General features: G+C 39.7%; 6 protein-coding genes across 6 annotated transcripts; 4 read left to right on the top strand and 2 right to left on the bottom strand.

Annotated features, from left to right (window-relative positions):
- Nucleotides 1-3,031: 3,031 nt before the first annotated feature.
- On the top strand, nt 3,032-6,402 carry pth2 (parathyroid hormone 2). Its single transcript, XM_018695109.2, has 4 exons — nt 3,032-3,345; nt 4,403-4,507; nt 4,855-5,034; nt 5,907-6,402. The coding sequence occupies exons 2-4, from the start codon at nt 4,404-4,406 to the stop codon at nt 6,082-6,084; spliced, it is 462 nt and encodes a 153-aa protein (XP_018550625.1). The 5' UTR covers nt 3,032-3,345; nt 4,403; the 3' UTR covers nt 6,085-6,402.
- Nucleotides 6,403-6,854: 452 nt separating this feature from the next.
- Nucleotides 6,855-12,120, bottom strand: tedc1 (tubulin epsilon and delta complex 1). Its single transcript, XM_018695085.1, has 9 exons — nt 12,100-12,120; nt 11,977-12,050; nt 11,378-11,463; nt 10,463-10,683; nt 10,210-10,347; nt 9,751-9,819; nt 9,151-9,237; nt 8,695-8,826; nt 6,855-7,257 (listed from the first exon to the last, which is right to left on the bottom strand). The coding sequence occupies exons 1-9, from the start codon at nt 12,118-12,120 to the stop codon at nt 6,916-6,918; spliced, it is 1,170 nt and encodes a 389-aa protein (XP_018550601.1). The 3' UTR covers nt 6,855-6,915.
- Nucleotides 12,121-12,489: 369 nt separating this feature from the next.
- Nucleotides 12,490-18,397, bottom strand: dnal1 (dynein, axonemal, light chain 1). The gene is made up of 8 exons (XM_018695108.1): nt 18,321-18,397; nt 17,761-17,799; nt 17,500-17,609; nt 16,717-16,772; nt 16,550-16,605; nt 16,210-16,336; nt 15,594-15,734; nt 12,490-13,736 (listed from the first exon to the last, which is right to left on the bottom strand). The coding sequence occupies exons 1-8, from the start codon at nt 18,321-18,323 to the stop codon at nt 13,687-13,689; spliced, it is 582 nt and encodes a 193-aa protein (XP_018550624.1). The 5' UTR covers nt 18,324-18,397; the 3' UTR covers nt 12,490-13,686.
- An 8,063-nt stretch (nt 18,398-26,460) lies between these two features.
- gphna (gephyrin a) lies at nt 26,461-52,964 on the top strand. The gene is given in 25 exon segments (XM_051078125.1): nt 26,461-26,543; nt 30,303-30,381; nt 30,476-30,533; nt 30,728-30,820; nt 31,031-31,125; nt 31,236-31,302; nt 33,787-34,080; nt 38,002-38,103; nt 39,227-39,364; nt 41,835-41,877; nt 42,510-42,647; nt 42,807-42,899; nt 43,134-43,189; nt 44,505-44,624; nt 44,781-44,839; nt 44,930-44,939; nt 44,941-45,084; nt 45,219-45,340; nt 45,719-45,806; nt 46,034-46,107; nt 47,317-47,381; nt 48,588-48,691; nt 49,186-49,282; nt 49,405-49,543; nt 49,681-52,964. Coding segments are annotated over 24 exon segments (2,337 nt in total). The 5' UTR covers nt 26,461-26,479; the 3' UTR covers nt 49,539-49,543; nt 49,681-52,964.
- Nucleotides 52,965-54,204: 1,240 nt separating this feature from the next.
- On the top strand, nt 54,205-79,778 carry pals1a (protein associated with LIN7 1, MAGUK p55 family member a). Its single transcript, XM_018695081.2, has 17 exons — nt 54,205-54,423; nt 65,690-65,992; nt 67,377-67,551; nt 68,105-68,205; nt 70,275-70,382; nt 71,541-71,618; nt 71,995-72,135; nt 73,521-73,682; nt 74,029-74,106; nt 74,330-74,513; nt 74,733-74,804; nt 74,937-75,008; nt 75,266-75,433; nt 75,543-75,632; nt 76,710-76,822; nt 76,947-77,057; nt 77,173-79,778. The coding sequence occupies exons 2-17, from the start codon at nt 65,819-65,821 to the stop codon at nt 77,347-77,349; spliced, it is 2,004 nt and encodes a 667-aa protein (XP_018550597.1). The 5' UTR covers nt 54,205-54,423; nt 65,690-65,818; the 3' UTR covers nt 77,350-79,778.
- Nucleotides 79,779-82,721: 2,943 nt separating this feature from the next.
- LOC108896082 (protein Daple-like) lies at nt 82,722-122,378 on the top strand. Its single transcript, XM_051077997.1, is given in 33 exon segments — nt 82,722-83,362; nt 85,920-86,032; nt 88,728-88,836; nt 97,395-97,464; nt 99,281-99,339; nt 100,332-100,415; nt 101,604-101,627; nt 101,629-101,748; nt 102,105-102,337; nt 102,942-103,023; nt 103,781-103,939; nt 104,209-104,355; nt 105,194-105,344; nt 105,440-105,621; nt 105,847-105,984; nt 106,075-106,233; nt 106,235-106,360; nt 106,449-107,246; nt 107,493-107,620; nt 107,761-107,902; nt 108,357-108,506; nt 108,855-109,016; nt 109,123-109,400; nt 109,929-110,072; nt 111,743-111,929; nt 112,095-112,240; nt 112,505-112,594; nt 112,938-113,245; nt 117,362-117,451; nt 118,019-118,129; nt 118,223-118,360; nt 118,685-118,923; nt 121,428-122,378. Coding segments are annotated over 33 exon segments (5,910 nt in total). The 5' UTR covers nt 82,722-83,302; the 3' UTR covers nt 122,211-122,378.
- The last annotated feature ends 1,751 nt before the right edge of the window (nt 122,379-124,129 follow it).

The following is a 124,129-nucleotide window of genomic DNA, read 5'->3' as shown; positions in this document are numbered from 1 at the left end:
TGCAAGAGTATGAGGATAGAAAGAAGAGGACAGAAAAAAGGACAGAGGAAAACATCACAGCCAGAGGACACCTCAAACCGCTGAACATGCGTCCTCTCAACTTTGATGCCAGCATTTAACAATACAAATGTGGTGGTACAAATACAAAGGTGAGCTGAATGGGAAATGAATACTATCTAGGTATGTCAACAAGAATATGAATTCATATATGTGTTCATGTATTCAGCTCTCTGTTGATCACTCAAGTTTTAGGACAGGAATGATGGGATATTTTGAAGATATATTTAACTGAAATGAATGACAGGGAAACCACAATCACTGGCTTTACTGACACAAACCAAGAAAGTAGGTTTTACATATCCTGGACTTTTCAATTGTGGAAGTGTCAGCTGAAAGTATGAGATTTGACAGACCGGAATGTGGTTTCAAAACACAGAAGGAAAACATGTATAGACATTATATAAGTTGTTCAGCAGCCACAACAATGATCCGAATGACCTGCATGCACATTCATCCATATGCAGTCTGGAGAAGCACGTTTCAGCCGTAAAGGCATCAGTAGCCTTCAAATGAAGTACTTGGCAAATCAACAGATACTGTCTGAAATGATGCAGCATTGTGAACTGGAGATGTTGCATTTGACAATTCTGTAACTTTCTACAACTGATAATCTGACACTTGTCCCCTTGATGTAGCAATGGGCAAAGGATGCAAGAAGTGAGAATGCATGTAAAACCTTTTTCTCGGGCTGTCAGTGTTGTGTATACAACCAAGTGCATCACCATGAATCTCAGCTAGGAGAGACTCTATCAAAGTGTGTGCTCTTAACCCCATTTGTACGATTCACTGTGTTGAGGCTACAGAGACAGAATTTGAAGACAGAGAATTTGCAGAGAGATGGGAAAACAGTTGATGAAAACAGACATTTACTCAAGAGCAAATGCTTCACACTGCACTGATTGCTCACTACTTTACCATCTGTATCACGCAGCAGTGGACAGTGTTGATGCTCAGGGGTGTCGACAAGCTTGAAGATCGAAACTGTTCAAAAACCATCAAACGCCACGATTCACTCAGGTTTCTCCACAATTCTACCAGCGCTTTCACGTCATTCCCAACTGAATATGTAAACAGTCCAGTGATGAGGGCAGAGATGGGAGTGGACAGTGTTTTTGAATACAGGTAGTGTGAGGTGACTCAGGCTTTGTATCTGAAGCTTGTTATCCTCTTTAAAATGGTAGTGTTGCAGAACCATTGTTAAGGCCAGCTGCTTCCTGTCCTATTGCTAACATGAGCGATAACGAGGTCCTTAAATGGTAACAAGCTTCCTGTACGCTAACAAACTCTACAGAATCTCTGCCATTTCACCTTTTGTCTAGTTTCCATTTCAATAGGCATGTTTCACCTAGGAGCAAAGTATCAAATATATACGAGGGGGCTTCAAAAAGTTCATGGAAAAAGGACAGTTGGAAAAAACGGTTTAAGTTATGATGTTTATTTTTGCATTGCAACATCTTTTTGAAGCCCCCCTCGTACATGTCAGTGGACACATCCATTTTTTTTTTATCACTTCCTGTAAAGCTATACTTCCTGTAAGCTATATAGCTAAAGTAAATATTTGGAGATGGAAGGTTTCTGTACTCTGACATGCTAACAAAATGTCTTCATAAAGAAGTTATGGATAACTATTCCGCTAAACTGTCTTTTTTCAACTGATTTGTCCAGGAAATGTTTACCATGCAGCGCTGTCCTACTTCAGGGTATCAAATCTAACCTTGCTTTAGTCTATAGACTAACTAATGTTGACTGCTGTTCTACTCATTGAAAAAAATGACTGAACCAATCTGAGCAGTTGTATTAAGAATGGAAACGTCCTGAAAAATTGCCACGGAAATGACAACAAGCATAGATGAAGTTGCTATCGCAGCCTCTGTGTCAGCTGATAATGATGTCAATGTGATAGATAATTACCATGGAATACTTATTAACCAAATACCAAACACTGTCACTTTGAGGTTAAACTGCTTTGAATGTTTCTTTATAAATGTGTAGTGTAACAGCATATACTTTTACAAGGGCCAAAATTTGATAGTCCCTGTGCTAACTAGTGATCATTGCCATTGTCATAACAGCTTCATAATTTCTACAAAATTAATATCCATGTAGTATTTTAACAGAAACTAATTTCAGCTGCATACAGTAGATCTGATAGTGTATTTGCATCACACCAACAGTTTATCTAACACCATTTAGTCTGTTCAGTGGTCTATCCCACAGTTCCTCTCAGCACCATGGAGCATTCCAGCATCTTTCAGCTCATTATTTCAGTTTTATTATCTGCAATTTTAGGGTTTTGGTTCACTCTTACTCTTCTTCTGGAATAGTTTTCAGCCTGCAGCAGGCAACTGTTCACCAAAAAACCATTAAAAACCTACTGTACAGTGTCCACACAGAACCAATCATGACTAGCTGGTGAACACAGAAGAATTCCACAGCTTAACAGCCATTTTTCCTCAGGAGTTAATGAAGACCAAAGCTGAAAGGAATAGGACTTATCAAAACAAATTTATCAGGTGGACACAAACATGACTCCAGATAAATGCTAAAAATAGGAGCAATACACTAAGTTCATCATATCAAGTTAAAAGGTGCAGCTTTGCAGCTAGTTTCCACTGTTCCACAGAGAGTTAGATGGTAATGCTGTAGTCTTGGAGAAATATGGAGATATCCATTGTTTGGTTCATCTTCCACAAGGTACGAATGAACTCACTTGCACACATGTGCACACACACACACACACACACACACACACACACAGACTATAATGATTTTCAGTAATAAGATGCTGGGTTCTCCACCACAGCACCATGACTAAAAGAGTCTTTGAAATGGGACACTAACAAGCTAACAACAGTTCAACAAGGGTTTTCCTCTCACACGCTCAAATGCAACTCAAAGTTGATTTGATCTGGTGCAGGGTGTGTACGCTTCTGTGTATGTGTGGGTGGGTTAGAGGGATGGGGGGTTAAAGCACTCCAGTCCACGGTATATAAGTACAGCACAGCAGAAGCACAATTGGAAATCTTTCTGAGGTTTTTATCTAAACTTGTTGATCTGTTTAGAGGAGACCAAAAACAGAAATAAATGGTAGATAGGAAAAACAAAAAAAGTACCTGACTGCACAAAGTCATTTCTGTTGCTGTGGTTAGTTCCTTCCTCTGGTGCAGGTTCAACATTTTTCTGCTTGGATGACAACTGACCTCCACCTCTAAAGTACAAATTTGATAGGCTGTTTGCAGGTGCAAACCACTGAGAAACAGACCAACGCGTCCATCTGAGAGGCAGGTAAGAAACCAACTAAACTTTGTATAACTAACACCTTTCAAAGAAGCCAATGTTATTTCGAGCTGTGGTGCAGGTTAGTCCATCATTAGATTTTGTCACTGGTTTGTAAAGAAGAACATAAATATGTTGAGTACATGATTATAAGATCTTACACCTCTCTCTTTTTTTTTTTTACAAACTACAATTGTTTTTTTTTTTTTTTTTTTAATGTCAGGTTGCCTCGACATTTCTGGCTCCTTTTAGGTCCCAAAATTCTGTTGTCAGATGATTTACATGAAGTATTTTAATCCAGTTGTATTTATTCTGTACTATTACTGTGTAAAATATATAAAACAAAGATAACTATATCAGTCTTAAAATAAAAAAAGAAGATTACGTGGTTGTACATGTTTCAACCCTAGGGTTATTTTATTTGTATGTTTGTTTGTTTGGAGAATTAGATAAGTGAAAATTGACTTTAATTGCATATAAACATATTTCAGACATGAACATGAACATTTTGCAAGTTTGCAGTTTCTTTAAAATATAAATTTGAACATATATATTAGAGATGTGCTCCATCATTACACAAATAAAATGCATAAAATGCAAAAACATAAAATGTTCTCAATGTAATTTTGTTTTCAGTTTACCTTCGGACTTACAAATATGTTGCATCTGTTCAGTAAATACACAGATACTTGTGTATTCTTTAAAGTACAGTTATTAATATTCACTTATGATGTTGAAAAAAGGGTTTCTAAGTCATTGCTACATTCATGATTAAATATAGAGTATATTCAGCATGTCAAAGTTATCACTTGAGTAAAATAAAAAGACACATAAAAAGAGTCAAGTTATTAGTACTAAAGCCACAAGTTGCAGTTTTTTTTCTTTATCAATGATTATTTATACTTATGAGGTTGCAACAGGAAGACCAAACTTGACAGTCACACCGAGAACTAAAAAACTATAAAACCAGCAGCTTATTCTGTCTATGTGTTTAAAATCAGTTTGAAGATTATAAAGACACAACTCAATTAACATGTATTAAGGATATTTTTGGGGTTCTTTTCAGGATGTCTGAACAGCCTGCTCTCCCCCGTACGTCCTTCCTGTTGCTTTGCATTCTGGGTATGACCTTGGTGACATCGGGCTTCCCTCAGCCACGACTATCTCTCAGGTGGTTACGCGCTAAATCTTATTAAGGGTGCAGCAAACTAGCTGTTGGTACACTGGTTCTGTGTAACTAAGTACTGAACAAATAAAGCAGAACTAACTAATACTTAAGGGAAACTTCACTGAAAGTCTTAACATTTTTTTTTATTTCTGTCCCTCTTTCTACATTCTTCTTAGTCCACCTACCAGCAGCTCTAATGCTAATTTGTTCTCCTTTGTTTCTAAATAATGTCATCTGTGTTAACATACTTTATATTTTCTATATCTATCAATCTTTCTTTGAAAATACTGTAGAATAACGAAATAAATCCCAATTTACAGAGAAATCAGTGTCATCTTATCTGATTCCAGAAGCACTGACGATTCAGAGGAACCCAAACAAGATGACTGGGATATCCTCTTCCCCTCCATCTCTCTCCGCGATTGGAGCATTCAGATGATGTCAGCGCCCGGCCTCAGAGCGGCAGCTGACAGTAAGGCAGGACTGATGAGGGAGGCATGGCTCTTTGCCCCAGAGAGGGCAGAGGCAAGGTAACTGCATTAAGATGTTAATATGACGTTCCAAACAGATAAAGTCTTTTTCAAGTGGTGGATTTTGTTACCTTTGGATAGAGTGAGGCTAAATGGGTAAAAGTGCCATTTTTGCCCATCAATCTACACTCAGTAACCCATAAATGCTCTGTGGGGTTTGAGCCTAGGTTTTGTCTGGGCCACTCGTCAGAGACCTGTCCCAAAGCCACTACAGCATTTTCCCTAGCTGTGTGCATCATCATCGTGCTGAAAGGTGAACCATCATCCTAGCCACAGGTCACACACACATTTAGCTGCATTCATCCTTCCCTCAATTTTGTCCAGTCTTCCTTTCCCTGCTGTTGATAAGCACCCCCATGGCATGATGCTGCCACCAACATGCTTCACCTTAGGGATGGTATTGTCCAGGTGATGAGCAGTGTCTGGTGTTTGCCTAGACAATTGTTTGAGTTTTGTACAGAGAGTTAAATTTTTGTCTCATCAGACCAGAGAGTCTTGCTGTTTGGGAAACTGCTGGCTGTCATATGCCTCAAAGTGTCCTAACATGCAGTGTGAACTGTGACACCTATGGCGCGCGTGCCTCTCTGAACTATGCCAATTCAATTCAGATTGCAGACTCCAATCAAGTTCTAGACTCATCTCAAGGATAAATAAAGCAAACAAGAGGATCCTGACCACAAGTTAGAGTGCCGCAGCAAAGGGTCTGAATAATTAGGAAGTGGTTTCAGTTTGTCACTATGGGTTACTGAGTGATGGCTAAAAATTGATATTTTATCCATTTAAAAATGCAAATTCTCTGAGGCAATGTGTTGTGTTGTACTGGATTGTTTCTGGTCACTAACATCAAGGTCTCTCGGTCTGTGTGTCACTAGCATGGAGAGGGCGTGGCCTGCTGAATGGTCATCTCATGGAGCCGGGATGGTGAAAAGGAACATGGTAGTTGCTGATGATGCTGCCTTCAGAGAGAAGAGTAAACTCCTCACCTCTATGGAGAGACAGAAGTGGCTCAACTCCTACATGCAGAAACTACTGGTGGTTAACTCTTCATGACAATTTATTTTTTACAGCCCTTTAACCAAAAAATCTGACCACTCTGAACCATATATTAGCAAGACTGATTTCTCAAGTGATTCCTCAATCATCTTACCTGACAGATAGGGTAGACATTATTAGTTCTTAAGTCTAGCCTCTAAAATTTAAGTTCCAGCTTCTTATGATACTTTCACTATTTTATTCCGATCCTTCCTTAAAATTGTAATTATGGTATTAATTTCCAAGCAAATGGTGAAATGAACCTTTCAGAAATGTGAAAATAATTTGGTGTTATTCAATTTGATGACTAAATAAAGATGCAAATAATGTTTTCAATGACTGTGGAATGTCTTTGATTTCATACAGCAGTATTGGTATGATGGATGAATTTAGTGGGATTGTTATTCTAATCATTTCAGTGTCTTAACATTCGTTTATTTATTTTTTTCTGATTTGTCTGGTGTCTTTTCTTTCTTTTGTGTGTGTGTGTGTGTGTGTGTGTGTGTGTGTGTGTGTTTTATTGGGGGCTAGATCAAGGTGTGGAAACATCTCAAAGGTGATCCAGAGAAATCATGTTGATGTGATATTCCAGTTTTTCTTTTTTAAGAAATTTGAAAATATTTCTAAAATTCTGTTTTGGCTTTGTTATTATGGGGTACTGAGTGTAAACTGAGTGATTTGAAAAAATATATATTTAGGCTGCAACACAACAAAATGTGAAAAGGGGGTCTGAATACTCTCCAAATGCACTGTAAACAGAAAAAAAAAGATATCTCATGAGCCTTCAGTTCGACAAGAGCATCTCATTTACTATTGCAAAATGTTATCATCCATTTAAAAAATGAGAGTCTATGGTGGTATCAAAATCAGTTCACCCAGTCCACCAATCATATCCTGCAGCTGCATTCTGTTGGCCAGTCTCTGTCTGTCCCTCCTCTCCAGCAACAGAGCCTCTGTCTGAAGAAGCAGCTGTGCAGCCTGAGATGCTGGGAGCTCGTCTGAAGTCTGGGCCTTGCCGTGGAGCCTCTCTGCTGGTGAGATGCTGTGTCTGTCCAGCTTCTCCACCTGGAGCCTGACCCGGTAGACCTGGGAGAGGGAGGGCAACGAGGAGGGAGGGAAGGTGCCCAATCCACCCTGCAACCTCTCTACTCCTCTGTCCTGAGTATCCCCTCTGCTGCTCCTCTGTTCTTTCTGGGACATAAGATAAAGAAAAAGTACAAAGAAACACAGAGTAGGCATACACAACTATCATTATATATTAGTCTGATAGAAGTCAGGTGATGGGCTGATGATCTCAAAACAACCTCCAGTGGGATAAATAAGGAGGTACCACAAATGTCTGTGTGGTGCTCTTTACTATTTACATCTAAATCAATCATCAATAACATGGCTTTAACACAGAGTTTTGTGTTTCATTGCACAGGACAAATATCATCAAAACCTTTAACTTCATTTCTATTTGATGTCTGATTGCTGTATGTGATTTTGTTATGTCTGCCTGTGTCCATAATATGTTGTGTGCTTTAATCTGTCTGGTAATGGTATTTGTCCTTTTATTTAGTCAGGTCACTCTCACAAAATTGATCTCAACAACACCACTTGATTAAAGAAAGGTTAAACACACTGTATATCAATGTCAATGTCAATCAATGTCCTGCAAAATGTTAATATTGCGCTTTCTGTCTTCATACTCCCAAATTTTGTTTGTACTTCACTATGGAAGCAGGTGTAGTTTAAGAGTGTGTAACTGAGAGATAGTCAGAACTATTTCTTGAAATAGAGCTGACGATCAACTTCAGTATTTTTGTACTGTGTGAAAGTTCCGATTAAACATTTTATGCATTTTAGAGTAGCAGTTGAGACTTTGTTGAAGTTGAGATTTGCTTCAGTTGCATGAACCAATGGACCAACTGCTTGTGTCAACAGACAGGCTGGTGGGAGTAATGGTGTAGGAATGTTTTCTTGTACATTCAGCCTTAATCAATTATCATTTGAATGCCACAGTCTGAGACGACTTTTGCTTTGATGACATGGAGCATTATCCTGCTGGAAGTAGCCATTAGAAGATGGTAAACTGTGGCCAGAGAGGGACGCTAATAGTCATCAGCGATATTCAGGTAGACTGATTTTATGTACGTGACGATGAGTTCAGTGAACTTCAGAGGCCTCCACAGTCACCAGATCTGAATCCAACAGAATACCTTAAGAGATGCGGTAGAACAAGAGATTGGTAGCACAAATGTGCAGCTGACAAATCTGCAGAAATGATGTGATGTCAACGTGGAGCAGAATCTCAAAGGACTGTTTCTAACTTCCTGTGGAATCCATGTCATGCAGAATTAAGAATTGAGACTGCTTTGAGAGCAATGGGAGCCCTTACACAGTATTAGTATGGTGTTCCTAAAACAGTGCTACTTAACATACAGACGTGAAATTGATATCAATCTCCTCATCTCTCCTCTCCCTGGGAAGGAATACAAGTGTGTTGCGAGTGTACTGAACAATCTCTTTTTAAATATAGAAAATATCTTCTTTTTAAAGGTTCTTCCATTTACATCAGACTGAATATGCCTCAGCGTACACACATACACACACACACAAACTTATGTCTGTGTGTGTGTTACACACCTGTGCTGTGGGCAGTCTCAATAGCATGTCCTCCAATTTCTCCAGCCCCTGGTTTCCATGGTGACACACACTTGGCGTACATGTAGGCTTCTTGACAACAGGATCCATCACATGGCAGTCCACCACACTGCCCTGCGCACGCACGCACGCACCGCACGCACACACACACACACACACACACACAAGTTTAGCATCACATTTCCTGACACTTACAGCTGGAGAAACTGTACACCTGGGTCAGAATAAATAAAAGTCACTGACCCAATCCAGTCACAATTACTTTCTGGTGTGAAACCAAATTTACTTACTTACTTTTCTTTTTTTTTAGATTTTACAATTTTACATCATTATGTTATGCCAGAACAGTCAAGGAGTGTGCACATCATTTCTGGGAGGTATGACCCACAGTGTTGAATTGTGCTCCTGTTTTCCTGTGTGTTGTTGTGTCTAGCTCACCATCCAGGTCCAGAAGACTTTCTCCACCTGTTTCCAGTTCAGATATGCTTCTAGGAGGTCACAGAGCTGCCGCATGCAAACACAGTTCTATAAAACATAGACACACACATACACACTTAACAATATCTTTTTAAAAATACCCTTAAGCATATAGTGTAAAGACAATAAGTAGAGGTATTTAAGAATTTGAAAATTAACATTTTGCATTCAGTCAAATAAAGAAGTCAAACAATCAAACAATACTATAAGTTTACAACTAGTAAAAATAACAGAACAAATTCAACTTTACTGGAACAAAATCAAAGTATTATTTACCTTAGTCCCCAGGTGTACAACTGTAACTTATTGGACAATTCTCACTAAATAACCTCTTTAATATTACTCAAATCTAACTGAGCCTTTCGAGCCATTCACAGTTAAATGAAATGTCACTATGCACCACTTGTCTTTTCAACAATACAGACCATAATAAAATAGAATGTTATTTTCTTAGCAATTACCAAAACCAAAATTAAACAATAGAAAAGCTTTGTTTACTTATCCAACTACAGGCTGAGCATTGTATTAGTAACTAATTTTGTTAACAGCATACATACTTACATCCTTAAACGCTGGGGAGCTTTGATCAGAGGAGGAAGATACAGTTGAGGGGAGGCTGGCAGAAAAAACCTGAGAAGAGGTTTATGTTTTAGTTAAACATCAAAGATTGTCCAATAATTTCAATTAACCTTTTAAACCTTTGCTTGGTTTTCATCCTTTTTATTAAAAAGGCTCATGGACTGATGGACACGGGATATATCATTATTCTGGAGAGAGTGACTCTTCTGATTTCATGCGTAAAATGTACTTGGCTAGAAATAACAGTAACCAAAATGATTTAACTGTAGGGGAGTGCTAATGTGCTAATTCTGTGTAATGGGGAGATATAATTATTGAGGTCAGATGGTCTTGCATGCAGATTGACTATTGTTTGTAATGGAAAGTAATGTCCTTTGCAATCATCCTGCAAGTATGCTCAAATATTTCCAAATTTCAGAAAAAAAAAAAAGAATTCCTCACAGCATGAAGCAACCGAGTTCGCTCCTCTAGCATGGACAGAAGGATTCTCCCTTGATGTCTCAAATAGCCAATGAGCCACTGAAGTCTCCGCAGGTAGGTCAAGTCTAACTGGAGATCATGAGAAACCTGAGTATCCACCTAACACACAGACAGAGATCAGGGATAGGGAAGTATAAAAATACAAATATAGAAATACAGAATTAGCTTTGCCAGTACACTATGATGGTGTTAATGGTATACCAATGTTACTTACAGGTATAGATGCAAGTAGCGTTTTGTCTAATTGCTGAACTCGCTGTGTCAGCAGTTTCTCTAGTGCTCCTGTAGCGAGCAGCCAGCCTAGAGCCAGGAGGAGATCTCTGCTGGAGAAACTCCTCCTCTCCTCTCCTTCTCCTACCTCCGTCTCATACATCCAGTCAGCATGGTAACCATTCTGCCAGAGGCCTGCAGCCACCAGCTTCCTGTGCTCTGAGTCTATATGCAGACAGAGGAAAACACAGTCAGTCACTCAGGAAGTAAATGCAACTATTTTCATCTCTTCAAGAGATGTCAGTCGGTTTGGTCCAGTTAAGTGGTACAGGTTCAGAATTCTACAGTGAGAATGTTAACAAAATCCAGAAAATTTGACCCCACTACTCCAATTTTAGCAACCCTTTACTGGCTCCCTATCAATGTCAGATCAGACTTTAAGGTGCTCCTAATGACTTAGAAAACTGTAAACAGGTTCTCAGAACCTGTCTGTCCCCAGAGAGGTCAGCAGGCTGCAGGGCCTTTTCCTGTCAGGGCCCCAATCCTCTGGAGCAATGTCCCTATTGACATCAAACTGTGTGACTCTGTTGACGCCTTCAAATCCACACTCATCTTTTGTACTTTCATTAGTACAGCTGTCATTACTATTATTTCTACTAATATTACCTCACCTCTACCTCATCTTTATATAGAATCTGCCTTGTGCCATGTCCTCCCCTCCCCCCCTCTGTTGTGATTCAGTGTTATCTAAATAAAATTGACTGGGCATGACTTGATTTCAATAAGGTGCTAGGGCAAGCAATCACATACTATATGTGCTGCGGTTTCAAAGTGAACAAATGCAGCTGACATGGAAATCACTACAATCCTGGACAATCAGCATAAATAGCCTAGCACAAAGAGCAAACATTTTACCTACCTCCTCTTGGCTGTGCTGCTGGCTGCAGAGGAAACAATGCCAGTTCTCTGAAGGATATTGGAAAGGAGATGCCAAAACTGACCTTCCTGGAAAACAACAGCAAGCAGAAAGAGGACTATGTGGTATTTTACTACAGCATGTATGGTATGAGTCTATAATTACAAAGAGTTCAACCCTAGAGAGCACAGGACAATAACACACACACAGTGACAGTTTTTTTCTTCATAGCCTTTATCATTTATATCCAAATGTCTGCTCCTGCAGTGACCCTACTGGGTCATTCATTTTAATAGAATACCATAAAATCCCTGTCTGCAATAAGGGCTTTTTGGCTAATAGGCGTCATTACAGGAGGATATCGTCATGAAATTAAAAGTTTGTTGCCCCTTCGTTTATAAAACAACGATAATATTTTATAAAGTGATCTATTATTGCATGTTAAACATTTTCTGCTGCTGTCAAATAAATGTAGAAGTGTTAAAAGTACTATATTTTCCTCTGAAGTGTAGTGGAGAACGCGTATCTAAAATGCGTATTTAGGTACAGTTCTTGAGGAAATTAACTTAGTTACTGAAAGGGACAACAGACGATGAACGTACCACCTCGAGTCCACCACCGAATTTTGCTCGTCTGAAGGTCTCTGGTGCGGGGACAGCGTCCAGGCCGGTGGTCGCTAGCAGTTTACACAGAGTTCCAATCACCTGCTTCACTTCCACACTCACAGAGGCTTTACTCCGCTGCATTACAACCCCTGCACACTACAGACACAAAACCAAAACCTCCATCCACTCTGGTAGACACCTTCCCTTCTTTTCTATCGCTCACTCGTCTTGTAAAACTTCTATGGTTTGAGTTGCTGATGTTTCGCGGCGTGTACAACTTCCGGGTACGAGGCCGTTGCCAGGAAAGCGAAGTGACTGACGTTAATGTTAACCAATTATAAATGTATCGGACCCGCGCACACTCGCGTATGCTATAATCGAAATATTAATTCTTGAAACTTTAGTTTCAAAACATCTCCGATAAAGTGTTTAAAAATTGTTTTTAAAAAACGGTCTAAAGAGATATTTACACACAAGATTACTGTTATTCTTGACTGAGAAGAGACCATGTCACATCAATAGTATTTATTTAAAATATCAAAATCATTTAAAATTATTAACATCTCACAATTGTAAGTACAAACATGCCAAAATAATTTAAAACATAAAAAAAAACATTTTACACACATTGGTAATTAGTTTTTGCCCTTCAGAATAATAAACATCAGACATTATTACAATGCATACTTATGTTTAATCTGAATATCATAAAGTTTAGACATATGTGACCTCAGCATCATAGAAGGAAGATCTCAAACAGTATCAAACAGAGCTGTGGATGTATTTTGGTCATATCTCTCTCAGTTATGTTGGCTTCTCAGTCCTGCCCAAAGGCTGTTGCAGTGTAGCTGGAGAAGGTACTGATGCAAAGGACAGTACACACAAACTTAATAACCTCTTATTTTAATTATGCTTACTACCTGAGAGGTCAGTTAGGTAACAGATCCTGATTATTGCAAATCCTGAATTCTGATCATAACTAGGAAAACAGTGTGCTGTTCAAGTCCAATGGCAAGATGCAACTATTTACTAAATGTTTCATTTGTGGCTGACACTAAAATTGTCACTCTCTAATCATCAGTTTCTCTACTGCTTACTCCAATGTGATGTAAATGTCGTGTAATCTGGCTAATCTTTATTGGTGTTTGAAGATCTCTGTATGGTGATGCAGACTGAGAACTGTGTCAGGTATTTACAGCAATCTCCTATTAGGCTGGAGAAGGTCCAGCAGCATGGAGTTAATAGTATTACCTGATCAACATCTGGTCCACACAAATGTCACTGCTCACTAGTGCTACATTGTGCTTTAGTTCTAGCTAGAGGAACTTTGAGGCATATAAAATCAAGGACACTATAAAACACATCAGCATTAGCTTCAATATCTTTCATATTCTGACAGTTTAAAAAAAATCATAATGGTGTAAATACCATTAGGAAATGTACTTAACATATAGTTCTACTTATAGGGTCCCAAACCCTTCTTCCTGGTCCCAAACCCACAAGGCCAGAAGAATTGTCACTTCTTACAACTCATACACATTCTGTGTATTTGTTGGTTGTTTTGTGCTTGTTGATCTACAACAAAGTCTACGCTGTTGTAAAAATCATATTTTATATAGAGAAAAACAACATGACAAACCATACAAAACTTAAGAAAGGGAAGACTCTTAGGGACAGGGGTTGTAATTTTGCAGATAGTCGTGCTTCTCAGCTCTCTCCATCTCCTTCATCTTCTTCCTGCTTGATGACTGGGGTTCCTAGAAAGAACAGAAAAAGATATCATTAATCTTTAAAGCAAGGACCATTTCTTGGAAGTGTCCCAAAAAAACTATTTATCATTTACCAACAGAAAAAAACTGAAATTTCCTTAAAAGAACTGATCCATTTAAATCCAACTAAATACCAGCCTCGCTGTAGACAGGCTTGTCGGAGTAATGTAATGGCTTTTGCATAAACATTTTTGATTCTATAGCTCCAGTCAGATTTTTAAAAAGCTGAAATCTTCTTCTCTACCATAGTTGAATGAAGAATTAAGGATCCTAAAGAGACAATTCAGGAAGGCAGGGCAGAGATGGAAAAAGAATAATCAGTGTCTCACTTGCCTCCCTAAAAGACAAAGAGGGCGAGGGACACCTATTTTTCAAATCTGATTAGAGGTTGCAATCCCAGAACCCTGTTTAAAACCATCATCTCACCCCAGAGTGATGTGAGGAATTCCTAAATTACTTTTTTATGATAAACCAGTGGAGGTCTGGCAGCACTGAACACATAGAGCTTGATGCTTACTCCTGCACACCTGCAACATTAATGCAATTCAATGAAATCTAGTCCTGGAACGCACTGTTACATTTTCAAAATCTTCCACAGGTCTTTCACATCGTATTCCCACTTGGTTTTTAGAAGCATTATTTCAGACACTTGGCGCAGACATTTTAGTCATTATTAATTGCTGTCTGTCTACCGGTATTTTCTCTCCAATTTTAAACATGCAAGTGTTTACCTCTTTTTAAGGAGGCCTTCTCTAGATTCCTCTGTTTCAAGTAATATAGGCTAATAGCCAAACCACCTTTGTATCTAATATTTTAGAAAAATTTGTCTCAACACAACCAATTTCTGTAACAACACTGAGTAACAGTAAAATCTCTAAAATTTTTCAGTCTGGTCTCCTATCTAATCTAATCTCTTATCTGTCAAACAGGTCCTTCTCTGTAATGCTTGGAGACACCTCCCCCTCTTGTGTTCCTCTATTTTGTGGGGTCCCCCAAGAGTCTATTTTTCATCCCCTCTTATTTACATGCTACCCCTGGGGAAAATCAGGGGCCGACATGATATTCATTTCCATTGAAACCAATTATATGTCCCAGTAAAAGCCTGATGCCATGGATGCATCCTGTATTACATCCTGCTTTGTTTAAATTAAAATTGAAGGAATATTTTCTGCCTCAGGTCAGAGGTAATTATAATTACCCCTTTGACCCCAGCACTAGCAGCATTAATAATCACTCCTCTTGTCTGGGTGCTTTATCCAATAATGCTTGAGAATGGGCCCATAACCTGGATGTTATTTTTGACTCAAAATTGTCCTTTGATGCTCAGCTGACTTAAGTGGTGCAGTCCTGCTTTGCCCAGCTGAGATGGCTTACCCAGATCAGGTCTTTTCTATCTCCTGCAGATTGAGATAAGGTAACCTATGCTTTTATTTTTCCTGCATGTTTTTAAAGTCCTGAATAGTGTGACTCCTGCTTACATGCTCAATCTGCTAACTCCCAATGAGCACGATCACTGGTTGAGATCCTTTGACAGTGGCCTACTAATGCTTCCTAAATACTAGCTTGTCACCAAAGGTGACTGGGTCTTTGCAGGCCAGGCCCCTAAGCTATGGATCTCTCAGAGATCTCAGGAAGACATATTATTGAAAATCATTCAGAAACTACAGGCAAGTATTGTCACCAGAATTTTTGTCAACATACCCTGGAATTGTATGGGAAGGTTAGTTATTGGTTTAGTCCTTTTTGTAATCTATTTAGCATTCTCTATACTTTCGAGGGATGAAAATAGCAGTAGGAACACACAAGTAGTCATTTTTTCAGACATAGCTGCTGAAATACTCTTACCATCTAGTTTCTTCAGATTAGGAAGTCTTTTAGAGGCTTCATCCATCCAAGTTCCCTCAGCTGAATGCTTCTCTTCCAGAGGATTGCCAACAAACACCAGGTCTGCGAGGCATGGTAGGTCAGCTAGCCTCACAAACTCTCCTACACAAAACAGAAAAGACATCATCGTAGACCAAATTTAAGAGGCTTTAAACACCAGCAAATATTCAGCACATTAACTTCAAAAAATATTATTTATTACACTAAACTTTAGAAACCTTTATTATATTAAGTGCTTTACATAGTATGACATATTAAGTTTTGGTAAGAATTTTCTTCACCATGAAATATACAGAGAGTACTGTGCTTCCAGTAGATGATGCAGCTAAAGTTTGCAGTGAGACTGTGGGAGGAAAGGCTGATTTTAAAAATCACTGATGACATATTTATCCTCTTTAATAAAACAAAAGTTGCGGAGGTGTTTTGGTTCTCTAAGACAGGTCACTTAACATCATAAATGTTACATGTATCCATGAAGAAACAAATCACAGTAATTATACACCATTAGCTTTGTCTGTTCCAAATTTTAATATGTGTTAATTATATTTATTTATCTATATTTATTATTGCTTCTTACCCCATTCTTTCACCAGGTTGTTGGACATGTAGAGGACTTTCAGGTTCTTCATGCTTTGGATTCCCTTTAGTTTCTCTATCAAGTTATAGGAGATCCACAGCTCTTCTAATGTATCCCCTACTGCCTCCTGCACACACACAGACACACAACTGATGCAAAATCATGTACATTCAAAGTATGTACTTAGCCTGTGTAACTATTTCAATTAGAAAAATGATATAAAGTGTGACAGGAGAAAAAGGGAAAAAAACAGAAATCAAAAGAAAAGGAAAAGAGGGAAATAAAAAAAACACTTGGACAATCAAACTAGTTAGTTAATTCTGCCCTATATGTAACTTACCAGGCCAGTAAGTGCCTTTATGTTATTTCTTCCTAATGACAATATTCTCAGGTTCTCTGGAGGGACAAAATATAACACACATTATAACATTACAATATAGCACATTTCCATCTGTAAATATAATTAGTGTGCTTGTGGCTTTATGTATTTCTGAAGTCAGTACTCACTCAAGCCATTGAGATTGGTTATTTTCTCAATGCAGTTTGTGGACAGAGACAGCTTTCTGTGCAGGATACAGGACAATAACATATCAGGTGTTTCAAGGATGATATGCTAGTCTGGTTTAAAACATTAGTGACTAAACACTATTGCTGTATTAGTTGTGTTAGTACTTATTCTTGACTGACCTGCACCTGAAAATAAGCTGTTAGATGTTTGTGGGATCAAATCACAGCTCCACTCACTAATAGGGAAAATACACATCATTCAAGGCTGGGACATTACATCTAAATACACTGCCTTATACACAACCTGCCATGGTGCACATAAACAGGAACTTTGATCAAATTAAATCTGAATTGATTGGTTGTTTAATATAAATAGCCAGCAAAATTCCTACTGTTGAATTTGTTCAAGATGAATTGGTCCAAATTCGTAGTGAATCAAATGGCAAGTGTACCGTATAGTAATGACAGCGATCGCTCTGTTAGAGAAGATGTATTTTTCATGGGAAAAACATGTACCTTTGAACAGGGCAGCTATTTGATCCCAAAGACATCCAATTAATGAGCTCAACTGAGCTAAGCTAATGGCTTCACATCCAAACTGCATGCAGAATCATAAAAAAGGCATCCATGAGTTTGTCAGTATGTGTATGTACAGAAAAAAAAAGAAACAGATCTATACCGTCAAATAATTTCTATTACTATCTTGCTTTAGAATGTACCAACCATATCAACCTATGGATAACAACTTGTTGAAATAAGTAAACATATTGCTATAGGACTCACTCGCAGTTGGTGAGTGTGGAGAGAGAAGCATCCATCTTCTCTATAGGAGGAATCTGACCATACAGTTTTATTGCTTTAGCCTCGCTCACTTTCTCCCCAGATTTTTCCTCCTGCACACACACACACACACACACACACAGAGAGAGAGAGAGAGAGAGAGAGAGAGAGAGAGAGATCCAAAAATGCAATTACAACAACATAACAGTACTGCATGATATTCTGTCTGTGTTTTTCACAGTGCTGTATTTGCTTGTCACTCACCCATTTGACCAGTGCTTCTCTCACAGTCGTTGCTTTGGCCTGCAAATATTACATGACATTAGACAGGGAGGAGTTGGATTATACTGTGATTATAAATTAGCACACAGGTACCGTACTGCAGACAAGCTAGCAAACGCGTCACATTAAACGCACAAACGCACACGCACACTAAACTATGGGCTTAGAATATACACTGTCTTTATTATCATTTTCATATCAGGGCTGCCACACTCTTCATTCTGAGTGAGTAGCCATTTGAACTAGCGTTCCTCTTCACAGTGCAAGATTTAGTAACAGGAAAAATGACAAAAACATCCACACGCGTTTATGACAGCGTTGATGTTCGCCAGCTAGTAAACGCTAGATTAACTGACATTTAGGGTTAGCTAACTGGCTAATTAAAGTTAGCCCACATTTGCTCACAGCAATGCTGCATGTATGGTCAACTACGGCTCTCTGACACAACCACCCTGCAATGTCCGCATAGGTGGATCCAGTTAAGACCACATAACTTAGCTGAATTTACCAACGAAAAATAAACCGACAACACAAACACTTACCATGTTGATGGTTGATGCCTGGTCTGGTTGCTATGGTACTGACAGGGAGCCAACAAGCTGCGCCTGCGCAACGTGACTGTAACTGGGCTCGACTGGAGACGTTATAACGCCTTAAAGGACTTTGGCTTGACCCAGTTTAGAAAACAATATTTAACTGTGGATGAACAAGAGATGTTTTTGTTATTAACTCTGTTGATAGTATAATGATGTCATTGCCATTGTCTCATTAGAATGTTATCTCAGATGTATACAGTCTCATGTTACGTGTTATGTTATGTTATGTCTTTATGAATATAAAAATGATGTATAATAGCATGAAAACGTACTGCGGCCATGGTATTAGAAGGTACTATTACTTGATTTTTCAGTGTTTTAATCTGACCTCCTACTTTTCTCTCAGGATCCCTTCCTATAAACCTGACAGCCTAAAAACAAAGGTCTCAGATACTGACCTTATTTATGTAACCTATTTACTGACTATGGCTCTTAATTTTCACCTGAAATAATGTGAAATCATTCTGGTCAAGTTTTGTTGTCCATACAAAGAAGAAATTGGAGTGTTCATACTTTGCTGCAGTTGATGTCTCTTTACATAGCAGGATAATACCACCCTCCAGTGTTACATTTCAGTATTGCATCAAAATGTGTTGACAGGCCTTGGTGTGGCCATAGTAACGGCAATAATATGATAATTAATAATTAAAGATTTTTTTATATATATATACTGTATACTGTATATATACTGCACAATATAGTTTATGCAAATACAATAATCCTACAATAATGCACAGGTTTTCAAAGAAAAACTTTATGAAACAAGCTTCAACTCTAAACTCATGTTTGTACTGTCATGCTGAATTACATCATTTTATAGGGCATACACACGTATACGTTTAAGAATACCACACAGTATAATGTAAATAATCAGTAATCTACTCACATGGCACTGCACACTGCTGTAAGAACAAAAGCTGTTATACAACAGACGAATAATGTATGTTATCCACCATATAATCAGTTCTCATGATCATTAAAGCACTAATCATGTTATGTCATGTCTACAAAAGTACCGTCTTTATTGTATGCCCCAACAGGTTATGAATCACGCTAAATAATAAGACTTGTTGACCTTCATAGACTCAAAGAAGAAGGAAAAGAATAGTTTTGAGTTAGAGTGTGGTATGTATTATTTTAACACAAATCACATGTAGCTTTGATTTTTCATTTTCACTCCAGAAATAAATGAGACGTACAGCCCTGGGGTCTTCAGCCAGTTTAGCACGCTTGTATTTGTGATCTCATTCTTTCGGTCACTACCCAAAGCTCATGACCTGAATCCAAATATTGAACCTTTTACTCCTGTTATACACACACACACACACACACACACACACACACACACACACACACACATACTCATCCCTCACAGGCTGTCAGTGGAAGAAGTGAGCTCACTACGACCAGTTGGCCGGGTGACCTGTGCTGGAGGTCTAGTGTCACAGACCAAAACACACAGCTCAAAATACATTCCCTGTAACTCTAGAGCTTGGGCCTAGCTCATGCCTGTCTTACAGACACTGTTGTGGACAGCATTATCATGCTTGGTGATGTACATGTCTAAACAAACTGAAGGGAGAGATGTTATCTTGACTGAGTGGCATTTTTGGTGTATAGTATTTGTCAGGACATTTGAAACCGGTAATGATGTACTAATATCAATAACACTTAAAAGATTCTGTCAGTACTATTCAAATCAAGTTCCATCAATTCTTTTTTTTTATTAATTCCATCTCTATGCTGCAGTAACTGTATAGGGTCTGTTACAGCTGCTAAATAATTCCCTCTTTCATTTCCCCATTTGGACAGAGCTTTAATTAAATAACCAGGAAGTGGATTTAGACAGAGTCACTGAGGAGCTCTTAAATGGAGAACGTGACTTGCAACTGAAACCTCAGGTTTAGGTTTGCAGTAAGCACTAGTAATTTCCTGCTCTGGTGAACTACTCCTATGTATACAGAGAGACATATCAAATACCCACTGTGGTGAATATTTTACAGAAGGCTTTATTGGGAATGTATGTTTGGAAGACGGTAAAAAGCTGGATGCAGGGAGAAACAGCTAGGCTCTGTCTGAAGTTAAAAGATACCTATAAGGGATTACTCAGAAAAAAACTGAAATGTCAGAAAAGTTTTAAAGCTTGGATGAGGTGGAAAAGTGGGAGCCATATGGGGAAGGGGAGAAGATCAACCTCTCTACGGACATCAGCATCTTACACTGATAAGAAAGACTGATGAATGTTTCTCCTTTGAGTAGCTGTGTGTTACAGATCAAGTGGCTCAGGGTTGTGTGTGTGTGTGTCTGTATGAGTGTGTGGTTTTGGAGTGGGAGGGGCCTTGAAGGGACAAGCAGTATAAAAGAAGGCTGAAAGACATGTGGGTCCAAGTGGATCAAAGATGGATCAGTTTGACTGACAGAGGATGCAACGAGCCGCTGAAGCTATGAAAGGTTCACACACAGTTCTTCACAACAAGCAGGATCGCTCAGATTTAAACAGAAGCAGAAGGCCCGTGCGATGTGGACGGAATGTCACCGAAAGAAAAAGTCGAACTTGGGAGATCAGCATCCAGCGGATTGACAGACCAATTGCTGTGGACATCAAAATGCGATCATCCATTTATCTCCAAGCAGCTGCAAAATTAGCTGACACTGCACAAGTCCTGACAAGGTCAAAACGTCTCATGGGACTGTCTAAACCAAGACAAGTGACAAGAATACCTTTACCACCCATCTCTGACAAAATGGAATGTACTGCTGGTATACCCACTCATCGAAAAGACTCAACTAAACCAAAAAGACATGGTATCCATTTACCAACTGGCAATGTGATGACAGAGAACACAGTGTTTCATGTGCTGGTTACACAGTGTGGAAGAGTAAATCAGGAGTTTGAGAAATATAGCAAAATCAGTGCTGCTCTTGCAGCAGAGTCTCACAGAAGACTGATTAAACAGACTTTTGAAGGTCAGCCAGCTGCAACACTGACTCCAGCTCCAGTGGACCCTTTGGTACTTCAAAAGAAGACTGACACCACTGATCCCGGTGCCAGTGACAGTATTACAATGATGGCAGTCAAGGTTAAACATGATGCCAGTCTCTGCGAAGCAGGGCAACAAAGAGGTTTCTGCTCCCGTGACTCAGCTATTGAAACAGAATCTGAGTGCTCTGAAGACAGCGGTCATATGAAGAGGCTGAAGGAGGACAATGATGATGATGATGATGATGATGATGATGATGAGTACTACACTGACCAGAGGATCACAGAATGGGTCCTTAAAGTCAACTCCAGCCTCTTCACAACAGGAAATGATGAGCTAAAAAGTATAAAACCTGCAGAGGAGCAAGATCAGGCGACCATAAAGATAATCTATACTGGAGACTGATATAGTAGTATTAGTGTAACATTTGTTCATTTTTTTATTCAAATAATTTTTACCCAAGTTCCACTTACTAGTCTCTTTTAACCACATCTCACTGTCTTTATCAGTGGATTGAGTTAGCTCATTTGAGTGTTACAGATCATGTGGCAGATACTGAACATCTATCACATGATGAGAGTATTTTGGACCTCAAGTAATTTTATCAAACTACTATTTACAAGATCAATAATCAACTTTCATGCTCATATACAAGTGCTGTTGACTCTCCATTTATGCGTAGTTGCAATATCAAAGTATTATTAGAATGACAGATATTAATCTGAATAAAATCCAAATTAAAATACTTTGACATAACTTTCTTTTTCATTTTATCAAATATCAAACCCGGAGATATGACTTGATGTAAGATACAGACGTCCAACATAAACTGAAGACTTTATATGTTGCCTTAGTTCTAAATATCAAATTCATGTCATTTCTCAAAGTGCGTTCAAACAATTTACAGGCCTTTATAACTCAGTTTCATAAATGTTCAGAGATGAGAGACATTTGAGAGGATTACCAGAGTTCCTGGTGATTTCTGAGACCAGTCTGAGGAAATACATATACATAGACACATGCACACACACACACACACTCCACATGCACCAGTCAGTTGGAATGTTGCTAGGTAATTGCTAGCTTCTGTCCAAATATCTCACATCAACCTCTGCTTTGGAATACTTTGGTGTAACCATAACACAAATTTGTGCCACTGATCAGTAGCAGTGCTGACCTCTGAGGGAAGCCAGAGCCATTGAATCAAAACTGGACCAAGCTATTGCAGTGGTTAAAGCTACAGTAGTTTACCACTTGTCACTACGTCACCAAGCTTCTAGAACAAGATGCAGATGAAGTTTATAGTGTGATGTAGATGGTGGAATACAGTTGATTTGATTTCCTTTCAATGTACAAATGTCTAACTCTCATCATGCTCTTTTTGGTGATGTTGAATAAAAATAGATTAATACATTTTTTAAAAATCAAGATTTAAACTTGTTGTTTATCCAGAATGTTCCAGAATGTTCTCTTTATTCCTGACTAGACTCCACCATCAGCACCTATGGCTGGAGCATCATGTCACATAACCCTTTGAGGTAAATGGGCAATGGGGCAGTAAAAGCATGTTCTGCCTTCATTGCTTCATTGTGGTGTTACTGTTATTTGTAAATTGTATGAGTGCTAGTGAGAAGGAGCCAAGTCATTCTATTTTTCAATGTACTGGTTTCATCTTATTGTCACTTTTGTCTATGAATTGATAAGATACTTTGATTATAAAGGTTTTACAAACCCCACTAGTGCCATAGCATTCAGGTGATGATACTCAAAGTTACTCTGGTCATACCTTTTTGAAAATGTCAGGGATTCTAGTTTTTCCCAGAATTAAACTTGCCAAGGTGCAAATCTGTACAGCAAATTAATAGGTGATTAGTAGGTGATTGAATGAAGTTGCATCATTCTGATAGATATAGAAATATCAGCACCCTCTTTATATTTTGTGACATATTGTCAGCTACTCATATTTTATTTAACTTATGTCTTAAAGCTGATGAGGTGATAACTTACTGAGCACAAAATATCACAACTTTCAAATTTTAAACAAATAATTTAGTTGAATAAACTTGTAGATTCACATGATTTGAAAGGAGAAAATGAGAAAATTATCTCCATAATAAACATGTGTAACATTGTATATGTACCTGTTACATCAAAGCCATCTCCAGAGCTTGAGGCTTCACAGGGACCTACAGAGGGCCCAAAAGAATAATAAAGCCAGTACTTGATTTTGCTACCCTGTTTTAGAAGGCCCAGTGGAGATGATGGCCATCACTTGTTAACCAAACTATTGTACACTGCTGCCCCCCCATGGACATCCATCCACCATCTCCTGCTGGGGGCAAGACTGGCCTCTTGGAAGGTGTGAACTTGTCATATAAACATTATACCTCCAAGATCAGTGTGTCTTAGCAAACTGGTTACTGGGTGGTCAGTGTTGAGATGTTTTTCTTGAGTCACGGCAAGTATCGACATGACAATGGGCACAGCAAATAAAGTGGGCCTCCCTCATTATCATATTATGCCTTCAGATAGAACTTGTTAGCTTATGGTTAGGAAATGAGAATCGTGCACACAGTGTGTTTGGCATTCAAGTGGCCAAGACACAAGAACACTGCTAGGCAAGGGCAATGAGCTTCATTGTAATAATATAAATAAGTATGTGTGTATCTAGACAGGGAGTAGGTCCTCTCCTAGGGAGTCTGCCATGTTGCTCTGTCTTGTTTCTGTAGTAGCCCAGAACACACAAACCAAACCAAACAGTGACTCTATAAAGGGCCTTTTGCGTTTTTACATTGATGACATTATATAAACAGATCTTTTCATTTGAAAAACTAAACGTGATAGTTGATGCCATCACCTAACAGCCACCATAGATTCTCCAACACACTTGGAAAAAGAGGGGTGAGGGGACAGGTGTTCATTTGGTTGCAATCTGTGTTCTCTCCACTAAATGCCACTAGATCCTACACACTGCTCCTTTAGGAAATGTGTTGGCGAGTGAAGACTTGCAATGTTTAAACCAATTGCTAGGAAACATTTACATTGATCAGCCGCAACATTAAAATCAGAAACTGGTTCCTTCCACAGTCCACAGACATGCAGGTTATGTTAACTGGTGACTCTAAATTGTACATAGGTGTGAAAGGTAGTTTGTCTCTATATGACAGAACTGCAACAGACTTGTGATGTGTCCAGTGTATACCCTGCCTCTCACTTAGTGTGAGATGGTATAGATAGTGGATGAATGGATGGATCAAATTTTAGATCAAATTTGTCAACCTTACTCTGCATTACCTCTTTTCCATACCTCTTCTTTACTGTTCTGGGGTCAGATATTAGCAAGCTAACTATAGCTTTGACAGTTGGTTCAGTTAGTCAAACAACAGTCGTACGTGCTAGTTAGTGAATATAAATATACAATAACAATTCATTTCTAAGTAAGATCTAGTTTGTGATGGTGTGATGGTGGTGGGTGTGGATATGTTAGAATGCTTTGTGCACAGAGCAAACACTGTATGAATGTGTGTGTGAATGGGTGAATGTGACGCGTAGTGTAAAGCGCTTTGAGTGCTCGATACGACTAGAAAAGCACTATATAAGTACAAGTCCATTTCAGTTTAGCAATGCATAAATTTCCACTTAGTAAACATTTAATGGTTGAACTAGTGCAAATTTGACCTTAAGAACATCTGGTGCAACTGATCAACAAAGCCTATGTATGGCAACAAAATGCTGTGATTAAGCAACACCAGGTGTTTGGAGAAGTTTTATGGCAATTCCATGGACTCTTTTTAAAGGAACTTTCCAGGACCCATCTGAGGTTTAGATCATGTTTACCTAGAGTAATTTAGCTAACTCATTATATTTAATCTATGATGTACAAACTTCTCTAATAGTTTGATTGACTGAAAAGTGGTCATGTTAAACATGGGAGCCACCATGAATAGGATTTGGTTTTGGTTAAGTGTAAAGAATAGTGTGTATTATTCACAGATTACACTTGTACACTAGGAAAAATACCAACCTAAACAACAAGATACTTGTAAAGAGGTTCACCATTTAAGCCTTGAACCCCCAAACAGGTGTTATAAGTTTTAGCTAATTAGAACTCTGCTCAGGTTGATGTTGCATAGAGCTGGGTAGAAAAGTACTCATAATTCAGTTTTCAAAGTGTAAAGGAGGGACGGTTGTCTTAGTATAATTTTCATTACCCTCCATGCAAAACTCATGCACAGATGACATAAGTTATTAACTAGGTGTCTTGAGTGCAAAACGAACACTCCTCTTTAGTGTATGTTAGTAATGACTAGCAGGTTTATTTGTGGCTTGAAAAGTTTCAGTCAATTAAGATCTCTTAAGAAGCTCTTTAATGACAATTTCTACTGGCGATCTGTACAGGGTGTACCCCGCCTCTCACCCAATGACAGCTGGGATAGGCTTAACGGATAAGCAGTATAGATAATGGATGGATGACAATTTCTTTTCAAGTAACACCACACAAAGAAACACAATGACTAGAATATGGTATAACAGTTTGTCTGTGATATTACAAATTTAAGTCTAACATAACCAGGGGATTTTAAGGTATTAAAATTATATTTTGACCCAAGGGGCACCCATACAAGACAGGATAAAATGACAATAACCCAGTAGACAGCTAACTCATTTCAGTTTATATTGTGTTCTAGTATGTCAAAACAGATCCTATATATTGCCAAGCTAATAATCCAAATCTGTGTATGCTCAGTCCACATAAAGTACCAAATATCTGCATAGGGATAAACAGAGAATGGAACATCTTTTATACTGACGATTCTGCAGCTGTTGTAAGTAATTTGTCCTAAATTTTCTTAATTAATTAAACTAAATTTTGTACTAAACGGTGCTCTCACTCATGACTGACCAGACAAAATGTAATAGCTATAGTTTACACCTGACTCTTATCTGGGGCTGTCCCAAAATACATGTCCAGAGGCCATAGTCTCTACCAACGTTTTCTGGGGTCCCGCTACCACACACACACACACACACACACACACTCGTCCTCCAGAGGTGCAGCAGCCCGCACGCACACCACATTGTTTCTATGTACGTGCCGTCACAGTGCAGACAGAGGTTGTAAACATGGCGGCGGACGGGATGGTGCTCACCAACCACGACCATCAGACCCGAGTGGGGATCCTGACGGGTAATGAGACTGTTTGATAAAATGTGATAAAATGATTCTTAATAGTGCGTCTCTGTGCCGTTTCGCCATAGCTTGTCTATGCATGTCGGCATCACGATACGAGTTGTCTTCGCTGCAGAGCTAGCTAACGTTTGCCAGTATGCTAACCGGTTCCGTTGACTGTCATTGCACTAACGTTTGACAGGTCGGACAGATTTGGAATTTGCTTTGAATCGACATTATTTGCAATTCTGTATTGAAGTTTGAAACGTGTATATATTTACATTTCAAGACCGTGTCGTGTTTAATGTTGTAGTAGCCACACGACAGTACAGTGAGCTATTTTATTTAGCGTCAAGGAGGAAAAAGAACGACCGGCAAAGACTTTCAAAATTAGGGGGCTATTCCCAGGCGAGCATGTGCTGCAATGAGTCTTTAACAAAAATTGCGCTTTTATTTTGAAAGCAAACCCAGCATTCTTCCGATCTTGTTGATAGATATTGCAACCTTGACGCAAGAGAGCGTTATATTTTCTAGCAATCTAACGTTACCGAGCCTATATGAGCTGCATTATTCATGTTCCTTTGCAGATCCGATATGTTGGCCGCTGTTGAGGGTGGTTTTAATTAACATTTCTTTTATGGTTCCTTTGGCAGCCATTTCACTTGGGCTCAATGTCTGTATTTGTATTTAACGCAGAAAAGTACATTTATTAATCATAAATCGTGCGTTTGGTTACCCGTTTACAGCGAATTTTAAGGCAAGGAGCAGCGTCAAGACGAAATGAATTCTGTTGTGCAGCTTGAGTCGCTTCTGTAATTTGCTCAGCGGATGTTCGTCCCTGAGTCGTGCAGAGGAGGACATGGGACTAGTATCCAGTCGCATGACAGTCACCAACAGCCCTGCTGCCTCCTTGCCTATGCAGGGGCAGACGTGAGAATAATGCTAAGCGGATGCGAGACAGCAGCTGACTGGGATGTCTGTCGTGATTTCATGAGCTAGCATTTCGGCTAACAACAGCTAACCCTGCTATCCATCCACCTGACAATCACAAGCTCCTGTCACATATTTACACACGTTCCCAAACTATACATGTGATGTGATGTGTGTGTGTGTGTGTTTGTGAATTTGTGTGGCTTGTTTTACACATCTACAGTTGTGAATACATTTTACTTGACTGTTATATATGAGTGTTAAATATGAGGAAATTTTACTTAAGTCAGCTTTAGGATGTGGAGCAAAAGGTTTTGAAAAGGTGACATGATATTGACAATAAACATATAAGAGCTGGTGATTCCACTCGCCAAGTCATGTAGGCTAATTGTTATATTAGCATTAGGGAAACCCTATATAGGAGATTTGGCCAGTTGTGACATTAAAGAAACTTCTGTTTTCTACTTATGATTATTATGCAGAAGGAGCTTGCTTAAACACACAGTTGTGCTAAATGTATTGAAATACTGTGGAAAAAACATTACCATCGCTTTACCAGGCCTATGTCCAAAGAGGGCACAAATGAAAAGGATAAAATATTCTAGAATTATATTTTTGTCAATAGAGTCCATTAAAAGATCCATTTCAACGATTACACCAACAAGTATTGTCTGTATATATGTGGCAGCTACCCATAGTCTGCATGTGAGGAGTTCAGGGGACATATGTAAATTGTAGCTACAGAGAGTAACCAGAGAGTAACCCCCCCCCCCCCCCCCCCTCAAAACTGCCCGAGGCTCTGCATGCACATCAGTCACACACTGCACACACCCACCACCACAAGTAAATTCTTAGTCTGTGGAAAACACGGCCAGTTAATATGAATGAGCTGGTATGTTGTCTTTGTTTTCTTTTATGATATTTTACTTTTTTTTTTTACATTCCAGTTCCACTCTAAATATTCCTATGACTAAGGGTGTACTTGCATTATTATGCAATTACATTATCATGGCGTGTATGCTGGCCAATAATACACAACATGCAACATGCAGAGATATTTAAAGATAATTTTTTTTAATTCCTGTGTTGGTTGCGATGTAAAATAAATTGGAAGGCAACACATTTTGTACTAAATCATGAATAAATGTAAGAGTGCTGATGTTCATAGATTGCATGTCAAAGCCAATAGATATGTAATCTCAGGTTTTGGTGAGGAAGAAGGCTAGCTTGACTGGTTTTACTGTGTTAAATCAGCAGGCTGGGCTAGGTCACACAGACAGGAAAAGCTATCACCCTGTTATTTTTTCACAAGCTTATCAATTGAGTCAGTAAAGTGCAAGAATACACAAATTAATAAACACACTGTATTTATCTGACCTTTGGTTGAAGCCAGGAAGACTCATAGATAGATGATAGGTGCTAAGTTCCAGTGTTGGAATCACAGCCATATCTGTCACAATTTGATATTGCTACAGTTTCCAAACAATTTGTTGGTAAGATGGAGATCTGAATGTGACTAAAGAAGTCTAAAGAGCAGGAGAAATAATAGAAATTGACATGGTGCTTTCCTCTATTCACACTCACTGCTAAGTGATCAACTTTTCTCAACAATGTGTCAGCACAAGTTTCTAATACATGTTTGTTTCAGATTGTTATTGTAAGTGTCTGACAACATTATGGATAAGATTCCCACAGAGACAGACTTTTTTTTTGAAGAATAAGATCCTTTTTATTTATGTAAAGGATCTGGATGTTTCTCTCATCACTGAAAGTCACACAATAACACAAACAAACTAAGTGATTAAGGCTCCTGTGTTATACCAAGTAAAATGATTGATTTTGTCAGATACTTAACATTATATTAACAATCTGACAGTCAGTGGCAAAAACAAACACTTCAGTGGATTTACTTAGACATGGACAGTTGCCTATTTGATTACATTGTAGCAGCTGCAAAAATACAAATTTTGTCCCATTCAATCATTTACACCCAAAAATATGAGAAAATAAGACCCAGGCTCAAAAATATTAGAGTTATCCTTTAATATGCATCAGAAGGCTAAAAATAAACACTTCTGCCTTCACAGAGAGTATTTAGTTACATCATTAACATATGCTGTGCTGTGATTATTAGCACTGACTTACCAAGGTAGATCTGCATAACCCCGAGAGGTATGAGGTAAGACTAGTGTATAAAACAATAGATAATGGTGGAAATTATACATTGTCTGTTTTGCCTGAAAATATTATTAGGGAAATATCACATTTAAGAACAACCTGCACCAACTTTTACCCAGATACCAAAGTTGAAGTCTGACAGATCTCTGCATGTGCCCTTGAACCCAGTCTAGCAAGGTCTTAAAATAAGCTCAGTTTTTTATGTGTCAGACTGTAATGGCAGGCAGTTAAGTTATGACCATGTTACTTGTGTCTACATTTGCAGACAAAATATAGCTTAGCACAAACACTAGAAACTGTGGGTAATAACTTGCCTCTGTCTGTTCTATACAAAAACAAAATCTACCAGCACCTTTAAAGCTCACTGATCAACATGGTGTATCATATTTGTGAAATCTCTATCTTCCATAATTTCAGACAGAGCCATGTTAGCTCTTTCACCCTGTTTGTAAACAGTTTTTACCTCAGCAATTCATAAAGTTTTGTTAAAAAAATACAAGTCATGAATGAAGAGAGATCTGCTATTAGTAGGATTTAAAGGAATTCTACCATATCTCCATATAATGATGTGCCATTTGTGTATCATGGATCAGTTTTATTTTTACATGTGACCTGTAAAAGTGTGTCATGTTCATTTGTTCTTCTTACCTGAGCTTCTCTCCTCTTCAGTTAGTGACAGCTGTTTCAAGAACTTGGCTGAGGACAGGAGTGGAGTTAACCTGAAGGACCTGGTCCATGATCCCTCACTGTGAGGCTATACACAAAGTCTATGGTCTGCAAGCACATGCTGACATATCAATGTACTCACATTACACTTACTGCATCTCTGTCACCTACTGCAGGCTAGGAGGAGTCATTTCAGCCTACAAGATTGTTCCTGATGAGATCGATGAAATCAAGGTTTGTGCCTCTGCTTTGAGCTCACTGTCAACCATATCACTCAGTCCACGAGACACAGAACAGAATGCTGTTTGTAACAGTCGGGACTTTCCCATACACTTTCCCAGTGGCACTCATGGGTTCAAATAGTATTCCATGTGAAGAGGATGCATGCTATAGTTGTTAACTGTGTGTGTGTGTGTGTGTGTGCGCAGGAAACTCTTTTGGAGTGGTGTGATGAACAGGAGCTGAATCTCATTCTTACTACCGGGGGAACTGGTTTTGCACCACGAGATGTTACACCTGAGGTACACAAAAAAAAAAAAAAAAAAAAAAAGAATAAATACATTAAAAAGTTGAAACACTTAAAACAAGAAGTGTAGAGACTATACTAGCAACCCTGTCCAAAAATATGTTTTAAGAAAAAGCTTAAAGGATACATTCTGAATCAAAACAAAAAATTCTTTGGGACAAACAAGTGCCTAAAATCTAACTGAGTCCTTGTGTTTGTTTTTTAGGCCACCAGAGAGGTGATAGAGCGAGAGGCCCCAGGTATGGCTCTGGCCATGCTGATGGGATCACTCAATGTTACACCACTAGGCATGCTGTCCAGGTGACTTAATATTCTAACTACTCAGTTAGACATGCTGTCTACATTACGAGCTGCAGTACTGTGTGGTGTCCTCTTCAGCTCTGATCTGCTTTCCACTGTGTTGTTTCCAGGCCAGTGTGTGGTATCCGTGGTAAAACTTTGATCATCAACCTGCCAGGGAGCAAGAAGGGCTCTCAGGTATGATCCTTTGACTTAACTCAACCGTGCTTATTCTGTACCTTGTTAGAATAGCATAGATCTTCACTCATATATGTCCTCCTGTTAGTTAATATGAATCTGTATCTGTAGCTCTATAAAGAAGAGGTAGCTGCTTGAAGTTTTGAAATGGCAGTCCATTTGGTGAAGAGCACACGCCTACTTGTTAAGGACTTGAAGTTCAAAGGTTAGAACTTGAACTTTGCAGGGGACTTGATCTTGTGCTAAATTCCCATTACTCAAGGCTTAGTTGCTTACTTACCTCGATTCCTTGATTCTGAATATATTATTTCTAAATGTCTGGCTCTTTGTTGTTCACCAACTAGTCACTAGTCAGAGTTTGTAGGCCAAACAGCCAAAACAACAAGCTATGATAGGCTAAAACATTCCATAGTGTTGAATAATTTCCATGGATTGTTGCTACAAGCAACACTTTTTATCTTACACGGTCATTTGATCCATTGTTATTTTAAAACATATTGATTAGTGCAGCTTTAAAACTGTAAAGATGATATTAAGTAGTGCAGCTCTACAGAGTGAATGAGATATGGTGAGCTCTGTCTCAACCCTACTGAGTGTTGTTGTCTTCTCATCAACACGTTTACCACAAGAGTCATTTTTAATGACACAGCTCTGCAAACTGACTGTACTCTACCTGCCCAGCACCAAACAGCAGACAGGCATGGTTAACAACGAGCTGATGAACATGGAGGCTAAATGCTTAGCATATGAAGAGTCAGACACTTTGTCTCCTCAGTAGAGACCAAAACTGAGCTAAAAGAAGAGTGGATATTAGAGCTAACAATTAGCAGGTGGACACAAACATGACTCCAAACGCATGCTAATGTTGCTCTGTATTAGCTGGATTTCAAAGGTTCAGTGTCAGTGTTTTGTTTTCAGCTTATTCTTGAAGATGAGTTAAATATCTACTCTAAGTATCAACTATAGTGGTGGAAAAAAGTTTTCAGAGACCCCATGCATTTGTGAAATATTGCATTAAGAATCACTCTTAGGTCTTCAAATGCAATGTCTTTTAGTACAGTCACAGCCAAAATACTAAACAAATCCTAAAAAAGCCATTAAAAACATTGATTGGTTCCACGCCTGAAGATACAGATTCTCAGCCAGGAAGGGTACAGCTGCTGCCAGATAGCCAGGAAGTGCAGATGCAGTCCTTCAGCAGTTGGATACACTCTGCAGAAATACAGACGAACCAACAGCTTGGAAGACAAACCAAGATCTGGGTGTTCAGGGGTTTCCTCAGCAAGAAATGACCACATCCTGATCCACATGTGCAGGGAAAACCGCTGAATGACATCACAGGAGCTTCAGCAGCAGTGGTCAAACCAAACTGGTGTCCAGTGTCCCACCTGCACTGTATGTGGCCGACTTTTAGATCATGGCTTAAGATCAAGGCTGGTTTGGGGATGCGTGAGTGCTGCTGGTGTTGGTCATCTCACTGTCTGTGATGGCACATTGAACTCTGCCAAGTATTGTGCCATTCTCAAAAACCCACACGCTCCCTTCTGCACGTGCACTGTTCCATCGAGGTCAGAACTGAATGTTTCAACAAGATAATGCCCCTCACCACACATCCAGGGCCAGGAGAACTTGGCTGCAGGAGCACTGTATCCAGGTCTTACAGGGGCCAGCTCAACCCCCGGACATGAGCCCCATTGAAAATCTGTGGTGGATTATCAAAAGGTCTGTTTCAAAGTATAAACCAAAGAATTTAGAAGAATTAAAGCAGTAATTCAAGAAGAATGGGACAAGATTACCTCTCAACAGTGTGAAAGGCTCGTGGGGAACATGGCAGCCAGGATTAGAGCTCTACTGCGTGCTAATGGCAGGACTACATTTTAATTTGATGATGTGATGGTTTATTTATTTTTTGTTCAGTGTTGAACACATTCTCTGTTATTTGTTGACTTTGATACCGACAATGTTGAGAACTGACATATTGAAACTGTCAAGAATTTAGTTTTGTTAGTTTTTCTTGTAAACAATAAACAAAAAAATAGCATTTGTATTTGTTTGTGTCTGTCTAATGCAGCCACACCTTTTGAAACACAAAAAAGATTTTTCCCCAAATATTTCATGAGAATATTTGAGATTGTGTAAAATTTTAAGGGTATATGTATATGAATACATCAATAAGTGAACAGTTGTCACCAACTAAAGAGCTTGGCATCATCAAAGTGAAAATATTACTTTCTGTGCCAATGTAAATGGCACAGAATTACACTTGTTAAATATTAACTTGATCCAATGTTGAAATCACTTGATGAAACAACGTGTCTTGCATTTGGAATTTTCAAATTATACTAATTGGTCAGAGGGGCATAAAATAGGTGAAATATTTGTTACTGACTGGTGTCATTTATAGATGACTACTTCAAAGCTAACTCTAACTTAAAGCCATGTCTTTGATTGGATGATACAATTAAATTCTGTTGTTTTTTCCAGGAGTGTTTTCAGTTCATCTTGCCTGCTCTGCCCCATGCCATCGACCTACTGCGAGAGGCCACGGTCAGAGTTAAATCCACACACGCCGCCCTGGAGCAGTTGCCCTCTCCTTCCCCTCTGATGGCCAACACACACACCAACACTCACACCAACACACACACTATGGAACGCGGCACCCAGTGCGAGGAAGAGGACGATGAGGAAGACGACCGAAGGAGAGGTCAACATGCGCACAACCACCACCATCCCCAGCATGGCTCTTCCCACATCACCGCAGCCGCTATTGCTGCCAAGGTAACCGGTCGACAGGACACATGACGAGCAGCGCTGCTACTGAAAACTTGATAGATGAAACTTTAATGATCCCTGTGGGAAAATTGGGTCATTGCAGCAGCAGGCTACTGCACTATAGATACTGCTCAAATGATGCAGAACACCAAACAGAAAAGACCTGTCAGTGGTAATAAAATAGATAGACAGCAAAATATTTCAGGATGTATGTCTTTCCTTCAAATTTCAAATCTCAAATGTTACTAGTCTTAAGCTGAGGAAAGACATTTAGACTTCATTTCCACCTGGTAATATGCAATTTGTATCTGGAGACTAAACAAGCATGTTGGTGACAGATGTGAATGAATACCAAATGCATTACAACTGTAAAGCGATTAGATGAGCCAGACCACATATGTAGCTGGCTCTCACTGTTGTTGGGTCTTAGCCAGGTGCAAATGTAGTCCATACACTTTGACACTGTGATCAAATTGCTCTTAAGAACTATTTGAATAGTCACCTTATCCTGCCTTTTAGTGCTATGTCAAGTTGCCTGTAAAGAAGTTACAGATGATCGCTTTCTTAATACAGTAATTAAAATCCATTGTACCATTGCCTTGGGAGCACCAGGGGACTGTTTTGGCATACGAGACAAGGATCACGTGACTGATGAGGTTAGCTGAGTTAGTAAGCCTTTCCAGTGGTTCTGATTATTCACATTGTAACTGGGTGTTGAAACCAATAGTACTGTGTTAAAAAAAATGTAAGGAGCTGTGTTGGTGGGTGTGTTGCTTTAGGGGCCAATGAGATGATGAAACTCAATGCAGGAAGTCTAGTTTGACTAACAGATTCAAGAGTTTGAAGCCACATCATTATACCATTACCAGACATGAGATGTGAGACAGGATTTTACAGCATTGAAAAGTTATCATGGTGACAATCATATTATGTTGTGATGCCAGGAGAGTAGTAGATATTTGTCCATCTATCCACCCATACTCTGTATCGCTAGAGGTGTGAGGGCTGTAGCCAATCCCATGAGAGGCAGGGTACACGCTGGACAGATCACCAGTCTGTTACAGGGCTGACACATAGAGACGAACAGCCATTCATGCTCACAGGTACTCTATTCACCAATTAACACAACCTGCATGCTTTGGGCTGAAGCAGGAGTACCTGGAGTGCCCCCACGCATGCACAGGGAGAACATGTTTGAACTGGAACCTTCCTGCTGTGAGGTGATAGTGCTAACCACTGCACCGTGGCACAGCGGTCTGGAAAAAAAAAGAGACCACTGCAAAATTATTATTTTACTATTTATAGGTATGTCTTTGAGTAAAATAAACATTTTGTTTCATTCTTTAAACTAATGACAACATTTCTCCCAAATTCCAAATAAAAATATTGTCATTTATAGCATTTATTTGCAGAAAATGACAAATGGTCAAAATAACAAAAAAGATGCAGTGTTTTCAGACCTCAAATAACGCAAAGAAAACAAGTTCATATTTATTTTGAAACATCACAATACTAATGTTTTAACTTAGGAAGAGTTTGGAAATCAATATTTGGTGGAATAACCCTGATTTTTAAACACAGCTTTCATGCATCTTTCACATTGCTATTGGGTGACCTTATGCCACTCCTGGCGCAAACAATTCAAGCAGCTCAGCTATGTTTGATGGCTTGTGACCATCCATCTTCCTCTTGATCACATTCCAGAGGTTTTCAATGGGGTTCAGGTCTAACCTTGTTCGTGGCTTGATTCATGTGTCTTTCGCAAAGACAAATCTGCCTGATTCCAGCCTTGCTGAAGCACCCCCAGATCATCACCGATCCTCCACCAAATGTCACAGTGGGTGCGAGACACTGTGGCTTGTAGGCCTCTCCAGGCCTCTGTCTAACCATTAGATGACCAGGTGTTGGGCAAAGCTGAAAATTGGACTCATCAGAGAAGATGACCTTACTCCAGTCCTCTATGGTCCAATCCTTATGGTCTTTTGCAAACCTCAGCCTGGCTCTTCTTTGCTTCTCATTGATGAAGGGCTTTTTTTCTAGCTTGAGCCCTGCCCCTAGGAGCCTGTTTCGAACTGTTCTCGCCATTCACTTCACCCCAGCTGCCGATTGCCATTCTTTTTGTAGGTCACTTGATGTCATCCTGTGGTTGCTGAGTGACATTCGAATGAGTTGATGGTCATCCTGGTCAGTGGAGAGTTGTTTTCGCCCTCTGCCAGCCTGTAGCTTTGTTGTCCCCAAAGTCTGCTGCTTGACCTTGTTCTTATGAACCGCTGTCTTATAAATTTTAAGGATGGAAGCAACCTGACGTTCACTGTATCGCTCTGCCAGTAAAGCCAGAATTGAACCCTTCTTTTCCTCACTCAAAACTTTTCTTTTCAACTCCTTTGGCATGGTCAGCAATTATTTTTTTTATTTCAATTACTACTAGCACTGTTTTTGCCATCCAGCTGGTCCTATTGCAAGAGGATAGTGATGACCACAGCAGTGGTTTTTATACTTTTCCTTGATCCTTGATCACCTAATCAATACCTCATTAAGTAGAATGAGGTGTGCTTGTGTTGGAATTCAACAGACACTAGAATGGAATGGCTGTCAAACATGTGGAGATGCTGATTTCAGAAAAATTTGAAGTGGTCTCTTAATTTTTTCCAGAGCTGTATATAAGTAACCAGTAATCTACCAATGAATGAGCAGGATTTTATTGGCCAGAGCGCCTTGTTGGGTTGTGGAAAATTCTGATGATGAATCTGATGACCCTGCTTATTTGTTGTATATTCTTGTGGTGACCCTAGTTGTCTTACTTGTAGGCCCCTCATCCATTACCTGCTGCTACCTCTTTTCAGTTTTTTTGTTGCGCTCAGACATTTGCACCCACACTATTTTATGTTATGCATGCCACATGATGCATCTGAACGAATCAAGTTGTCTGATATCGACAGTAGCCAATGACATTTTGTGCTTAAATGTAAATCCCCCTTTGTATAATTGGTTGCTTGTACAAAAGAAGTGACCATATTGAATCTGGTTACATTATGCAGGAGAGAGAGCTTTACAACATACCTGTGATGACATGGTGCAACAACTGCAATACTGCATGTTGCATTAGAATTCTAACTTTTGGTGAGTTAAGGAGAAATCTACAGCAAATACACAGTATAGTAAAATAAAGTTACAGTTATCCTGCAGCCACTGGGAGACCCTGAGCAGCTGCTTAGTTAACAGATCTGCATCCTGATGAAGAGTTTCTGCTGTTACATACATGACTATGTCATCTGCACATATTGACACCCAGTCTCTTCACAGCTGTCAGGTATATCATTAATATGTAAGCAGAAGAGCAAGGGGCCCAGAATTGAACTTGGTGGTACACCCAATTTTTGATTTGGTGATTTCTCACAGTTAATTTTAACACACTGCTTTCTACAATTTAAGTAATGTTAGGCTAGTTAGCAAGGTTAAAGAAAAAGCACCGATACCTTTTACTGTCACGTGACCCTTCCCCTGTATGTTGTGGCTATCCCTCAAGAGTATCCTCCATTGATATCCCTTGACCTGCCAGACAAATCTGCCAGTTCTGCCTACCTAAATTACATTTCATACATGTTATTAAGATAACATATGTTGTCAAGATAACATATTCATGTACAGATCACATGTTAACATCTGGTCTAATTGGGATATTGTTGTCACAAGGCAAATGAAAACACTTGTTTTAATGTAGTTAATGTAGACTGTCTGAGTCATGAGTATCCACAGTTCAGACAGTGGTTACAAGCATCTTAAGAAGCAGCTGGTATTTCATTAAAATGTGAACTTTCTGTGACCACACACCATTTCATTTCATTCACCTGTTTGTCTATGCCGACATGCATCTGTCTGTCTGTGTGTGTGTTTGTGTGTACCTGCATGCATGTTTGTGTCCATCAGACAAGCCATGCTGTGGTCATGGCAAAGGGAGGTCCCTATCTGCCTGGCAACACACCCGACCCACCCACTCATTACACCTGTTCCTGTACTCATGACCAGCAGGTGAGAGACCCACACACAAACCCATCCTACTCTTGTCATTGGTCAGTAACACACTGCTCAACCGTGCTCTTCATAACTGAGTTGGCTTGATTTGATACTCGATGGTCTGACACAAGTCTAGGTTTGTCATTCATTTTCATCACTTTGTGCACAAGGCGTTAACGCAAAGGTTAGCCAGGTAGCTTTCTCAGGAGTTGATGGAGACCAAACAGAGCTATAAGAACAGGGAACATTGGTTGTAAATTCTTTTGATCGCCAGAAACAAGAGTCCAAATATATAGTAATACTTCTCTATGTCAGCTTGATGTGTGAATAATATAATAATAATTCCTAAATCACATGAAAGTTCCCAGTCCCTAGTCACTGGTCTCATGTTGAAAGATGCCAAAAGCAGAAAGACACACTAAATATTGTTACTTTACCCCCACAACCACTGTAATACATATGAATATTTAATTGATAATAACTTGAACTGAAATTGTTCTTATCCCAGCATCTTGAACTGGAGTTAAATCACATTTGATTGATATTATCTGGGCAAGCAGTAAACAAATAGTGTATATAAAGAAAGGTGAAGACAAATTAAGGGAAAACCCAATACAAAGTGTCTTAGTATGGTGTTTGGCCACCACGTGCCACCAGAACAGCTTCAAAGTCACATGGCACTGATTCCACAAGTCCCTGGAACTCTACTGGAGGGATGGACCACTACTCTTCCAAAGGATATTTGAATATTGGTGTTTTGATGATGGTAGTAGAGAGAACTGTCTAACATGTCACTCCAAAATCACCCACTGGTTTTCAGTTGGGTTGAGATCTGGTGACTGATGAGGGTCACAGCATATGATTCAAATTATTTTCCTACACATCATACCATTCAGTGACCCCTCGTGCCCTATGCATGGGGGCTTTGCGATCCGGTTTCTCCACTCATTTTTCAGGTTTTTCCTTTAATTTGTCATCCGTCTGTATTTTCTCATCACTGATTTTTCAGAACGTACTACGAGGATATAAATTTAAGATCATAGAGAGGTAGCTGAGCTACCTCCTTTGTGGTAAGTAGTCCAGCTACCTATCACAAATAGAATTTTAATGTAGTGTGGTTGTTTGTGTGTGTGTTTAGATCCCGGACTCGATCATTTCTCGGGGTGTTCAGGTGCTTCCTCGAGATTCGGCCTCTTTAAGCTCCACTCCCTCCGAGTCACCACGGGCAACACAGGCAACCTCCCGCCTTTCTACCGCTTCATGCCCGACACCCAAGGTACACACTAACTTTTGTACATGCATGCACACAATGAAATGAGCATTAATAAATCAGAATTCCAGAAAATTAAAATCACTTTTAACCCTAAAAACTGATAAATAAAACTGAATTGAACATATATATGTGTGTGTGTGTGTGTGTGTGTGTGTAAGTGTAAGTGTAAGTGTAAGGATGTGAGTGACTTTGACAGAGTCAAATTGTGATGACCAGATGACTGGGTCTTGCGGGGTGTTCCCAGTGTGCAGTAGTCAGTACCTTGCAAAATGAAGGACAACTGGTGAACTGGCGATAGGGTCACAGGCACCCAGTGCTTACTGATGCACATGGGAGCGAAGGCTAACCAGTGTGATCCCACAGGAGAGCTACTGTAGCACAAATTGCTGAAAACCTTAATGCTGGCTATGATAGAAAGCCTTCAGGGTGCAGAATGCACTATGGGTAGAAGGCAAGCCACTGGAGGCAGTGTGATGCCCTGGGCAATGTTCTGCTGGGAAGCCTTGGGTCTTGGCTTTCACATGGATATTCCTTTGACAATTACCACCGACCTAAACACTGTTGCAGACCATGTCCTCCCTTCATGGCAATGGTATTCCCACATGGCTGTGGCCCCTTTCAGCAGGATAATGGACCCTGCCACACTGCAAAAAATGTACACCATCAGAGGTCTTGTGGAGTCCATGCCTTGGCATGTCAGAGCTGTTTTGGTGGCATCCTACACAATATTAGGCAGGTGGATTTATGTTGGGGCTGATTAATGTATGTACTGTGCATTCAGAAAGTATTCAGGCCCCTTCACTTTTTTCACATTTTGTTATGTTGCCACCTTATGCTAAAATCATTTAACTTCAACCTTTAGTTCATCCCCCTCAATACCCCATAATGATAAAGTGAAAAAAGCAAAACATTATATCACATTAACATAAGTATTCAGAGTCTTCACTCCATACTTAGTTGAAGCACCTTTGGTGGTGATTACAGCCTGGATTCTTGGGTATGATACAACAAGCTTTGCACATCTGAATTTTTTTTTTTTTTTTTTTTTTTCTGCACTTCTTCTCTGCAGATCCTCCCAAGCCCTGCCTCTGGTGGACAGCCATTTTCAGGTCTCTCCACAGATGTTTTGAAGTCAGGAATCTGGCTGGGTCATTCACAGAGTTATCCCTAAGCCACTCCTGTGTTGGCTGTGTGCTTAGGGTCATTGTCCTGTTGGACCAGGTTTTCAACCAGGATATCTCTGTACTTTGCTCCGTTCTGCTTTCCCTCAACCCTGATCGGTCTTCCATGCTTCACCATTGGAATGGCACTGGGCAGGTGATGAGCAGTGCCTGGTTTCCTCTGGACATGGCTTTTGGAATTGAGTCCAAACAGTTCGATCAGAGAAACCAGAGAATCTTGTTTGTCACAGTCTGAGAGTTCTATAGGTGCTCGTTTGCAAACTTCAAATGGGCTTTATTGTGTCTCTCAATGACGACAGGCTACGTCTGGCCCCGCAGGATCACACAGGATCTCAGGCACTCAGGCAGAGTTACCATTGGGTTACCAAGGGCCATCTCCCCTGATTAGTCAGTTTGGCCTGGTTGTTCCAAACCTCTTCCATATAAGAATTTTGGAGACTGCTGTAGTCTTGGGATGCACCAGAAATGTAATCCTCCTCTACCAGAGTCAGCTCCAGTGTTAACAGCTGAGACCACTTACTAAAAGTGTTCAAATGTGACTCCCAAACCTGTCTCAGTTTGGCACTCAAATACATATAGCAATATAGAACTGAATACAGTACTTTTTATTAGGAGGGCACCCTGTTCTCTGATCTTCTCCTGTTTTAATTTGTTATTGATGGTAGCGCTCCGTACATGTTTACCTGCCGTCTTGATACAGCACATTAACAGTCATGTAATAGCATGTGACTCTGTTGTACTGATGGCATTAATGCTGTGGAATGAACCTAATGCTGAAATGACTATACTATACATAAAACAAGACTACCCACTGCTCCTCAGTGTTTATTAGTGAAATCTAACAATCATTGATGAACATATGAATGAACAATTCTGATAAATATAGACTGTGAAATATTCCCACAGGTTTTACCAGCTGATTTGATAAAGCTGTGTTAGGAGAGTAACATCCATCACGGCTGAGATGCACAACACACAGCAGTTTATACTTTATATGTGATTAAAGAACAGGATTGAGCTGATTTATCAGTCAAACCCCCTCCTCACTCCTGTTTAATATAATCCTGTGTTGTACTGTGCAATCAGGGAATTAGAGAAAGCGCTTCAGGTGTGAATGTCGCAGCCAGAATTCACCTTATTTATGTTTCCATGTTTTCTGTATCAGACACTAATCAACATGAAAGCCTTTGCCAGACTGTCCCGTCATGAAGGAGAGGTTTCCAACTCATTCCCTACGTAAGATTTGCATCAAACAATGACCAAATATAGAATATGTGTTTGTCTCTCTGCAGGTTCAGTCACGATGTGGCAGTAACGAGAACATTCTGAGAGCCAGTAAGTGTGTGCGTGTGTGTGTCTCATAGGGCTGTCTCCTAAAAGTTGATTAGTCCTTTTTTTTTTTTTTTTTTTTGCTGCTTCACAGTACACAGAGCAATGCAGGGGCAACAGCGTGGCAGGATATACATTTTATAAACTGAGTCTGACAGTAGAATTTCAGCTATGACCAAGCTGCCAACAAGCTGCCAAACTAGTTTTTAGGGAAAACATGAGAGTCATATACAGGAGCATGGTGTGGGACAGCTGAACTGAACTCACACCACATGTGCAGAGTGAATGTCGACAGTTTTTCTATTTGTATTACTGTAATGAAGAAAAGGTGAAACTGTGAAAATGCTGACTGTATATAAAAATGAAAAATAGCATAAACCAATGAACCACAAGAACCTAACCACTTACTACTATACAGAGAAGAGTAACCACCACCGCGGAGCTAATACATGGGTTAGAAGACTCTGAGTTGACTCTGAAAATCCAGACTTGGGGACAGCCCTAGTGTTTCATTAACAGACCAGCATTACAAACTTGCATCACTGTTGAAAATGTAAAAAAGTTTACTCATAATTCTTTGCTCTTTACTCATTCACTTCAATTTTTGTGTGTGTGTGTGTGTGTGTGTGCGTGTGTAGGCCACAGCGCAGTGGACATCAGTAAAGTGGCACGTCGTCATCGCATGTCCCCATTCCCATTGACATCAATGGACAAAGCCTTCATCACTGTTCTAGAGATGACACCTATTCTGGGAATTGAAGTCATTAACTACAGAGGTGAGTCCTCTGTTTGACTTTGTTGTCTAGTGCTATTTTAAGGATTCAGAGATGAATATGACCACACATCACTAGTCTGCAGTAGTTTATTGAAATGAAACGTTTATTGTTATAGTGTGGTTAGTATAACATTTAACTGGTTTGGGTTGTTCTCTGCAGATGGTTTGGGTCGAGTGCTCGCTCAGGACATCTACGCCAAAGACAACCTTCCACCGTTTCCCGCCTCTGTTAAAGATGGCTACGCTGTACGAGGTCAGACCACTAACACAATCTCACTTTGCACCGGATTAACATCACATCAGAATCAGAAATGTGAAACAGGATACACAAGAATGCTGTATCCATCTGTTCATTTATATGTATTTACCTGTAGACACTACAGTGCAGATTCTTCACACACTGTTTGTAAATTCTTGTCTAAAAATCATTAGTTCTGGTCTAATTTCCATTATTAACTCGATTAACATCATTATCATTGACCTGTAGCTGCTGATGGTCCAGGAGATCGCTTCATCATGGGAGAATCACAGGCTGGACAACAGGTCAGCTCTAATAAACAAACACTATGTAGAGATAAAAACTTGACTGGCATTTGATACCTAGTACCATTCGTTTAGCAATACAAGTACTTGTGCTGTCCAACAACACTGTTAGCAGCTCTACTACTAAAAGCAGTACTAGTTATTTTAGACTGTTGTGAGGAACACTGCTTAATAAACACAGTGGCAAGAAAAATGAGGTGAACCTTTGGAATTACCTGTGTTGAACAGTAAAACAGTGCCTTTTCAGAATCCAGACCATAACCCAACAGGGCTGCTGTGGAATGAGCTCAGAGAGGCGTTCACACCATACAAGAATAAGCTGAGCTGAGCTGCAGCAGCTCTGTAGGAGGATGTTCCAAATTCATCCTGAACATTGTGCAGGTCTGTGCACAGCTACTGTAAGAGCTTGAGGTTATTGCTGACAAAGGAGGTGGGACCAGTCCAAGGGCTCAGTCATTTTTTTCCACCAGCACTGTGAATGTTGTGTTTCAATAAAGATGTGAAAGTTAGTTTAGAATAGTTTGTATGTTATTAGCTTAAGCACATTGTGTTTGTCTGTAGTTGTGACTCAGGTGAATATCAGATAATATTTTATGACCAGTCAATGCAGAAAACCAGGCCATTATATATATATATACTACCTTCTCTGGTGGTCGCACTACTACCACTACTGATGATTCTAATGCTACTACTAGAAATACCATGTCCCCTATTGTATTGGTGCAAACTTAATATCAGGGCAAAGTGGTGGGCTTAAATGCAGGGTGTGCATTCATGTATGTGAAGCAGAAAGTGAGGATAGTGAGGTGAAGTGGAGTATAGATCAGAAGTTGTGGTGACACTCTAAACACCAGTCACATCGCTGGTGTAACTGCAGTCAGCTCAGCCAAACCCATTGAAGCTTGACAACAGTGTTTGAACAACTTGAGAGAGCCTCTCTAGGAAATCATATTGTTTATTGATGGTGCTGAGTGACAAGCTATGAGCACACAGCACTCCAAATCTGCACCCAGCGTTTAGCGTTTAGTTTATTAATTAGTTTATTTTCATTTTTGAAGCATTGTTCTGTAATTTGAGTGACTTTGTCCCAGAAACAAACAGGGTTATGAGACTTCAGAGCACCCTTTATGCTGGCTCATTCAACAGAAAAAAAATCATAATAAATAAAAAACAGTACAGCCATATCATTCCTTTAACCTCACCTGCACCAACCCAGAAAATACATAGCACTGGTAACAAATAGTAAGAGTACATTATCTTATGCCACTTGACAACCATCACTCTCAATAAACTTTGTCTGTGTGTGTGTATGCAGCCCACCCATACAGTGATGCCAGGTCAGGTGATGAGGGTAACGACTGGGGCTCCGATTCCTTGTGGAGCCGACGCTGTGGTCCAAGTAGAAGACACCGAGCTGCTGCGGGAGTCTGAGGATGTAATTACACCTCTTCAGATGTTATCTTGATCACTTTCTACTTTTAATTGTTGTGATTGCAAAACGGGCTGAGTGGTGACGTTGCTTCACTGCTGTGTGTGGACATTATGTGTTTGTTAGCAGGTATAGTAAGGTATGACGGTTTGTGTGTTACAGGGCACAGAGGAGTTGGAGGTGAGGATTATGGTCCAGGCCCGGCCGGGACAGGACATCAGGTAAAATAAATGGACATGCTGAAGTAGAAGCTAATTTCTTGTGTTAGAAAGCCGTCTGTTAATTATGATGCAATGTGTTTGTGTGCACAGGCCAATAGGTTCATGACATCAGGCGAGGGGAGTGTGTGTTGGCTAAAGGAACACATATGGGCCCATCAGAGATCGGCCTGCTGGCTACAGTGGGAGTGACCGAGGTCAGCGTGCACAAGTTTCCTGTGGTGGCTGTCATGTCCACTGGAAACGAGGTACGATCACATAAACAGATTGCAAATACACTCAGACTTTTCTTTCTGCAACTTTAGTTTGTTGCTGAATCAAGATGCCAGTTCAGTTCAGCTGTGGGTGTGTGTGTGGTGTGTGTGTGTGTGTGTGTGTGTAGCTGTTGAATCCAGAGGACGACCTCCACCCAGGGAAGATCAGAGACTCTAACCGCTCCACTCTTCTGGCCACCATCCAGGAGCACGGATACCCTACCATCAACCTGGGCATTGTTGGAGACAAGTAGGAGCAGTGCTCTGCCCTGCTGTGTCAGAGCTTTCTCTTTTGACAAAGCACAGCATAGATTCAGGAAATGTAGCTCACAAAATATAACACATAACAGTTCTGGGCAAAATATTTGTTTATAAAATATAATATTCATTCTCCCTCTTCTTCTCATTAATCAATTTGAAAAACAAGGGTCAGATTGAAGCAGCTGAGGCAGAGATATCTTGACTTTTAATTCTGATGACATCACTTTGATATCAACAGGGTTATTCTGGTAGACTGGACAAAGCTCCTTCACAGCCTTATACAACATTATACAGCTGTTTCCATTAGCTGAGTAGCACACCCTATGATTAGTAAACTGAATGTGATGTATCATGCTCGTCTCTGCAGCCCTGATGACCTGCTGTCAGCTCTCCATGAGGGAATCAGTCGTGCTGATGTCATCATCACCTCAGGGGGTGTGTCCATGGGAGAGAAGGTACCTCTAATTTTATAACCCACCTATTCCAACCAACTGAGGAATTCACTAGAGCAGATATTCAGATATTTAGCGAAGCAGACATTCTTTTTCACTGTATTTTTGTTTGCCTACTGTTTATCCTCCAGGTTTGATTTTTCTGTTGTTTCTGTTTTGAAAACAGTTGACCCAGGTTCAGTTTTACAGTATTATTATTTTCCATGTGTCTGTGTTTATGTGTCTGTCAGGACTACCTAAAGCAGGTGTTGGATATTGACCTTCATGCTCAGATCCACTTTGGACGAGTCTTTATGAAGCCAGGGTAAGATGGGGGAGGGGATAGAGTGTGGCTAGGGGGTGTTTAAAATGGGCAAACGTGATTTTATATTTAAATTCATTTTGGTGTCAACCACTGGTGAGAAATAAGATGAACCTCTTCCTGCTGCCTGTGCTGCTGATTTCACTACTAATTCTGCTTATGTTCACTCTACTTCTACTGCCACTTATTACTACTGCAGTTACTACAGTTCCTACTGCAACTACTGCTTTTACTACTGCTGATATTACTATTACTCCCACCTCTACTACCACTGCTACCACGGTTTATTGTACTGCTACTGCCATTTGTAGTACTCCAGCTATTACTACTGCTGCAGTTTCTACTGCTGTTTATTAGTACTATTACCTCTATAATACGGTAGTGGTGATAGTAATGTGGACTACTGGTCTGGTCCACTACTGCACTACAGTTACTACTACAGTTACTCCTAATGTCAGTTGTACTACTGTTGGCGCAACAGTTTCTAGTACTATTACCGTTTTAGTACTACTATTACTACTACAGTACTTTCACTACTACTGTCAATTCTACTACCTCTGCCACTACAGCTTCTACTGCGTTTACTGCATTTACAACTATTACTACTACTGTCACTTCTATTACTTTTGCTACTACTACTAGAATGGCTTATGCTACTGCTTATATTATTAGTACTATTCCAGCTACTTTTACTACAAATTATATTGATAGTATTACAGTTACTGTTACTGGGCGGCACAGTGGTGCAGTGGTTAGTCACCTCAGTTCTGGGTTTGGGCCCTGGTTCGCCTGGGGTCTCTCTGTGTGCAGTGCTGTGCCTGTGTGGGTTGTCTCCAGCTTCCTCCCACAGTCCAAACACATGCAGGTTAATTGGTGACTAAATTGCCCGTAGGTGTGAGTGTTAGTGTGAATGGTTGTTTGTAGACGTGTCGGCCCTGTGATGGACTGGTGATCTGTACAGGGTGTACCCTGCCTCTCACCCAGTGTCAGCTGGGACAGGCTCCAGCCCCCTTGCGACCCTTACGGATAAGTGGTATAGATAATGATTGGATGGATTGACAATGTTACCTCTGATAGCAGTACTGTTATTGCTGCTACCATAACTAATGATAGTTATACTATTACTGATGCCACCACTTCCTCTGATACTATCACAAATAGTAAAGGTAAAGTAATAAAAGGCATAATTACTTGTGTGTCTCTGTTCTTCAGTCTTCCTACTACCTTTGCCACAGTCGACATTGATGGAGCACGGAAACTCATCTTTGCCCTGCCAGGTACTATATCTATGTCAGACTGGTTGTGTGTGTTGTTTAGGTGTTGTCAGTAAGTGTGTATCTTTTTGTTGTCCAATCACATCTCTGGCTCAACACCCACTAACATCATTCATCTGAAGTCATGTCCCATTTGCCATATACAACCTACAATTTGGCAGCAGAACAGTAGGTTTACTAAAGAAGAAGCGTACAGGACAATGATAGTGCACAGAAGACTGACTTGTGTCCTGTATTAGGTCTGTATTTCTTTCGGGTAACCTACAAAATTAAAACGAGAGCAGCTCAAACACAGAAGCGCTTGGCAGCAGACATGTATTTACTGGTGACAGTTGCAGCTTGAATTTCATAGGCCAGAGTGAGACAATACCATCTGCATTGTTTGGGGTAAACTTTCTCACGTGTGGCGTGGCAGCAACTACACCTCCAGGATGTGCGTTTTCACAGTCTGACTTTCTTGAGACAGACTGTGTGCCTAAACCTCTACAGTGGTGTACAGCAATCAGCCACAACAGTAAAGCCAGTTACCAGTTTTAATGTTGTTGATACAGTATATAAATTTATAGCATTGTCACTGAAATAAACTCATACCCTGAGAAAACAAATCACACCAGTTATGTCTTTAAATTCACATTAGAAATGACCTAAAATGTTGTTACCCTACAGATCCCTCCTCAGTCTGCCTGATAATACTCTTCAACCCTAAATGACCTGTAGGTATCCTCTCACCCCACATATCTCTCTTTGCCCAAGTATGTTGCCAAAACTTTGACCTCAGGTGACCCTTAGTTGATTGAAAATATCTTGATTCCCATACCGAGTGTAACCTGGAATATTCATGGATATTCATATATATTATACTTTCCCAGCCACTAGCACAATGACCTGACCCTCAGTCACTTCAGTCACTACCTGCTTGTCCAGAACTCATTTCATGCTGCATTCACATTGTGGTCAAGAGTAAGTTAAAATCATTGACATTACGATAAATTATTTTAGCATTAATACAGTCACTCCACAAACCAATTATCAGTTTTAATGTTGTGGCTGAATGCTGTATATACAGTATACAGTAAATGTATAGATACAGGCTTATCAGTGTATGTAGTAATGTATAAATTGTAGTAGTTCTCTACCAATGATGTAGCTCAATTGTGAGTAGTTTCCAGATGTTCTTTTTTATTAACCCAGTGCTGTGTTGTCATACAGGTAACCCAGTGTCTGCAGTGGTGACATGTAACCTGTTTGTGATTCCTGCTCTGAGGAAGATGCAAGGCATTCTGGACCCTAGACCTACTATTATTAAAGCTAGGGTAAGACATACACACATACACACACCTAACAGCATACCATACTCTTTCAACAGTAACATACTGTAAATGCTGTTGATGCTTTTAACTTGTTTACCTATAGATGTCTGTGTATGAATGAATGCAGATCTCTATTAATAAATGTTATAATATGACACATCAACATATTTGTGGCAGAAATTACAGTGATGTTCGGCAGTGAGAATTATTTTAAGCCACATTATTATCTTGGCTAACTAACTTTAAAAGTTGTAATATTTTGAAATATGTAGTAACTGTTAATGCAGCATTTTGACATTTTGAGAAATACACTTAATACGTGCAGACATGAGAATGGTATGATCTTCTTATCTCACTCTCAGCAAAACACAACAAAACACAGCAAAAAGTTTTAGACAGTTTAAATATTTACCATGTCTGTAACTCAGTAACCTTTTGTGTGTGTGTGTGTGTGTGTGTGTGTGTGTGTGTGTGTCTGTATTTTGTGTGTATTTCAGCTTTCCTGTGATGTTAAGTTGGATCCCAGACCAGAATACCACCGCTGTATTCTCACCTGGCATCACCAGGAGCCACTGCCCTGGGCACAGAGCACAGGTCCACACACACACACACACACACATACACACGCACACATACACATACACACATGCACACATACACACACATACACGAGACTTACTCACGCATGCATAATCTCTGTCTCTCCCTCTCTCCAGGCAACCAGGTATCCAGCAGGCTAATGTCAATGCGTAGCGCCAATGGTCTGTTGATGTTACCTCCTAAAACAGAGCAGTATGTGGAACTACATAAGGGGGAGGTCGTTGATGTCATGGTAATCGGACGGCTATGATGCAGGTACATTATTCTCTCATCTGTTTTTTTTTTTCCACCTGTAGTCAAACAGGAGACCTGCTCTGACCTGTTTCACTTTGTCATAAAGGCAGGAGAAACACTAACACTTAACAGTTCCCCCAAACTGTTTTTCTCCCCAGACTTCAATGTCACTTGCTACCGATTACCATGGCAGTGCCAGGACTTCCTGTCTGGACAGGAAACAGGCGGGGGCAGGAAGTGATGCATGTCTACCTGGTCGCCATTAGCTGTGATGTCATATGCAACAGCCAATTGGAGCCAGCGCAGGCTGAGTCCTCATTGGTCTGCTCTGAGGAGATCACTGTATTTCAATGGAGAAAAAATGTGAAAACAAATATATAAAATATGAGATTTATTCTGTAATATTATTATTACTATCCTGATTATAATGATTATTAATATTCTTAATTAATATTCTATTTACTATTATTGATTGAATATTATCATCTTAGTAGTAATCATGCCCTCTTCTCTCCTGTTCATTTGCTTTGTGCGTTTAACATGTTTCCCTGGTAGATATAGAGATATAGAGACTTCCCCTTCCTTTATTTCACCTGACCCTGTTGCCCTTTCTCTCCCCCTCTTTTCTCTTCTTCTTTTTCTACTCCTTTCTCTGCTCTGGCATCCTCTATCCAGATATAGTAACTCCACGTTAACCCGTCCCTGCAGTATTACTAGATCTCCTCCTGGACACACTGACCCTATCATGAGTATTGACAGATATATGAACTAAAGGCATATTTTGATTGAAGCTGCTGATATAGTTTGTGCCAGTACAGTAAATATGACTTTTTTTTGCCAAAAAAGGAAAAAAAAAACAAGAATCCTTTGTATTTGTTGTTTTGTTTGTTTTTGTTTTTTTTTTTGTTTTTTTGGGGGGGGTTTGTCCACATGTTAACACTTTCAGACCATACTGAGACACTAAAGCTCATCATGACTCTCAGTGAAAGCCACGAAACTCGTGTAAGTGGGTCAGTGGCTCAGCTTTAAGGCAGGGTGAGGCAGGACGTAAACTCTCTCTCTCACCACACTGGTATCCCCTGCTCCAGCATCAAATATGAACAAAATCATTATAATATAATACATAATGACTTTTATGATATGTAGGTGTACCAGAGGTGGGCCACAGTGGCAACATTAGTATTACGCTAACCCTGCATTCAAGTGGTGTTTGATTTATGTGAGTTTAAGGTTTACACCATAATACTACATTACAAAATGAAAATACTTAGACAGTCTTTGATAAATGTGGTTTTTGCATTCTTAAAACAATTAGAAGATAAGGCTGACTTTATTCTATATTTCTCATTTGTCATAAAAGTCCAGGAAAAGACTAAAATCAACAATATGTCATCTCAGTACTGTCTGACTTCTCGACCCTGTGTGGGGCTCACAACCACAAGCCAAATGGTCCCTGTTGAAGAGTGAAATCTTTGAAGGGATAGTTTCTACTGGGCTACTCTCTCAGGCAGATTAATCACATGGAAGTCAAAATGAACTACTACTGTGTGTGTTTATGGCAGTAAAGAAACATGTCCTCCAGCACAGCACTGTGGCTCATAGATGTGTTTTAATAGGTTTCGGAGCTCTCTATCAGGATACACATCTTTGGATACACACACAATACTTATTAGTAGCATCAGTACATTGTTGGTTTTTGGATTTTCATGGGATTTTCTAACACTAAAAAATATAGAATACTATCATTATTTCAGTGGCCAAAGATTCCGATACTTGTCGACAGCAAAGGCTGGCTTTGTTTTTGGCTAATCAGAAGCCTCCATCTTTTTTTCCCCAGTTTTTACCCATAAACCGACTAAACGCGACTGAAAGAACTTGAGTGAGTTGTGACATACTATATTCCTAACTCAGAGAAACTCTGACCTGACATCACTTGAAAGCAGGGTGTCGCATTCAGGTGCTCATAAACTATACAACTGGTGTATTTCTACCATGACGGTGTTAAGGTGCTTGTTAAAGTCAAAAATATCAGTACAGTTCAAGGCTGTAAATCTACATCATTTGACTGCTTTTCTCTCAATGTACTGTATGTAGTCTGAGCAACACGGAGAAATATAGGAAACATTGTGTGATATTTAGCCCACTTCAAGAGCTTAGTTTACACCTAGCATTAACAAAATAGTACATATGTTGGCTGCAGTGCCCTGCTGATTAAACACCTGACCTTAAATTGTTTACCAATTAACAAGGACCATTCAAATGCATCATATGCAGTCTGTGAGTCCCAAGCATTCACCAGTGTACCATAACTCCTCTAGTCCCTTTGATTGTTCCTATCAGTGTGATCAGTGCCAAACCTACACAGTCAAAGGTTTAATGCTGCATTCAGGTCATATTGGAATAACTAGTACAAAACTGTTGCACTTCCTTGAATTAAATGTTACTTAACAACACCAAAATGACAGAATTGTTTTTCCTAGATCCTTCTTGTTTCAGTTACCCCATAAGTTGATAATTATTTCCAGAATTCATATGTACTATCTTTCCTCTATGACCTGAATACTGCATTAGTCAGTGTTTCTGACCTTTGTCCCCTCTCCTTATAGGCTGATGCAGTCTCTCTACTCCTCTCCCCTCGCTTCTCCCTCTCCTTATCTTCCTCTTTTCCTCCCCACTTTCTTCACACTTGCATGCCCATAAAGGGGGGGCGTGTCTTTCTCTTTGGGCAGGATTGATTCCAGGTGTGAGACCAGGGTGCAGCACCTAGGTGTGGTTTCTGAGCTAAAAAAAAAATTGTTACATTTGCGATAGATCTTGATGTGATTACTGGGGCATAAGAAGAGTTTTCAAAGTCAAGGCTCTGGTACCAACGCTGTCTTCTCATTTATTCCTCTGGCTCGGATGTCAGAAACTTCGCAGTTACCTCAAATGCACCATATATCAATCAGTGGCTCATGCTGGGTTCATGTCATGTAATACAAGGGGTGAAATTTTTCACCAGTTTAATGACAGCCATTAATTCACAGGATGGTCCACACCCAAATTAAACAAAAAAAGTATTGAATTAAAACATTTATCACATTCTTTTTTTTTTTCCACAATTGGCAGCTCATATTTACAGTAAACCCATTATGACATGAACGCAGCATCAGGACATGTCCTGGCACCTGCCCAAGGAGGACCAATCAAACCCAGATATATTCATTTGAGAAAGAAGAAGCAGGTTATTGTTAAACTGCCTTTGTACTGAGTGATTCGTAACACTGGACTGAACTCAGTGTCACACTGCACATACTATAAACTATGACCAGCACTTGTAATGAAGCAATGACACAGCATTCTACTACTACTGTATAAATATGATGAAAAAAGATGTTTTTTTCTGTAATGATATTATTGAAACTGAAGATGAATTAATAAAAATAATCCTGATTATTCTGTACCCTCTGTTTGGGCAAGTTGATTTTGTTTTAAATTGTTGACAAAAAGAGGGGAATCTGTGATACAAGATCGACAAAGAGCTACATGATAATCATTACAGACATGTTGACAGAAGGATATGAGTAGATTAGATGGTCTTGTTACCTTACATTGAGTCTGTTCATAGATTGGCCACTTCATTGGCCTTTACTCAGTTTATAAACTCAACATAATATGTTGAGTTTATGACACATATTAAGCCATTATGACACATTATGACATATTAAGCCAGTCTAGAGACATAGCAGTATTCATTCTTTTGAGGTTTGGCGTATTGTGTAATGCAGTTATTCAGACATGTTAAGTGGGCAGTTTTGTATTAATAACTACAGAGAGCAGGGATACAGTTTACTTGCAATGAAAGTAAGAAGGTAATAAGTATCTAGTAAAAATAACAGCTTGTATGACTCTATGCAGACTCAACTGACTTCATGTGAACCTGTTTTTTCTATTTCAGTTTTTCTATTTCAGATTTTTACTTCAATTGTAGTTGAAGTGTTTTTTTCTTTTTGGTAGATATTCAAACTGCTATTCCAGCTGCACTTTGTTAGAAATGTTGTTAGAAATGAGGGTGCACTGGTGCTGATACTAACCTCGCTACATGTTGCAGCATCTGATCCAAGTTAAAACGTGATGATCAACAAGAAATATATTTTCTTTTTTGTTTGTGACTCTTATCTAAAAACATCTTAAACTGGTCTTATTTTTCTCATGAAAATTTGTTTTCATCCTCATTATTGTCCCAGTATTTGTGTTGATCAGTAGGCTAGCAACGGGGTACCAAATTTATTATCATTTTATGTTATAATTTAATATAAACAAAAAGAACACCAACGCTACTGTAGTTAAATGAAGTTTTAATATTGCGAAACAAAACATTGTGTAATTCCATTTAGATTGTAATAGGCATTAAAAGTTGGGGTACACCAGGCTTTAATATGTATTTTATACTTCCTATATTTGACAAAAAAATATCATAAGTATCGACCTATACATTTCCAGATGCTCTTTCGTCGTTTCTGCTCATATTGAGTGAGAATTTTGGCTAATTTGATGCTAATTTATTAGTAGTTAATAATTCCAGCGTACAGCGGTCACGCGTTGCATTCCACCGATTGGCTTAGACGAGAATCATTTCATTGCTGTTTCCAATCAGCGGCATCGTTTTATCGAGTAGTTGGTATGTTGTCTCCTCCCCCTCTCCCGAGTTGGAAATGACAGTCTGAGGAGGAGGAAGAGCAGGAACAGGAGAGGTCTACGCTACTGGGTCCAATAAACGAGCTGAAAGGCTGTCAGAGTGAAACTGTGAATTAGAAAGATAAACCTAGAGCTACAAGTAGTTGGATTAAAACTAACACTTACTCACGAGTTCCCAGTTGGATTTAGCAGCTAAGGGAATACGCAGACGGCTCAGAAACAGAGTGAGTATTCCAGTGTTTTCGGTCTGCTCTGAAGTGGCTTTGTTATCAACAGGTGCTGCAGGAAGAAGCGAGTTAGCTAGTTAGCTGCTAACGTTAGCCTGATAACCTTAAATAAAACCAACCCACATTTGCCAAATAAAGTAAGTTTTTGTGGGGTTGGCTACCCGCTTAACTGATTGAAAAGTTTATACCAAATACCACGGTATTTCTACTGAAAATCAAGCTAATTAGCTTCATGCTCAGTTACTTATTACTTTGATGGTGGAACTGGCTAACCAAAACAGTAATTTCTGTTGGCTAACGTTACTCACTTACCATTGACTTTAGTTTTGTTCCTTCCAGCCAGTTAGCTAGCTGTCACTCAGTCAAATACAGAAAGAAACTAACGTACAATTTTCGGTAATATTAGCGTTACATGCTGATGTTAATTAATTGTTCACAACAGAGGACTGTGTTTAGTTTGCGTTTTGTCATCTGAGGTTTGTGTTTTCACCCCGTGAAGTTGTATAACTGTAACATTACAGCGTGTGTCTAATTCTGTGGTAATGAAAACAGATAAACCATGAAATGAGAAGTTAAGACTAAAGCTGTAATAAGTTGCCTCTCAGGTAAAAGAAGAACAAATAACTGCCTTATGTTTAGGAACCTTATTTCTAGTATTTGTCTACTACATATGTAAGAGTGCAGCAATACTAATTAAAACTGTATTAATGGTACAAGTATGTTGTATGATTTCCGCTCTTTGTTTTTCTGTGTTTATCTGCTTTTTGATCCTCATTAGGATTGTAGGTGTCAGTTAACTGTCAAATATATTGAAAAATATTACAGTATCACACAGTTTTTTTTTTTAAGTAACTCAGGCCAAAAAAGCCTATGTTGTATTTCTCAGATGCAAACGTTTGGGTTGAATGCAAAGGAAGATATGTATGAAGAAATACGGACATAAGGATGTAAAGACGACTGGCAAACATGTTCACCTAATGTCATCAGTGACAAGGCTCGGTCTAGAAAAGTGCTGACTCTGAAGTAAGCTTATGTCAGTTAGGGCTGAAGCATATGAACAAAAGTGGGACTTTTTTGAATTGCATTTTCATTAAAAAAAACAAACAAACTGACAACTAAAATGATGATGATTTGGATTTTGCAGGGGTCTCTACTAAACAAGAATGCTCCCTTACATCTGAAAAATATGATTTGTAGGCCAGGGCATCTCTGTAACTCCACAATTACTTCATTTATAATGTTATGTTGTGACACATTTTACCATTATTAGAAAATTGCAGCTCCTGTGATATGGATATTGCAATTAGCCACATTGCAATTTCAGTAACATTTTGATTTTAATTGTTCAGCCCAAATGTCAGTGAATGATTCTCACTTTGCAGTGTCATGCTCTGTACCTGAGGCTGTCAGCATGGATTTGATGATAACACTGTGCTGCTTTGACAGTTTATTTGACACCTTGTTGTGGCTAAGTGTTTTGTGTTGTAAACTATTCTTCATAATCATTTGGATTCAGTGAGCTAATACTTAATGGCTAGTAGACGGTGTAGACAAACGCACCCAATTACTGGGCAGGTATAAGAACACAATCCGTGCAGTGTAAAGCTTTAAAAAAATAGTTTACATATTTGGTCTTGCACTGAATTCCAGATAGTTGGATACATTTCCTAATAAGTTTAAAATGTGGTTTTCTGTATACTTTGAAAAGTCACTAACACTAAAATGATCCTTATGAAACTTGGCTTTGTCACATGTAAAACCTGTCCAGCTTGCTGCTGTTCACATGGATTGTTTTTGGAAAAGTCTTGACAGTTTTACTGACAAGTTGAATCTAGGTTTTAAAAAGTATAAAGGGAGTTCTTAGTTGATATTTTGCATATACATATCCGTATTTATATTTATCCATCTATGGGAGTTTGAGGGTTCTTCTGCACTGTGTCTTAGCTGTTCCTAAACCTGCACACTTCTGGACAGGGATCTCAGATTTTGTACCTGGAGTCTGCTGGAGCCACTCTCCTAGTTTGGGGGTCACAACCCCTAATGATCCTATTACCATGGGGTCCACTTTAAACTTCACACTCCACATCTGTCCAGTTGTTTCAGCCCCTGGTAATGTCGATCTTCTCTCTGATGTTATTGTCAGCTGGGATTGTCACATCTATCACTACTGCTCTCCTCTGCTCCTTGTCAACCACCACTGTGTCTGGTTTGTTAGATAGCAGTTGTCTCCCTGGAACTTGAAGTCCAACTTTCATGCCTGAGACTTGTTGTTGGATGTGGTTCTGGTTCTGGTAGATTGTTGTGGTCTGCACATATACACTCCCTTGCCAATTTATTATCTTTGTAAAAGCAAAATGTATGGCTGCACTGTGTATTGGACTGCATTAGATTTCACAGGTGTCCCAAAAAAGTGGCCACTGAGTGTATATTTCACCAGTCTACAGCTGTGTATATACTGTATATGACAGCATGTAAACACTGATGCTTTGAAACTCGGCACTGACCTTTAGATAGACTCTACAGCCAGGTATGAGGTCATGTCGCTATGGTGACAAGGTCAAGGCTGACTTTTACAGACACATGTACACACAGAGTGAGCTAGTGAAGCAGAGAAGTGAGGACAGCCAAAATACAGAAGTCCTCTGTTCTCTGGAATGCTCCCTTGCTCACTCTCTCACTACTCTCATTCTCATTTTGGTTCTCTGACCTGATTGGGATCCAAAATGAGGCTGCTGCCAAATCAACATGTGTCACCAAATCAGGGTTCAACTGATGTAGACACTGGGGCTGACATTGTACATTGAATATGATGAAGTTTCTTCCCTGGCCTAATCAGTGTACTTAAATCAAGTGTTCTGTGTGAGCAGTTTCATGTTATCAGTCAGTGAAACCTGTCGCAGCCAGCTGAAACAAGGGGTTGGGTGGCATACCATCAGAAAGAGTCACATAGTCTCACTTTCAGTAGAGTTTAAATATTGTAATAAAAACCAAAAACAACCCAAAAAAAACAAAATTATTTTACAAACAAATTATATTACTGAGGCTATTTCACCATTTAGAAAAAAAAGAAGAGGCATTATTTGGATCTTTTAGACATTGATAGCAGGGTATTGAAAAATCTGTCATCTCTGTTCATCTTTTCTAAATAAGTACATCATAACTGACACAAATTATTTCAAGTTTATGTCTGTGCCTCCCCCTCTCCCTCATCTTGGCTCCTTTTCTGTTTGTCTGGTACAAGGTGGTACAGCCCTTTTTAAGAATGTACTTGTGTGTGTGTGTGTGTGTTTAAGTGTGTACTGTTAAACACAAGATAAGAGTCGGCTCTGCTTCTGCTCCCAATGACATTCACATTTCACACACACAGACTCACTGCTTTACTCACCCTGTGTCAGTTGATGGCATTTTACATGTTGTGGATATAATGTCAGCCTTCTTGAGGATGTTTTTTTTTTGGATAAACGTTGGTGGAATTGGTTCAGGGGACAGATTCAGTTCAGAGGACCCATGTTTTGACTGATTTATACAGTGTGAGCATAGAAGTTGTAAATTTTTGCCACGTAGAAGGGCAAATTAAAATATGTAATGTAAGTAAAAAGACCAAAAAAAATTATTCAAAAACCTACAATGTCTGCCCTGCTTTATTCCATCTCTCCCTGCCTCTCTCTCTAGAGCCACATGTTTTAATGTGGGCCAACAGGTGAATATCACTTTTACTTCTGTTCTTCATTAGAACTTTGCTGCTGTACTGTAAACTGCTGTAATGATCATGCTAATTGATGTGTTAGTTACTGCTGTATTTAAATGGTTGGTGAACAACAGAACATAAACCACTTGTAGGATTAAAGGGGAATTTCACTGCTGGTAAAGGTACATACAGCAAGAGAAAACGGAGAAAAAGGTTGTATACTTCCCTACTGCTCTAAAGCAAAAAAGATAAAATAAAATAAAATAAAAAATCACTGTATTTTATTGGTACTTTTCATAAGGCATCTGCTGGTTGTGGTGTGTTTAGGGAATATAGGCTGTTTCCCAGGCTAGCAACCATTTTAGTAAACAAGCCTCTTTGCTGAGGTTTTTGTTCATTTTTTGGAAGTTTTTTTGCTCATCATGGTGTCCAGCTTATATCACACCAGTGTGTAAGGATCACAAAAACAAATAGCATGTTGGAGAGGGTTATGCAGATCATAATAAATTTTACTCCATTTTCATTAACTCTAAAGTTAATTTGTGGTTTGGTCATTTTAAGACAAGATTTTTGGTTGTAAAGTTTACAGCTTGTCACTCTGCTGCTCCTGCAGTGCATCTAGAAATATGTTGTTAGCTGTTTATATGAGACTCACTCTCATGCTCCCTCATCCTCAGTGGAATCAGTGGCCTCATCCTAAAAAGAAATAAATAAACAAGTGAAGTTTGTTGCAGTGAGATGAAGTCAGTTCTGTTTCCATGGGTGTACATCTGTCACACAAACATCACACCAGTCATCACAGAGCACCAGTGGGTGCAGCTAACCATGCTACCCCAGCTTCAGTGCCGCTGTTTCAGCTGCAGTTGTAAATATATATATTCTCCATATTCAGCCTCAGACTAGCGCCAAATATCATCCAACACCTAATCATAGAACTACTCTTCTATTAAATACACTGGTATTTTATTTTACAGCATCTCCCTGTTGCTACAAAGATTGTTTTGGTTCCTGACTGTGGACATGCCCTATGACTGTCCTTGGAGGCAGGCCTACAAAGAATGAGGAAGTACAGCAGGTCTATCTAAGCAGGTCACAAAACTCCTACAGATGACATCAACCGGAGGAGTTCTGCAGGTAGAAGCAGAGAGATATTTTAATATAGGGAAGGCATATGGAATCATAACCCCTTCATGTATATGTGTACTCTCCAAACAAGAACTATGAAAATCAAGTTGAAAAACGCTGAAGTTGCACTTTAATGCCTCTGTTGCTCCTGCTGCGCTTTTGCCCGAGCTATCAGTGCATTGCACCTGCTGATGTAGTTGGACATATTAGGTTTTGTTTTGATACGCTCAGAAAAAAGAACTCCTCACTTGTTTCACATTTTGTTGTGTTGCAGCCTTATACTAAAATCGTTTAAAATATTTTTTTTTACCTCATTTGTCTACACTCAGTCTCAGTACTTTCTGAATGCATGGTAAATAAACAAGTATCACACTGAGATAATCCTACAGTAAACAACAGACATTGAGTTTACATTTAGTCCTGCTTTATGCTATATTTGCTATTACTACATATTTGCTTCTTGTCAATATTTTGACACACTAAGGAGTAAAAGCCATATCCATGTCCAAGTGTCTTTATATGTTTGTTTTAGGTCGAACACCTTTAAAAAATGAGTTAATGTTAAAAGTGTATATTATGTGTACCTTTGTTGTAGTGGGATTTTAACTCTGGCATTGATAATGCTTCTATTTCTCTGTAAGCTATTACTCTGTAGTGGTATTGGAGTGCATTTTTTTTTTTTTTCACACATATGGATTCAGAGTAGCAGTCTCTGAGTTGTCTCTTGTACCTGAGGCTTACAGGTATGTTTGGCATATAATTTACACAAGTGTATTGTGAATTGTTTAGATCATTTCAGTAACACCTTCAGGAAATCATGAAATTACAGCATTTAAAAAGTACTGAGAGCATTTTTGAAATGTCTGTATGTAGTATCACTGACATTACATGTTAATGCTTTTATGATATTTTTATTTAAAACTTATAGTCACTTTAGTAACATATCAACATTGGGATATGTCATTGATTTGATTTCGAATAATAAATTTAAATCCAATGCTTAGTTGGCAAGGAAGGAACCAGTTGCTGCAGATGGAAGCTGTAGTAAAAGGAAGACAGAGTTCATATTGAGCTCATGATAAACTGTGAGCTAGTTGAAGGAGTAAAACTTGAAGAGCTTTTTGTTTCCAGTAGCTTTGCCTTGAACTGTTGTCTCCACAAGACATGCATGCATACACACATTCATGCATACACACCAGGGGGTAAGCTGTGGGAACAGATGGTGTTGTGTGTGTGTTTCGGTGGGTGGGATGGTGGGGGGGTATCAATCCTGTGTGTGTTTCCTCAGCAGTGTGCAGTCCAGCAGGTCAGCAGATAAAGGCTTATTCAACCAAGTCGCTGGTCTGAGGTCAGGAATCCAGCTGGACACAGCTGTAGGTCTCCGTCAGCCATGCTACAGACTTTTCCAGCCAAACATGGTGTCAAAACCAAACCCAGCATCAGCCTTTCTACCACATCTACAGCACATTCAGCCAGAAACACTGCTGTACAAAGACAGCTTTCAGTAAGACTGTATGGATCAACACTCAGAGCAGCTCATGGATCTGTTTATGCTTTCCACATCATTGGAACAGCAGTATTTTAATGAACCTGCCTGAGGAAAAAATACATTTATTCACTTCGAACACATGCTTGTAAGCAGCTTCATTTATGTCTACTGACGGTGCTACTCTTAACCTGTCTCAGTGTCCAAAATCAACATTCTGATTCACCTGTCTAAGGTTAGTGAATTACAGAATTGTGAGAATTCATTTTAAAAGCCAACTTAATCAATACACGTCATGCAAAAGGCATTCATCTTAGCTTCAGTGTTGTTTTGTATGTAGTATCAGTCAAATACAATCATTTTAACACTTAAACATACACAATGTTGAAAAAGGAAGGATTGTCAGTTTGATAATTAATACTGCATTTATGCTGCCAATCAGATGCCTTATTCATAGCCATTCTTTTATATGATTTTCACTTACTCAGAGAGTGTGCACAGTGAACAGCAGAGACACCAATGGCATTATATAACTGATATAAGCCATGCCATTGTTATGTTAATGTAATTTGTGTTAATGTCAGGCCCTGACCTGGTTATTCAGGTAACAGCACATGTTCACATCATAACCTAGGAACTCTTATAATCCAATGGAAAAAAAATCTCAATGAATGCAAATGCTGGTGAGACATATTAAATCTTCATACTGATTCAAGTATGTATATGTTCACATGGGAAGACATAAAGTATATTCAGAATCCAGTACAGATGTTAAAGAATGTTTGGTTTCTGTGGGTTTTTTTAGTTTTAATTTCTTTTTATTTAAATCAAGCAGCCAAATAGGAAAACTGTTGAGGTTAACCTCTGACATGAGTTTGAGCTATTGGGAATTTTATGACACTGACTGTATGTCCTAGTTGGTAAAAGAACCACAGATTACAGAATGTTGGCAGAATGGCGGCAAATGTACCTCTGCTGTCAGTTATATGACAAAAAATTCCAATATTCAGCCAATTTTCTACGAGCTACAGTAACAAACTGCAAATACATACACAACAAATGTAGCTAATTTAGACTATTGAGCTGGTTTGACTACAAGGTTAGCACCAGTGCTAATCACACTTTGAGGAAAATTTTTCCTGTTTTTCTCATTCTGCTGACATTGTGTGAATGCAGCATAAGCAATTTACAGTGGTTCTGTTTCATTTAACTTCCCAGTAATGCATTGTTGTTCTGTGAGGGAAGTGTGTCCCTTCTGCATTTCAGTAGCCATGTAGCCTACAGTGTTGAAACCTGTAGCCCAGCCCAGTGATACCTTATTTGTGGGATGTGCACATCACAACAATAGTTCAGATTTTTCAAAATGGCAGTTTGCTTGGTAACTATACTTAATGGGAGCAAGAGGGGCCTCTGATTAAAGATTTGAATTCAGGCTGCTCCTAAAGTTAAACATTATTTATTTAAATAAACTTTTGAACACCCTTTTAGCAGTTTTGCCATGATATGCTCTAAACTTTACCCTCTGAATGGGACACATTTATTTGTATGTTCTTTGTTGTGAACATGGGGACCTTCTTAGTCTGTTTTATAGGTATGTAAATGCGCTGTAAATTGTATTGACTTTTAAACCTTTAACCTTTCATTTTTCAATTGTTAATTCAAATAATTTTCTTTATTTTACTGGCATAGAAAAAGTGTTTTGCAGAACTGCATTACACAGTTATGTACAGTACACACACTGCATTCATTAAATACTCATACCCCTTCACTTTTTTCACATTTTGTTATGTTGTTACGTTCAATCTTATTTGATCTAGGGCTTCAGCTTCTAGCTGGGACACGCTTTAATACTTTAAAGTACTCATGATCTGCCCCAGTTGACAGGAGCAGTACTGACACTGATCTGTCAACTATAACATAAGTTTCACACAGCGTTTTTAAATCATTAAAGAGATACCACTGGTATGGGACTGAGAGTCAATAGAGAAAAAGTCTGATGTTGCATCACAGCATTTCTCATACAGGCTCTATTTAGGCAGGTAGATTAAGACCAGCACGGGTAAACAAAAGCACCCAGTTTCAACAAAACCCCTTATTTCACTCTTTTCACACTAACTTATTTTTGGCCACATAGCTGTATGACTTGTGTGCGCTGCGGTAACATAGTGGGGACTAGAGGATTCTCTGTGCACAGCCACCTGTCAGGCATTGAAGGAACATCAGTGAATTGTAGTGTCTACCAGTAGTCTGCATGTGAAGTATTTAGGGGACATCTGTAAATTGTAGTTGGAGAAAATAAACTGAACTGCATGAGTCTCTGCATGGATATCAGTCACACACCCACCACCACCACAAGAACATTTTTAACCTGTGGGAAACACTGCATCACTACTTTAAAGTCCTTTTTTTTCTATTTTGTCTCAGTGATAATACTTTACTATTGTTCCCAACATTCCGAGACTAAAAGGAAATGAGATAATACAAGTGTAGCTAGGATGTTGTGATCACTCACACACACATAAACCGTATATATACACATATACTCCCTTCCCCCATCTATGGAATTTTGTTCCCAGGGCTGCCTGGCATTCCTCACTGCTGCATCATGGGACCTCTGCTGTGTGTGTGTGTGTGTGTGTGTGTGTGTGTGTGTGTGTGTGTGTGTGTGTGTGTGTGTGTGTGTGTGTGTGTGTGTGTCTGTAGTCCTGCTGGTTAGAGATAGCTGTTTTTTGTGGCACTCAAAGATAAGGCATCCATCGATCTCTCACCCATTTATTTTTACCTCCCCTCTCTTACTCTCTCCATTCATTGCTACCTTGTTTGCTCTCTCTCATCTTTCCCTCCATTTTCTCTCATCTAACAACTCTTCCCTCCCACTACCTCCCTACAAAGTACTATGTTCATCTAATATGTGTGTGTGTGTGTGTGTGTGTGTGTGTGTGTGTGTGGTGGGGGGACCACCCGGCAGCTGACAAAGCTGTTGTCATGGTTATGTTTGGAGAGTGGGGGGCTGTCATGACATTGTTGTCTCTGAACTACCGAAGAGAGACCAGTAGAGAGACATAGAAAATGACTATGTTGTGTCTTGTGTTGTGCTGTTGTAGCCCGTCAATGTACCAATTAATCAGCAAATAAACCAGCCAGTCATACATTCAATGAGCATTTTATTAGGAACACTATACTAATACTGAGTAGAGCTTCCCTTTGTTCTAAAAACAGCCTCGTTCTTCATGGCATGGATTCCACAAGATGTTGGACACAGTTCTTTAAGATTCTGCTCCATGTTGACATTATTGCATCACGTCATTTCTGCAGATTTGTCAGCTGCACATTCAAGCTGCCAATCTCTACCATATCCCTATTCTGATGATGTGACTGTGGAGGCTGCTGAAGTTCACTGAACTTATTGTCATTTTCCTGAAATCAGTTTGAGACAGCCTTTGCTTTGTGACATGGCACATTATCATGCTGGAAGTAGATGACTAAATTGTGGCCGTAAAGTGATTGACATGGTCAACAACAATACTCAGGCTGTGGCATTCAAACAATGACTGATTAATGGGCCCAAAGTGCGCCAAGAAAACACTCTGAGATGTCTTTCTGTTCTGCACAGCTGTAAACAGTGGTTATCTCAGTCACTGTAGCCTGCTTGTCAGCTCAAACGAGTCTGGCTATTCTCTCCTGACCTCAGTACATCAGTTAGTCACCAGTGACCCACACAGCCACGAAATTAGTTGCTCATTTAGAAAACAGGTGGGTCAGACTGGAGACCAGCTGTCATTAGACAGGGCAGTCATCTGGTCAATTATAAACCAATTAGTCACTCGCTCAGCCAGTAAACTAATCAGATTTTTTTTTTGAGCCATTAAGGGATAATTCAGTTTTATTAAAACATGGGTCATGCTTTTGTACTGCTAGCCAATGGTCATCATTCCTTTCTGTAATAACAGGGTAGGTACAAATGCAATGGTGGAGATCTTGGAACAAAATGAAAAGAAGCCTAAAAAGACGTCTGATAGGGAAAGGAACACAAGCAGTCACATAGCAAGACAGGTTTTAAACAAATGCCCAGTTTAGACTTATTAATTTAGAAGAAAAAAATAATGATGAACTTTAAAATGAATACAAGCAGTCTGTTTGAAACTTCTGTTACAGGTTAGACCCACTTGGTTCAACTTTGGCTCACTGTGCTTACCGTAGTTCTGCACACATCATTTTCCTTCGCAGTGAAGGTTAATTAGCAAATTTTTGGTGCCTTTATTTCAGTTTTACTTCCAAATAAAGCGATATAGGGCTGCCCCATACACATTTGAATCATCAGTCAACTCAAGTCTCATTTTGTCAGTGAAATTACTGCATTTCACTTAGCTACACATCATTTGTTATAAATGTGTTCCATTCCCTGCTCAGACAGTCTCCGCTCTAGAGCTGAAGTCGACATTAACAAGTGACACTGACATGAGACTCACGTCAGTGTCACTTGTCTGATTATCAGACGACCTGTTTTTTTTTTGTTTTGTTTTGTTTTTTTTTCCACCCTTGTCTCACTGGAGGTGATATCACTAAGTCCCCTGATTTCAACTATTACCTTTAGTGCAAATTTATCAGAACTGCTAGAAATGATGGCCAGAAGCATAAGATCAGAGTTGAAAGGAATTATCTTTTAGTTTGTGTTCCAGTCAGAAAATGTAACCAGTTAGTGAGCAGTTGATTAATGCAGTGAGTACACAAGTCAGTTATTTGGTTTGCTGTAAGTGTTGGTGTTGATTGTAACACTGTAGACCACTTCTTCACATGAACCCACTGTTTGATGTGGTATACTGAAAACTCATCCAGCCTTTGTTTGACCAGTCTTAACAGACTGTTGGTGTCAGGTAAATAATTACAGTATCACAGAATGTTGGGATGCAGAATGGCACCGGTCAAACCAGATTAATGACATAATTTACTTGCTTTCTCCACAGGTAAAGGTATCATGGCTGCCCTGTTTACTGAGCTACCCTCCTAGACCTCCCGGATATATAAATATACATACCTAAGCATCCCTGGAATCCACACCAATACACACTTTAGACTTTTGGTGTGTGTGAGGGATGACGACCTCCCATTTAAACGGCCATGTTGCTGGGGAGGGAGGAGGAGGAGATGAAGAGCTGAGGGGAGGACAGCAGCATCGAGAAATGGCCGTCGACTGCCCCGGAGAGCTGGGCGGTCGCATGCTGCCACTGCGACGATCTGCACAACTGGAGAGGATACGACAGCACCAGGTACATGCAAACACACACACACTCACACACACACACTTGCATACACACTCCATTGTTTATTTAACTCCAGATTAAAGCTGGAAAAAGCATACAAGCCAAGTTCAAATAGCAGTGGTGGAATGTACCTAAGTACATTCCACTCAGGTACTCAGGTCCTCTACTTAAGTCTAAATTGCTTTTACTCAAGTGTTTACATAAATGTATGCAATGCAATGAATTGTTACAGATTAAATTGCCCCAAATTTTATATAGTTCAAATGAAACCCATCTTAAGTATGGGGGACCATCTTGTTCCATGAACAACTAACATGGCAAAGAGAAAGAGTAATGATGTTTTACTAAGGGGATCTGTCTTTCTTTAAATTTGCACCTGCTTTAACCTGGGACTTTTAGTCCCAAGTATAGGTCAAACACTGGATCCTACATTTCCCAGGTGTCAGGTGCTCTTCCACAAACCATCTTTGACCAAAATGAAAAGATATTGGCATGCAGGGAGCATGTTAACCAGACAACAGCCAATATTTCTTCTTTGTTGTTTCAGTAACTCAGAGAAGAAACTGTAGCTATAGCTGGTGAAATCAGCAGACGCTGACTTCAACTTTCACTTTCTACAGCTTGTTAAGATCCTTTAAGGAGTGTAAATTATCATTAAAATCTCAGCTCTGCTTTCCAATATCTACGTGTTTCTTTTACAGCTGGCTGTTAAAGATGTTTACAGTGACATATTTTGCATACTGATCTCACAAACATACTGTATAACAACATATGGTTAAGGTTTATAGTCTATCTCATCTCAACACGAACAGATCTCAGGTAGCTTATTTTTGACTGAGAGAAAATGAACTGGTCATTTCCATGGGAATATTAGGTTATCTCTGTTATTGGACCTCTTTGTGGTTGTAAGTTGTTTGATAAAGACGTGGTCCTGTTTATAGATTGGCAGATTATTCAGTGTAACAATTAGCATTTGAAAAGGAATTAGTGATAATGATATAAATAATTTATTAAAGTAGAGAGGCTGGATGGAGCAGGGCACTAACTGGGAAATGAATGCACATACAAACCATGTCAGAGAGAAAATTAGCATTTTTCTTATTGTCCCTTAACCAGTAAGGGTTTGTCCATTTGAACCATTCAAGTCATTATCTCCCTCTCTCTCTGCAGTCATCAGCTGTGTGAATAGAACATGGAATTAAATATGTATGACAACACACCTCAATAATATAAAAAGCCTAAATATAGGATGTGTTGTGTGACTGTGACTGTAAAAAATGTGATTAAAATACTTACATCGAATATACATATTTTATACTTTAATACTGTTAAACTGCAGTGTACTGTGTTCCTGTTTCTGATGCATTTATTCATCCACTTTTGGTGTTAGGAGGATCTTCGACGTCGTAGAGAGGAGGAAGGTCGGCAGCTGGACCTGAATGCCTCACTCAGACTCAGGAAGCTCTCCCAGAATCCCCACATCGGCATCGACAACCCCACATTCCTGGAAGACGCATACATATCGCAGCAGGGGCCCGCCAGCCAGCATATACGTGCACCGCTGGGTAAAATACTCACACACAGTTAACAGTAGAACAGCAATTTTAGTAAAGATCTCAGAGAGGAAAGGACAGAATTAAGACATTGAGGTGAAAAGGATGTTGGAAAGATGATTTAAACTTGAAAAAAGAGGGGTGGGGAGAGAAGGGTAAAAATAAAGAGGTGGATAGTGAAAGCTGGGAGGGAAAAGAATGTAAGAAGGACTGTTTACTGTCAGGGAGGGAATTCCTTAGGGAGGGAGAGAGGGATGTGAGAGGCTCTTGAGGGTGACCTAATTAAAACTTTGTCGGGGGTGGCAATGTTTACACACACATAATCACACAAACAGGAACACACACTGTAGAACTAAAGTCCTCACTAGGAAATGAGAAACTCACCATCACACACATTAATCTGAAACCAGGACAAGCAAGCTGTCTCCTGCCATCATCCTCTGATCATCTGAAATAAGTGTGATTTAGAGCTTTTTATCAGGCTCAACTCTTGTGTTTGATTTGTAAAAGTCAAGATTTGTAAGTCTGCCAAAATGTATTGATGTGAATGTGTCTGTTTTTCCAGAGTTGGAGGAGTTGTTGCTGTCACTGAAGCAGGTCCGGGGCTGTCTGTCCGACCAGCAGAGTCAGAATGACATAGAGCTGGTACTTGCACTACTAAACAAGGTAATATAAAGGGAATTAAATGGAAAGAGCCTTGGGTGAATGTGTAATTGTGGTATTTTTCAATACTTTCTGACCTCCGAGGTAAAAGAGATTTACAAAGACAGAGCAGTGTCGTCTCTGCTGTCTGCGCTTGAGCGTCTGTGACAACAGGGGCCTCATAAGATTCCTGCAGCTGGAGTGAAAACTTTTTTGGGAGGAGGGTTGTTAGACTACAGTTAAACATGTTTTTGGAATTGAAGCTACAGATAATACTGTGGCTGTATTAAATTTTTATGCCCAAAGCTAACAAATCTTCAGTGTTTGTCCTGGTATATTGTAACCTTTGTCAGGGTGACAGAGCCTCAGATGGCCCTGTTAAAGCACAGGAATTATTCCATGAACACAGGAACCTTTTAGGAGCTCTGAGGCTTTTAGAGGACACTAGTTTTGGTTTCTTGGGAGTTGTTCCTGCTCCTGGTGTCCAGATTTCTGATGGTCCAGGAGCTTTCTGGGTGGAATTTACACCACTCAATGCTCATTGCTGACTAGTCCAAAAAAACAAAACACAAAACGGATATCTGTGTCACCACAAATGTATAATTGATTGTAAAACTGTTCCAGCTGCAGTTCACCACTGTATTCAGCACCAATATTGTTCTTGTAATGTTGCTGTTGTTTTGGTAGCATAGTCCTTTAAGCTTTTAGAAAGTCATTACTAACTATGCAATTATGACACCTTTTAACCATTTTCAAATCCTACGCTCAGTGCCCCATAATGTGAAACAGACAAAGTGAAAACAGAATTTAATTAAAAGAAATAAAAAAAAATAAAAATAGAAATAAATTAAAATTAATAGTGTATACTATGTGTAGGAGGTTGTTATAGGAGTGGGATTTTAATTCTGGCATTGATAATGCTTATATTTCTCTGTAAGCTATTACTCTGTAGTGGTATTGGAGTGCATTATCTCTTTTTCACTTGTACGGATTCAGAGTAGCAGTCTCTAAGTTGTCTCTCGTACCATCAGCCCTGTGATGGACTGGTGATCTGTCCAGGTTGTACCTCACCTCTTGCCTAATATCAGCTGGAATTGGCTTCAGCCCCAATTCAACCCTTAAAGGACAAGCAGAGTATAGATAATGGATGGATGTTTTCCCTTTGTCAGTATGGGGTATTGAGTGTAGACTGGTGAGGGAAAAACCTGAGCTGCAGCATAACAAACAGGTCTGAATATTATATATTACTGTACTTCTGGCTTAAATCCAGTCCACATTACAACATCTTTTGGCAACACACAGCATTAGCTAATCAGATACATACCAGTGTGCACTCCTCTTAGATTAATTTGTAACAGTGATGCTGTTTACCTGGTGATTGTTGCAGTAAAATATAACTCTTCAAATTTGTCTTCAGAGTTATGGATCTATGACTCAAATTGGCCTTCCTGCATTATATTTCACCATCTTACTGTTGCCTAAAGTAACATGTCCACCACACCAACATGTCTACCACACCAACACTGCCCCTTGTGCTTCTTAAGGCAGTGATGTATTCTGAATTGCCAGCCTGTATGTGTCCCACTCCTCACTAGATGAAGTCTGTGATATATGATGGTGTTGTTTGCAGACCAAGAAAGGAAGGTGTTGGTGTTTGAATGGAAACAAATTAACACAAATTAAAGCATCTTGATATTCAGCTGTCACATTTGCAAACTCAAATGTGTGCCTGCAGCTATACAGTGGTATTTCTGTGTTATACATGTTGTTCTAACAGTGATTCTCATTAACCACACTCTAATCTATTGAAATTTCAGTTTGAGTAACAGAGAGGTGGCAGCATTTCTTTGTTCAGTTAGTTATCAGTGCTCAAGGTAAACTTCATGGACACTAGCAGCTTAAAATCAGCAGAAGGAAAAGCTTGAATGAATATTAAACAAACTGAAGCACTTTCTATCAGTTGGTGATATGCAGAAACAGAAGAATAGAGGTTTCACAGAGTATTTTGTGAAGGAGGAAGTTGATATGTTTTATGTGTAAACTCGATTGCTTGCATTCTGACAGAATATCCTGCTGTCTTTTTCCCTCTTAAGTCTGACTTCCAGTCAGCGCTGAAGATCCATAATGCTGTGGCCACCAGCATGCACCGACCCTCTCCTCCATACCCACACACACACCAGGCACTTCAGCTGGCCATGGAGGTAAGACATGATTATTCAAATTTAATTCATTCCTTGACGATCCTTGTTGCATCATGTTCATTTGACAGAAGGCAACCCCCCCCCATCCACAAACACACACACGTACAAAATGACAATCTGGGTCAGCGAGTGTATAATAATGGGGTTGGAGACAGAGCAGCTCTGTTCCAGATCAATTAGAGATGAAACACTAGTGCTTACAGTATGTGCACATACAGACACACACTTTAGCAAATACACACATGCCTGCCAGCCAAACTTTTTTTATTTTGTGATCATATTTTTAAACACCAGTGTGTTGATACCGATGTCAGATTCACCTCAAACCTTACTTGAGACAGAGCCAAAGCTGTTGGACCGAGCAAAGTAAAAACGTATAAGAACTACCAGATGACACCAGGTTGATCATAACCAGTTCAAGTGAAGCCAGTATCCAGGTTGCTAACACTGTCAGTGCTGTAATTATTTTTCTGCTACAGTCTTGAGTTGGCTAGCTGTTAGAACTATTCATGGCTCATTTCAGTGGAATCTCATTAAAGACCGACACATTATTTCTGCTCTGTGTTGGCATCTCCGCCCCCTGCCCTGCATTTGGCTTCAAAAAAGAAAAGCTTTGGTTCACACTGTACTCCTAGAAACATGTTCCTCTGTCATTATGAGTGAAGTGGAAAAAAAAATGTAAAAATAAAAACAGCCACAGTGAGGAAGATAATTCAAACCACCTTCAGTTCAAGTTCAGTTTTATTTAAGTTTTGGATTACGTCAAGGTCAGATTGAAATACATTTAAATCCCTACCCATTTTAAACTTGGGCACATTTCACAGATTATCTTCTGTATAATCAGGCTCATTATCATACTACAGAATTATAAAATGGCAGAAAATGTATCTTTTCTAACCAGAGTAAATCTAACCACATTCTGTAAATCTTTTGTTTCTTTCAACAAATTTAAATTCCAACTTCTTATCTCTTTGCCAGCCTCATTTTAAAGGGTCTTTTCTGTCTTCCCACTTGTATAATATTGCTCTCATATTGTAAAATGACTTAATTAAGTTCAGGAACAGTTGCATGTGCTGCAGTGATAATTTACTGAATCATATCTATGTTAATATTTTACATAGCTACCAATGATGTTTTGTGTTTTTGCCCTGTTTTCAGGTCAGGAATCTCATCCAGTCAAGTCAGATCAAAGAGGGACTCGAACTCCACAGCCTGCTGTCAGACACACACATCCAGGTAGAGAGAGACACACACACACACACTCTCAAAGCAAGTCAAGAAAAGAATCCTGTTGTAAGGTTGCACAATTGATTGAATATCGATCGTAATCATGATTTTAGGTGAAAATGTTTGGTACAATTTTATTTATATTTTGCTTCTAGGAAATAAACTGTAAATAAGGACCAGTCTTAAATTAGCAGGAGTGTAGACAGCATGAATGTGAAAGCAGTGCTCTGTTTATTCAGTGTGAAGGTGCAATAAAAACATTTTGTTCCTAAAATCAATGAATAATCATGAAACAAAATGTCTGTATAATCATGCAGCCCTATACTGTGATGACTGTTGCTGATCCAGTCTTATAGTTGTGTGTGTGTGTGGGTGTGCATTGCAGTCTTTGCTCCTGGCCCATGACAGCATAGCAGAGAGGGAAATGCAGCCTGAACCACTGCCTGTCCAAGGAGAAACACTGACCCAATGGGGAGGAGAGACTGTCAAGATAGTTCGCATTGAGAAGGCCCGTGACATACCACTGGTAAGACATACATACATTCGCTCAAAATCAAGTCTGATTTTCAGAGAGCTGACGTCCTGACATCAAAGTGCGTTTCCAGGTGTACAACTACACATGTGAAAAAAGCCTTTTGTGTCTCCATTGGGAACTGTGTGAAGTCTTCAGTCAGAGACATTGTAAGGTAGAGGACAAACCACTTAAAGAATCCTGAATAGAAAAGTCCATAACACCAAAGATGGCAATTGTATGACACATACCTGCCCTTCCCCACAAAAAGCCAGTCATCTGCTTTATAACAGCTGGACCTGGAAACATATCAAGCCAGTCGTGTTGTTACACTGAGCTTCACACTAGCAAACATCAGACAGAAAACTGAGCTTTGCTTCATGACAGTCTTTATTGAACTGTAAAAGACATTCTTAGTATTCATAGTAGAATATAACCTGTGACAAAAAGTGTTTTAAATCTTATTTTGGGGGAAAGTCACCAAACCTTTTAAATAGCTTTTTTATCAGATTTAACTGATGATTCTATAGATGCATGGACTGATCTTGTTAGCCCAAAATAACTGCCTGAGGACCAAGATTGCTGCAGAGTGGTGAGACTTGCCTATAATGTAAGTGTTGGAAAATAGTTGCAGCTTCAAGGGGAACTTGAACAATTGGTTCCATCACTTTAGACACAATGTTGTCATATAATATGAGTGCATGGCCAAGAAACAATGACAGAACTGTATTGAAGAGCATTGATAATGACAGAGACACATTTGCTCATCATGCACATTTCAGTCACTTCATACCCTGACACATGGATTAAGGAGATAACAGAAGCCAGATTCATTCACATTCTTTTTTATAACCACAAGATATGAAATGAGCATATTTGACTTTTTTTTGCAAACAAATGTGTAAAGGTGTACAGTTACTATGTTAAATAAACGTTTCCCATAATTTATAGCCACTGTGAAGATGGGTAATCTTAGTTAAAATATTGGTCTAAATTGGTTAATTTAGACCAATATTTTAACTTTGTCATTACAGACATGTAGTTGTGATATGGATGACATGTCATACATCCTCATCCCCATAAACAACAGTGGCTCCCCTTAGGCTTTGATAGCACCTCTGTAGAGTCATAGTAGATATCAATAATTCAGATACTGTCGTTATCATCTTCTGAATATTATTCAGTTTTTATACTCTAAATCTTTTTAAGCTGTACTTTTAGGCTAATGTTGTAAAATAAATGTCTGTAAAGAGTTTTGTTATCTTTCAAAAAGCATCAGCTTTTTTCCCTTGGTCCTTTATACTGTAAATAATACACCAAATCACACAGTGTTACAATACAGTTTTTCATCATCTCAGTGTTTGTGTGTGTGTGTGTGTGTGTGTGTGTGTGTTGTGTAGGGAGCGACTGTTCGTAATGAAATGGACAGTGTCGTGATCAGTCGTATTGTTCGAGGTGGAGCAGCAGAGAGAAGTGGACTTTTATCAGAAGGAGATGAAATCCTGGAGATAAATGGCATAGAGATCCGAGGGAAAGATGTCAACCAAGTCTTTGACATTCTTGTAAGTATATCCTCATATATTTAACACCGTTCCTTGATGCACGATTAGGGCAAGCTATTACCATTGCTATCACTATTAATCTGTTATATTACAATTACATGTTACAATATAGGTGTTCACATGGATATTTAGTCTCTCTAAATGTTACGCAGACATTTTACCAACCAGGATTTAGATTGTACATCCAAGGCAGTATTAAGCTGATACTTTGATTCCATGGAGTAAAACAGTAAAGCTGCTTGTAGGGTACATGCAGAATTAGAATAGATGTCAGTTACAGTTCAGGTGAGGAAGGCAAGCTGATGAACTGTCTTTCTCTCTCTTTCTTTGCGTGTGTGTGTGTCAGGCGGACATGCATGGCCTGCTGACCTTTGTGCTGATTCCGAGCAATCACAGCAAACCTCCTCCTGTCAAAGAGACTGTGGTGAGTGCTGAGTCCTCAACATGACTGGAATGTGAAAAGTTGGTGGTTTAGTCTGGAAGAGGTTTTTTTTTTTTTTCCTTCCCCAAACTGACTAATGAAAAGTACTTGCTTTTGGTTAGCGAGTGCTGATTATTTGAAAATATTCTAATCCTTGCTGTTGGAATCATCTTATAAATCTGTATCCCTGGTTGTCTCCTCTGTTTCTCCTCTTCGTCTCCTCCAGATCCACGTGAAGGCACATTTCGACTACGACCCCTCGGATGACCCTTACGTGCCTTGCAGAGAGCTGGGCTTGTCCTTCCAGAAAGGAGATATTCTCCACATTATCAGCCAGGCAGACCCCAACTGGTGGCAGGCTTACAGGGACGGAGACGAGGACAACCAGCCCCTAGCTGGACTGGTACCAGGTACTACTGTCTGTCTGTGGTTGGAATCTTTTGGGGTTTATTCATTTATTTTCTTGCGTATCTTATGTCTTTGGGTGCAGCATGTGGAAAATGCTTACTCAGACCCTGGTGGACAAATGCACAGGGTTGGTGGTGGTGGTGGTGTGCTGTGACACTCCACTGAATAATATGTGTTTGCTCTGCATTACTTAATATGACTGCTGTTTGTTTTTTCCACAGGCAAAAGTTTTCAGCAGCAGAGAGAAGCCATGAAACAGACCATAGAAGAAGACAAGGAGCCTGAAAAGCCTGGTCAGTTCCTCCAGCATGTACAAATATAACCTTATTACAGTGAACAACAAAAATTTTACACAAAGCGTCCCTAAATGTTAATATGTCCTGTAGCTCAAAGAAAAGTCGGTTTTAAAGTAAAGCTGTTTACAGGGAAGCTGTGGTGTGCAAAGAAGAACAAGAGGAAGAGAAAGAAGCTGCTGTACAACACTCACAAGAATGATGGTATGAACTGTTTGTGCCTGTCTGTGTGGCTCTCACCAAAATCATCAAATCAAATATAAACTGCTGATACTTTCAGTCAGGCATCTGCATGGATGTGTAGTCATGGAGGAAAAAGACTTGAGTTAGGCGAATGGGTGTCACGCTTGATTCTAATGGACAAAACCTTTTAACCTGTACCTTAATTTTGAATTGTTGCTACATGACCAAATTCATTTGTTATGTCCATTCCGCTGTTCCGTTGTTCTCTGTTGTTCCAGATCTTGATAATGACGAGATTCTCACCTATGAGGAGATGGCTCTGTACCACCAGCCAGCCAATAGGAAGCGACCAATTGCACTGATTGGTCCATCCAGCTGTGGACAGGGAGAACTGAGGCAGAGACTGCTCAACAACCAACCAGAACGGTTCGCCGGAGCTGTACCTCGTAAGATTCTCACACACACACACACACAGAGGACACACTCTTCCATGTGTTTGTGGATGAACAAACTGTGTTTTTTGGTTTTGCGGGTGTGTGCGTCCATGTGTTGTAGACACCACGCGGAGCCGTCGAGAAGGTGAGCTGAGCGGTCGGGACTACCACTTTGTGTCTCGTCAGACCTTTGAGGCAGAACTGGCAGCTGGTAAGATTTCACATTATGACACCATTCACCATTAGCTCTTTGCTGGAATGTCAGATTGACATGGTTCATTCTAGCTAGAGTATACTATACTTTACTCAGTTTTACTGTAGCTAGAAAACCTCAGAGGCGTACTGATAGAAGTTATATATTGATCAATGAGCAGCAAACCGTATATATGTATATGATGTGACCTTGCAACTGATTAGTCAGAATCACTGAGCGTGGCATCCCATGTTCCAGTTAGAGCCATTTCTCCAGTACCTAGTGAGGATAAATGTGGCTTTATCCATTTTGAAATCAGATACCTTCAGACTTTGCTCCATAATTATCAACATGACTAAGTGATGTTGTCTGTGCATCCATGGTCACAGTCCAAACAGAGACTGCTCAAAGTTAATGTGTGTTTTAATGATGCTGATTTGACTAAATATAAACCATATGAAGAAGCCACCAGGCTAACTCACAAGCTGTGGTGTGTGTCTCAGTTTTGTGGTGACATGATACACACTCATGCTGATTGTTTGAAGCTTTTCTGCTGATCAACACTTAGTGGCAGTAATGTGCAGAAGTATAGAAATGTATCAGCAAAGGTGGTGAGGGAGGAGACTGCCAGCAGTTAAACACGGCTGCGTGAAATGTCCACAAAATTGGATTTGCAAATGATTCACGAGGAAGGAGATAATATGGGCGTGTTAGTTTGACCTCAAAGATACACACAATTCATTTTCCTGAAAAACACCAAAATGTAGTTTGAGTTACAGTTTGATTGACATCCATACCTTTGAGTATAAAATGTTGAAGTATTTTTATTTCTTCCAAACTAAGTTGCCTAATTAATTAAGAAAAAAAAACAACTTACAAATAGCATTGCTAAAGGGAGTGAAAACTAAGCTAAAACAGCCTGTGGATCCAAACTCTCAATATCATTTTCAGACTGTGTTGAGAAAAAGAAATGGTACAAGATTACAAATAATAATTAGGACATCTTCTGATAAGAAAGATACTTGGGTCTGACACAGCGTGGAGTTGCCACATTCAGCGTGATAAACAACATTTGGTCTTCTGTACCTTTCCCAGGAAAGCTGATCGAATCTGGTGAATTTGAGAAGAACCTGTACGGGACCAGTACAGACTCAGTGAGACAGGTCATCAACACTGGAAAAATCTGTGTGCTCTGTCTGCACACACAGGTTGGTAAATTACACACACACACACACACACACACACACAAAGACAGAGCAGGGCAGCATGGTGAGATGAGAGAAAATCAAAGTAGTTTCAACTACAGAACTGTGTGTGTGTGTGTGTGTACAGGCTCTGAAGGTGCTGAGGAGTTCAGACCTGAAGCCTTACATCATCTTCATAGCTCCACCCTCACAGGAAAGACTACGAGCCCTATTGGCTAAAGAGAACAAGAACCCCAAGGTACACTGTCTACACTGTCTGTTTACACTCGCTCTAAGATAAATATCACTGGTGTTTGCATCTCCTAAACGTTTGCCTCATGTTTAAGAGTGTTTGTGTCTTTGTGTGTTCACAGCCCGAGGAGTTGCGGGACATTATAGAGAAAGCCCGGGAGATGGAGCAGAGCTGTGGTCACCTGTTCGATGCTGTCATCGTCAACCTAGACCAGGACAAAGCCTACAGTGAGCTGCTACGACTCATCAACAAACTGGACACTGAACCTCAGTGGGTGCCCTGCTCTTGGCTGCGCTGAAAACACTCTCTCACTCACATGTACACACACACAATTACGCATCATTCGTAGAGTAGACACATAGAGTCCATGGAGCCCATTTCTACAAACTGGACCCTGAAACACCTGTGTGGTTTTTACACAGGGTTATAACATGATATTAGGGTTGATGTTAGGATTAAACTAATGAGGAATTTTGAGAATAAAGTTGCAATATTATAAGAATTAAGATGAAATGTAAGAACATTGAGAGATGAAGTTGTAATTTTACATGAAAACATCATAGTTGGATAAAATCATAGAATTAAGCTGTGATTTCACCAGAAAAGTGCAGTCATATTTTAGGTCATAAAATTACAAGAAAAAGATATTTATTTTGAAATAAAATGTGAATGCATTGGGTAGATGAATTACATGAGCATGTTTTAGTATTTATTGACTACTCTCACAGGACCTGTGTTTGGACTGCAAAGTCACTTTGTGTTATTGTCTCTCAGAATGAGTGCAGTTAGACATCAGCAGAACATTAGCTCTGACTCAATGGACAGTACACCACTACTTGTTTTCATGTAAAACCACAACTTAATTCTTTTATTCTTAAAATATCTTTTTTTGTAAAATTTGACTTCATCTTAAAATATTATACATTTCTACTCATAAAATTCTATTAATTTTATGACTCTTTCTTGTAACATTGTGACAGTTTCCTATAGCTTAGGAACTAAGTGTGACTTTAATCCTAACATCTTATCTTCAAAATAACCTTTGCTGGTGATAAAATGATTTATTCACAGAATTCAACTATATTAGAACTATAACCATGACTTTATGTCTGTAGTGTTTTTATTATGAAATTACAACTGTGAAAATTTTTTCTTATTATTTCAACTTTGTTCTCGTAACATTACAACATTTTCTCGTAACATCTGCCCTAATACTTGTTGTACAGCAGAGGATAGATACTCTGCACACAATCAGCATTTTGTAGAATGTATTGACCTGGTGGCACTGGTAATTATGAATACATAAAATGTAAGCTTTCTGTGTATTGACCGTCCTGAAAGGGAGGAAACCCTCAACAAACTGATTTTGGATGGTGCCTAACTGATCCATGATGTTTTTCTTCAGTAGGGACATTTTTATAACAGAGGTTTCTCTGACATCATCACAGTTCCTGAAATACTGAGATTTCTTTTTCTTTTGGATGTTTTTTTTTCTTAGAGTATGGAGATGTTCGTTCTTAGAGATGCTGGGCCTTTTAATGCAGCCTTTGACTTTATTCTGTGATCACATAAATTATGATGCCCAAATAATTAGAACTTTTACAGTGAGGAGGATCAATGTAAAAATGTAATTTTGAATTCAAGCTCCTTAATTTTTTGTTAAATGACTCTGGCTTGGGTTTGGTCCCAGGCCACAAAATGTGTCCAGATGCCCCTGCTGAGGAGTTAATGTGAAAATCACACACACTCAGACATTTAGTACAAATTTAAATTCACACTGAGCCACTGCATTTATTGCTATGAAGAACACTCACACATGTCCTATACGTGCACACCGCAACAGTGCGTTAGCTGCCGACTTTCCCCTGTGCTGGGCAGGGGGGGGGTCTGCTGATGGCCTGAAACTGCAGCCTTCTGGACGCTGACTGACTGACTGACCTGTTGACTGACTCACTAAATGACTGGTTGAAAGGCTGGTTTATATCTGGCTCTCCTGTTAAAATGCACACTACTGCAATAAACACTAAATTAAAGGACACAGCACTTGATATCTCTTTTTACTGGCTGACTGTTTTATTTTCAACCTGTTTTTTTCTGACTGACCAATGACAGATTAATGCATCAGCTGACTCTTTCTGTCCTGTCTGATCACATTTAAGTAGATCTCTGAGCCTGAGCCCTGAGGGGTGCACGGGTGAAGGGAATTTGTAGCTTTTAGCTGTGTTCCTGATCAGCACACAATGCTGAATTTATTATATATTTAGTATGAGTGTGTGCGTGTATGTATGTGTGTGTGTGTGTGTGTGTGTGTGTGTGTGTGTGTGTGTGTGTCCCTGTCATTGAAGACATTGAAGTATTATTATGACCTGAAGTAGACCTGACACCATATCACTGTTATCACTGTGTAGAGCATTCACACACATATATATATGTGTGTGTGTGTGTGTGTGTGTGTGTGTGTGTGTGTGTGTGTGTGTGTGTGTGTGTGTGTAATGTTGAAAATAGAAGTCCAGAATGCACCAATAGAATTGCAGGTTTCACCCCCCTTGCCTCCCCACTGTTGATCCAGGAGGGAGAGGGGGACAGGGGTAAGTGAAATGAACTGTATTGAATGTATAGTTAAGTGATACCAGTTCTTGTGTATCAGATATCACATCTTCCTGGGAAAATCTGCTTTTTGTATGAATATTCACAATGAATAAATAATAGATGATTGATATAAAATGACTTGCTTTGTGCTTTTGTTTAAGGTTTCTTCAAATACATTTTATTCCAAAGCATACCTGGCCAAGAAAACTAAAGGCAAACAGAGTAACCTTTTCATTAACTAAAATAATGAGAAATAATTGACTCCTCTACTTTGTTTTCACCACCTCTGACCTTTTTAAACCTTCAGCTGTTTGCAGCCCAGAAATTTAAGTCAGTAGACGTCTTTCATGCAATTTCGACAGAATTACAGGTAGCTGCTACAGTTTCAAAGTCCTGGTATTGTTCATGCTGAGTCATTGTGACACTGTCATGGCTTACTGCAACACAATAATAATAATACAGCAGAGCGTCACTAATAACACTGTGTTAGCACTAACACCTGTCTTCTTCCTATGATAAGTTAAAATGTCCATTGTGAAAAAAGTCTACAATGGCACAAATGACTGGACATATGCAGTCTTGACGTTTTTAAACTGTTTAAGAAGAATCACAGGAAAATCTAACAGTCAGAGTGGTTCAGTTATATAATACAAAATATGACTACTACCATTGCTATTACTGTATTTGATTAATTCATTACTTTATTAACATGTTTACAATTACTACTCCCTCTGCTACATTACTGTTTCTGTTTTTTGAAGGTTACATCAAATATATTTCTACCATAACGTCTCTACTTTACTTTTTTTTTTTTAATTAGTACCATTAATATTACCATTAAAACATTAATTAAAATGTGTGTAAGTGTGCATTTGAAGGTTTCTTACTGTGAAGGGTGAGGACATAGATGTATGAATATTTTGCCTTGATAAGAATGCATGTACGCCTACCATAGGTATTCATAGGTGGAGTGTGCATTCTTTCTATTAATGCCTTCTGGTCACCTTTAAGCTGTGTAGTTATGACCTCACCAAAAGACAAGAAACTCTTCTAACGGATAAACTAAACAAATCAATCAGCGTCATTTAAACATTATACACTACATAACACTGTAATAGCTGGAGTTATAGTTGTAACTTAATAAACACTTATCTGCTTTCAGTCACATTACAGTGTAGTGTATAAATTATAGGCAGTAAAGTTTAAAGTTTCATCTCAGGTGTTTAGAGTTACAGTGAACAACAACAGAAAATGATAAATGACACGCAAAGACCTACCTGATGCTGTGATAATAATAACTACCAATTAATCTGAGATAATAAGATCCCAAGGATTCTGTCACATTCATTCATGTCCCTCCAGTGTGAAATAGCTTTGGGAAACTCATTCACAGTACGAGGGGACTTAAAAAAAATTCATGGAAAAAGGACAGCTGGAAAAAAACAGTTTAAGTCATGATGTTTATTTTTGCGTTGCAACATGCATTTAAGGGTACATGTTAGAACATGTTATGAGACGTTAGTACGAGAACGTACAGGTGCATTGAGATCACAATCCCTGCATATGATTTTTAGCTATGTACTTTTTCCACAAACTTTTTGAAGCCCCTCGTATAGCTTCCACACGATGAACCACCTACTACATCCTCTTCAGAGAACACTCAGCTCCTTATAAGATGTAGTAACATGAGGAGGCCAAGAGGTGGTGCTGTTCTCCAGATTATTAATGCTATGTGTAACCTGTAGCTATATGGTGAACTCAAACTACGTCCCCTGCCATGCTGCACTCTGTGTTCCAGTAACATCTTGTTATCTTTGGCCCCAAATCTGACCAACCTTCACACACTTAGGTGTACATGTTTGGTTCTGGTTTGGTCTTCAGGACATGAAGCTGGTAAACTCTAAAGAATTTACTCAGACTGATTTATGTAGGTCTGACCCACTCCACCCTCCACTCCTCCACACGTGAGGCAGTCAGACTGTACTGAGTTCAGCATCAAAACACCACCCTCCACTTTCCCAATCAATCCCACTGTAAAGGTCAGAAAACCTGAACTGGGCCAGAGGAAACTGTTCGCTAAACAGTTAGTATAGTAAATAAAAAGTACAATTAACACAAGAAAAATACAAAAACCTGCTTAACTACAGTTTCATCATTAATTTGTGTTTAGTGCAAGCTCCTTAGTTATTACATTGCATGTCATCAGTTACTTTGCACTGGCATTTTGATCTGTTCTTATCTTTGGTTTCTCTTTCAACCTGTTTGAAGAGCAATCAGAGATTCTCAAGGCAAGAGGATTTAGCCCCAACCTTCGTGTGTGTTTGTGTGTATGAGCTGGCTCAAAGCTAAAATTCACCTTTTAAGGGTGGCGGGAGCTATGTTGTTGTAAGGCCTCTATCCTGATATGTTTTCATCCTCATTTGATCAAATAGCTCACTGACATGACTTACTGGGACTTTTAAATGGAACATGGCCATCATTAAGTTAATAGTTCCAGTTTGTGTTATGACAAGCAAAATATCTGTTACAGACATTAATTATTAATTAAACCCGTGTTGCTAAGTGTGTAGGCGATGTTAGCCTATTAGTTAAGGAACTAACCGCATATTTGGTAAACTTAACTTAGTGTGTAGTGTAGTGTTAGTGTAGTTTTTGTCTAGTTTAAAAAAAAACCAGTTGAACTATATTCAGGTATTAGACGAGGTAAAATAGCTGACTTACTGGATAAAATCACTATTTAGCGAATCTATCCAGTTGACACGGCCACAAACTAATTAAAGACTTAGCATACATCATAATACCGCCATGGTTTTATGGTTCTTTTATATAGCCTACTACTGTACGAAATTCAGTTCTTGAAAGACTACAAAAAAAGTAAGACCATCCCGCTTTTAGGACGCTTACTATCTTGTTCTTTCTAAACTCTTTGGCTGGTAGTCTGTTGTGCGGTGACGTCAGTTTTATAGAAAACTCTTACAAATTGCTGCACTATAATTGGCTGATTTATCTCAAAGGGCGGTGTCCATACCTCTTCCTGTAGCGGATTGGTCGGTACTTTCTGTCAGTCAATCCACCCTGCCCCTGGACTCACTTCGGTTGATGGAGTGAAAGAGAGGAGAGAGGTAGACAGACGTGGTCGGGATGTAGCAAACAACGGAAACAACCACTGCAATGCTCTCTGCTGCTCTTATATAGTGTATTATACTTTTTCTACTTTGTTTATTTTTATTTTCGTATTTCACGGTGGTTTGGCTGCTTTGCTGTCCCAGTCGTGTATCCTTGGCAACGCGTTATAACTGTCCTGCGAAGTTTGGATCAAGTGTTTTACCTTTAGCCGGAAAAGAAATTGGATATTTTACCCGCTAAACTAACGGATTTAACTCCGGGGTACACGTGAACGTGTGTGAAAGTGCTTCAAACTGTCTTTATTCATATTTTTCTTATTTTTTCCATTAAACCTTGTGTTTAGGGAAACGGGACAGCGCTAGACAATAGTGGTGTGAGAGTGCTTGTGCAAGGAAGGGGGGGTCGATGCCTCACGGGGGCTTTGTTCTGCCCCGTAGACACGTATCGCGAGCCTTTTGCGGATATCGACTGATCGAACGGTGGATTAATGATTAGGTGGTGATTCGTAAGCAGATTCGGAAGACGTGGGAACGACCATGGATGTGACTCTGTCCGAGTTGCTGGCCACTTTCATGGAGTCGCCGCTGGTGGTGTGGGTGAGTGGGAGCAGCATGCGCACACACAGTTGTGGTGATGATGATGCACACGAGCTGTTGACCTCTGCCTCCTTTTTAAAACTGTTCTCTTCTGTCTCAGATCAGGTACACTTTTTGCACGAACTAACTCTGTAACTAGCAGCTGTAAACGAACTTTGATCCACAATGTTTCTCTAGAAGTTTTGTTGTAGTTAATAGTTTTGTGTTTATTGATACTGTTCGGAATGAACACACTTCAATGACAGGAAAAGAGTTTTTAGTGAAAAGCCTCAGATGAAGTGGTCCATTGGCAGATTTTGGCTGGTGTCCTTGGGACTTTCCAAAGACTTCTCATACTAACTGCCAAACATAAGAAGTTAATCTTCTGCTGCTGTACCTCACTTCTTGTCTTACTGTCACCCTCCCCATAATATTTCCCCCATCAAATTGCTGATGCACACAAGAATTTAACTCAGTCCACTCAAACACACACAGCTTGGGTGATTTTAGCTGCCCTGCTGGTGTCAGAGCAAACAGCAGCTGTGAGTGCTGATGTCACTAAACTTGCAAAGCTTTAAGCACAGATTAAGCAAATGACTGGGAGTAAGTGATTGAAACCAAGTGCAGAGTAAAAGCAGCATCCTTTAACCACTGCAAACATCAGAAAAGCACCTTACTGCTGTGCATATATTCATTTACTGGCAGATGTGATATTTCAGCTTTTCCTTTTTTAATAAATTTGCAAAACTTTCTAAAGATCTGTTCTCACTTTGTCATTATAGGATATTTAGTGTACATTGATGAGGGGAAAAATGAATTTCAGCGTAAGGCTGCAACATAACAAAATGTGGAAAAAAATGAAATGCAGACTAGATGCTGGTGTCCTCAGATTTTGCTTTGGAATTCATTTAAATCTTTCTGCTGCTCATTATGGGCTCCTGGCCCTTACAGACAGCCTGTAGAGCAGTCAACAGGTTATTAATCCTACGGTACTCGCTGTTTCCCCATGACCTCACATCCTGTTGACCTGACTGGTCAACCGACACATTTTCCCATTTTTGTTGGACACAATGCAGCTTTCACCTGACTGCTTTCTCTCTATCTCTCATTTTCTCTTTTTTCTTAACATGTGCATTCATGGGTAAAATAAATACATTTTTCAGACCAAAACACTGCTGGTACAAGCCATGGACCGGATATATCTTGGGAGGGGAAAAGGAAAGAGCAGTGCTTGCTACTAGCAAGGTCCTTCAATCCCAGTTGCACCAGTGGAGGTGCGCAGTGGCCAACAGATCAGACTGTGGTGATCCTTGTCATGTAGACTATCCCAGTTAATGCAGGAGTCAGGAGTTTGCTTGACTGTGAGACTCCCACAGTGACATATTTCAGTAGCAAATACTAGCTGGAAGCCTCAGAGTGAGAGGAGTCATCAACCAGTGTGTTCATGGAACTTACTGATTGACAGCAATGAGCTCCCATTGCTGACTTCTCTGTCTTCTCTGATTGGATAGAAGGATGAGGCTTGCTCAAAAACTTAGCAGGAAATACATGTATCTCTGCACTGCTGCCAGGCTGTTCAGCAGGTCTGGGTCACAGAAGCCTTTAACAGCATCTCTCCACATTAAGTTTTTGAGCACATTCCATCTAAAAATGTCAGAAAAAGTTACATATTGTAGTTTTAAGGTCTCATGTCATCTCTTCTAATATCAGTTTATGTGTGTTCAAAAAGCTGGGATAAACGGCTCCTATTCATTGTGAATGAGACCTGGCTTTGCAGCCCTGTGTCCCACGCTGAGCTTGACAAAAGGCACCCAGCTTTACTACAGGAGAAGGTTGAGAAAGGCTCAACTTTATACAAATATCCTGTGACACAGTGCAAGTGACTGGAAATGAGTTCACTGGAAATAATAGCACTGGGCCGTTCTCTATGCCATTCTCCTATGGAAAGAGTTTCCAGATTCCGAGTTCTCTGCAACGCATCTTAAAAGAGGTATTGAGAGATGTAAAAGAAGAGCAACATATAGAAACTAATTCCTGCCATTGTTGGTGTGTTAAGTGGTAGTGCATACATCAGCAAACAACTGTCTGTGCAGAGTATGTAAATTACATGCTCAACACAGCACCTCCCCAGAACTTAGATTAAGATTGATGAGAGGCCAGATGCTGACAACTACTTTGTTTACATATTTATGAACGCAGTGTCTATTCATCCAATTGTGCAGATGAATGGAGATAAAGCTTTTGACTTGCATCATCTTTTTGATGGGTTGGGTTATACATTGTGTTTGTTACGGAAAAACAGAAACCACTGTGTCACCATTTTGACATTAAGGCCAGTGGTTTAGCATCTTTACTGCAGCTACACTCTTGTAGCACAGTAACCTTTGATCCTGCAAAACCTGAATGACAACAGTGATAGGCAAATGACCATCATGTAACTAGAAACATCATGTAGAAAATTTTTACATGAAGAAAGTAGAAGAGAGAATATTAGATAGTATATAGAGTTGAAAGGAAAATGGACATTTCTGTGTAATATAGATTTTTCTGTCTTTGTCTTTAACCTGTCTGTCTCTAGGTGCAGATGTTGGGCCCGTTGGGTTCACGTGACGACGTGGGCTCAGAGGAACGGGTCAGCATGTTCATGGAACTGGTGGATGGTGTCTTCCTGCACAAGATCATGACACACATGTAGGTAACAGCATACAGAGTGAGATTTTCATGCTTAATTTGCATGAGTCAGTAAAAATGTCCTGTGTCAAGTATTTTTTTGTGTGTGTCTGAACTGGGTATATGAGCAATGAGTTAATCCAGTGTTTCCTGTGTGTGTCTGTGAAAGTGTGCTTTCATGACCACATCCTGACTTGCTGGTATCAGATTGTAAACGTCACAGCCAGATGTGCTGTTCAAGGTTGCAACAAGAAACAGATTATGAGGGAGATTGTTAGTTTAATCATTTGCAGTCCCTTTAGGTCTGAGCTGATGTCAGTTTGTGCTGTGACTCAGTAATTACTCGGTCAGGTTTGTAACAGGCAGCAGGTAGGACTGTAGTGCAACAGCTCTCAGCAGATTAAGTTTCAGTTTAGAGACTGGTTTGCAGATACACACAGGGTAGTGATCTTTTATGGCTGCAGGAGAAATCACACAGCTGCCACTGAGCAGAAAACATCAAAAATGTCAAGTATACTTCATGTAGTTGTGTGTTGTGACAATATCCACTTTCTTTTATACCATCAAAACATTCTTCAGAATTTAAAGACCAGATATTTTTGCAATTTCAATTTCATGTAATATATACAATTTCTAGTGTCTTAATTCATTCTTCAATACCTCCTGACTTCCTTATCTTGTACCCAAGGCCATTGGTCCCTACTGAAGTTGTGAATCATCAAAATCAGGCCATATATATAGATCTATAATTACATTTTTTAAGAAGGTTCAGTCGTTTCCCGAAACTGGTCACTGTAGTTTTAAACAAATGTTACTTAAACAGGAGGAAATGGTGCATTTCTTGGGGGCTATCTTAAGTTGCTGATTAATACATTAATACATATTTAGTCCTATTGTGAGTACCTCTGGCAGTATATATGGGTTGGGATAAAAATACACTGGCCTGGATGTGTATTCATTGTAATGATGGAACATGTTCCCTAGAGGAACCACCAGACTTATCACAAGACTTATTCTTTATTATCATCTGGAGTGAAAAGGCTCTTATGTAAAGCATTTGGACCATAGGACAATAAGATCATATATATCCAATATCTCCCATCTAGACAGCCCCATGTCCACAATCAGACCATATGTTCATGTTAGTTATTGTCTCCAGAAACAATGATAATCACGCTATTGTTCTCCACACACTGAATGTAGGCTGGGCTAATGGGGGGGGGGGTTTATATGGGGTTTATGGGAAAGTGGGTTACAGAGGAGGTCAGCATGGAAGGACCATGACAACTATTAGAAGAAGGCCACTCAGAGACAGTTGGTAAATCTTTCAGTCAGAACTAGTCAGCTGTGAAATCCGTCAGTCTGTATAGAACAAATTAATAGTTATTTTCTCTCAAGAAATATATTACTGAACTGGGACAGCAGTTACAATAACAATGCAATTTAATGTGGGCATCTTTATTTGACTGTACTGATCGGCTTGTTGACTGAGAATAAAACTAGGGGGGGGGGGGCATGCTTGCTGCTGATTATTTGCAATTGAAACATTTGAAATAGTTGAAACAGTGAAAGAGGAAGTTGAAGGGAAAACTATGTAAGATAGAATTACTGAAAGTTGAAGTTTCAGTTAAGGTGTAAGCACTGAATGAAGTTTAAGTATCTATTAAACTGTTAGCACAGAGTTAAGTATTAAGTGGAAGTTATAAATTCAGTTTAAGTGGAAAATGAGTGCCACTTCATTGTGTTTGTCTGTTTGGTTGTGTTGTGTGTATCTGCAGCTCTTTTTAAAGTGTTTTAGTCTGGACAGAGGGCTGAAACAAAAAAAAAATGTAAGTGTCATTTCAAGTGGGAGTCCAGAGAGAAATTGGTGCCAAACCTGTAAGCACTGCAATTGGAGAGATTGTTTTGTTCAAAGATGTAACCTGAAACTTGAAACAGTCAGTTGAAGTATTGAAAGGAGCTAAGATGTTACTGGTAGTTGGAGTGTAACTGAAGTAGATGAACTCATGGTTTAAAGAAATGAAAGCAGTGAAACTGTCAGTTGACATGAAAGCAATAAAAGCTCTCCAGATTGTCCTTTAATTATAAAGCTATAACAGCTAGTCTGTAACCTGTTATTCTCTCAGACCTCTCAGAACATAACTACTGATTCAAGGGTAGAAATTTGCAGTAATATTTTAATTTAATGTCTGCATCTTTATTTTATTTGTTGGCTGATTAAGTCTTTGTTGGCTTCATTTCATTTTTAAAGGAAATGAAATAATGAAATAAATGTAGGGATGCCAAAGACCATGAAGTCTATCAAAGTTAGTAGCAAGAAGTAGCTGAAGTTTGATCCAATATTTAGCCAGCCTCAGGCATGTAGAGCCCAAGAGCTCTGAAATTAAAGACTCCATCTTAATGCAACTCCAGCAAAATGAAAGTGTATTTTCTAGTGTCTTTATATTTGGATTAGTTTCCATTAGAGGTTAATTGAGCTCAGAAATCAAACTAACAACCGGACAGTCAAAGTAGGTTTGCCAGACTACATTACATACCCTGTTCATATGCATATCAGTCTGGCACAGACTCATATGTCGATGTTAGCATAAATCCTTCTCTGTAACAATAGTTACCCTGGGCCTGGGATGTGTTTGTGTGTGTAATGGTCTTTTTCTTAAATAGCCTCTAATAATGTCAGTCTAAGTGCTCCTGTGGTGGATGTGTGTCTCCATAGTGACCCTAGCCCAACCAATCAGAGGCTGAACAAGAATGTGAACAATGACGTATCACTCCGCCTTCACAATCTGACCGTCCTCACCAGACACATCAGGACCTACTACCAGGTATGCACATACACACACATACGCTTGCACACACACACACAACACTCACACACAGTGCCAACAGTGAGCTCACAAACTGTGGCAACAATCATGGTCCACACTGCACCACAGAGTTCAATATTTTAGTAATTATTAATCCTTTTAGCCTTTTATTAACAAAAAAGTCTTTAACAACTATAATCAGTTTATTGGTTCTGCAGTTTGTATATTATACCTATCTCATTATATTCTTGCCAGTATTGTTGAACTATTCTTGGTTTGAGTCTCTGTGTGTCTTAATGTTTGATGACTATTATATCTTCAGCTGATAACTTCCCATTCATGTGTGGGTTTGTGTGTTTGTCTTTTAGCCATCAATATTGTCATGTGCGTGTCCTCTGACGTGTCTGTTTCAGCTTGGATGTTGTGGTGGATACAAATAACAAGGGCCCTGCAGGCAACCACATATACACATTCCTACAGCAGCATGTGTGTGTGTCAGTCATGGCTGTGGCGATGATGGTATACATCAGTATGGATCAACCTTGAACTTGCTAGCCAGTCATTTATTAGTGTACTTGCTTGATGACCGATAATATGCAGTAATCAATACAAGCAGGAAGTAACACACTGTGGGCATATCAGTGGAAACAAATCTCATGCAAATGTCTTGCTCAGTATGAAACATTTTGCTACACACAGTAACTCTTTCCAAAATGTTTATGATGCAGGAAAAAAAAATCATTCAGTCGTTTCTGTCTGGGTTCATCAGTGCCTTTTAGTGAGTAGTGATTCTCAAAGGTCATTGTCACTGATGGTATTGACACCATGCACAGGTGTGTAGTCATAGGTTAAGCAGGAATAGCGGAGAGGGCTCAGCACATAGCCCTGTTGGATGCCAGTGCTCAGGGTCAGGATTGAGGTGGTTTGGTTGTCTAACCTGACAGACTGGGGTCTGTTGGTTAGAAAGTCCAGTATCCAGCTGCAGAGGGATGTGTTGTCTGTGTGTATGTACATGAACACAGTGTGGTGGTTTTTTTGTATAAATCAGGGATAAGGAGCTGAGATGCAGTTGATTTGGCTGAGCTTCAGTCATGTCCTGCACACTCCAAGCTCTAGCCCCACACGGTAATGGGAGTGTATTACTTGTATGTAACTGTTGCATATAGTTGTTGGTGTTTAAAATCTCTAGGAAGATTCCTTGATTGTGTGTACATTCTTCTGCAGTTAACGTTGGACATAGTGAGCTTCAAATAACACTTTACAGTTAATTTGATAGTTTCAGGTGTATTTAGTCTTTCACTGAAGATCTGATATCCCTTAAGCCTTTAATGCTTTTAGGAATGGTATCAAAAAGGTTTATGATTCAAAAACTGCCCAGTGGACATTTAGGGAGTGGTACACACATGCTGTCCTGCTTTTATTAGCTTGTGACTTAGACATAGTAAATCAGACCAACAGCTTCTTCAGAGGAAAATAGAAAAACAAACACAGTTGGTGACACAATAAAGACTGCTGGTGTGTGTGTGTGTGTGTGTGTGTGTGTGTGTGTGTGTGTGCGTGCGTGCGTGTGGGAGCGTACTCTGTATGAAGTGGGTCATTCTGGGCAGTATGGAGTTAATCTGTTCATGGTTAATCTCTAACCACAGTCAAATACCCTGGCCTTAAAACACACTTAACCACATGAACATGCACGCACACATCTCATAATGTAACCTCAAGTCAATGAGCTATGAACCTTAGAATGTGACTTAGTTTAGGAATAGCTGCAAAAACAAAACACACACATGCAGTGACTTCAAATAGTGTTCAGACTGCTTTACTTTTATTTAAATCTACAACTCATAAGGACTTGTTTTTGGAATTTCTTACAAATGTATTAGAAATCAAAAACTGAAATCATTTGCTGTGACACTGTGACACTGAATTTTCTTGGGATGTGTGTAGATCTTTAGTCCATCTGTGCCAAATTGACTTGTGTATTTAAGGTCTCACATTTCCCACTGCATGTCAGGACAGAAATCAAGCAATGTAGTCAAAGGAACTCTCTGTAGACCTGTGATAAAACTGTGGCAAAGCCAAAGTCCTTAAAGGCAAGTCTTGCCACTTGGCAGTGACCTGGGGCAGTTATTTCAGGATAACAAGACCAGGCCCTGATCTAAATGAATCAGTGGAAGAGAATAGTAAGGGCACTGACACATAAAAACAACATGTATAGAATCATCAGTCAAATCAGATAAAAATTGTTTAAAATGTTTAGTGAAATCCTCCTCTTCCATGCTTGTGTGTCTGTCTGCACGCACTATCACCATCAGATGAAACTGTCATGAACCTCAGCCGTGAGCTTGTGTCAGTAAATGCAACAACACGATTAGCTTGATATGTTTCCAGTTCAGCAGATGATTGGCTGTTTTGGGGGAGCAGCAGTTGTGTCAAACAACCGCCATATTTGTTGCCCTGTGTTTCAGATTTTTAATTAAAATAATACACTTCACTTTTTAGAATCATAACCTCGCAAGTGTTGCCATCTATTAGGTGTCAGTGCTTTTTAACATTAACATTGGAGGTTAGTTATTTTTTTCCTAAACATGTGTTATGGTGTGCACTAGTGTTTAGAGACTAAATATCTATTATAACTATATAATTGGTGACTGTGATAAACTGGAACATCCGTGCTCTGTGTCAGTGAAAATGTGCTCAGTTCAACTCTGCCACTGGTTGCTGGTTGGTGGCATGGTTGCTAGGAAACACAACATACACTGGCAGATTAGACTACATGCAGCTGTGACATTAAAGAAGTGGGGTTACTACTAACTGTTACTTCCATAATTGATCAATCTGTTCTGTTTTGAATAACTGTAGTCCAAACTGTAGTCAAATGTCTGTCACAGCTTATGAGTTCAGTTAAATAAGTTTATTTTGTCTGACCAGTAGTCAAAAACACTCAAGTTTACAATGATATTACACAGACAAACGCCACTCCATTGATTAAATTTTTTTTTGTTGATAAACGAATCAATTAATCAATTAACTGCTCCAACACTTGGGTGGACTCATATGATGGAACACCTAGCAAGAGTAGGAAAAGACTAAATAGCTTTCTATTCAAAGCTTATGATATTGGGTTACTGGCCTTTTTACAATAGAGAGAACAGAAGGGAGGTGACAGACACCCCTCCTCTCTCTCTCTCTCTCTCACTCTCTCTCTCATATACACACACATACTAACAATTAGTGCTTTGTCACTGGGGAGACTGAAGGATTCACTAGACCAGCCTGTGTGTCTGCTGGGACATCATCTAATTAGGAGAAAGCCAACGCCCCAGCTGCATATGTGTGTGTACAACAGCTTCGGAAAGTGTTCAGAGCCTTCGCTTTTTGTCCATTTATTGGGTGTAAATGTATTTTTAGATGGATAAAATCATTTTTTTGTTTTTAGATCAAACTGTTTGATCTCAAATCTAAGTATCATGTCTGGAGGAAACCAGGCACTACTCATCACCTGTCAAACACCACCCCAACGGTGAGGCATGCTGGTAGCAGCATCGTGCTGTTTGGCTGTTTTTCAGTGGCAGGAACAGGGACACTGGTCAGGGTTAAGGGAAAGCTGAACATAGCAAAGTACAGGGATATTCTTAATGAAAACCTGGTCCAATCAAATATCTCTGGCAAGACCCGAAAATGGCTGTTTACCAAAGGTGCCCCTCCAACCAGACAGAGCTTTAGAGGATCTGCAGAGAAAAGTAGCAGATCTAGGTGTGCAAAGCTTGTCATGTCATACCCATGAAGACTCAAGGCTGTAATCACTGCCAAAGGTGCTTTATCTAAATACTGAGTCTGAATACTCTGATATTTCAGTTTTTCTATTTTAATAAACTTGCTAAGATTTCTGAAATTCTGTTTTTATTATAGGGTATTAAGTGTAGATGGATAAGAGAGAAATTAATTGAAAAGATAGTTAGTGACACTGTAACATAACAAAAGGTTAAAAAAGTCAACGGGTCTGAAAACTTTCTGAATGCACTGTATATTTGTTGGATCTCTTTGCGATCTATCCTGGTCTGCTTCAACATTTAAGTGAGCACTGTCTTTTTGTTTTTGTTTTTTTCACACTAAAGAGTGTCTATACTACTAATGATAATAATAATATTAATAGTAATAATATTAAAAATATCTGTGTGTGACAGCGCATGCATTTACAGGTGTGAAACACTCTTTTATAGAAGAGATCTGTGTAGTAATAATGTGCAGTAACTTTAGCAGAACTCCCTCTCTTTACCCTTCCTTGGTTACCGTGGGAACTGCAAAACAAAGCCCTGAGCCTACATGGGATGTTTTGAACTCCATATCCTCTGGTCTACTTCATACACACACACACACACATGCATGCATGCAGGCAGGCACGGACACAAGTTTGCACAGCTATCCTTGTTAGGACATTGCATTGACTTCCATTCATTGTGGGCAGAATAACCCTAATCCTAACCCTCTAACCTTTATCAATACATATGAAATACTTACCGTAGTGGCATATCTATCTGTTTCAGTCTTTTCGTTTCTCTCTCCTTGGACAGGTTCTCAGTGAGATTTTTATCAGCTGTAACAAATTAAGAGTATAAACATAATTTTAAATATAGGTGCATCTTGTAAATTTAGGCAAAACCTGAACATAAGAAAGAAGAACTAGTGCCAGTGCATCATAACTTTTTTTTTTCTTCTTTGGAGAGTTATCCTTTCAGAATCAGAATACTTTATTAATCCCTCATGGGAAATTGTTTACACACTTTTCCTTACTTAACCAAAACTAATTCCAGCCAGAACCTTAAAACCTTAAGAACCTTACCCCTAACAGTCCTTTGAAGGACCATGTCCTCACTTTCCCAAAATGTCCTTACTCCCAAGGTTTAAAACTCAAACTGGTCCTCCCCAAGCATAGCCATATAATTGTATTGGATTGTAGTGTTCTATGTGACAAGTGTTGTGTTGCCCCAGCTAATTACCAGCCACTACTCATTACTGTCAGGAAGGACAGACAGTGTGTGTGTGTACTGAAGGGCTGAGGTTTTACTGTGGTTACTAGATGGTAGTTTTACCTTTTTAATTTAAAGGTGCTATATGCATGTGTGTGTGTGTGTGTGTGTGTGTGTGTGGTCATCCCCCAGCCCTTTAGACTGGTAGTGTTGCATGTCAGGGGGTTTTGATACAGAGTGCTAAAGTTTCCTGCGTAGAAAAACACAAAGATAGGAAAGGTAAGAGGAGGAGCTGGAGGAGGAGCTGCTCCAGAGGAAGGAATGAGTCTTCACTAGTCGGTTTGTTTGTCTGTTTCTCACCTGTTTGAAAACTCCAACAGTATTAATAAACTAGTCTTATTGAACAAAGTAGTGCATATTTTCAGGTTTAACACACAAGGAGAGTCTTTAATAAAGTCCAGACTGCCAGTTCCTCCATGTTTGAAAGAATGTGATTGTTTTAGGTTACTTTACTCATCTTCTGAACATTTTTGTTTTTCCTGTGACAACATTTCCTGCAAAGCCCACATAAGTATTTTGTGTGACATTTTGTTGTATAAATAAATGTGACTTGGTGTAACCAGAAGGAACTACAGAGCCTCTCAGGAGGAGAGGAGCAGGTTTTGATTTGGATTTTAAAGCAGCCAAAGTGGTGAGAGAGTTGTGTAACACAGAACCTAGTGGCTCAGTTTAAGTCAGATCTGTGTTTAGCTGCCATAATTTTATTGATCTTGGATTAGAAATGGGAGCCCAGTGTGTTAGTGGGCCATGGATTTAGGCCTTGTGTGTATGCGTGTGTCTAAATAGGTCAGTGTAGCAAGCTGTATTGATCCCTTGTCAGTTTTAGGTGTTAGATCATGCTGGTGATGTTACTGCAGGAGATTATCTATAGATCACACACACACTCATTAGTATGCATAGTATACAGACACATTTTAATTGGACGTTGGCATTCATCATCTTCATACTGTCGTCGTATTAAATGGATTTGCAAAAATGCAAGAAAAATGAAATGTACACCACGTATACAGTATGTGTGTATATAATCTAATGTTGATGAAGTGGCTGACAGCTGGGTAGTGTGTTGATGTGTACAGGTGATATTAGCCAGGGAGAATAGTGTAAGTCTATCTGTCTCATGTATAATAAACTACCAGCTAGTTAGCACTGACCTTAGACATGGCATTCAGGCCATAATCTTTTTTTCAGAATGGAAACACCAACCTCAACACGCCACAGAGCTCTCAGTCAACTTACATGTCAATAGAGCTTTCCTCTCTTTCCTTCCTATTAGGGATGTACCACTTAATGTGGACAAAAATATTATGTACACAAGGTTAACACGATAATCATCAAACAGCCCTGAATGTTATTATTAGTACTAAAATACAGTAAAATCACCTCACCATGACGGCCTTAGAGTTATTCAAGCCTAATGTTTTGCAGTTTTGTTGGACTTTGCAAACAAACTGATATAATATAAACTAGAAACTCCATAAACAAAAGCAGGTTGATTGTTGATTGTTAGTTGTTAAGTTTCAGAAAGTTGACTTACTTTCTTCTTTTATGCACTCGTACTGTCCTCAGATAATGCAAAATCAATTAGTTTAATTTTAGTATGCAGATTTATTTTGTCATTTCACAGCCTTTCTGTAAAACTAGTGCACCAGCATATCTCTACTTCCATATGTTATATGTAAGCTGAGCCACGGTTTGTCACGCAATCTGTCCTTGAATAAAAATATAGTCAATGCAATGACCCATCATTAACATCTGATAAAAAATTTTAAAGCTAAAAAAGAAAAAAGCTACTGATGTGTTTCCCAGTCCTTTAAATTGTGGTCACTACGATGACTGTCATATATTAGACATGTTGTAACAGTCAAAGATTATTCTTTTGGAAGCTGTTTTTTGCACCTTTTCTATTGTTTTGTTCTTTACAAATGTTTTCTATCACTGTTAAGTACAGACGAATGTCCTGTGCATCCAGCAGCCTAGTGGCCAGTTTCTGATTGGTATGGCAATCTTTGTTCCATACAGCTCTCCTGCCATGTCACCACTGCTGACAAAGCTGTCAGAGCCTTGGCGAACTTTAAATCCTAAAGTATAGTTCTGTGCAGTTTCAAATTACAGCATGACTTTTCCTCTGGTATTACCGACGCCACACATCAGACGTTTTGGCCTAATAGTGATAAGAATATTAGAAGCTGTTTTCCTATTTTTCATTCCATTTTCTTTCCTGGTTCAGTACATATTTTTTAAACCTACATTATTGGTCATTTGTAGTGATGGACCAGAAGAAGCGTCACACAAAATTTCATCTCACTTGCTCTTTGGTTTCACACTTAGTGTTTAGTTCATGGTTGTCATTACCCCTGTCTGTCACATGTTTGTGAAACAAACAAAAACTTTGTAGTGAAGCCTCTGGACTGTCAGTATATTTCAGTTTAAGTCTATGCCTTAAAGACATCTGCTAGCCAGCTCACATGTTTTATTCACACTGTACTCTGTGTGTGCTTGTGTGTGAATGTGTGTGTAAGACACAGAGACAGAGGTCTCTCGTTACATCCTGCTTTATAGGCCAGTGTAACAGTATCTGCAGGTATTGCTCTACCTCTACACTCACTGCCTTCAAAACTATCCCTGCAGCTCAGTTGTAGCTGTGGTGTAAGCTGATAGTGCTTTTATTTGCCTGGTTAGCAGATGACAGTCTCGACCAGAGCCTTGTATCTCGTTAAGATGTGACTGGAGCCAAATGTAGACAGAGGCATAAGTTCTACATGAAGTTTTAAGAAATGTGAATGGGTTTTTCAAAAGTCTATATTTACTATGCAAATAGCATCTCACGTGTGAATTTTGGTATCTGTCTGGATTGTGAGAAGCTGTGTGAGATTGTGTGCAGGTGTTTGCAGTGTGTTTTTTTTTATTCTAGCCAAAACCAAAAGTCATCAGCATGTCTCCCTCTCATGTGTCCTCTCTCTAAAAAATATCCTCCTTTGTCACCTTATTCCCCAGCCTATATCTGCCTCTCCCAGTGCGCTGGTCTCTGCATGTGATTCATTAAAGTTAAAAAGAAAATATTTTGGTAGTTTGAATTGTTTCTCCTGTCTTGACAATCAGGTGTGTTTTGGGAGACAGAGGATATTCTGGAATGGAAAGCATTCCCTCCTAGTGGGGTGTTTCTTTCCTGACACACACACACTGACTTTCTCAGTCAACAGGAGGGTGTTTCCTGTTGGCCGCTTGCCTATACACACATGCACACACACAAACACATAAGTCTGCACTCAAGTCTGGGTCAGTTAGTGGTTAGTGGCTGGACTTTGATTCATTTCTACAAAATGTGTTTGGATCAAAGCTGAGAAGCTCATGTAAAAAGAAGAACAGACACTGTCAGTTTTGTTTCTACTGTCAGATTGATTATGTCTCTATACACCACAGTAAACAAGTTGCTATAAAAGCTGCAGCTATAACGCTAACATACTCAACATTACTGTAAAAATGAGAATTTCTGTTCTCTCTCCCTCTCTTTGCCCCACCAACTCCTCAACCTCCCCATCTGTGTTACAGGAGACTTTACAGCAGTTAATCGTCATGCCACTACCCAACATCCTCTGCATCGCCAAGGATCCAATATCAGGTAACAACAACAGCAACAAATTCCTACACAATGTGCTGTTACACCCTGTTGTTAAATAAAAGTCCTGCATATTTCCACTCCCTTCAGACATGTACTTTAACAGAGATCGATAATACACACAGGATTAATCACTGACTGCAGAAAACTGATTAGGTTACTTATTCCCATCCTGTAATGTTGTCAGCCACTTTCAAGGCCTGCACTGATCTGGATTTAAAAAGCGTGCATGTTTCTTCTTGAAACTTTCTTTGTCCTTGATTCTGCTGACATGACATCATTTCAAACACTGATCTCCTGGATAAATGAAAGTATTGCAGCAACAACAGGAGGCAGTGTCTTGGCTGCTGATGATAAGATGCATGTTGGGCACAGGATTAGGTAATTAGATGCTTTATTGATTTACTGTTGGATAGGTTGTGATTTCAATCATAATCTAAAATTCACTATATATTGATGTGCACTTTACGTGTTACTGATAAGGAATGAATAAATAAAGCTAAGTTCAAATGCCATTCTTCTTACCAGACTAAATTACTGGTACCATGAGTACTAGTGAATAATGTGTAATGATACAAAATATACTTTGAGGGAGTCATTGTAGATGTAGGGGTGCATAATTGGAAAGTGTTGATATTGGCTGTATCTAGAGTTGGAAACTTTCCATGGGAATTAACGGGAATAAACTGGAAATTTGCAGAATTGCAGGTTAGTCTGTAACAGGGAACATTAATGTAGATGTATCTTGAAGCATAATCTTGGTTAAAACAACCAGATTTAATTTGAATTGAGTTCTCCCCTGCTCTGGTCATTTCTCCATCACATGCACAGATCTTTTCTAGAATCCTGCCCACTACAGCCACACTACTGCATCTGAGCCCACAAATTACATCCAGTCAAGTCAGTTCATCATATTATATTACTGGGCTCAATATATTTGATCTGTGCTACTAAAGTTTAACTTGCAAAAAATAAATCAAAATGTGTTTTATACAGTAGCTACCTAACCAGTAAATCAGAGATGCTAAATGTAAGCTAGCTAACACCATTTCATTGACAATCTAAGTCTGTCTCTGCTCAAGGTTTCTGCCTCTTAAAACAAAGTTTCTTCTCTCCACTGTCACCTAGTGCTACTCAACTGTTGGATCTCTTTATAATATCAAGAGTACGGTCCAGACCTGCTCTGTATGGACAGTGACTTGAGATAACCTCTTGTGGTTTGGTACTGTATGAATAAAAACAGACTTACCTTGAATTTAAGAGGCTACCTATCATGATAGAGTGCTGCTTCCCAAGCAAGATGGTAGCTAGCTCAACTGTGATCCTGTTTCTTCAGCCTGTTTTCTGTTCATACAAGACTGCAGTTTAGAGTTTGATTCAGCAGTTGATTGATGAGTGTTCATCTGTTCATCTACCCTGTGTCTATTCATTTACCCAGCATTGATCATAAAATATTTTACAAGTTTTCATTTTCAAATTCCCCAGTTTAACTTCCCATGGAAAGTTTCCAAAATATCTATAATTGTGCTGTTTGTGTTAAATTGTTGTTAAGTGATTAACAATAGAGAGTCTGTAGTCAGCAGTGAGAGGATAGCTCCAGCATATTATACTGTAACACTGCCTTAGGCCAAAGTCCTTCTTCACTTCTAATGTCTCTGCTCAGGCGTCCTGCAGCCTCAATCACTATCAACCTTTAGATCATTTCCTCAGAATTTCAGCTGTATTATGATGTCTTCTATCTTGTATCTGTTCCAAAAAGTGTTGAATAGTGATGTTCCTGATACACAGTCTATATATATATGTGTTTTGTTCCCCTCAGCCAAGAGCATGGAAGAGCTGAAAAGACTTTTGTTGCTGATACTAGGCTGTGCTGTTCAGGTAACACACACACACACACACACGCCCAAACACAGCAGTTTACTGTGCCACCCACTCTCTCCCAGGAAGGGTGCTTGTGTCTTTTTAGTTTTGCATGTCTGAGCAGAGCTGTTCTGTGTGTCTGCTGATAAGGTGAAGGGTGGGACTGGATGTGGGTGGGACTATGGGATTCAAAAAAACATGGAGTTGTGTCAATGATTTCCTAAAGTAACAGTCATAAGGATACTGGAACTGTAAAATTAAGATCTTTGCTATTTCAAACTCACATTCTGGCAGTTTAAGAGTCTTGGTTAAGGGCACTCAGTTGTTTAAATATTTTTATAAGTTAATTAAGAAAACAAGGTTGGGAGTCTAAATCAGAGCGTTTTGAAAGGTTTATTCTAAGGAACCCTGAATTTAATTAAAGAATTATCCAGAAAGGTGAGTCAAGGGTTAACTGGGTTACCTGTGAGTAAAGAGGCGAGGCCAGTCACGTGGGAGGTGGGGGTGCAGGTGGCTCTTTGTTCCACCTTTCCAATGGCTCTGAACCCAACAAACAGTTTTCATCTTTCACTTATTTTCCTTTGCTCACAGCTGCTGTGTTTCTCTCCTCCACACTCCCTACTTCCTAATTTTCCTCCCTCTCTTTCTGTCCTCCCTCCTTTTGTCTACTTCCCTAAATATACTGGTTCTACTGGTTCCATGAAAGAGGAAGGCTCTGAGGGAGCGATGAATGGAAAAACAGAGGGAGGGAGGGGCTGATAAAGCCACATTAAAATGTTGTTTGATGTTGTTCAAAGTAACTCTTTCTCTAGGCCAGTAAACATTTGTGAAATAAACTTACATTTTCCATGAAACTATATGAAACTACCTTTGACACCAGAGTAATGCCAATATACAGAAACATTAACAACCTGGAGTTTTTGTTTTGTCTTAATTTTAAAAAGAAGATCCTGTTTCAATGTATTCCTGTATGTATGTGTGTGTTTCTGTGCATGTGTGTGCATGCTCAGTGTGAGCGCAAGGAGGAGATGATAGAGAAGATCAAGCTGCTGGACATCGAGACCCAGGCTGCCATCGTTTCTCACATCCAGGAGGTCAGTATAGCACAAATGCTAATGTAGTCTGTGATAGAATAAACCAGTGATCAGTGTAGATCACAAGTTCAAATACTTGTCATATTTTCCTGACTTGACAACATTTTGGCAAAATAATCGTTACTCAAATACATCTTGTGGTCTCCATCCGCCTCTGGTTGATAACCTGTGACCTCTGTCAATGCTGTAACCAGTTTTTGTGTTCACTGACAGCAGATTTTGTCTATTTCTGGATTAGAGTCCTTGCTTTTTCACACCCACAGCTATCACATGTCAGGTCATCATGGTGTCATATTGTCAGTCAGGGGTCTTGTCTTTAAGGTGTAAAAGCTGAGATTATAACATGACATATACAGACAATACAAAACATCAAGACAAGTAGTTGTAGTTTGAGATTCGTAAATACGAGAGATGAGGATAAAGGAAAAGAAAAGAGAAGAGAGAGACTAAATAAATGAGAGAGATAAAAAAGAGAGAGGGGGAAAAAACACATTTTTTTCCCACCCTGTCCACCCCGCACCCCCCCACCGGACTCGAGGCACCTCAACTGTTTCTGTTAGTTAAGAGGGTTAGAGTCGAAATGAGATATTAGGACTCCTGTACGAAGCTGCTGTCACATTAGCTAATTGTTTCCCTATGTCTGTTCATTACAATGCCTCACTCTGTTTACATTGTTTTATCTCCATGCAGCATGAAACATGTCCAACATCAGCTGACATCAAAGAACAGTAACAGCTTGGTCAGCAGTTATCAATTTAAAGAAAGTCTTTTTTGTTATGGATGTGATATTTAATATAGCTCCTTTCTATTTTCAGACAGCTTGTTCATTTACTTCAGCCCAGCCGTATCAGGTCGGCCCTTTACTTCTTAGACAGACTATTATCTGATGGATGACTTGGCTGATGAGGTCAGGCTAATCATGTTACCATGCTGGTTAACCTCTTCAACCCCACAGACACTTTGAAGAGTGCTTATTACTCACTGTGTGGAACAACCATTGTTCAAACTCACAGGACTTCATCATTTTAAGTTCAGATCCAGAGGTTTTCAAGTATGTCAAACCAACAATGATAATGAATATTAAAAATGTAAGTCTTTAATTATTTCATTTAATCAAACAGTGCAGCTGTGGAAAAAGTGAAATCTTTAATATTCTGAATGTGCTGTGTGGGTGTGTGTTTGTTGCAGGTCACCCATAACCAGCAGAATGTTCTTCGACCTGTCCTGGCTGGAGGAAGGAGCAGAGCTCACGCATGAAGAGCTTGAACCTCTGTCTCGCAACATGGCTACATCGCTACGGCAACTGATTGACCAGAGAGACAAAGCCAGTGAGGTACTGAGACACAAATTCAAGAGCCACTGCCAGGCAGATAATGGCATTTTATTAATGATGATAAGAATATGTATATTTACATATTACATATTAAAATACACTTAAATGTAGAAAATCTCATTCCAATCATCTTTGTTTATCTTCTTATGTGATGAATATAATGCAGATTATTACTATCATAGTGCAGATTTTTGATGTCCAGTGATGTAATGCTGTTTAATAGGATTTTCCACTGTAACACATGAATACATTTTGTTAGGAAATATTAAATGTTGGCAGAAGTCTTCTTGTGACATTATGTCAGTGGGAAAACAAGAATTAAATATGAATTTAGCAGAAACACTCCTGCCTTCCAGGTGATTGTGGATTTGACCCAGGAGAGAGATTACCTGTTCAGCGAGCAGTCCCAGGAAGGATGCAGGAACCTGGGTTTGAGCAGCCAGGAGCGTGGGCAGAGTTCTGGAGGTGTGGGAGTGAATGATGGAGGACCGGCTGTGACTGTGTCTGGGCTTACCAAAGAAGAGAAACAGCATCTGTCTGTGGAGCTTGCTGATACCAAGGCCAAGCTCCGCAGATACAGACAAGAACTGTAAGTGTTTTGTTCAAGTCTTTTGATCAGATTAAATAATCGAGTCAAGTCATCACAGACTATCAATAGTTAAAAAATCTTCTAGTTTGACCAAAGCAGCAGCTCATTGCAAACGGTTATCTATCAGAGTAGTCAAGAGAACTCTGTGTGTATCACTGGTTCAAGGCTGAACTGTGGTGATACTAGCAGTGGCTGGAAGTCATTATACTACCAGCATAGGTTATTATGCTGTCTAGTTCTGATCAGTCTACAGTGTAATCATACAGGGAGCCATCTATTTGGAGATTAGCTATGTACTCCCACCCTACACACAGCAGCTGAAGTCATTCTGCAGAATATACCTTCTAGATTCTTTTACCAAATAAAATCAAGACTGCCAGTCTGGTATAAGTTTTGCCAGTCTTGTTACTGTGAATTGTTAATCTCTTGAATTACTTGGAACCTATCCTAGAATTACCAGGGTGTGGGGCTGGTTACACAGCATAATGGTTGTAAAACTTTTAATTGAAGCTACTCAGTTATTTATGTGTGTGTGTGTGTGTGTGTGTGTGTGTGTGTGTGTGTGTGTGTGCGTGTGCGTGTGCGTGTGCTTGTGTGTGCACAGAGAGGAGAAGACAGAGCAGCTGATGGACTCAAAACATGAAGTGGAGCGTCTGGACCAGGAGTTACAGCGACTGAAACAAGAGGTCAGGACACATTTATGACCTGTAGTGTGAGACCTGTATGAGAAGTGTAGAAGAAAGTTAAAAAAAGAAGGAAATCAGATTGGACTACATGGTTTTTGTCCAAAGCTGAGGATACACTACACAAGTTTTGTCTGGATTCAGGACAGAGATTAATATTTATTAGTGCAGGTTTTCTACTGCCAATTGTATTAACAATGTTCCAATCAAGTGATTTCTACACACTTGAAAACACATGGCTGGCTCACTTTTAATCAGGGCAGATCACCATGGTTACCTGTGCTGCATGGTTAACATGCTCCGGGGAAGGATAACGTCAGAGGATCAGATCAGTTTAGCACAAACTGCTAGTTTTAACATCACGATTTCTGTCTAACGCTGAGGATACACTACACAGGTTTTGTCTGGATTCAAGATAGGGATTGACATTGACGTCACTTTATTATTTAAACTAAAGCGCTGAAATTGTTTTGATTTATTTTGTAATAGTTTTCAATTCAATTCAGTTAAACTTTATTGCCATTGTACCTTTCCAAAACATAGTCAGAAAAAAGCTGCATCAGAGCACACTGCTACATTGCATACTACAGTCTCAGAGATGTTAAAATGTGATAGCTGTCTTGCAGATCCAGATTTAAATCATGAGTCTACAGTCTTCACTTTGGTTTGATAACTTCCTTCCTTCTTGTCATTCAAGCTCAAGACTCAAGAAAAAAATGCGTTCTTGGAAATTGCTAATAATGCTGTGTGTGTGGTTCAGAACCAGTCGCTGTCATGTGAGGCTCGTTCGGTCCGAGTGTATCGGGATGAGGTGGACTCACTGAGGGAACGGGCAGCCAGGGTTGACAGACTGGAGAATGAACTGACCAGATGTAAAGAAAAACTCAATGATGTTCACTTCTACAAGACCAGAGTTGAGGTACAACGACAGCTTCATACTACACAACAACCATTATTTTATGACACAACAGGGTTACTGCATTTAGGATATTATAAAAGACAACCATATATCCTGTTATTGGATACATTTAGTTTAATGTTGTAGAGCTTTCGTATTTGTTCAGTTCTGTTTTTATGGTGCATAAAGCTTCCAATTGACAGCTGAGACATAAACTTAGTATAAACCCAACTAACACTGGCAGACCACTCAACATGTGTGTATGTATGTATGTGTGTGTGGTCATTCAGGAGCTTCGAGAGGACAACCTGACTCTGATGGAGACAAAGATGTTGTTGGAGGAGCAGCTGTCAGCCTCCAGGGGGCGCTTTGAGAAACTTCACACGCTGGAGAAAGACAACCTGTTACTACGTGCTAAGATACATGACCTAGAAATGGTATTATACAATATCTGTCTGTTACAGCCAAATACAAATGTGCTGTATTTGTTTTGCAATCGTATCAGTTATTGTTATCTTAAAGCTGTTTTGAATGGAACTTTAAAAAAGATTTGAACTTGAACATCCAGCAATTTTTTATGACATAAAGATTTTTATAAATGATACAGAATCTATTGTAGCGTTTGACAGTTTTGCACATTGATGGCCCGATATGTCTGCAAACTAGCTGTGAAATTTTGAGCACTTCATGTAGTTGCAGAGTTTTTTATGCTTCAGTGCTGGCAACTGCTGTGGCTAGAGGCATTATGTTTTTGGGTTGTCCGTCAGTCTCGTTCTTGTGAACACAATCTCTCAGAAATGCCTAAGGGCACTTTCTACAAATTTAGCACAAACGTTCATTTTGACTCAAGGATGAGCTGATTAGATTTTGGTGGTCAGAGGTAAATGTCAAGGTCACTGGCACCATGTCACATAAATGTCTGAAAAAAATCATGAAATAGTGACATTTTATATTGAAAGGGTTAAAGGTCAACTTCCCTGTGGCATCATAATGTTAAATGCTAGGGTCATTATTTAATGCTAAATGCAGAGATTGTGATTTCACCTTGTTTTTGTTTCCTCACATGTCAGTGTTAGCATGCCCTTAGCTCAAAAGTGTTGATATCATTGATTTAAACATATTATCTGTATGTATGTGTGTTTAACAGCCTTCCTTTGCCTGTGTGTTTTGAGGGTTTGAGAATACTTTCATGCTACATGCTAATCTTGTGTGTGTGTGTGTGTGTGTGTGTGTGTGTGGTGTGCGTGTGCGTGTGTGTGTGTGTGTGTTGTGCAGGAGAGGGACAATGAACGTCGGAGGCTGGAGGAGCTGGTGGAGGAGAACATGCTGCTGGAGATTGGACAGAAACAGAGTATGAATGAGTCAGCTCATCTAGGCTGGGAGCTAGAGCAGCTGACCAAGAATCATGACAACACTAATACAGAGAGTAAGAGGCCTCATATACTGCTCTATTTCTGTGTCCAGAAATGTTATTTTTTATATTCTGTCCTAACTAAAGTGTTTTTCTCTGCTCTGCTGCAGCTCGTAAGTCATTGGTCCATGAGCTAAATGAGTGTGTTTCCAGTCGGGTATTGAAGCTGGAGAAGGAAAACCGAGAGCTACAGGCCTCTATAGAGAGACTGAAAGAGGAGAACCACGTGCTGCAGGAGCAGCAGCTCCACACCCAGGAGCTGGACAGGGAGAACCAGAGTCTTAGCATGAAGGTGTGAGGCCCGGATATAGTAGAGCCATTTGTACAGTGAGGAGAAAACATGCACCCATACTTCAAAGGAAAGAGTTGCAGACAGTCTGCGTGTCTCTACAAAATCTATTTTGATTGTTACGGAGAATAACTGGTTATAATTTCTATATCTGCTGCTTATTTGTATTATTTTTAACTGACAACTTTAGTACAACTTTTGTCCTGATTATGTTTTTGTTGTTGTTAGTTGGAGCGTCTTCAGGGTTTGTTGGACCAGGAGAGACTGACCAATCAGGACATGGAATCTCTGGGAGAGGAAATATTGAAGGAAAAGCAGAATCTGGAGAGAGAGATGCATGCTCTGAGAGCAGAGAAGGATCGGCAGGTAATTAACACACAAACACACTAAAATATGAGTCAGAAATGCATTTTTTGTTGACGTCCTCTTCCCTTTGTTCTACTTTTGTCCAATCAGATATCTGAGTTGGAGAGTGAGAAGCAGCACCTGTCTGACGCGGTGGTATCCCTTCAGGAGCGCGCACAGTCTAATAGTGAGGCAAGGGTCCGTGAGGTGGAAGCAGAGAACCGTTTACTGCACCAGAACATCACAGACACCAGCTCCCGATTGGCCAGCTTTGGAAACTCAACTCAAAGTATCCAGTGAGGAGGCAGAGAGGCTGAGGGAGAGGGCGGGTCGGTGCGAGGAGGCAGAGAGAGAAGCGGCGAGGCTGGAGCGAAGCAGGGACACTCTGAACAGAGAAGTAATAATATTAATTTAGCAATTTGCAACGATTCTGATTGCTACAAAAATTAGTCTGTAAGAATGAGTTGTGCTTGTATCACCACCAGGTGGCGTCGTTGCGTGCATGCAGCGAGCGGTCAGAGGCACTAGAGAGGCAGGTTTCCTCTCTGCAGCAGGAAGTGTGCAGGCTGAAACGGGAGGCAGATGAGGCTCAGCAAGAGCTGCAACAACTGAAGAGGCATGAGGCGGAGAACGGCCTGCTGACAAAGGAGAACCTGGACCTCCGCTGCTCACTGGAAAACCTGCGCTCCACATCCACCCGCCTAGCCACCCTACAGGAGGAGCATAAGGAGGCACAGAGAGAAACACAAGAGCTGAGGAGTAGGCTGGAAGAGGTCAGAGAGGAGGCACAGACAGAGAGGAAGAGGGCAGAGAGGCTGGAGTTAAACATGGCAGCTCTAAATCAGGAGAAGCGCCGCTTAGAAGAGGAAGTTGAGAGGAGTAAAGAAGAGAGAGAGGAGGTAGAGAGAGAGAGGAGGGAGACACACAGCAGAGAGGAGGAATGGAGAAGGGAAGTAGAGAAACTGAAGGAGGAGCGGAGGAGGAGAGAGGAGGGAGACAGGGAGAGGAGGAAGCTCCAACTAGACCTGGAGCAGTCAGAGAAGGGCAGAAAGCACCTGGAGAAGGAAAGCTTGAAGATCAGAACACTGCTAGAGGGGAAAGAGACAGAACTGGAGGAGAAAATTAGGCAATTGGCTACAACAGAGAAGGAGGGTGTGGCTCTGAGTAAGGAGGTGGACAGGCTGAAGGAGGTGGCAGTCAAAGCCAAAGAGCTGGAGAGGGAGAATAAGGAGCTGCAGAAACAGTCAACTATTGACAAGAGAACTCTGGCTACTCTGAGAGAGGTAAGAGGGAAAAAAAGTACCTTGTGATGATTCTGTTTTGTCAACTATTGTTTCAAAGGTCCAGAATAAACTCACAATTTCTACAGAACAGTACTGAATAATTCAGCTTTTTATATACACAACTAATATCATCCTGTCCTACTGTATAGATTGTTCTTAGCAAGACATCCATTTTACTATGTGGAAATGTAGATGTGTATGTGCATGAGTTTCATAGTTTTGTATCACACATCTGTGTGTGTGCAGGAGTTGGTGTCAGAGAAGCTGAGTGTTCAGCAACAGAGTGTAGAGTTAGAGAGACTCAATGAAGAACTGGAGAAGATTGGACTGAACAGAGAAAAACTACTGCAGCAAGAGCACACGCTGGAGGACAGGTATCATATTTTAGTCCTATTCCAGGGAGATTAAGCAGATTTAAATGATCTTATGTGTAGTAATGAGTCTTTCTTCATTAAATTTAGGAATTGATGGGTAATTTATTGATTCACTGATGTCTGTTGTGTGTGTTTATTAGCAGGTACAGACTGCTGGAGTCTAGGCTGGAGGAAACTGTCCAACAGAAAATGAAGCTGAAGGAAGAGAAAATCTCCTCTCTGGAAAAGAAGCTAGAGGAGAGCAACACACTCAATGCCATGCTGCGTGCTGAGATAGCCACTGTAAGGAGATACATGCCCTGGCTTTTCCCATTCTGTTCTTTAGATTAGAATATACAGAAATAAATTAGCAATTTTATTGCTACACCTAGGGGCTAATGCAATGTAGTGTGAATTAATGAGACTTAGTAACAATGAGAAACTAAGAAGGTTCATGGTGATTTGAGTGCTCCACCAAACAGCTGAACTGGAGTAGTGTGCTTGTCCAAAGATGGCGTCAGCAGCTCAACAGCATAATCTGAATGTTTTCTTGGCTTGAATATCATGTCATTCTGTATTACATGTATTTATTCATGTATTTACCAAAACTTTCAGTTTCAAAACAAACATTATGTATTAGTAATAGACTAATGCTTAAAGAATACAGGATGTCATTATCCTGTCCATATTGATTAGAAATTGTTTATGTTGGTCTGCTATGCATAAGCAATTGTATTGCATATGTATATATTTATAGGCTCATAAGACAGTGTCTGCCCTGAGTCAGGAACGGAAAGGAGAAGAAAACCACACTTCTCAGCAGCGATCAGGTGCCGATTGGGGTCATGGGTCAGCCACTGCTGAGCTTCTACGACTCAAAGATCATCTTATTGATGTAGAAAAGAATGTAAGCACTACATTTTTACCCCCTGAATAACAAAAATAATAAAGTCATACTTATGTGCTTAATATATTTTTGTACCTTTAATTTGTACATTTGTACACTGCTTAATTTGACCTGCTGATATATTTGATATATTTGCTCTGTATTTAATAGTATTATATTTTGTCTTATCTGTATCTTGATGTTGCTACAGAAAAGTTTCCATCTCTCTTAACGTGATCACTAATGGATAGATATTATCTGTTCAGATACTAGAGCGCCACAGTCACATGAATGACTCAGTGTGCTTTTAATTACTGCTTGAATGAATGTTGACTTATTAAATGTTTATGGCGTCATTATGTTCTCCAGAATGCCTCTCTGCAGACAGAGAACAGTCTATTGAAGGAGCAGCTCAAACAGCTGGAGAACCAGAACTCCTCTCATAACAACCAGATGGTGGCGCTGCAGCGACACACCACCACCCTGCAGGAACAGAACTCAGCCTTACATACACAGACAGCAAAACTGCAGGTATGAAGTCTATCATTTTGACAATCTTGAAAAAAAAAAAAAACTCATTGTGCTCATTGTGGTTGTGTTCTTTTTTTAACTGTTTTTTTTCTTACGGATCACTTAGGTGGAGAACTCCACACTCTCCTCTCAGAGTGCATCTCTCATGGCCCAGAATGCTGTGCTGCAGGGCCAAGTCACTGCCCTGGAGACAGAGGTAGAGTCATGGCAGCGACAGCGCGAGGAGGCGTGGCGAGGTCGAGAAAGCGTACTCAGCGACCATGAACGCCTGCTGAGCGTTCATGAGAGGCAAGCACACGAGTATGAGCAGCTGATCAGTCAGCACGCTGCGCTGAAATGCAAACAGAGGGCGCTAGAGAATGATCACAGGACACTGCACAACAAGTAAGTATATAACAAACAAACTCAGTATTGAGATAGCAAGCCTGACAATCTTTAGCTTGTTTCAAGGAAAATCTAGGGGGTAACAAGCTTAGTGAGGTCCTTTGTTGATACATATACACTGTGTATAAAGTTATGTCAATTATTCTGTTGCAGAAATTTTGTGTTGAATCACTTGACAAATGAAACCGTTGCTTTATAAGCATTTCATCAGCTTTTACTGGAAGAAGCTTAGATGCATATAATCCTCTGATAATGAGGATGCTGTGCTACTACATTTTCAGAAATGTGAAAAAAGGGAGGGAAGTAAATAAGTTTGCTGAAAAAAGCGAGATAGTAGTTACTTACTTTAATGTACCTTTGTCTCAACATAAACATAAACTGATGTTAAATAGTTATAAATCGATGTTTTGAGTGTAACTAAATTTACTAGGGATATCCATGTGGCTTGCTCAAGATGTAATTACAGAAACTATCAAATAGAAATAACCTCTCTGCTCTGTCTGTATCTGTTTGTCTGTGTCTCTGCAGGTACTGTATTTTGCTTCAGCAGAAGGAGAAATGGGAGGAGCAGGAGGGGCACGGTCAGAAAGAGAAGGAGGAACTAAACCAGGAGATCCAGAAGAATCGGTTACTACAGCAAGAGAATCTACAGCTTAAAACAGAAGTGGACAGGTACCATATTTTCACACACACAATCACACTGTCATAAGACCATCAGACTTTGCTGTTATGACACCTAAGCTCGAGACTGACCTGCTTAAGGAGTTCAGACTTACCTTTTAAATCACTTCTTAAAACAAAATTTATATTGGTTGGCCTCGTAGTGTTTTCATCTGTTCATGTTTTATATGCTGCACTTTTTGATAATTGTCTTGTTCTGTAAAGCACTTTGTAATATTTGTTTTTGAAAGATGATGTACAGTTAAACTTTATTATTAAGGGTCCAAGCACTGCTCAAAGTTTTCACAGCCTTCAAATTTGATTTAATCCTCACCAAAGTTCACACATAAAAAGTCTTAACCAAGACACACAAAAGTCATTCCCTTTTATTTTGATCTGTCTTTTGAGTTGTAGAGACTCGTCTTTTTTGCAACACATCCTCCAGTATGTAATGAAAGTTTGCTTCACTGCAACCAATGGTCAGTCACAAAGTCTGCCACTGTTAAGTTCTTATTTGTGTCCCAGATGGCTTTGTCCCGGGGGTGGTGAAAAGTCTTGGCTCTCTATCCTCTTCTGTCAGTCTTACTCTCTGTTATCTAGGTGTTTCTCTGGACCAGGCTTTGACCAGCATGCAAATTGTTTGGTTCCTGCTTTTACCAGCTGAGAAACATTGCTAAACTTAGGCCCATTGTGTCCATAGCTGAGATGGAGATGATTATACATGCGTTCATTTCCCCCGGGCTCGATTATTGTAAATCCCTTTTCACTTGTCTTTGCAAGACATCTCTGAACTGCTTTCAACTGGTCCAAAATGCTCTAATTCCCAAGTCCTCTAAAAGGCCTCATGTAAGTCCAATCCTTTCTTTCTTTGCACTGGCTTCCCATCAAATTCAGAATCCACTTCAAGATTCTTGTGATCACGTTTAGAGCCTTGAATGGGCAGGCACTTGCCTACATTAAAGAGTGCATGCAGCCTTATGATCCCAGTAGAAACCTAAGGTCCTCTGATCAGGGTTTATTGGCTGTTCCACACTCTAGACTCAAGACAAAATGAGACTGCGCTTTTAATGTTGTAGCTCCTACAGTTTGGAACTTTCTTTCTTACTTACTTCAAAAAACTGAGTCAGATTGTTTAGACTGGTAATGTTTTATAAAGGTTTGAAATCTTTGAAACATGTCCTAACTTGCCAAATGTGTGATCAAATGAAAATCTCAGAAAACATTAGTTGAAGTTAGTTCAACAACAACTTAGTTCACCACAATTGTGTTTCTTTCAGCTTTTTATCTGTAAAATTGAAATTTTGCATTAATTCTCACCGGCCTTTGTAATTAATTTTCAGGCTTTAAAAACAATAGTTCTCAGTTCACTAGCTGAGCTGATTGTCTCAGGGCAAATGTTATAACTATGAGGCCCAAGGTCCCAGGTTCTAATCACTACTCCACTCTATCCCATGACTTCTTGTTGACTGGGTCATAAAGGCTACTATAATAGTTTCAGTGTAAACTTGTGATAACGGTCTAACGATTTAGAAACATGCCTCGTGACAGCAGTGTCATAGGTTGGAGTCCAGAACACCAACTTTGGTGTGTGCAACTTCCCTCTGTCGGACATATGTTGTGAACTGTGTATACACACGTGTTGACTCTTGTCTCTATTCTCTTCTCTTCTGTTCCCCATGTAGACTGACAGCAAGCCAATCACAGCATTCACAGCAAAGTGAGGAGCTCCAGCAGCGCGTGAATGAACTCAAGAGCTCATTAGGGTCCTCCCAGCTTGAAGCAAGTCGATGGATGGCACAACACGATTCACTAATGGAGCAACACCGAAACCTGGATCTGAACATGACCAAACTAGACAACCACTGTGAGGTAAACAGGGCCTTTTATTTTACCATGAGGCAGTGGGGAGAAACAAGGGCAAATATTTCTCATAGCAGAGCTATGTTTGACCTAAAACTCTTCAGCTTTCCCCTCAGCAGATGGGTATCTATTCATTACTTTCCTGAGCTGACTCCTGTGCATGTGTGTGTTTAGCTGTTGAGTCGACTGAAAGGGAACCTGGAAGAGGAGAACCACCATCTCCTGAGTCAGATCAACCTGCTGAGTCAGCAGAACCACTCTTTACTGGAGAGGAGCATGGAGAGCAAAGAGCTGTATCACCAGGAACAGAAACTATACATGTAACTCCACACAATCCAACACCTGCAACACAAACTACACTTCTAACAGCACACCATGAACACCTGAACTTAGATAACACATATCCTACATCACATTGAACTACAGAGTGGACACAACTGTTAACATGTAATGATCTAGAAGTGCTGTCAGAAAATGGACCTTTAGATACATATATACTGAAACTGTTAAAGCAGGAAAGGTTTAGAAAGATAGAACAATACTGCAGATTGAAATGATGTTTTTCCTGTTTCTTTGCTTCTTAGTGATAAACTGAACGCTCTTCGTCGGCAGAAAGAGAAACTAGAGGAGAAGATCATGGACCAATACAAGTTCTACGACCCTACACCTAAAAAGTAATACTTTAATCATTAACAACACCTAATATACAATGTTCTGCTGGCACCTCATGATTCTTGGTCATTTTTCACATTCTTCCATCAGGGGATTTTAATTTGAAAGGAATCTTCAAGATCAACAGAAATATTGACTGAAGAAAATGATCACGATTAACATTTTGCATAAAATGTGGGATAGTAGTGATCGTTTTATAATTTGCTGATTTTATTTTGTTTACTTATGAGTCACAACTTTATTTACTTGATGGATATTACCATAACCGTCAAATGTGCTTATTTATAGTTACTTTAATAGAGACTGAATTGAATATTAATAGATATGTTATTGTGTTTTTGTCAGGAGGAGTCAGTGGTCTGGAGCCAAAGCTTTAGCCAAACTGATTAAACCGCGAAAGGAGAGCAGCAGGGAGAGAGGGAGTGACCGAGACAAGGAAGCGGGCAAGGAGAGAGAACGAGCAAAGAGTGCCCCAGACATCCCCCTACCTGCCCCCCCGCCACTCCTCCCCCCAGAGACCCCGCCCTTTCTTCCCCAGCGGAAGGGAAGTGACTCACAAGATGGTGGCCATGCTCACAGTAACCATAACAACCACACTAACAGCCCCAGCCTGGGACCCCAGAGTCCAGCGACACTCACACCCATCAGCCGAGGTAAACATACTGTACGCACAATGTCATGCTAAATGTGTAAACGATAGATGGAGATGTCTGCAGATCGGTAATTTTTGATTTGAAAAAACTTTGACAAAGACATGTTCACACATTCAGGATATATAATTGTTCTATATTGACATAGGATGAGAAAGTAATGTCTTTGTTTTCTTATGTATAAATTAAGTCAGATAATTATGAAATACATACACACCAAGTATCAGGTGTATTTTCACTAATATTTTGCCACAAAGCTGATGAAAAACATGACTTTGGATGAGGTGCACCTCCATGAACTGCCAACACAGGGCGCTGTTGACCATCATATTACTGACTGGATGACTGACAGTAACTTTACACCTCTGTTGCTCACAACTACTAACATCCACTGTATGTGTTCCTAACTTCTAACCCATTTTGTACTTGGAGATATCAGGTATCTGGTCTGTTCTGGCCTAACATTAGGAACTTTTCAGATACATTATTTTTTATTTCACATTTTAAGGATTCTTTTGTTAAGTCAACTTACAGGCCATAAAACAGTTTCTTTTGACTATTAGTAGATGTGTTGTACTCAAACAATACAAAAAATGTTCTTTCAAAAGTTAATTCACACATATATCCAGCATCAGTATTATCATATTTCCACTTAGTTTCACTTAAGTCAAACAAAAAAGGAAAATGATTCAATATTAATGATCAATTTCATGATCAATAGTAACAAAATAGAAGACTCTCAGTCTTGATAAAAGGCCTATGGTAAAAGGGTTGCTTTGTCTTAAAGGGTCACTTACTTAAAAGGATGGGACTGTACACTCTAGCTACCTGCGCATACTCTTCATCATTCTATCCTAATAATAGACCTAGATTCCAATGCATGATCCTGTTTATGGGTTTTCTGTTTCATTGCTCTATTCTTAAATGGAATTCTACTCATGGCTAAGCTCAAATCACTCACAGTTCAACAAGTGGCTTTTAAAAACTTTTTTGAATTCCATTGGAATGAGAAATTTGTTACACTACTGTCAACTTATTTAAGGAAATAAGTTGAAACATAAACAGTAAATCTTTTCAATTGCTGTACTGTACAGCTACACACACGCAATTGGCAGTTAATTAGTTACAGCTAGCTAAAACTACAGCAGTCCTGGAGAAAGTCATACCTTCATGACCATTATAATCTTAATGAAGGTGTGTGTGGACTGTGAGATAATTTTTGTTTGTGCTGCTGTTGAACTGTATTACATTATTCAGAGAGGTGTCTGTTATTTAGCCCGCCCTCACGATATAAAGGGGATGGTTAAAATAATAGAAACACCTGCCAGATGAATACTTTCTATAGCACCACAAACTGCAGCCTTCAAAATGACAATTACATGGAATCAGCACTTTTCTAAAACTGAACATGTAGGTGGGATGGATTTCTTACAGGACTGTTGTATTAGACTGCATCAGTAGTCTAATACAACTTAATTAAACTGCTGACTAAGTGTACGTCTTGTTTGGCTCCCCACCATAGGCTGTGTCTGAAATCACTCACTCATTCACTACTCACTACTCCCTACTCATTACCTGTGAGGTTCTATGCAGAGGGCTATATAGTGAGCTCATCTGCAAAATGTTTTTGGATACCGCTAAGGTTATTTTCTCTGCATCATTAATAACATATTTTTTGATTTGAGTAGTGAGTGATTTGGACGCAGCCGAGATTAGCGTTATGTATTTCTTGTGCACAGAGTATTCTATAAGTAGTCATACTTTATTTCAAATCAGAGTGAGTTGAGGTCAGTCCTGAGTCTAATGCATGATTTTACTTAACAACAGAGATCTGTGTCCTTGTTTTGTTCTAAGGGGTTCTCTTGCATGCCATCTGTTATTTTACATTCTGACAATCACATACTTAATAACTTCTTAATCAACTATCATTCTCTCTACATTTCTCCATATCTCTGTCCATTTCTCTCCCTCTCAGCTCCTCCTGCCCCAAAACGCTTCAGTTTTTTCCGCAGTAAAAGCCAAGACAAGCTCCTCCCCTCCTCCTCCTCCTCTTCCTCCTCCACCTCCTCCTCCACCTCTCGTCACCCCCTCTCTCTCAACAGACGACTGCGATTTTGGTCTTCCACTGACATCACAGCTGACGTCATCACTAGCCAGTCAATCTCAGCCAATGGAGTATTCTGAAATCCTCCTCCTCATCATCATTTCTAACCAACACATCATCATCATTATTGTCACTCTCACCCCCACTGTTGTGACTTTAAGTATTTCACACAAAAATGCACACATATCATACAGGCATGCTCTTCACAAACACTGACATATGCAAACACTACACACTCCTTGGCACAAATAAACATATATAACACAAACAGGTGCATGTTGCTGTTGTGAGCCAGCCAGTATTACTAGTAAGTAGTGTGTGTAGACATTGTTTATGTATGTATGTGTGTGTGTGTGTGTGTGTGTGTGTTTGTGTACAGGCTCCTGTTTCCAAGCACGTCAGGCTTTCCTTCATATATCTGCAAGAGTTCTTTGTTTTTAATTCCTATTTGTATAAATGATGTCTCTCTGTGTGTGTTTGTGTGTGCTGTCACCTCGCTTAATATTTTTAATCTGACAAGTGCGTCTCAGTGAGAATGGATGGCTGTAATATGAGCAAATGTGCTTCCAGTTTGCTCTGAGCTGTGAGTTGCTTGAGGATAAATCTGTCTACTTCACACAGCTTTGCTGCAGAGTTTCTCCATATTCACTGTCAGGTCTCCACAGCAACCAAATACTGCACACTTGTCACCTACCACCTCTGTGTCCAACCTGCTGCTGCCATAACTCTCCCTAACCTTCTCTAATTTTTTCAGCACCAGAAGTTTATATGGGTTTTACACTAATATCAGCATCTCTAAAGCTGCACCAGGCAAGATAAAAACCAGCATTGGTATGACTAGTAGCTTATGGTGGCTAATATCAGTGAATGTAAGCAGTATTTAGTACTGTTGTTGCACTGTGTTTTTGGATTCATCACAAAAGTGAAACACATAGTAAATACATACATAAAATAGGAAATGTGTTGTTTCCCACTTGTGGTTCAGTTCCTCTCACTCTCATGAAGATTGCATTATGGTCTCTGAAAATGATATGTTCATATATGATATGTTCATATATTTTCAAAACTGCAATGAAACTGTTTTAAGTTGCTTTAATTATCCCAACTGTCTATAATGTCCACAAAAATATCAGTTCTCAAAGCAGTTTCAGTGCAAGTGATGCAAGGGATGCAATCTCACAGTCCTTGTTCGGCTAAAGCCAACATGAGGCTTAAGCAGTTTGAGTCTTTTAGTACCAAATTTCCCCATTGTCTTACTGTCCCTTCACCACTGCTCAGCAAGGAAATACTGTACGTGGAAACACAAAGAAGGAGTTTCACATTTACTCTACAGGTTTAAAGAGTGTACAGCTGAACTTGAGAATGTATGTTTGGAGGGAGCGAGGACTGAGGATTTGACCTCATTCGCTTACATTGGAAATGTGTTAGAATTGAATCTCTACAAGGCCAATACAGGGAGTAGGAACAATTACAGTAACTTAAAACAATTTCAGTGTACTGAGAGTACTGTTTTGAGGCACATTTGAAAAGATGTGAACATACTGAACACATTTAGATAATAACTTGATCAGTGCATCCATGTTCACACCTTCATTAGCTTGGTATTTAAATGACTCATTGTGACTTTAAGAATCGTAGAGACAGTTTCTGTCCTTGTCAATAGATGTCAGTGAACCCTCCTCCTTGAAATCAATAAGAAAAATAAAGTATTTGAGCATGCTTGTGTGGAATCTAGTCACAAAATCTATTAATACAGATAGAATCAGAGACATAGGCTGAGTAATAACAGATGTCACAGTGCTGTGTAGCTCCTGCTGTGCCTGAACCAGTGAATGGATTAATGTACTGCTTTGCTTTCTTGCTACTCTGTCTTGAAATCACACATAAAATCACACCCTGTCCCAGTGTTTTATTCCTGCACTCTTGCAGCACTGTGCTTCTTGTGGTTATATTTCTCATGGTTACACTATGGATAGAGGCCCAGAAGAGTTCACCACATTCTTATTGGTCTGCAGGCTTGACTGACAAGGGCCAGGGAGTTTATCGTAGCAGTACTCCAGGAGGCAGCAGTGAGAGTGTCAATGGAGAAGACGGACATGGACAAGGTAATTAATACTTTAATTATTAGTAATAATGATATTTATTGAAAATGACGCTCCAAGAGGTTAATCAGTACACTTAGGACAATTAGATGTAAATTAAATTAAGGTTTATGATTTCATTTCTACACAGACTTTCAGATCATAGAACTATTGTAAACAAGCATTATGGCAGCCTATAAATTGTTTACTTTGTGTACCACCTGCTTGAATTTTCTGTGAAAGCAGCAATTGAAACCATTTTACTTTTCATTCAGTGCACACATTACAGCCCACTGCTTGTCTCTTACTTTACATTTGCATATTTGGTGTTGTCAGTGACTGTTTCTTTTTATGTTTCTTGTTTTTCAAAATGAAATCAAATTAGTGGAAAGGAAAGGGAAGAGAATTAAACAATGTCTGCTTTGGAAGAGGTACAGGCAGTTAGTCTTACTAACAAATACCTACCTCCTTACAAATACCTGCCATATACTGTAAAATAAACAGTAAAAAGTGTTTTGAATTTGAATGATTTGTTCTGTATTAATTAGCAGTTTTTCTGTTAGCAGCGTAACATGTGTTTTTTAATCCCAGGTCAAGCCCATAAAGCTCTGAGCTCCACCCCAAGTCATCCGTCATCCTCACTGGGCCTGACCAACAACTCAAGCTCCAGAAAGGGATCAGGCCCGAGCCGCAGGCCCAGAGGTAGGCCTGGTTATTAATACATAATACCTTATTTAGAAGTCAGCAGGAGTGAGAGTGTTTTTGGAAAGGGTTATGACTGCATACAAATTTCAGGTCTCTTATTTGATGAAGACTCTTGCCACAATACCTCTGACTCCATGTTTGGCCACCATGGCAACTTGGGAGGACGCCCAGGATCAGCAGACTTCAGTCACAACACCTCCAGCTCCAACTCACCTGTCAATTGCAGAGGTATGTCATCTGCTTAAAATAATATTTAGCAGGATTTCTGCCCCAAAGCACACAACAAAAACACAACATTTAACTGAAAAACAAAACAAATTCTTAAAGTGTGTTCCATCAGACATTACAAATACAGTAAGTAGCTGCAGTGCAGTCAGTTTAATCATTCACTTTCAGATTCAGTGCTTAGTCTACACAGGTACACTGAGGGTACTTGGAACCCAGACTACCTTGCTCCCAAGTGACTCGGTTTATGAACAGTTCACACAGTGATTACACAAAGTGGTACCCAGAATCAGTTAATATGAACACTAACATTTCTGTCTGTTGTAGACACACTGGATTACCAGGCTCACTCAGCCAGCCTCTCTAGTGATGATGTCGTGGGTCTCAGCCGATCTCAGCAGACTCTGTCGCGTAGTTCCACCCTCCCATACGACCATACACCCCAGAGGGCCCAACCACAGTATGGAGGCGGGGTTAGGACTAAGACTCGCCCATCTTCACCTGGAAGTGAGATGGTGACGCTGGAACAGTTCCTACAAGAGAGCAACTTGCAGTCACCTCCTGTGGTAAGATATACATATGTATGTGTGTGAGTGTGTGTAGAAATGTATGCAAATTTTTATTAAAGGAAGAAACTGAAATGTCACGTAAGTATTACATAACACATAAGTATTCAAACCCTTTGCTATAACACAGAGCAAAACCCATGATAAAGCTGAGACTGGTGGAGTGTTGCAGCGATGGTTCTCTGTCTGGAAGTTTCTCACACAGCTCAGCCAGGGTGACCATCAGGTTCTCAGTCACCCCTGTTTTCAAGCCCCACCTCCTTCGATTGCTCAGTTTGGCCAGGTGACCAGTTCTAGGAAGAGCCCTAGTTGTTACACACTTAGTCCACAGAAGAATAATGGAGGCCACTGTGGAAACCTTCAATGCAACAGCAAGTTTTTTGTACCCTCCCCCAGATCTGTGCCTCAACACACAATGTAATGTACAGAAATAATACACAAGTACACTCAGTATCCACTTTAAAGTTCACCTGCCTGTATGTCTCCAAACAGAGAATTGCTTTCAAATAAATTATTCTAATGCAGTCAAAATAAAAACACACGTGCCTTCACTTTTTACACATTCTATTGTGCTGTAGATTTAATTGTAAACTGCTAAAATTGAATTAAAATTTTTGCCCGTCAATCTACGCTCACCAATATATAGTGACACAGTGAAAACAGTGTTTTTAGAAAACATCAAAAAACTGAAATCTCTCATTTACAAACTTTTTCTGATCCTTAATCAGTTTGAAATTAAATCTACTGCACAGTAAAAGTGTGCAGAGTATGTAAGTTTGGTAAAAGGGGATGAAGACTTAGAAGTTCCTTACAGCATGTGACAAATACTTGCCAGTAAGAAGACAAATCGTTATCACATGATGACTACTGTCATTGACCTTCTACAGTGAGGTAATGCAGACTGAATAAGAAAATAGGAAATAAGAAAAAGTCAGTTGTGATATCAAAAATCAGATTTTTGTGGGTTGTCTATACGTCCTTCCAAACGTCACATTCTCATGAATGCGATATCTCTGTTACGTCTTGAGGTAACTTCCTTAGATTTTGCACAAACCTTCACTGAGACTCAAAGATGAACTGATTAGAGGTCAGTGGTCAAAGGTCAAAGTCACTGTGACCTCACAAAAACTGTTTTTGGCCATAACTCAAGAATTCACCCACTAATTAAGTGCGAACTTTACTAGTTGAGTGAAGCATACAGCCACATAAGACTATAACTCTAGTTCTCACCAGAAACCGCATTAATTACATTTTTGGACTTGGAGCAGAACATTAAACAGAACTGAAAACAATGCAGGTTTCTCTGATATACTTTTGTACTGCAGGTTCACAGATGAGTCAGTAAAACCAATAGTATTAATGAAAATGACAAACTATAGTAAAGTGGAATGGTGCAGATGATGCAGTTAATCTCAAGACAGATGGCAAAAACAGAGATAGTGTGTCCATTTTTTCATTACTTGGGTCATGAGTTCACATCAAATTAAAGAGGAGAGTAGATAAAATATTATTTCTCTGAAGCTGTTCCTTTAATATATCTTCAAATAACAGTATATTTCTGCTGGTTTGGCTGCAGAAACTATTTGACTTTTTTGCAATTTGAAAAATAAAAAAGAAAGCACAGTTTTCATGTTTATTCACAGCTTGAGTCTGGGGAGATCTAATGGAAAATCAGGAGCTATGTATTAACTCCACAAACAGTCCTAAACAGTCTTAAACTGTTTTGAATGCAGGTTTATCTGCCAGGTCATAAATATCACCCCAGACCAGATCACACAGCTGGCCCATCAAGTGACATTGAGCAACACTCATTTACCAGTCATGGTCCAGTTTTGTAAGGCCATTTCCTGCCTATAAATCAGCTGTTTCATTCCAGGCTGTCATCTACATGTGTGCTGTCTGAGCCAGATGTTAAAGCAGCATGAGAAGTTCACTTGAAGTCAGTGAACAACATTATTGTCAGTTTGTTAAGACCAAACACATTCACACCCATAATAATTCTTATTGATGATCCAGCAGAAAGGGAGATTTAAAACCACAGAATATTTAATACTGGATGATTCAGATAATGATATAACCATATTTAAATCAAAATGATCACTGAATGGGATTAAGATTCCCGCCCTTACATCAAAGGAGAAAAACTCAAGCTTTGTGGACATCAAAAAATGGTTAATGGTTTGTCTCTCTGGTTTCATTATGCTGATTCTTAGTCGTATGCCTGTGTTGACTCCTGGTACTCTACCGGCATATGGCACTTAAAAACAGCATGTTCCAGATGTTCCACTGGCTGGTTTATCAGTGAGAAAGTGGTATTTGCCAATGGAGAGTGACATCAGTGACATACCAGTATGAAACTGTAAAATACCACTAAGAATCAGCATATGTTATTAAAACAAGAGTGGCACACCATTACTCACTTAAAGATCTGTGCATTGCTCAGGTAACCAATATTAACTACACCAAAAAACAGTTTCCTGTCCTAATGTATTTTTTCGGTCTAGGTGTCTACGGGAAGCAGGGAGGACTTGATGACTGATTATTTCACCAGAAGTCCTGCCCCCTCAGCACCTACTAGCAGAGATCAGGTAACTCCCACCAGCTATGTCACACCCACCGTACAACCATCCAACCAGAGGCCAGGGCAGAGTGTGAAGCCTTCACCCCGCCAGCCTGTTGGCCAGTCCCCATCCTCAGGCCAGCCCGTCACCCAAAGAACCAGCCAATCACTGAGCCGGGCCTTCAGCCTGGCCTCGGCCGATTTGCTGCGCTCAAGCGGGCCAGACAGTTTCCGCGGAAATGAGGGTTCTCCTGGCCAATCAGATGTGGTGGTTCGGCGGCAAGGGGGAGGGACTAACGGGAGAGAGCGGCCGCTCTCTGCTCGTCTAGCTGGTCCGACCAATCAGCTTGGAGACACCAGCTTCCTAAACCCGCCCATTCACCACTCATCCTCTCTCAATCTGCAGACAGAGAGATACGCAGAGCGAGAAAGAGAGAGAGGGAGGACTCCTGTCTCTCGGAACGGCCAGTCCTCCTCCTCCTCCTACCATCACCGTGGAGAGGTTGCCATGGTAACCCCTGTCAGGGCTGTGCCTGCCACACGGGCCAGTGAAGCCTCAGAGCACGGGGAGGTGTTAAGGGACGGACACTCAGGTGACTCCTCCCTCTTAAAGAAAGAAAGTGAGAGAGCAAGGTGCGGCTCTGTCGAACGCCCAAAAAGCACGCCAGCTTCCCCTGACCCCAACAATGACCCCCAGACTGTGTGGTATGAGTACGGCTGTGTCTAAAGATGGGAACCAAATCCTGAAAACTACAGTCTGCTTGGGCTAAATCTTGAAATGCTAATGCTAAAAGTTTTATGGGCTAAGCTCTTTGAATTGTGAATAAATGTTAGAACTATGGTTAGAAGTATAGTTCAATGATCCAATGCAGCTTCAACCACTGGAAGTCTATGGCGCTCAATAAACATCCCTGCATAAAAGACTTGAGTTTGTATTTCCAAACCTGATTCCATACATCACCTGTCAACACAGCTGATTGAAACAGTCATACAGGAATCTCTCTGCAGTGAAGGAGCTGACAGGTGTGTCACTGGATGTATGGAGTCAGCGTCTACTCACCATCATCATCACAAGCTGAATCTCTCAGAGGCAGATGCAATATATATCGATGGTCTTTTAAGGATTTATACTTGCACCACAACACTAAACTCTTGAGGATGCTGGAATTGATCAGATTCTGCAGTTTTATTATCACCATGTTCAGCGTGATCCAGCAAACAGCCTCAGTCCGTATGATGGGGTTTTCTCTGGTGCAACAAAGCCACCAAAGGAGCTTTTTTGAAAACAGAGTTGTTATAATTGTGGATGTTTTGACCTGATGATGATCCAGATGTTAGACTTCAGATTTGAACACCTACAGGAATGGAGATGGAAGCTGCAGTGTCTGATGTCTGAGTGTAGTTGTGGACCAGAACACTAAGTACAGGCTTTGTCAATGAGCTGGAACTCTTTGACTGCTGACTGACACAGCATCTGGCCCTGCAAATGTTTACCTGGAGGACACCAGTTCTGAAGAGTCATGTGCCAGGAATTAGCCCTAACCAAGATTAATTGAACTAAACTGAAGTTGACCACAGGCACCAGAGCAACTGAATGTATCAAATTTCTCCTCCTTTTTTCCTGTTCACCTCCTCTCCTCCGCTATCTAGAACAAACACTGGAAAAAAGACATGAGAGGGAGGGAGGAAATGGAGGGATTCAAGCATAGAGAAATGAAGCAAGAAAAGGAGAAGAGGGTGTTGAGATAGAGCGACTGAATTAGAATAAAAAGAGGGATGCTGGGTTGGAGAGTGGTGGACAGGATGAGACAGATGAAGGGACAGATATAGAGATAAACAGGACAGAGATGGAATGGCTCCTCCCAGTTAAATTACAGTCTTTCTTCCTCCATCTTTAGATTCTGTCCCAGCATGCCACACTCTGATACTTTACTGGAAATGTTGCTCTACTTGAGATCTAGTTTCAAAAACACACACACACACACAATCATGTGCTCACACACACATATATATACAACGATATATATACAGACACAGACATTGTCCTTGAGGGGATTGGTTGTGGCTCCGCTAACCACTGAACTGGACTTAATTCACATTCACACACACACACACACACCGCTGGGTAAACCACTGTGTTTTGGTAGGGTGTACTGCTGCATGCTAAGTTAGCCAGACAGTTGTAGGCACTGCACAACAGAAAGCGAGAAAGATTCAGCCTGAGTCCAGACCCACTGTGATCTGGGTAGTTCGAGTTGTTCATGCAGTGAATCAGCTCTGGCACTCGTTTACAGTTTTATGATAACTGAATACACCAAGTGTTTGGCAGCTTGTTTTGTTGGAAAACACACCCGTGATGTAATGAGAGCAAAATCATCCAAGTGTCTCCAGTGAATCTCTGACTTTAGTGCACAATAAACTTTTGCTGTGCCACACTGGATAACATAGCTGTGTAGTTAGCCTGTAGCAGCAGTGGGTGAAATGGATAACATCCTCTCTATCAGTATATGTAGTTTTATATACAGTCTCCTTAGTGTTAAGTTGTTTTCTCTTAAATTTAGCGCTTCTTATCTGAAGGTCAAACATGACATGACAGCCAGATGTATACACACAGTCATGAATCTGCTTGAGACACATGAATGATTT

This window comes from Lates calcarifer, linkage group LG19 (genome assembly GCF_001640805.2).
Source record: "Lates calcarifer isolate ASB-BC8 linkage group LG19, TLL_Latcal_v3, whole genome shotgun sequence".
NCBI classification, from domain to species: domain Eukaryota; kingdom Metazoa; phylum Chordata; class Actinopteri; family Centropomidae; genus Lates; species Lates calcarifer.
Note: the sequence above shows the minus strand (reverse complement) of the source record. Positions and strands in the feature narration are given on the sequence as shown.

Bases quoted from the DNA above. Each gene is read 5' to 3' on its own strand.
- pth2 (XM_018695109.2), top strand. From the start codon at position 4,404: ATGTCTGAACAGCCTGCTCTCCCCCGTACGTCCTTCCTGTTGCTTTGC. The intron at 4,508-4,854 runs GTGGTTACGCGC...ATCTGATTCCAG, and splicing joins CAGCCACGACTATCTCTCAG to AAGCACTGACGATTCAGAGG. The intron at 5,035-5,906 runs GTAACTGCATTA...GTGTGTCACTAG, and splicing joins CCAGAGAGGGCAGAGGCAAG to CATGGAGAGGGCGTGGCCTG.
- tedc1 (XM_018695085.1), bottom strand. From the start codon at position 12,120: ATGCAGCGGAGTAAAGCCTCT. The intron at 11,464-11,976 runs GTACGTTCATCG...GTTGTTTTCCAG, and splicing joins TCGGTGGTGGACTCGAGGTG to GAAGGTCAGTTTTGGCATCT. The intron at 10,348-10,462 runs GTAAGTAACATT...TCTGTGTGTTAG, and splicing joins CGCTACTTGCATCTATACCT to GTGGATACTCAGGTTTCTCA.
- pals1a (XM_018695081.2), top strand. From the start codon at position 65,819: ATGACGACCTCCCATTTAAACGGCCATGTTGCTGGGGAGGGAGGAGGA. The intron at 65,993-67,376 runs GTACATGCAAAC...TTTTGGTGTTAG, and splicing joins AGAGGATACGACAGCACCAG to GAGGATCTTCGACGTCGTAG. The intron at 71,619-71,994 runs GTAGAGAGAGAC...TGTGCATTGCAG, and splicing joins TGTCAGACACACACATCCAG to TCTTTGCTCCTGGCCCATGA.
- dnal1 (XM_018695108.1), bottom strand. The intron at 16,773-17,499 runs GTGAGTCCTATA...TATCCTGCACAG, and splicing joins TCCACACTCACCAACTGCGA to AAAGCTGTCTCTGTCCACAA. The intron at 13,737-15,593 runs GTAAGAGTATTT...TGTTCTTTCTAG, and splicing joins TAATCTGAAGAAACTAGATG to GAACCCCAGTCATCAAGCAG.